Source organism: Pseudophryne corroboree, chromosome 6 (genome assembly GCF_028390025.1).
Source record: "Pseudophryne corroboree isolate aPseCor3 chromosome 6, aPseCor3.hap2, whole genome shotgun sequence".
Lineage (NCBI taxonomy): Eukaryota > Metazoa > Chordata > Amphibia > Anura > Myobatrachidae > Pseudophryne > Pseudophryne corroboree.
The window spans coordinates 237,254,859-237,399,037 of record NC_086449.1 but is presented as its reverse complement, the minus strand read 5'-3'; the positions used below and the strand labels follow the sequence as shown (position 1 = coordinate 237,399,037).

General features: G+C 44.1%; 1 protein-coding gene across 2 annotated transcripts; it reads left to right on the top strand.

The window, feature by feature from the left end:
• The first annotated feature begins 35,604 nt into the window (after positions 1–35,604).
• MFGE8 (milk fat globule EGF and factor V/VIII domain containing) lies at positions 35,605–123,530 on the top strand. 2 transcript variants are annotated; one of them, XM_063925779.1, is made up of 10 exons: positions 35,605–35,896; positions 56,529–56,651; positions 71,111–71,242; positions 85,477–85,590; positions 87,081–87,262; positions 87,571–87,726; positions 89,332–89,476; positions 101,044–101,246; positions 114,805–114,960; positions 116,311–123,530. In XM_063925779.1, exons 1-10 carry the CDS (start codon positions 35,824–35,826, stop codon positions 116,452–116,454), a joined length of 1,428 nt encoding a protein of 475 aa, XP_063781849.1. In that variant the 5' UTR covers positions 35,605–35,823; the 3' UTR covers positions 116,455–123,530. The 2 variants fall into 2 exon arrangements, with proteins under 2 accessions (XP_063781849.1, XP_063781850.1); XM_063925780.1 differs by having other exon boundaries at positions 35,606–35,896; positions 101,062–101,246.
• Positions 123,531–144,179: the final 20,649 nt, after the last annotated feature.

Below are 144,179 nucleotides of genomic sequence, written 5' to 3'. Positions count from 1 at the left end.
CTCTGGTATCCAGCGGTGCTGGATAGGAGTAACGGATCAGTGGATCTTTGGTTGTCCTTTTCCCTGGCGGTTTGTCCGCACATACTTTTGGTTTAAGTTAGTTAGCTTGTAGCCCCTGGCCTGGTTGCTTAGTCAGAGGGCCCCTTGTTATCACCCTGTCTCGGATTTCCCTTTGTCTCCCATTAAGACCTGAGGGGGCATCGAAGTTGGGCAGACATAATCCGCCCTTCAAACGCGGCTGCCATGGGCTCAAGCAACCATAGTCTCGCAGGGGATTTCTGATAACACGGGCGAGACAACGGAGTTAGGGCGCCAGGGGTTACTAGGCTTTCCTGCTCCCGTAACCAGCATATCTTTCCAGTACTCAGACCTCTGCCATTAGATCTCCTCTGGTCTGGAGTACGGGAATCATAACATTATCACCGGCCAGACTAAAATTTAAAATTAAACAGGATTTAATTTTTTCCCTTATTCAGTTGGAAGATTTGTCGGCCTCATGAATCCCACCGGTGTTGGGCCAAATCCTGGCCAGCTTCTAGTTAGCCAGATTCAAGAACTTACTCAGATGGTTCAGGATCTGTCCCTTCGGGTGAGGTCACAGGAAGATCTGTTACGGACTTCCCCGAGGGTCATTCCTGAACCAAAGATGCATTTGCCTGACCGTTTTTCTGGGGATAGAAAGCAGTTTTTTAATTTTAAAGAGTCTTGTAAACTTTATTTTCGTTTAAGACCAGTCTCCTCAGGTACGGAATCTCAGCGGGTTGGAATTATTATTTCTTTACTTCAGGGGGATCCTCAGACCTGGGCTTTTGGTTTAAGAACAGACGATCCGGCTTTATTGTCGGTAGTTGCCTTTCTGGGGTCTTTAGGGCTATTGTATGACGACCCTGATAGAGAGGCATCCGCCGAGAGTCAGTTGCGTGCTCTCAGACAGGGTAGGAATCCCGCAGAGATTTATTGTACGGAGTTTCGCCGTTGGTCGAACGACTGTGGATGGAATGACCCAGCCCTGCGCAGTCAGTTTCGCCTCGGCTTATCCGAGTCTATAAAAGACAGTCTCCTTCAGTATCCCGCTCCTGAGACTCTCGATAAACTCATGGAGCTCTCTATTAAGATTGATCGTCGTCTCAGAGAGCGGAGGGCTGAAAAAGGAGCATCTGTCGGGTCTACTCCTTGTGTTTTTTCCATTCCTGTGGACATAGAGGAGCCCATGCAGATAGGCCTCTCCAAACTGTCTCCTGAAGAAAGAACCAGAAGGCAAAATTCTGGTCTTTGTTTATACTGTGGAGGTAAGGGACATTTTGCCCGTAATTGTCCGAACAAGTCGGGAAACGCCTCGACCAAGTGATTTGTGAGGGGGTTCACTTTGGTCTGCAGCTTATCTCCTCAAATAATTCACTGTTAGTCCCAGCTAAAGTTTCCTTTGGCAGCCTCTGTTCCTCGGTCTCGGCTTTTGTGGACAGTGGAGCTGCAGGGAACTTTATGGATTTAACATGGGCAAAGGCCTTAGGTATTCCTCAGTTAGCCTTGGGTAGGTGTATCACCATGCATGGTTTAGATGGGAGTCCCTTGTCCAATGGGGTTATTTCTCTCTGTACACCTCCTGTTCTACTTTCGGTAGGAGCTCTGCATTCTGAAAAAATTGAGTTTTTCCTTACCCATTGCCCAGCAGTCCCAGTGGTTCTGGGTCACCCTTGGCTGGCCTTTCATAATCCCATCATTGATTGGCAGTCGGGGGAGATCTCACAATGGGGTACCATCTGTAATAAGGAATGTATTACGTTTCCCATCAGAATAGCTGCTGTCATTCCCGCACCCATTCCTGTGGAATACCAGGATTTTGTTGATGTATTTTCCAAGGGCAATGCGGACATTCTGCCTCCCCATAGGCCTTATGATTGTGCTATTGAGCTAATTCCTGGTGCCACTTTGCCTAAAGGAAGGTTATATGCATTGTCCGGACCTGAAACTGTGGCCATGAATGAGTATGTTAAAGAAAGCCTTGGGAAAGGATTTATCAGGCCATCTAAATCCCCTTTAAGTGCAGGCTTCTTCTTCGTGGAGAAGAAGGATGGATCACTCAGACCCTGCATTGACTTTAGAGCCTTGAATAAGATCTCAGTGAAAAATACTTACCCTTTGCCGCTGATTTCTGTCCTCTTTGATCAGCTACGTTCGGCTGTGATTTTTTCTAAGATTGACCTGAGAGGAGCATATAACCTCATCCGAATCAAGTCAGGGGATGAGTGGAAAACGGCATTCAGTACTCAGTCGGGTCACTATGAGTATCTGGTTATGCCATTCGGCCTGTCTAACGCTCCGGCAGTTTTCCAGGATCTCATTAACGATGTACTCCGTGAATTTCTTGGAAGATTCGTTGTAGTCTACTTAGACGATATTTTGATATATTCTGACTCTATAGAACAACATGTTACCCAGGTGCGTCAGGTTCTAAAAAAATTACGTGAAAATCACCTATATGCCAAGCTGGAGAAGTGTGAATTTCATGTCACGGAGGTATCCTTTTTAGGGTACATCATTTCCCCTCGGGGATTCTGTATGGAACCAAAGAAGCTCCAAGCCATCCTTAGTTGGGCGCAACCCACCAACTTAAAAGCAATTCAGCGCTTTTTAGGGTTTGCGAATTACTATAGAAGATTTATTCACTCTTTCTCCGACCTAGTTGCTCCCATTGTGGCACTGACTAAGAAGGGAGCAGATCCTACCAACTGGTCACGTGAAGCGGAGTTATCTTTTCAGGCCTTGAAACAAGCCTTTGTCTCAGCCCCAGTCCTCAGACATCCCAACCCAGAATTGCCTTTCATTGTTGAGGTTGATGCCTCGGAGGTTGGAGTAGGGGCTATCCTATCTCAGAAGGATCCGGATTCTCTAGAATTACATCCTTGTGCCTTTATGTCCAGGAAATTCTCATCTGCTGAATCCAACTACGATGTTGGTAACCGGGAATTACTGGCTATTAAATGGGCTTTCGAGGAGTGGAGGCATTGGCTTGAAGGAGCCACTCATACCATTTCAGTTTTGACTGATCACAAAAATCTTCAATACATTGAATCAGCTAAACGGCTGAATGCCCGGCAAGCTCGTTGGGCTTTATTTTTTACTCGTTTCAAGTTCATTATCACCTTCAGGCCAGGTTCCAAGAATACCAAGGCAGATGCCCTGTCACGCAGTTTTCTTCCAGTTCAAGACAACAGTCCTGTTACTCCCATACTTCCGTCTTCAGTCATTCGGGCAGGCCTCACACAAGATTTATTTACCCAGTTAAAGCAGCTTCAACATCAAGCTCCTGGAAATACTCCTGCTGGTCGTCTTTATGTCCCCGAGTTTTTGAGAGCAACTGTTTTGACGGAGTTTCATGATAGCAAAGTTGCCGGGCATCCGGGGATCGCTAAAACTTTTGAATTAGTTTCCCGCTCAGTATGGTGGCCTGGTCTTTCCAAAGACATTAAGGAGTTTGTTTTTTCTTGTCTGGTCTGTGCACAGCATAAGGTTCCCCGTTCCTTGCCTATCGGTCAACTTATGCCCTTGAATGTTCCTCTTAGGCCATGGTCTCATATTTCCATGGATTTTGTGGTGGACCTCCCTCTGTCAGCCGGATGCCGAGTCATATGGGTGGTAGTGGACCGTTTTAGCAAAATGGCCCATTTCATTGCTCTTCCCCGATTGCCATCTGCCCAGGGATTGGCAGTCTTGTTCCTCCGCCATGTTTTCAGACTCCATGGGTTACCCACTGATATTGTTTCTGATCGGGGTCCACAATTCATTGCACAATTTTGGAAGTCTTTTTGTGCCTCATTAAAGATGAAATTATCTTTAACGTCTGGCTACCATCCCCAATCCAACGGGCAGACTGAGCGAGTTAATCAATCATTAAAACAATATTTGCGTTTGTACTCGGCCAAACTCCAAAATGACTGGTCTGAGTTTCTTCCGTTGGCGGAGTTTGCTTACAACAATGCCTGTCATTCCTCCACCAATGTGTCTCCATTTTTTACAGTTTTTGGTTTTCACCCCAGAGCTAATTCCTTTTTTCAACATTCCTCTGTCTCCTCGCTGACCTTGACCTCTCATCTCAAACTCATTTGGAGAAAAGTGCACCTGGCTCTCAGAAAAGCGGCATTTCGGGAGAAAAAATTTTCTGACAGGCTCCGGCGGCCGTGCACTTTTAAAGTAGGAGATAGGGTATGATTGTCGACTCGCAACATTAAACTTCGACAAACCTCAGCCAGATTGGGTCCTAAATTTATTGGACCATTTCATATTATCAAAAAAGTCAATCCAGTTGCCTTCCGGTTACGTTTACCAAAAACTTTACGGATCGGAAATACCTTCCATTGCTCCTTGTTGAAACCATATGTTTCGTCCAGTAGATTTCCTCGCAAGATCTCTCAGGGGAAATCACCAATAGATGTACAGGGTCAGCAGGAGTTCTTGGTGGAGAAGGTTCTCGATTCCAAGTTGTCCCGGGGTCGGCTTTATTTTTTGGTACATTGGAGAGGTTATGGTCCAGAAGAAAGGTCTTGGGTCCTGGATGAGGATCTCCATGCCCCGAGGCTCAAAAGGGCATTTTTTCGAGAATTTCCTCAGAAACCTGGCCTTAGGGGTTCCTTGACCCCTCCTCAAGGGGGGGGTACTGTTAGGCGCCGAGGGTCCGCCCGTCAGTGCGGCCCGGCGCCTAGCAACTAGGGACGCCGCAGGCAGACAGCCGCCGGCTCCCTAGCAACGCTAGACGCCGGGCGCACGGAGCCGCCCAGACCCTAGCAACGGGGACGCCACGGTCGGACCGCGTTCCCCGTTGCTGGGTCTTAATTAATCAGTTCAATTGTATCCTGGCCGTGCAGCATGCAGCTGCACGGCATGATTATGTGATTACCCTGTCTGGATCTTGATTGGAGGGCTCCCAAATTTAAGCACTCTCCGGACTTCTCACAGACGCCGGTGATAGCTTCCTGTTTGCTGTGTCAGTTACAGAGAGTTTCCAGTCCTGCTCAATCCGGTTGTTCCTGTCCTCAGTGGTCCAGTACTCGGAAGTTGTCATCTATTCCTGGAGTCCGACCGAGCACCTTTAACATCCTGTGGTGTTCGTGAGTCGCGGCGTAGCCGTGTGTTGCGGCTTGACCGCTTACTGTTTATTATTTAGTTTCTTTGTGTTCCGGAGCTTTTGCGGAGGATTCCGCTCCCACTAATCCACTCTGGTATCCAGCGGTGCTGGATAGGAGTAACGGATCAGTGGATCTTTGGTTGTCCTTTTCCCTGGCGGTTTGTCCGCACATACTTTTGGTTTAAGTTAGTTAGCTTGTAGCCCCTGGCCTGGTTGCTTAGTCAGAGGGCCCCTTGTTATCACCCTGTCTCGGATTTCCCTTTGTCTCCCATTAAGACCTGAGGGGGCATCGAAGTTGGGCAGACATAATCCGCCCTTCAAACGCGGCTGCCATGGGCTCAAGCAACCATAGTCTCGCAGGGGATTTCTGATAACACGGGCGAGACAACGGCGTTAGGGCGCAAGGGGTTACTAGGCTTTCCTGCTCCCGTAACCAGCATATCTTTCCAGTACTCAGACCTCTGCCATTAGATCTCCTCTGGTCTGGAGTATGGGAATCATAACAAGTATTAGGTCAGAATAGCTCTGGTAACAACGTCAGAAATGAACGAAAGATGTACATTAGGTTGTTGAGTAAATGGGGCTATGCCAAAAGCTTATTTAAATCTGTCAAAGGCTAGGATCCACCACAATGCCAGCTACAGATAATAGGTAGCAGTGTAGTGACCCACAATACCAGGTACAGATGACAGGTGGCAGTACACAGTGACAGAGAGATTCTGAAGGTCATAACAGATTATCTTTTATGATCACTGCAAAGTACTGTTTGTAATGGTAGTAGCAAACCTGTTGATTCATTTTGTATATTAGTTGGAAAATCCCCAAAACCTCAGTACAGATTTTAAAGTAACAAACAGCCCAGTCTATAATTGCTGGGACCTTTACTGATTCCATATATAAACATCTTTAGAAACAATGTAACTTCAAAAACATGATTTTCTGTCTTCCTCTTAATTTTTACTAAGACTGAGAGTATGTCTACATGCCTCCCAACTTTCTGTAGATTGAAGTCAGGACCCTACAGGGACTAGATTGCTTAGAAATTAAGCACGGATCTGTCCGTGTCTATGTCCCATAACAATAGTGATGCACTACCCCGCGCGTCGCTATCGCCGGCACTAGATTGGCCTGTATCAATCTAATCTAGTACATTGCTCACTTCACATCCGCTGTGTGAAGTGGGCGCCCCCATCGCGCTGTGTACTGAGCAGGGGGAGAGATGTGTGCTGAGCGGTCTGTGCTAGATCGCTCAGCTTACATCTCCCCGTGCGTACCCCCCCTATTCGCATTCCTAAAAGTGGGTGTGACCTCATGACCGGGGGCGTGGCTTCATGGGAAATGGCATGATTGCAAAACACATCCCCTTTTTAGTCATTGAGGGGGCATGCCCAACACTCTGGGATCTTCGTGGCATGCTCCCAGTCTCTCTCTCCCTGGAATAGATGTCGATTGCATGCAGCCAGTGAGTGTGACGATGGGACAGTGTCTGAAAAATGGGACTGTCATGCCAAAACTGGGACAGTTGTAAGGTATGTGTCTGTGGCTCAGGCATAAAAAAGGGCAACAAATTATATTACCACTGAGATATATTGTATTACCACAACTAAAAATGTTCAGAAAACATTGTTTAGTAAATTCTGGAGGTTGGACCAAGCATTAGGTGACCCAAAAATCATGACTCAATGGGGCAGATGTATTAACCTGGAGAAGGCATAAGGAAGTGATAAACCAGTGATAAGTGCAAGGTGATAAATACACCAGCCAGTCAGCTCCTGTCAATTTGCATATTGGAGCTGATTGGCTGGTGTGTTTATCACCTTGCACTTATCACTAGTTTATCACTTCCTTATGCCTTCTCCATGTTAATACATCTGCCCCAATATTCATAGTGCTTGTATCTGGCATTGAAAACCGCCTGCCATTCTTCACCCGAACTAATCCATACCAGATTGTAGGCACATCTGTACTCACTTATGGAAAATATAGTATTTTTATTTTGTGAAATAGCTAAATAGGTAAACGGTATAAATTCCAACATTTAGCGTGAATGGTTAAATAACGCCTTTTTTCAGATACTCTTCAGGGTTCTCTTTCAAAGCTCTTGTTTGTAAACATGAGTTTAAACATACCATTTGGGTGATATGATTTCAGGAAATAAATCATTACAGCAATCACATAATGAGTGATGTAATATCTCTGCAGATCTGGCTAAAATATCAGAGAATTTCAGGTACTGTACATGTGACTCTTCTAAAGGCATGAAGTCAATTAGTATTAAATAAACAATGCAATATTTATAATATTAAATAATATAATCCAAAAACCGAGTTATGACTAATAACCCAGGCCTGAACCTCGTAATTGAACACAGGTTTCAAGCCGTGTCGCAGCAGCTTGAAATCCCCTTCACACTGCAGGCTGGACCTGAGTTAGTGGCGGGTCTTCCCTCTGCCGTTGCTTGGATATGACATCATCTTCAAGCACCGTTGAGCCGGGTCCCCATAGGCTTTTAAGAGAACTCGGATTGGATGACCCAGGGCACCCATTTACACAGCAGCCTTACCCAGGTCTGACTCTTGTCACTGGACTCTGGTTATTTTTCAAGGACCCTTTTCCACTAAGACGCGACCCAGGTAGACCAGGCAAATAATGTGGATTATTGCGACAGTGGATAAGTGGTATTAGGAACCTAGGAATAACCAATATGATTTACACCAACAAGTCACTTATGGATTTTTATTAAATGACTCTCTTAGATAGATGTCTTACAGCTAGACAATATATTTTTAGAGGAACTCTCACACTACAAATGAAGTCAGTTTGCTTTTGCTATTAGAAATTATGTATAATACTAGTATACACAGAATCTAGAATTATAATGAATTGAATCCATAAACTTCACCTTCCATTCAGATAAAGCAGATATTCCAGTGGTTCACCAAATTGGATGCGATGGCACCCTGGAGTGCCTCGGGGTACCTGCAGGGGTGCCAAAGGTTGGTGCTCCAGGACCAATTCTAATTATTTATGGTTAAAGTAATAGACAAATCCAGTGCTTGTGGCTTCGATTCAAATTATAAAATAAGTGGACAATAGAAGTAAATCCTGTCCCTCAATGCATAACTGAACCTAAGGTTGGCATACTGTATAAACACAATTTACTAAATTTTATATTTTTTTCTGAATTCTCAATACGAAACTTTTGGCCTAAGAATGCCGTGAAACAAATTCTGATACTCGATGGTCCCGTGATTCCAAAAAGTTTGGGAACCACTGAATACCTGTGAAACAGTTTGGGAACCACTGAATACCTGTGAAACAGTTTGGGAACCACTGAATACCTGTGAAACAGTTTGGGAACCACTGAATACCTGTGAAAAAGTTTGGAAACCACTGTATACCAGTGGTATTCTTTGCTTCCAAATCGGCTGTACAGTGGTGGTCATTCCGAGTTGTTCGCTCGCTAGCAGTTTTTAGCACCCGTGCAAACGCTATGCCGCCTCCCACTGGCAGTGTATTTTAGCTTAGCAGAAGTGCGAACGAAAGGATCACAGAGCGGCTACAAAATAATTTTGTGCAGTTTCTGAGTAGCTTCAGACCTACTCAGAGCTTGTGATCACTTCAGACTGTTCAGTTCCTGTTTTGACGTCACGACCACGCCCTGCGTTCGCCCAGCCACACCTGCTTTTTTGTTGGCACGCCTGCGTTTTTGCGAACACTCCCTGAAAACGGTCAGTTGACACCAAGAAATGCCCACTTCCTGTCAATCACTCTGCGGCCAGCAGTGCAACTGAAAAGCTTCGCTAGACCTTGTATGAAACTACATCGTTCGTTGTAATAGTACGACGTGCATGCGCATTGTGCCGCATACGCATGTGCAGAAGTGCTGTTTTTTTCCTGATCGCTGAGCAGCGAACGAAAGCAGCCAACGAACAACTCGGAATGACCCCCTGTATGGGGTGTCTGCTATAAATCTCGCTATATACACAGGTTAATATAGGTGTGTGTTTCTCCGAAATGTAATATAATGTAATAGCTGCTTTGCTTATTATGATGTTCTTTGGGATTTCAGTCTTTTATTTACATTTGTATCCAAATGCCTTTTTTTCTACATCCATAAGAAAGAGTATTACAGTTTACTTTTGAAATACTTAGTTGCATTCCACTTCAATCACTTTAAAAGGATTTTCTTTTTTTCTGTTGCTGATATCTTTTATTTATATGGCGCCACCAAGTGTCCATAGAATCATAAAGGGAAAATTACAATGGTATAGACTGGGAATAGATGAGGAGGGAGTCCAGTGGGAATAAATTAGGAGTGTGAGGAGGGCTGGTAGGCTTTACATTCATGGTGCAATGACTGTAAGATTAATGCCTACACAGAAGAAAAATGTCTGCCAGGGTTTAGAAACAGATTCTTGGGAGGTATGCAATAGTATCTTCATAGACCGAACCAAGTGATGGTTTTGTCTGGTAATTTCAAACTCACCAAAAACACTCCAAAACTGCAAGCAACTTTAAGGAAACGCTACTCTTTTTAAAATACGCTATTGTGTGATTGGCTGCATTCCAACCACTCAGAGCATGCATAATATCTTTTTCCCCTCCTGTACTATACAGTATAAGACTGCCTACTTCCTACAATGTTTATTTATTCTTATGTATTGGTTTTTATGTGTCAGCTTTGAAATTATATGAAAGCCAGGGTACACGCTCCTGATATTGGATGTGTGTGCTCCAGTGTAACATTCTTCTGGATTCTATTCTTTAAATCCTCACATAAATTTTTTTTTTTAATGAAACTTTTTACTTACAGACACTGGGTATGGCCATGGGCACTGAATTCGTCCTGAGCTTTGCCAATATGTATGTGGATGAGTTCGAGGAAGCCTACATGTTGGATAGATCCATTTTTTGTGGAAGGAGTAATTTTTAATTCTTATAACTACTTCCAGGACTCGGAGTAGGTAGAAATAAGTAAATTTAATTTAAAAATTAATTGAATAAGCATCTACACACTCATTCAGAAAAAAGGACCGAATTCAAGGAGAATCTATGGTCATTATATATTTATTATTATTATTTATTACTTTGGAAAGGGAGTGTGATGTAGCACAAGATTCTGTTTCTCATTTGAATACAAATAATTTACATTTATTTTACACACATACTTTTTTATTGTTTCACATACAATTTCTCAAATATATCTCTCAGTGGATTATTTTATCAGTGAACTATTGTAAACCTGCTGATAAGAACAATTATTTATTATTCAATAGAGGGCACTGTGGATCCATGGGATTCTTAAAGTCAGAAGGGAAGAATCTGAACAATGGATTTTGAGATCCATTTCAGGCAAGACTTTTCACAAAATGTGGATATCCAAAGGATTTAGTAAAAGAAGCTAGTAACTTTATGCAAAAACAGGAGATGCACCTTTAGTTTCAACAACAAAGAAAGAGGATGTACTAAAAAAATAATTAAAGAACATTATGGTATTTCAATAACAGACTCCATCTTTTTAACAAGAATAGAAAACATTAAGATCTACCTGGCCCCAAGCAGTCTCAAAACAGCAAGGTTCCTTAAGTTTCAAGGCTACCCATGAAAGCCAAGGGCTATTTTTGTGGTCACAAATCTGTCGGTTTGACCTGCTCACATATTTTTTCGATGAGAACAAAGAAATTACCTCAGTTGTTTCAGGTGTTTCATACCTGATTAAGCAATTATTAATTGCAAAAAAGTCATTCATGATCTATGTCTGTGTTGGCTGCAAGATGTGGGATGAACAACCAGACCTATGAAGTACAGGTTTACGAAACACAAGAAGAATATAGTTGTTCTCTAACACAACCTCTATAGACATATTATAGAAAAACAGCAGAGCAATTCAAAAGACCTAAAAAAGGTTTGCATATATGGCCAGGTGGCAATAACTTGACAGCACTCTGGGACAAAAAGAATCCTGGTTACACAGTAAATCCCTCATAGCCCCCACCTTTGTAGGATACACATTGTGCAGTTCCAAAACTTCATTAGACTAATGGATTCCCATTGTACTGCGGTGACATTACCATAACTCCTGGATCCCTAACCCCAGGGGATAGCCAAGTGCTCTTGGATCCTTCCAACCACTTTATTCAATGGACCTGATCCACAAAAGGAGTTTTGAACATTTATGCCCAGGAGGCTTCAACAAGGGTACAGGAGATAAAAGGAGGAGAATTAGAGGAGCTGTTGGTTCCTGAACTGGCTGGCAGTGAATTTGCAGTTTCTGCCAGTGGACTGTGGATACATCACTCAGTGGGAGTTAAGCAATTGACCAAGGAATTTCAACTTGGAGTGGCATTTACTCCATACTCACTGCTGCACCTTGAGGTTGCCGTTACTCCATTGGGAGTCATCCATGGCTGTCTGATGTGGTGTATTAATAGTGGGATGACTATCAGTTGATGTCTACCACACTGGTAGAAGATGCAACAGTCTAAGCAGCCAAGAACCGCAAGATCAACTAGGATCCCCTTACCCCAGCAGTGAATAAGTGAGAGAAGTGTCAGTGAACGTTCTCTCAGCAATGCCTTTCTCAGAAGCATCTCACCCAGCAAACTTTTCCATGCTACAGCAGGTAGTACTATTTCTCTGGGAAAAAATAGGTTTAGGGACTACATGTGTTGGGGTGGAGCTATTAAAAAACCGATAGATAGATAGATAGATAGATAGATAGATAGATAGATAGATAGATAGATAGTTTTTAGAAAAGAAGGCACTCAAATGGACTTTAAAATAAAACTTAACTTATGCAACATACATTTTTGGCCCAGGAGAGGTTCAGGAACACAGTTCCTGATTATGGTAAGCAAGAGACAGATATACTCTGCCTCTGGGAAACAGGCGGGACTGTCAGAGGGTGAAGGACACTCTAGTATTGTTAATGTTTATGGTACTTACATGTAGTATATGGTGTCATAGTCCGGGAGCAGCAGCCGCCACACTTACCGCTCCACTGGCTTCCTCTCCGTGCGGCTGGTGCACGCTGCTCTCCTCCGGGCTGCTTCTAGGCCGCGTTTGCAGAGTGCAGGGAATGGAGTCCCTGTTTTCCTCGGTCTGGGGGCGCCGCAATTGTTCCCAGCGACCACATGCTGGGAATAGTCCAATGGTGGTCCACGGCCGTCACATGACCTCAGCAACCAATAGGAGCAAGGCGGGAGATTCAAAACGAAGTGCTAGGCAGAGAACCCAGTGCATGAGTATCGTCGCTGCATAAGCTACCCCCAGGCTCACGCTGCAGTTCATGGAAGTGTGTTCCCAGCTCTTTGAGTTCCAGTGCTTCCAGCATTAGTGTGTATCCAGCTCTCTGAGTTCCAGTGCTTCCAGCATTACAGTGTGTATCCAGCTCTCTGAGTACTTCCAGTATTACAGTGTGTTTCCTAGCTCTCACTAGACTTAATTCATTTCTTCATTCAGTGTTCTTCAGCATCGTTCACAAGTCCACTCATTTCCTTATTCCGAGTTCTTCAGCATCATTCACAAGTCATCACTCATTTTCTCATTCAGTGTTCTTCATCATCGTTCTCAAGTCATCACTCATTTCCTCATTCCGAGTTCTCCAGCTTCATTCACAAGTCATCACTCATTTCTTGATTAAGTGTTCTTCAGCATCATTCACAAATCATCACTCATTTCCTCATTCCGAATTCTCCAGCATCATTCACAAGTCATCACTCATTTCTTGATTCAGTGTTCTTCAGCATCATTCACAAATCATCACTCATTTCCTCATTCCGAATTCTCCAGCATCATTAACAATTCATCACTCATTTCTTGATTCGGTGTTCTTCAGCATCGTTCTCAAATCTTCATTTCATCTTTTTCATTCAGTGTTCTTTTGGCATCGTTCTCAAACGTAAGTTACTAATAAAGCTGCATGAGGAAGACCTACATAAGGCCATCTCTATTTCGACCCAGCTACGGTTCCTCTTCCCGACCATCAGAAGAATCCCCGAGTACCCAATCCCCTCGACCCAGGTCTGTGACATATCGCTAAAGTGTATATACCATGCACATGTTAATAAGTTATTGTTTGCACTGTTATAACTTGTAAACAAGGTAACATTGTACCTTCACTATTGCTTGATTCCAGTGTGATCCAGCAGGACTACAATGCTGAGCTGTAACCCTCTGCCTTTCTCAAGGAGGTAACTCACAACCTGCGAGAATAACACACATATAAACCCTGTTATCCTCACATTTTTTTTTACAGGTTTCCTGTGTCCTAATAGGCCAGTGATGTGTGATTTAAGCGATGCCATCCGCCAGTTTGACATCTTTTATTGGATAGGATTTCTGGTGTGTTTTCCAGTGGTTTGTGGAATTGCAAGTAAATATTTCCACCAATTTGTTGTCTTTATATGCGTAAAAGTGGGATGGCCATTTGTAGTGTGTCAGGTTTGCAAATGGTAAATTAATAGCGGTTTACTGGAGGTTTTGACAAAAATTTGGGAGTTTGTAGACCAAACAAAAGCACGGCAACCAAATCACTGCCTGATAAAATTTATCCCATGATGTCTTGTGAGGAAATTAACTACTCGGATGGTGGAATAGATTTTAATGATATTTTCACACATTTTTATTTAAGAACATTTACAATGAACATTTATTCATGTATCATTAGCATATACTGCAATGCTTTACAATTGGGAACAAACAGTAATAAAACAAGATTGGACATGAACTAAAAGACAAGTAGGTAAAATGGCCCTGCTTGCAACCTTTCAACATATAGCAATGGTTTTCCAACTATATTGGTTCATGGCAACCTAGTGGCTTAGTTATGTTTTTCATGGCACCTCTAGGCCAAACATTTCCCTATTACTCAGACAACATTTTACAGTCAGAAAATGGGGTTTACTTGCCATCTTTAAGTTCAGTTACTGTATGTGGTGTTGGACCCATTTGTGCTTTTGTTTGTCCGTGTCACTTCTGAACGGCAGCACTAGTTTTACCTACTGTATCAGATGAAGCAGGAGTGAGAAAGAAAGGTGTGAAGAGAAGTAAAGTGGAGGATGAGGGGGAGGATGGTGCAGTGAAAGTGGACATAAATAAATAAAATGTAGCGCTGTGAAAAAAAGAAATTTTGTTAATACCAGTAATGTTTACAGCTCTTTTGTGAAAGAGTGAGGTAAATGTCCGGAAAATGAGGAGCAGTTTTTATTTCGGATTCCAATGGGTGCCCTGGTGGGGTTTATTTTGCAGCAGGTGATAGCTAGCTAGCTGACCCTAAGTACCTTATTTGAGCTGCTGAATTCACTTGCGGCTGGTCTCCGTGTTTCTGTCTCCGATTGTGCACTTCCGGACGCGGTAGTTCGGCACTTCCAGTTGTTCGTATCCCGTGGTCCAACGCGTTTCGTGCCTTAGCACTTAGTCATGGATGGCTCTGGGTGCCTGGGCTTTGTTATTTATAGTAAAAACTTTGAATAAACTTTATTTACAGGTATATTTAAAAACGGAAATTCGTCATTTTAAAACAAGAAGTAAGGCCATGTCTGGCGGTAACCTTATGCCAACATACTGGTATTAAATGAATAGGTCGATTTGGAATATTAAAAAAGTGTATATGTATATAAATATTTATTCTAATTTTTAAAAAAATTTTATATCTCTATTGAGACCATATGGTTGTAATGTTTTAAGATAATAGATCCATTTGGTTTCATTTTTTATCAGTTCTGCTGTTTTATTTCCACCTCTACAATTATTATGCACTTTTTGTATCCCCATGAAGGATAATGTGGAGGCATTTTTCTTATGATGTTCTGAGTAGTGTTGAGAAACGCTGTGTGTTTGTAATCCTCTTTTAATATTATACAGATGTTCTGAGATTCTCACGTTCAATTTTCTCTTTGTCTGTCCTACATATTGGTAGCCACAGGGGCACTCAATAAGGTATATTACTCCTTCTGTATTGCATGTAATTTATTCTTGAAGTTAATATTCTTTATTGGTTTGGTTTGATTTAAATTTTGTTATTGGTTTCGTTATTTTCTTACTAGTTGTTCTACATGCGTTACATTTCAGACAATAAAAATGTCCTTTTGTTCTTTTTTCTTCCTTTTTATCTTCTATAGCAGGGGTGGGGAACCTCCGGCCCGCGGGCCGTATAAGGACCGCGAAGCCGTTTGCTCTGGCCCACCCGCTTCTGTCAGTGAGACACGCCGCCGCTCAGTCCGGCGGCAGCGTGTCTCAGCTGTCAGGACAGGGAGGATAACGCGGCTATGTCGGATGGCGGCGGCGTGTAGGACTTCAAACCAGCCACCGGTTTGCGAGCCAATCAGAGCTCGCAGACCGGCAGCCAATCAGGAGCTGCGGCTGCCGGTCTGCGAGCTCTGATTGGCTCTCGCACAGGCGGCTGGTTTGAAGTCCTACACACCGCCGCCGCCACCCGACATAGCCGCGCTCTCCTCCCTGTCCACTCCTGACACACGAGAAACGCAGCCGAATGGAGCAGCAAGCAGCAGCAGCGGTAAGCAGCATGGGGGGAGCGCATTTGTATACCTGGCACTGTGGGGGCATCTGTATACCTGCCACTGTGGGTGGCATTTGTATACCTGGCACTGTGGGGGCATCTGTATACCTGGCACTGTGGAGACATCTGTATACCTGGCACTGTGGGGGGCATCTGTATACCTGGCACTGTGGGGGGGCATCTGTATACCTGGCACTGTGGGGGGCATTTGTATACCTGGCACTGTGGGGGGGCATTTGTATACCTGGCACTGTGGGGACATCTGTATACCTGGCACTGTGGGGGGCATTTGTATACCTGGCACTGTGGGGACATCTGTATACCTGGCACTGTGGGGGGCATTTGTATACCTGGCACTGTGGGGGCATCTGTATACCTGGCACTGTGGGGGGAATCTGTATACCTGGCACTGTGAGAGGCATTTGTATACTTGGCACTGTGGGGGCATTTGTATACCTGGCACTGTGGGGGCAATTGTGGATCTGGCACTGCACTATTGGGGGCATATGTGTATCACGTCCCATTTTAACTGGCCACACCCATTTTTTTGGCGTGCGCGCCTCCGGCGCGCACACACAGTACCTCTGAGGGGCAGACCTACTGGGGGGCAGGGTCATTTTTTAAGTTGAGAATTTTTGTATGGCCCCCGAAGGATTTTATAAATAATCCAAATGGCCCTCGGTAGAAAAAAGGTTCCCCACCCCTGTTCTATAGGAATGAAGCTTTTCGTAAAGGTCCTGTTTTATATTTTTGGCTCGTTTATAAATTATTCTTGGTTTCTTTGGAAGTATTTTAATGAGTTGTTCGTCAAGGCTTAAGATGTGCCAGTATTTAATAAACATTCGTTCTACCAGATGGTGTTCACTACCATATTGTGTTATAAAGGATATTTGATGGTCCAATCCTTTTTCTTTTTTCTTATATTGAACCAAAGCTCCCCTTTCTATTTCTTCTATTTTTTTCAATTTCCTTCTGTAGTTCTTTTTCGTTGTAACCTTTTCTTGTAAATTTGTCTTTCATCTTTTGTGCTTGGGTACGGAAGGTTTGTATGTCTGAACAATTTCGACGAATTCTCCTAAACTGTCCACCCGGGATGTTTTGTAACCATGGGCGGTGATGATTGCTTTTGATTTCTAGAGTTGTATTGTTACAGACGTTTTTCGTATGGGTACGGGTTTGTATGATGTTATTCGCAATATATATTTCTAAGTCCAGAAATACCACCATTTCTTTACTTGCTGTTGATGTAAATTCTAGTCCATACTCGTTCTGATTAATGTATATTAGGAATTCTTGTAGGTGTGTCTCTGATCCTTCCCATATGAAAAATATAGTCTATATATCTGTACCATTCTGATGTTGTTTTTGTATGGGTTGGTGTTCCATATTTTTTCATCCTCCCAGTTTGCAACAAATAGGTTTGCGTAGCAAGGTGCAAAGGAAGTGCCCATTGCTGTTCCCTTGATCTGATTATAAAAGGTCCCTTTGTACCAAAAGTAGTTTTGATGCAGAATAAAGTCTATTCCTTCCATTATGAAATTGATCTGGTTATTTGGAATATCTGTCATCGTTGATAGAAAATTCCTTTTTGCTATACATCCTTGTTCGTGCTTTATACAAGTGTACAAGGATTTTACATCACTTGTACACAGAAACAGGTCTTGGTTCCATTGGTTTTTCTCAATTTTTGATAGAATATCAATTGTCTCTTTTAAGTAGCTATTTTGTTTGCATACTAGTTCTTGTAAATAGAAGTCAATATATATGGATAGGTTACATGAGATTTATTGTATGCCTGAAATGATTGGTCTTCCCGGCAGTTTGTTTCATTCTTATGGAGTTTGGGCAGCTGATAAATTGTTGGTATTTTCGGATGCTAATTGTACAGAAATTCAAATTCTGTCTTGGTTATTATTCCTGTATCTCTACCTTCTTCAAGAATTTCCATTAATTCTTTCTGGAACTTTTCGGCCGGATCTTCATTGAGTTTTTTTATACGTTTCTACATCTGCTAGGAGGTTCTCCATTTCTTCTTCATATTGCTCCTTGTCAATGATTACCAATCCGCCTCCTTTATCTGCCGGCTTTATTATTCGTGATTTAGCATTTTTCAGTTGTTTTATGGCTTCTTTCTCTCCTTTTGTTAAATTATACTTAATTCTCCTTTTCTTTGGCAGTTTTTCAATTTCTTCTTCTATCAATCTCTGAAAGGTTTGGATATGTGCCCCCTTTATGTGTGAGGGGTAGAAGATGGCGTTTCGCTTCAGATCTGTGTGTTTATATTTTTTATTAATTTCTATTGCCATAGTAGCCTCTTTTTCTAATTTTTTTTTAAAATACTTCTTAATGCACAATTTGCGAATATATTTTTGAATGTCCATATATAAATTAAATTTGTTCAATCTTGAATGTAGGGCATATTTTAATCCCTTTCTTAACAGGTTAATTTGATCTTGTGTGAGCTCTTTTTTACTCAAATTGTATATGCCAATTTCTTTTAGGTCGTTCACTTCTTTTTCGGAAGCACCCAGAAAAAAGAAGAAGAACAGACAATCCCCAGGAGAAGGGGTGTCCGGGGTGGGAGGAGAAAAAAGAAGGCTATAAGAAAAGAAAAAGAAGTGAACAACTTAAAAGAAATTAGAATATACAATTTGAGTAAAAAAGAGCTCACACAAGATCATATTAACCTGTTAAGAAAGGGATTAAAATATGCCCCACATTCAAGATTGAACAAATTTAATTTATATATGGACATTCAAAAATAATTCGCAAATTGTGCATTAAAAGTATTTTTCAAAAAATTCAGAAAAAGAGGCTACTATGGCAATAGAAATTAATGAAAAATATAAACACACAGATTTGAATCGAAACGCAGTCTTCTACCCCTCACACATAAAAGGGGCACATATCCAAACCTTTCAGAGATTGATAGAAGAAGAAATTGAAAAACTGCCATAGAAAAGGAGAATTAAGTATAATTTAACAAAAGGAGAGACAGTAGCCATAAAACAACTGAAAAATGATAAATCACGAATAATAAAGCCGGCAGATAAAGGAGGCAGATTGGTAATCATGGACAAGAAGCAATATGAAGAAGAAATGGAGAACCTTCTAGCAGATGTAGAAACGTATAAAAAAATTAGATGAAGATCCGACCGAAAAGTTCCAGAAAGAATTAATGGTAATTCTTGAAGAAGGTAGAGATATAGGAATAAAAACCAAGAAAGAATTTGAATTTCTGTACAATCAGCATCCGAAAATACCAACAATTTATCAGCTGCCCAAACTCCATAAGAATGAAACAAACCGCCGGGAAGACCAATCATTTCAGGCATACAATCAATCTCATGCAACCTATCCAAATATATTGACTTCTAATTACAAGAACTAGTATGAAACAAAAAAGCTACTTAAAAGACACAATTGATATTCTATCAAAAATTGAGAAAAATCAATGGAACCAAGACCCCCAACACAGGACAAGGCCATCCAGCATGTGCGTGGCGCCACCTTGCAATGTGGACGCATCAATTTGATGTTGACCGCTGCGTGCGCAGCTTGGCTGCGCTGGCAGGCATTCCGGCACAATTTTTTTCTTAGAGCTGCTGCGTATGATGACACGCAGCCGCCCTGAAAAATGGTCCGGACACCCCTGCGATATCCAGACCGCGCCCACAAAACACTGCGAAGATGCCCCCCCCCCATTGGGAACCGCTGTCAATCCCCTTGCAGCCGGATCCTATCAGGGTGCGGCCGAAAGGTGAAGGGTCACGCATATGCACTGCGGCCGGAGTGCATGCGCATTCTCTCCGAATGCAGCGGCTGCGTACAGATGTGCGGCTACGTTCAGATCTGAATAACGCCCTTTGTGAACTGTTTGCATGCTGCTGTGGTGAAGGTGTATTGTGACTGGACAAATGGCACCATTGCAAATAACAAACATGAAAACTGCAGAGCACCATTGAAATGAGAGGTGAACGTCGGCTATGAAGGTGCATGAGAGCCGACCAACATGCTACAGTGGAGCAGCTCACCATCAAAATGAACCTGGGGCTACCAGATGTGTGTCTAAAATGACAGTTCAATCATATAGAATAAGGTTCTTTTAAAGGGATATTTTATTTAATAGTCAGTTTTGCAATTTTACATTGTTTATCATTGGAAATAACAGTTCAAGAATGCAATAAATACATTATACTGAGTTAGTTAGCATTATTATTTAACTTCTCATTAAGCGCCGTTACCATGGCCTTTCTTTTTTGCTCCCAGCTGTGACTGTATTCAGGGGGAAATGTACTGCAGCGGTTTTATATCTGCTGCACAATGTCAGTGGTTTTCACATTACAAACTGATACATTTACTATACTGTTGGTGATGTGTGACCAAAACCACCATAAAAACTGGAAGAAAAGCTATCTAGTCAATCAAAACTGGTTGGGTATGAGAGGTCAATGTTACCAGGGAGTAGGTCGTTGGGATCCTGACACCCCCTGACATGGATGCAATGCTACTTAGAGCCTTTCAACCGGGTGGGTGTTATAACTGAAACATGCTGGTACGCGGCATGTTTAAAGATATAACAGACGCATAGGTAAAATGCTTTAAGTATCATTATACCTGTGTTGAGGTCCCGGTACCTGCATGGTGAGGTCAACATACTCTCTAGTGACATTATAAGTGCTGACCTCCTGACCACATACCCATCTATACAGAAATGCAAGTATGTACTCTGTTGCTCTATGTACTCTGTTGCTCAAAGTGTCTTTTGGTTTAACTTGAGGTATCTAAGTCTTTCACTTTCAATCTTGGCCCACATATCAACTACAAACTAATGGTAAGTGGTCCACATCAATGCAGATGGTTAAAACTAGAGATGAGCGGGTTCGGTTCCCAGAGAAACGAACACCCCCCCTCCCTGAACATCATGTCACTAGCCCGGATCTGAGTCCGGCTCAGGACTTCCGCCAAACTTGGAAACCAGAACGAGGCAAAAAGTCATCATCCCGCTGTTGGATTCTTGCGAGATTTGGATTCCATATAAACAGCCGCGCTTTACCGCCATTTTCACTCTGGACTTGGAGAGTGAGGGAGACAGACCTCTGTCTCTCTGTGGGTGGTGGCGTCGGATGGGGTTAGTGTGTGCTCTGTAGGGGTGCTGCTGAAGTCACTGTAATGTACCTGTGCTGTGTTAGGAGTGCTGTCCTGGCTGTCACTGGTGTTTCATGTGCTACAGCTGTACATAGGTGTTGCTGTCCTGGCTGTCACTGTGTTGTACAGGGTGCAGGGGCACTGTCCTTCTGTATGCTGGCAAATATAGGGGTGCTGCTGGCCCTGTACGTTGTAAAAATTCAGGGGTGCAGTTGTTAAAAATTAAAAGCACACTGCTCATGTATGCTGTAAATTATAGGGGTGCTGCTGGCCCTGTATGATGTAAAAATTCAGGGGTGCAGTTAAAAATTAAAAGCACACTGCTGTATGCTGTGAAATTTAGGGGTGTTGCTGTTCAACTAACATGACCCTGACCCTGTATGCTATAAAAATTCAGGGGTGCAGTTGTTAAAAATTAAATGCACACTGCTGTATGCTGTAAAATAAAGGGGTTCTGCTGGCACTGTATGTTGTCAAAATTCAGAGGTACAGTTGTTAAAAATTAAAAGCACACTGTTGTATGCTGCAAAATATAGGGGTGCTGCTGACCCTAAATGTTGTAATCATTCAGGGCTGCAGTTACAAAATTAAAAGCACACTGCTGTATGCTGTAAAATATAGGGGTGTTGCTGTTCAAATAATATTACACTGGCCCTGTATGTTGTAAAAATTCAGGGGTGCAGTTAAAAATTAAAAGCACACTGCAGTATGCTGTAAAATATAGGGGTGCTGCAAGCCCTGAATGTTGTAAAAATTCAGGAGTGCAGTTAAAAATTAAAAGCACACTTCTGTATGCTGTCAAATATAGGGGTGTTGCTGTTCAAATAACACTACACTGGTCCTGTATGTTGTAAAAATTCATAGGTGCAGTTCTTAAAAAATAAAATCACACTGCTCTTGTATGCTGTAAAATATAGGGGTGTTGCTGTTCAAATAACATTACACTGGCCCTGTATGTTGTAAAGATTCAGGGGTGCAGTTGTTAAAAATTAAAAGCACACTGCTCTATAATATAGGGTCGCTGCTGGCCCTGTATGATGTAAAAATTCAGGGGTGCAGTTAAAAATTAAAAGCACACTGCTGTATGCTGTAAAATTTAGGGGTGCTGCTGTTCAAATAACATTACACTGACCCTGTATGCTATAAAAATTCAGGGGTGCAGTTGTTAAAAATTAAAAGCACACTGCTGTATGCTGTAAAATATAGGGGTGCTGCTGGCCCTATATGTTGTAAAAATTCAGAGATGCAGTTGTTAAAAATTAAAAGCACACTGCTCTTGTATGCTGTAAAATATAGGGGTGTTGCTATTCAAACAACATTACACTGGCCCTGTATATTGTAAAAATTCAGGGGTGCAGTGAAAATCAATGTACACTGGCCCTGTCTTATATGCTGTAATAATTCTAGAGTGCAGTGAAAATCAATGTACACTCCCCCTGTATGTTGTAAAAATTCAGGGGTGCAGTGAAAATCAATGTACACTGGCCCTGTCTTGTATGCTGTAATAATTCTAGGGTGCAGTGAAAATCAATGTACACTGGCCCTGTCTTGTATGCTGTAATTATTCTAGGGTGCAGTGAAAATCAATGCACACTGGCCCTGTCTTGTATGCTGTAATAATGGTAGGATGCAGAGAAAATCAATGTACACTGGACCTGTCTCGTATGCTGTAATAATTTTAGGGTGCAGTGAAAATCAATGTACACTGGCCCTGTCTTGTATGCTGTAAAATTACAGGGGTGTTGTGAAAATACAGGGGTGCTGGCACTGTCTGCGGTTGCAATGTCTAGGCCTGACCTTCAGAACACTGTATGGGAAGAGGAGGCTCCTTCCACCATTTGCACGCCCCCTGCAAGTGCTGGTAGGAGCACCGTCAGTCCAGTTGCTGATATTGAGGATGTCACTATAGAAGTACACCAGGATGAGGATATGGGTGTAGCTGGCACTGTGGAGGAAGTTGACGATGAGGATTCTGATGGTGATGTGGTTTGTTTGAATAAGGCACCAGTGGAGACAGTTGTTGGCCATGGGATGAAAAAGCCCATTGTCAGCCTGGGCAAAATACCAAAAAAGCCACCTCTTCGGTGTGAAATTATTTCTCCACAAATCCGGACAACAGGTGCCAAGCCATCTGTTGCCTTTGTCAATCCATAATAAGTAGGGGTAAGGACGTTAACCACCTTGGAACATCCTCCCTTATATGTCACCTACAGCGCATTCATCATAAGTCATTGTCAAGTTCAGAAACTTTGGGTAATAGCGTAAACAGTCCACTGACACCTAAATGATACAGTTTTGTTTGAATATTATTTCTCTGTGAGGATGAGGATGTTAACACTAAAGGGTGGGTGGGATCTGAGGATGAGGACGACATCTTGCCACTGTATAGCCAGAAATTAATTGCTTCCTTTTTGGTGGGGGCCCAAACAAAGCAATCATTTCAGCCACAGTTGTGTGGCAGACCCTGTCGCTGAAATTATTGGTTTGTTAAAGAGTGCATGTCCTGTTTATACAACATAAGGGTTTGAGGGAGGGCCAAAGGACAATTCCACCTTGCACCTCTTTTTCTTCTTTGCATCATGTGCTCTTTGGGGCCTAGTTTTTAAATCTGCCATCCTGTCTGCCACTACAGTGCCACTCCTAGATGGGCCAGGTGTTTGTGCTGCACACTTGTGTTGCTTAGCTTAGTCATCCAGCTACCTCTGTGCAACCTTTTGGCCTAAAAACAATATTGTGAAGTGTGAGGTGTTCAGAATACACTGGAAATGAGTGGAAATTAATGTTATTGAGGTTATTAATACCATAGGATAAAAATTATCCCCAAATTCTGTGATTTTAGCTGTTTTTGTTTTTTTTCAAAAATCATCCAGATCCAAAACCAAAACATAAAACACGAAAAGTGCCTGCCGCACATCTCTAGTAAAAACTTGTTGCTCCATCCTGTCATTACCCAACAGGGATAGAATTGCACTGATGTAACCTGGCGACCATCAATGACCTGTAAATTGCATCTTCTCCCTGCCAAAAAAAAGCAATGGATATTGTGGTGCATGTATTTATTATTTATTTTTTACCAGTTATTTATATAGCACACACATATTCTGCAGCGCTTTACAGAGAATATTTGACCATTAACATCAGTTCCTGCCCCAGTGGAGCTTACAATTTATATTCCCTATCTCATATATATCATCTTTTCTGTTAGTTTCTGCAATTAGGTCTTTTTTGGAGTACAATGTCCCAGCTTTGATACTCTTGACCAACAATTATGATTGTTACCTCACCCTTATTTCCCACCTATATTATTCCAGCATTGCTATTTGAGGGCTGGCAACTTAGGGCCAGGAAAGTGAGGCAAATTTGCAACCCATTGTACTAGTCCAGGCAGATCAAATAATTTCCAAAAATCTATAAATGTATATACTGTTAGTTTTGGAAACTATATTACTTCTGCAGCGTATAATTTATATTGACAATTAAAAGTAGATCAATACCATTAACTAAACCAATTATGAACAAGGATTCTTATGCTCCACCCCACTCAGTGAAAGTAGTGCATTCTCAGCGTCACCTTAATAGTCTCAACGCAAACCTCTACTAAATTTCTTTACTCTTACTGTATGTGTTCAATACTGCCATTCCTATTGTTAATGTAGCACTCTCAAATCCCCTTGATAATGCATCTCCAGAGACCCCACTACATATCCGTCACGCCAAACCCTAACTTTGGCACTCTTGAGTCTCACCACTTTCAACATGCTACTGCTTTCCCAAGTACATATGGAGAAAACTCTGCTCTGACACCAACTTTACTTGCTTTATGTTCATTCTTTCCTCTGACTACTCTGCCCTCTGTGAGATCAAAGAAACCTACTTCAAATCCCTCATATGCACCCCATCCAAAAATCCCTGCTCTCCTCTGCCACTGTCAATTCTCTTTACTTTTACCCCTCACTACTTTGGTCTCTGCTCAAGACACTGTCAACTATTTTATAGACAAAATTGACATCTACAGCCAGTTAATCAATATTTACAGTTAGTAAGGTTACATTTAGTGTGTTATTTATATGAATGTAATATTGCATTATTCAATCCAATTTTGCTGTTTTATATAGATTGTGCAGGTACAAAATACTGCATTATGTATGTAATGAGTATTGCATTGTAAATTTTGTTACTGCTTCTTTATAACTGTGTTATAGTTTGAATCCCCCAAAAAATTTCTGTACCCCTCTAAATAAAATGACCCATTATTATGTACATCTAGGGTCATCACTAATAAATAACTAAAAATACTTGCCTAGGTTTTATCTCTCATTGTCTGCATTTGGTTAGGGGACCCTTGCCTCTCTGCTGTCGTGCAATGCTTTTGTACCTGTGTGGGGAGGGAAGGCACAGCCAGACATGCGTGGCGGACTAGCCTTGTGCTGGGCGTCCCCCCGCATGTCTGTGAAAGTGATCATAGATGTGCTAAATTTAGCACATCTACGATCAAGTTGTGAATGCCAAATTGCTTTCTCACAAATATTTAAAAATGCCCGCTCTAATATATATTGTAAACGCCTGCACCTCTTATTACCATGTGCCATGAATGTGCACTATACATAACAAAACACTGCATCCCATGAGAAAAACAATACACCCACACATTATCTGAGTTCCAAAGCTCATTGATGTATATATTTTTGTTATTAAAAGGATATGGATTCAAAATATCACAATGTACAGTATACCTATAGTTACATGGATACAATAGCACAGTAATCGGTTAATACAAAATACATACAGTTACAGGCCAGCATACAATACCATTCCCTCAATGCATCTTATATCTCTCTCTCTCTGTAAAATCATGCAGGATCTGGTCTAAAAGCAACTCCATCATCCTCTGGTACAAAACAGCAACTGGCTTCCTGTGTGATCAGCAATGTGTTATCTAGTTTGGGGGAGGGGACTTTCTCATTCATGATGAGTCACTGGTTTGTTTGTGTGCTGAGGAGGTTCAGCCTTGGGGACGTCTGAGGGGCTGGCCTGAGCTTCCTGTCCATTACCTGTTTGGAATATCTATTGTTCTAATAAAAGTGATTTTAGCTTTTATACATTTAATCATAATTATTTGTTGGAATGTCCTACAACTTAATAACAAGTATCAAATGAATCTACACATTAATCTGTCTGCTTTAATAGTAAATATGACAGGTCTATCTTGCTTCGTTCAAATAATACACATACATGACATTACTTCATTATATAATTTTAAATCATCATGATGTCTGGAGCTTGATATTATTATAATTATGTACTGTATGAAATAAGTGTCGAATCCATCTCTGTGGCATGTCCGAGTAAATGCGTGTGTTACCATATATTGCTGTGCTCGCTGCACGTATTTGCAAGTATAGCGACTCATAATGTGTGTAGTTTGTATGTTCTTTTTATGTAATATTTTTGACTTCGACAGACCACCCTTTGGCAGCAAACAATAACTGCCATCAATTATTAACATAAGAGAAAAAAATATTTCATACAATAATCGGTGACCTAGACACAAGTATGTATTCATTTCGCAAATCAGACACTTGACTATATTTGGGAAAGACAGGGAGGAGGACGAGACATCCTTTATATGCACTCGGCGGTCACGGGACCACTGGTTGGGTGTGGGACAACATTCAACCTATAGAGTATGCTGGGACAGTGCTTTGGCCTATCTTGTCTGATTTGCACGAACATTTCACACATACATGTACCTACGTCTTTGTACACTAATGTTTGGATTCGATTGAGGTTCTGCTGGGTAGATGAAGAAGACACAAACAAATCGTGAAAGTGACATATAAAATTTTCATGATCTACATATTCCTATCATTTTCTGAACATTGTTTCCATTTCTGGAACGTATGCTAGGTCTGTTTAATAATTGAACAAGGGTTATAAGTAGTGTCCTTCCTAAATAACAAACCTTCGGAGTTCGGGGAGAGCCACTCATAAACCTTCATAACTACTAGACCTTTGATTTTTCTCTGATTTTAACAAACTGATCGGCTAATCCTGGGATCCTATAAGGAAATCACTCCTTCCTCCAGAACCAGTTCCAGTCCCACACTCGACTCCTCATAAAAAAAACCTCGCAAAAATAGAATACCCTGAAAAAAAATGTATGTCAGCGGGAAAGAGAGAAAAGAGAAATAGAACAAAACAACTCTTGTTCATAACAAATCAATTACAATGACTGGTCTTTCTGCAATCCTTTAGTACGCTCAGGTAGTGTTCAACAGTGCCGCCTCTCAGTCTTCATGGAACCGAGTCTCTGGTGATACTTTTGCGATCTCGCTCCATTTACAAGTTCCTTCTGGACTACCGACTTTCCTGCAATGGGAATCGTGGACCCAAGTCTCTCTCTCTGCTACTTTCACTGGGATAGTGCTGTCAACAAAACTTGGTATGGTCCTTCCCACCTATTAGGCAACCTGAGCGTAAGAACAATCACACAGTCTCTTGGTTCACAATCAAGACAGTTAGTATTTGGCATACCAGCAATCAACAGTTTCAAGTTCTTTTGTCAAGTTCTCAAATGCTGGCTCATCTCAATAAGGTACTGTACTGTCACCTCATTGGTGTATTTCTGATCATTGTGCGGATCAATCATGACATGGGGTTGTCTTCCAAAAACAACCAAAAAGACACAAATACCAAAACAAAAACAAATTTCGAAGAGGGTGATTCGTTGAGTGAAGATCTGGGAGTGGTTCCGATGCTACATAATACTAGTGGCAGTATCTATGATCACAATGGTATAATTTCAAGCTTTGCTCCTACTTCTAGGGGTACCATTATCTACACACAAATTTGTGCGCAATTTTTCTTTGCGGTAAACACAGCAGCATCCGTGGCGGCAGGAAATGCTTCTACCCAGTTTGAGAAAACATCAGTGCACACCAATACATAACAATAATTCCTAAAGGGTGTTAACTGTACGAAGTCGATTTGTATTTCCTGAAAAGATCCGTCTGCAGGAGGGATATGGGATGGCTCTGTTGGTATTGCTTTACCAATATTCTTCCTCAAGCAAGCAAGACAGGTCATTGCTCTCTTACCTTCATGAGAATAGAATCCTGGCGCACACCAGTAGGCTCTCATCAGCCTGCACATACCCTCTTTGCCTAGATGAGTCAGACCGTGTGCCATCTCAGCTAGACTTGGAAGGTATGCTCTGGGGGCTACTGGCTTACCGTGTCCACCTGTCCACAGTCCTGAGGAGTCCTGGCCATACCCCTTTGTCCTCTTGACTGTCTTTTCCTGTAGGGAACACAAATTTTTCATTTTAATTTACTATTGTGTGTTTGCAATGTAGAGTACCATGAGCATAACTCAAAAAAAAAAGAAAAGAAAAGAAAAAAAGAAACATCTCTAGAGGAGAGAAAGAAGAAGAAAATGAAAAAGAAAATGTCAGGTTTGCCATTCACCAACAGGCATATCAGTGTCTATACAAAATTTCCCTTCACCAGTATTCCCATTCTCCACCCTTTGTGCATGACAAGGCACACTGCAGTAATACTGGTGTTATCGTGCTGTTGAAATATACTGGGTTTGTGCAGAACTCTGAAGGACCTAGGCATGTGGAGATTGAACTGTACTCGGGTCCATGTATTGTACCACCCTGTGTGAACGCAAAAGATGAAGAGGAAACTAGAAAAACAGAATAGAGGTTGGTGACAGATGAGTTTGTAGAGGTGAAGAAGATTTTATAAAAATGTGACAACTGGATTGGGCACTACGGGGAAGTGATTCTCTACTTGGTCTACTCCCCTTAAAAAAAATTCTGTGTTTGTCGTATCACTATTGGGACTATCCCAGCCATCAATCCAGTATCCTGTCCATCCTAAGTTCATAGGGAACCCGGTATCTGTGAGATAATTTCCTCTACCTGTGATGGACATGCATCTAGAACAGTAGAATGCGACATTAGTCTTCGTGGGTTTCTAACATACTTTGTACTTCCTGAGCGGGAGCATAGTATATGTATATCATATCTAACAAAATTAAGTTAATCAGGGGCCATTTCTGCTAGGAAAAAGAAGCAAAAGTTTAGAGGCCCCATCTTATCCCCAGCAAGTTTTGTCAAAGGGTAATGTTACATTTATTTTGTTCTTCCCATTAGCCGAATCTGTGTTTTCTATATGGCTTATGATTCCTTACTATATGTCCTTTGGTCCCGTCTATGTGTTTAATAATGTGGCTTGGTTTCTGTCTAGGGGATCTATATTGACTATGTGTCCTACTACTCCTACAATCTCTGGCAAAATGCCCTTCCTTCCTACAAGTGTAACATATTATTGACCATTAGGGATCTGGGATTTGGACTGATGGGTCTTTCCTGTATGTGCCAGTATACTTACCGTCCTCAACCACTCCACCTGTTGTTCTCTGCACCTAGCACTATTCTTGTGATGTTCAATAGCACACTATCTAAGATTAGCTACTGTGACCCCTTTCCAATTTTGCAAAGAAGTCTGCACCCTGACACTCAATGCCTTATTGAGCCCGTCCATTTGCACAGAGACAGCCACCTCCCATTTGCCGAATTAGTGTTTACCAGTGATCTTATCCAGATGGAGAGTTTTCTATTACTGTTCCACTGGTCTCAGCCACTTCCCCCACAGGCTACTGCTCTTCTTTTACTGGTTGGATACTCCTCTGGGTGCATGAGAAATGGCTGAAATAATCAGGTCACCTTCTCCTCCTAAATAAAACTTCAACATTCATTAGTACATATATAGGTTACAGTCATATTTTTCATATTTTTATTATTTTCTATAGTTTGTATGCTGGCCATAACTGCTTCCACATCTACATATGGCGGTGTACTTGCATTCTTTTTTTTTTCTTCCTACTTGTTTATTGTTGCTACAAGTTCGAACAGTTCTTATATTTCCATTCTTGACTTATATGACTTTGGTTAGACATACCACCTGCAATACCTTAGGATCAAACTCACCAACCCCTCTTGCTGCCACAGGTTTAAACACTTTGTATGTCTGACCCTTTGTTTTCTGGATTTAAGAAGACAAATTTTACTGCTTACATTCTGCAGTACCTCTGGTTCAAAGCTGCCCACCTTAGGGAATGGTACCCTATCTTTGTCAGTCATACGTAACCATTCATTGCAAAAAGCCTCCGTGTGTGAACCATACTTTTCACACATAATAAACCTTGCTGACTCTCTCGGTCGCAATTCTGACCTTTTCGGTCCCACTTCTTCAGCCTGAACCCTAGCTACTAAATTGCCCACTGCTTGTGCAATTGGATCCCATTGCGGACTTTTTGCCAATAAACGCAATCCCCAATGCACACCGCAAATAGACGGTGAAAGACACTTAGCGCTTTCACTCGCTCCTTCTCCGCTGAGTACCACGACTCACTCCAATAGGGAGCACCACGTACCCAATGAGGCCCTATTGGTTTCTATTTACTGGAAGTGTTAGGAGTGACTTACCTTTTCCAGTAAATATCCGCTGCTGGAGATTTTCCTGAGAGAGACCAGCGAAAACTCGCTATACACTTTTTATACACAAATCACGCTTGCGTATGCTCTACACAGCGCTAATGATACCGCGATTTTACGCAAAAAAAAACTCGTAAATGGGATATCAAGTTGCGCTATATATCGCACCCACAAACGCGCGGTCCAATCGCACAGCGTATAGGTACTTGTTACCTATCTGCCGTACAGCCACGGGTCGATGTACAAACTGCGACCCTCAGTTCGGAGCGTAACAAAAAACCTTTTTACTTCAATACTACACAATGCACAATTCCCTATTACGCTCCTCTACAAATCTCCTCACAATTTGCGTATTTCAATCTATATTAACGCGAGTCAGCCGCCTCACGCCTCCAAGCCTCCACTTACTTGGTGCACCACGGGACCCAATTTCCGGGGTCCAAATCCACTCACTCCTATGTTCGCTCACTCTAATACACTTTGGTTTTTCTGTACAGAAAATTTGAATTCATTCAGATTGGCAGCTTCACCCCAGGGGCAATACAGTTTAAACAAAACTTTTATACTAATCTGCTTTAGAAACCGGGTCGTTTTGTGCTATTGTAGCATGGCTACTGTCCCACCTTTGAACTAAACAACACTATTGTGTAATTTGTACTTAGTGCCCGCACTCTTACGCACTTTGCGTAAACACGCGACCGTGCGTGTCTCTTACGCTGCGTGTGCAGTCCTGTACTTTGTCAGAGACACGTGTACAAAACCCTGCGTCTGCAATAAAACAAATCACACAGCTCTATAAATGTGAACAATACTAATTACTATTGCCCACTAGACACAACTTCTTCTGTATAAACTTTTATGCAGACCTGCGTTTGTGTCTTTACACTTACTTCCTTAAAATATTGTTATTTCAAATTTACCTATATAGCAACAAATGTATCCTATTTCCCACAGATCTATAATGACTCTAGCAATAATCAATAATTTAAATGATATGATTCAAATTGGATAGCTATCTTGCAGAACATACACTGATATAAATATACACATAATTATGATAATATTATATATATATCATTCACTAGCCTTCTATGTGACTCATTTACCCATTCAGTGCTTCTAATTTGCATATCAAAGCTATTTGGTTTTCACTGCTAAGAAAAAGCAGTTACACAGGTTAATTTGCATTTCAGTGGCTATCCTCCCTGTAAGCAGATTCTACAAGTCTTGGAAGGAAAAAAACAAAACCAACTCTTTCTTTCCTTTTTCTATCTGTGTGCAACCCCCTCACTTGATGTAAAGTAATTACGCACAGACAAGAAGGACAGGAAAAAAACTTATCTCACCATTTACTCTCACTAGGCCCAACTGAAACTATTTTTAATTGACTATGGCATGGGTTAAATAAATGCATTGGTAACTCATAAATTGTGCTTGATGTGACCAAGGAAACTGATTGTTCTGAGCAGACTGAAAATCAGCTATTTAGAAAATGACCTTCCTAAAATGGCCACTGCTCCTCCCCCTTCCACATCCATGAGGTTTACACAAAATGGTGGACAGGCCATGTGGTTAGTCCAAAATGGAGGACAGACCATGCGGCTTCCTTTGTCACAAAGAAATCACACATTATACAAGCACCAGAAGTTATTTTAGGCCTGAGTAAAAACAAAAAACTATATCAAGGCTATGCAGCAACTTTTAAATGTACTTTTAAATCTACTTAACAGATAAACAATCCAATCTGAATCAAACACAATATGACTTATTTGAACTTTGTTTTGCAACAATAAAAATACATTTTATCATTTTAAATATTATGAGAAACGCATTGTCCCTTGAATTTTTTCATATCATTGGCTTACTGATAACACAACAATATACGTGGATGTTATTCATCAGCGTCGCGATGCGTCCATCGGAGCCGGTCGATCACAGCCGCGTTTGTAATGTACAGTGCATCATTAAGACCCTGATATCGCGGACCAGCCCCCATCTGTGAATGGCAAATTGATTTCTCACAAATATTTAAAAATGCCCGCTCTAATATATATTGTAAACGCCTGCACCTCTTATTACCATGTGCCATGAATGTGCACTATACATAGCAAAACACTGCATCCCATAAGAGAAAAACAATACACCCACACATTATCTGAGTTCCAAAGCTCATTGATGTATATATATTTGTTATTAAAAGGATATGGATTCAAAATATCACAATGTACAGTATACCTATATTTACATGGATACAATAGCACAGTAATCAGTTAATACAAAATACATACAGTTACAGGCCAGCATACAATACCATTCCCTCAATGCATCTTATATCTCTCTCTCTCTCTCTCTGTAAAATCATGCAGAATCTGGTCTAAAAGCAACTCCATCATCCTCTGGTACAAAACAGCAACTGGCTTCCTGTGTGATCAGCAATGTGTTATCTAGTTTGCGGGAGGGGACTTTCTCATTCATGATGTCGCTGGTTTGTTCGTGTGCTGAGGAGGTTCAGCCTTGGGGACGTCTGAGGGGCTGGCATGAGCTTTCTGTCCACTACCTGTTTGGAATATCTATTGTTCTAATAAAAGTGATTTTTGCTTTTATACATTTAATCATAATTATTTGTTGCAATGTCCTACAATTTAATAACAAGCATCAAATGAATCTACACATTAATCTGGTTGCTTTAATAGTAAATATGACAGGTCTATCTTGCTTTGTTCAAATAATACACATACATGACATTACTTCATTATATAATTTTAAATCATCATGATGTCTGGCGCTTGATATTATTATAATTATGTACTGTATGAAATAAGTGTCGAATCCATCTCTGTGGCATGTCCGTGTAAATGCGTGTTACCATATATGGCTGTACTCGCTGCGCGTATTTGCAAGTATAGCGACTCATAATGTGTGTAGTTTGTATGTTCTTTTTATGTAATATTTTTGACTTCGACAAAGTCTAAATTACCCCTTAAGCAGAGGCGTCACTTTCCTCCTGTACACCCGGTGCTGCGCCAAAAAAGGGGTGGGGCTTCATGAGAATAGGCAAGCTTCATTGGAGGGGCGGGGCTTCATGGGTGGCACTTGTTTTTCAACTGTTGATGGCCCAAAAAGGGGTGGGGCCTTGCGGGAAGGGGCGGGGCTTTACATCCCAACACACGTTTTTTTTTGGTCACCTGGAGGGTTTGGGAGGTGAGGGCTGACTCCCAAGGATTGCTGTACATGCAGTTCTGGCTCCAACACAGTGATAGGAGCCGAGTGCTGCACATAATATAACAGTGCAGCACTCGGCTCCGGTCACTGTGCAGGAACCGGCATTTTGGTGTCACCCCTCGGCGGGTGACACCCGGAAGCGGGCCATCCCCCCCTTGTGACACCACGGTCCCTAAGTGCCAATTTTGACTACACTTTAGTACCAGTCAAAATTGACTAGCCTGCACAGCCTATCTAAACTTGCGATATCGACCCCGCGGGACTATGCATCGGGATCGCAAGGTGGCTAACAGCTTGCAATTTGCACTAACTTTCCATGTGATTTTTGACTATATAGTCAAAATCACAAGGTAATATCGCACTGTGTGTACACACCTGTAGTGGTCGGTATACCTAAAGCTATGCAGAAACGGCACATCATTTTAGGGTTAAGAAAAAAAACGGCTTGATACACAGAGGCGGAAATACACAGGAAACTATAGTGCGGCTTTTCCCAGCTACAATGCTGAAAAACAAATATTCTTGTTTATTAAACAGATGCCTCAGTATTTACGCAATGTAAATGGCCAAATATTCTCTGTACAGCGCTGCGGAATATGCATGCGCTATATAAATAACTGGTAATAATAAGAATTTCAAAATCAGCATATTTTTGTTTTAGATTCTTAAGCAATCTTAACAGTTTACAGGCTGAAATATTTGTCTGGTACATTACACAAACACGGATTCCAGCTGTTAAGCAACATACAAGGACGACATACTGTACCAAATGCAAATCCCTGCTGAGACTTGTAGTTCCACAACAACTGACAAACCATAAATTGCTCAAGCCTATCCTGTAAATGGTATCCAGTCTCTAGGTCGACCACACTTAGGTCATCAGTCATTAGGTCGACCACTTTGGTTGACATGCATTAGGTCCACATGGTCTATATGTCAACATGGTCACTAGGTTGACATGTACTAGGTAGACATGGAAAAAGGTCAACATGAGTTTTTCACTTTTTCATACTTTACCTTCCGCGTGGACTACGATTGGCACAGTGGTAGCGGAGCGAGGCACCTTGCCCGAAGTTTGCTCGCCATGTGAGAGGACGGTGCACTAATTGAGGTGCACGGTCACTTTTCGAAGAAAATGACACGAAAATTTTAAAAATAACCTCATGTCGACCTTTTTCCATGTTGACCTTGTTCATGTCGACCTATTTCAGGTGTCGACCTAGTCACTTTTGACCAATAGTGGTCGACCCTATAATCCACACCCCCTATAAATACGAACCAGACTAATTTCTAATACATAAATAAAACTAAGCCAGGCATGGGGTTCATTCCGAGTTGTTCGCTCGCTAGCAGTTTTTAGCAGGCGTGCAAACGCTATGCTGCCGCCCACTGGGAGTGTATTTTAGCTTAGCAGAAGTGGGAACGAATGTATCGCAGAGCGCCTGCAAATTTTTTTTGTGTAGTTTCAGAGTAGCTCAAAACCTACTCAGCGCTTGTGATCACTTCAGACTATTCAGTTCCGAATGTGACGTCACACACACGCCCTGCGTTACCCCAGCCAGTCCTGCGTTTTCCCTGGCACGCCTGCGTTTTTCCAAACACTCCCTGAAAACGGTCAGTTGCCACCCAGAAACACCCACTTCATGTCAATCACTCTGCGGCAACCAGTGCGACTGAAATGCATCGCTAGACCCTGTGCAAAACTGCATTGTTCGTTGTGCCCGTATGTCGCGCGTGCGCATTGCGCAGCATACACATGCTCAGAACTGGCGTTTTTTAGCCTTATCGCTGCGCTGCGAACAAATGCAGCTATCGATCAACTCGGAATTACCCCCATAGTACGACAAACACAATGCACCCAGCCAGGCAGTGACGAGGCCCTACAAGCTGTCTCCTGCGGTGAGGAAACATGTCTAATTATTCTTGTCTCAAGGCTGAATGTTCCATAGCTCGGCGAATTGTTTTGCAAACGTGAGCGAGACTAGTAGCAGCACGGCGTGTTCCGCTGCCCGGCACAGTCAGCTGTCTGCAGACACAACAAAACTCCCCGCCCGCCCTAGAGCCCTCCCTGTTCCCGCTGTATCCAGAGCTGAGCCGTCTCTGCCTCGCAGGCTGCTGTGATTGGTGGGGCCCGGGCTCACGTCACTGTAATCTGCAATCTCAGGTTTAGGGAGCAGTCTCCGGCGTGAGATCTCCCCGGAACGGCCAAAATCCTGCCAGCTTCCTCTGAGCCGCTCACCAGGGGACCCCGACACTAGCAGCCCGGTGCAAGGTGACAGGCTGGCACTATCCCAAGGGAGCAGCATGCAGGGGCCCGGCGCCTGGCACACACTCACTGTCACTTTGCTGACTTTCTGCCTCATTCTCAGTGTAGAAGGTAAGCGCAGAGCCGGAACTTTGTCTTTTTGGGATCAGGGTTACTTTACAGCTGTGTTGTCTGCTCTTGGCAGGACTCATAAGTTACTTTATTGTTGGAGTATGTCTAGAATCAGTAACCCTAAAAGCCCAATTGTCAAGGGTTCATAATGCTGATTAGGTAAGGCATCTACCTGGAAGTATAAATGGGCCATAGTCTTTTATAACTACTGTATGTTGTTCTCCTGGTAGACTGTAAACTCTTCTGATCAGGTTAACTTACTTTATGTCACACTTTTCAGAATCGGTGTTTAATATTTGTTTATTTAACTCCTTTGTACATGTTTGGGGTATATGTTGCTGCTGTGTAACTACTTTGTAACTACTTTGTAACAGGAAAGGTAACAAGATTCATAAAAAAAAACCTTAGAAACCACCTTGTGTGTGTGTGTGTGTGTTGACTCCATCTGTCAGATGTAGGAGATGCAATCTTTCAGATTTAGGGGATGTAATTATTTATTACAGACCCTTTTTTTTTTTAAATGCAAGGAGTACATGTTTCTCTAACGTGTTCTGTCTGTATGTGTTCCATGAACAAGCCCTGCCACATGCTGTATGACTTTCACTTGTGTTGAAAGTGTTCCACAGTACAATGAATGACATAATTAGTTAAGTGACAATTACATTTACTGTAGAAGTCTCTTCTTAGAAGCACTTTGCATAATGTTACAGTGACTGGACAATCTGTTCTTATCTGCTGTCATTTGTGTTTCATTGATAAGATGATCCTCTGTATAATTGTCAATACTCTTTGCAATTTAAATAACAATGTTCATTGTGTTATCCTCAATAAGATAACTGACACAGGGGGTATATTACAGATCATACACATGGCTAGTGGATGAGTTTAAAATAATCTCTTTTTTTTTTTTAATCACTGATTAAAAAGAGGGAGTTATCCCCAGTGACAGTGGGAGGTTTCAGCTAAAGCTTATGTTCTAGCATCACCGACATGTACTGGGCGTTGTATGTGAGAGAATGAGATCATGCTGGAAACCATCTGGCCTATAGGAGCAGTCTGATATCAGAAACCTGATATTCTGCTTAGTAATACACTGATATATGAGGGATCTGTGCTTTCTAATTCTAAGCACCTAGGAACCAATAACAACATCTGAAGGAGTTGCATGGATACCAATCAGGCAAAGTGCCAATGCTTCTCCTCACATGCTTCGCAATTGCCTATTGTTTCTTAGTTATTTTACGTATTGTCTATAATATCTTTTACAAGGAATCTGAAGATTTTCTTACCACAGATAAACATGTCTAGACCTCAGCAAGTGTTTTCACTGGTATTACAGTTCTGTAATTTACTTAAGAGCTCTATTTATGGAACATTTATCCCTAAATTCCATGTGAGTGTCGTAGTTCATTTTGTCATCTACCGTTCCAGATTCTGACGATCCCATTAAATAATGGGAATTATCCCCTCCGCACACACACTATGTTTTTTTTTTTTTTAAATAAGGTTCAGACATTTGATAAGATTAGACAAACAATTGGATTACTTAGCCTGACACACACACACACACACACACACACACACACACACACACACACACACACACACACACACACACACACCCCCCCCCCCCCCCCCTCCCCTTGGAGGCAGGAAAGTCCACAACAGGCAATTTTGGATGATTTTACAAATATCCGTGTGAAACGTTTTAAATATAAGGTGTTAATTATAAAGCTATAATTGTGTGGGGGACACTTCTTCACTATTATCCCCAGACGTCTTTACTGTGGACCGGTGTAAGACCTTGACAGAGTTTTCCAGGCCATTTTAAATGATAAATCAATGACTTTCAGTGAATTTTGTGGCAAACCTAAATACAGCAACAGCGCATAGAGTGCAGCATCTCAACATGGCATTGAATGGAGACCTCTGGAGAGATGTTGACCCATGACATATGAATAGCTTCCCTTTACTCCCTGAAATTTGTAGGTACAGGATCCTGGGTGTGAATGGACTTTTCCACCACATCCCATAGATGCCTGATTGGATTCATATCGGGCGAACATGGTGGCCACACCTTTTGTCAGAACTCTCCAGAATGCTCCTTGAACCTATTCTGTACAACCTGGGACCGATGACACATTGCATTATCCTGCTGGATATTTCATCATCGTGGGGGTACATTAAGTCCTTGAAGGGCTGAAAATGGCCACCAAGCACTGCAACATAACGGTTACTATTCAATTAAGTGTTTTGACGGACCTGCGGAACCACTCTACACCATTATGGAACCACCACCAGTCTGCACGTGCTTTGGTGACAGTTGGGGTCCATGGGGTCTGCACCAAACCCTACCATCAGCCTGAATTAACTGGAACCGTGACTCATTGGACCATGCCACACGTTGCCAGTCCTCCAGGGTCCAATTAGTGAGGTCACAAACAGGTGAGGCTCTGTGACCGGTGTTGTAGTGTTAATAGGGGCACTCTGGTGGGTCTTCTGCTCCCATATCCCATGGAAGCTAAAGAACGCTGCACAGACCTGCTGGATATGCATCTGGTATCCCCAGCTTTGCATGTGGAAGTGATTTGAGACTGTCGCTTGTCTGTTACCACGGACAATTCTGGACAGACGCGGCTGGTCACGGTCATTAAGCACATGTGTTCGGCCACTGCGTTGTCCACGGTGGGTGGTAATGCCTTCCATTAACTATTCCGTGACACCGTAGATCAAGAAATGTTGAATATCCGCACAACTTCGGAAATAGAATGTCCCATACATGGGGCAATCACTATCATGCCCCGTCTGAACTCCGATAATTTACACCGCTTTGCCATGAGCAGCCTAGCCGGTGTTAAAACAGACTCGCAGGATGTCAGATTACAACTGATGCAGGTCTGGGCATTTCCAAGACGTCTCAGTACAGTGGCGCCACTACCATAACTTTTACATGCTGCTATTCCAGGATTTTTGCCACTTAGTTAATGGTTTTTGAAGTAAAAATTAAGGGGCCTATGTATTAATAATTGCGGCAGTGCTATGACTATTAACAGTCCGTCTTGTTTCTGTTCTTACTGTACTTACTGTAACTTTTATGGACAGTGGTAGAAATAAATGCATGCCCCTGTGAGTTACACTCCCGGGGCCTCGGAAAAGTGTTTCCTCCTGGGAATCTGACTCTGTGTGCACGCCGGAGCCAGGCAGAGGCTGCAGGAGAATGCCTCCATAGACATAAATCAGATGACATTATCTGAGGGTGGTGTAAACCTTCAGGCTAAACTCCAAAAGCGATCATAGTCCCCATTGACAATAATGGGTACTACAGTCTGCCCTGCTAATTTGCGTTTTGTAGGAGATTTCTTTGATACTTCCTGCATTATGCCCTTAATGCATAGTGGAATTATGAGGGGGAAAAAATGTATGCATAATTTTGAGGACTAGCCTTGATAAATAGACCCTTAAACCTTTTCAATCAGGTATGAGAGACATAGTAACATAGTAACATAGTAATTGAGATTGAAAAGAGGCAAGAAACCCATCGCGTTCAACCTGTGCTTTGTATTAAGTTGAGTTGATTTTACTGTACCTGCTGAAGAATGTTTTATGACTAGTTAACAACTACAAATCATGTTACACCCGGACTTACAACGTCAGTATTTTAAATGTTGTAACGTTGGATATCCTTTTCAATCAGAAATTCATCCAATCTCCTTTAAAATGCATTTACAGAGTCCACCATTACCACCTTCCCTGGCAAGAAATTCCAAATCCTTATTGCCCTAACAGTGAAGAGCCCTTTCCTCCATTGTGTCACACGCCATAGGCGGGGTTCACAGCGCTTACCCCTGCGTGCCTGCTGGTCTGTATTGTGGCCTCCGCCTTCGTTGGTCCACGGGCTCCGGCGCCTGGCTGGCGCGGCTCCCGGCGGTTCTCCGGGGCAGGGGCGCTGCCATGACACCCGGCATCACGTGGGCGGGGAGCAGGTGACGTCATCAGACTGTTCCGCCAATCCAGCGGAGGCGGGAGATTCAAAGGCAGGCGCCGGGCAGCGCCTCGGCGCCTGAGTATCGTCTTTTCCCCTGAAGTGGATGCCAGTGCTTCTGTCCTCGGCGGATCTCTCTGCAGCATACCCCAGTGTCTCCGGCATTTCCAGGTGTCAGTTGTTGCACAGCTTCCAGCGTTCCCAGCCGCTGCTGGGTTCCACTGCGCTCTTGTCACCAGTGCTTCTTGGAGTCAGCGTGGGCTGCAGGTTAAACGTCGCTCTCAAGTTATGCAAGTCCTCAGTGTCTTTAACCCTCGGTCTCAAGTTATACAAGTCCTCAGTGTCTTTAACCCTCGCTCTAAAGTTATACAAGTCCTCAGTGTCTTTAACCCTCGCTCTCAAGTTATACAAGTCATCAGTGTCTTTAACCCTCGCTCTCAAGTTATACAAGTCATCAGTGTCTTTAACCCTCGCTCTCAAGTTATACAAGTCATCAGTGTCTTTAACTCTCGCTCTCAAGGTATACAAGTCTTCAGTGTCTTTAACCCTCGCGCTCAAGTTCCTCAAATCATCAGTGTCTTTAACCACCGCTCTCAAGTTCTTCAAATCATCAGTGTCTTTAACCACCGCTCTCAAGTTCTTCAAATCATCAGTGTCTTTAATCACCACTCTCAAGTTCTTTAAATCATCAGTGTCTTTAACCACCGCTCTCAAGTTCTTCAAATTATCAGAGTCTTAACCACCGCTCTCAAGTTCTTCAAATCATCAGTGTCTTTTAACCACCGCTCTCAAGTTCTTCTGTCACCAGTATCTTTTACCGTCACTCACAAGTACTCCCTGGACATTTCTCCATACATTCCTTCTCTGTTATGTGACATTGTGTTGCTCTCTTCCTGCAATAAAGTCCTTTAATATTTTCACCAAGCTTTTCTGTCAGAGTCCTGTATGAGGAAGACCTATATCAAGCCATCCCTGTTCCGACCCAACTGTGGTTCCTCTCCCCTACCATCGGGAGAACCCCGAGTTCACAACACCCCCAACCTATGTCAGTGACTGTATACTTAGGCCTCATGGACCCGGGGGATCGGAGCCCAGAGGCAAATACCATCCAGGACTTGATTTCTCGAGTACAAAGTCAGGAAGCAGCACAGGGCCAGGTGATGCATTATCTCCAGGAATTATCTGGTCGGCTGGATCAAATTCAGACTTCTCTGGCCTCAATAGTACCGGCCCCAGCTCCAGTACCCGCTCCAGTGGTTGTCTCTAGTAATATTCCATCCTCCTCTGGAACCAGGTCACTCCTTCTCGCTATAATGGGAATCCAAAGAATTGCCGTGGTTTTCTCAATCAGTGCGAGGTACATTTTGAACTGCTTTCACATAACTTCCCTACTGATCAGTCCAAGGTGGCATACATTATTTCTTTGCTCGAGGGTTCAGCGTTGGATTGGGTGTCTCCGTTATGGAAGCGATCTGATCCATTGGTTTCTAGTTACACCAATTTCATTACGTCATTCCGGAGGATCTTTGATGAGCCCGGCAGGATGACCGCTGCCTCTGCAGACTTGCTTCGTGTCCGACAAGGCTCTCGTTCAGTGGGACAGTATGTGATTAATTTTCAGACCATAGCCTCAGAACTGCGCTGGAATAATGATGCCCTTCGGGCTGCCTTTTGGAACGGGCTCTCCGATCGTCTAAAGGACGAGTTGGTCACTAGAGATTTGCCGGATTCTTTAGAACAGTTGATCTCGCTCTGTGTAAAGGTAGATCTTCACATGTAGGAACGAGGTGGCGAACGTAGTCGGTCAGATCGATCAAGGGTCCGATCTCTTCCATCTAAGCAAACGATTATTCCAAGTCCTGATGAACCCATGCAGATTAATCGATCCCGGCTGTCCCCAGAAGAACGTCAGCGTCGTCGTGAGGGTAGACTCCTCCTCTACTGTGGAGCCGCGGATCACTTACTCAAGTTTTGCAAGTCTCGCCCGGGAAACGGGCAGTCCTAGCTTGTTCCGGAGGAGTCGAGCTAGGAGTTTCTTCTAAACCTTCTCCGCCAGTGGACTGTTTACTCTCCGTGTCTCTGTTCTCCGAGTCAATAGTCAAACCCGTTAAGGCTCTGCTGGACTCAGGGGCTGCAGGGAATTTTATTTCCCTTTGCTGTGCCCAGGATCTGGGTTGTCAGCTACGATCGGTCGAACGACCTATTACGTTGACTGCTATCAATGGTACCCAAATTTCTAACGGTCTGATTTCAAGTTGTACAGTACCAATCAAACTGCAAGTGGGAGCTCTGCATCAAGAACACCTAGAGTTCCTAGTGATTCGGGAGATGCCCCACGATCTGGTTCTTGGCCTTCCTTCGCTTAAACTTTACAACCCTCACGTCGACTGGAGTTCGACACAAATAACATCTTGGAGTTCTTTTTGTCATTCAAATTGTCTCACCCCAGTCTATCCGCTCCGTGTATCTTCCAAGTCAGATGAAGGGCTCATTCCGGAGGCCTATCTGGAGTTTTCTGACGTGTTCTCGGAGCAAGCGGCCGATCAGCTACCATCGCATAGACCCTGGGACTGCCCCATTGAGCTCATTCCGGGGAAAATGCCACCTCGGGGTCGCACTTATCCCTTATCATTGCCCGAGACCCAAGCTATGTCAGACTATATCAAGTCTAATCTACAGAAAGGATTCATCCGCCCCTCTACTTCTCCGGCGGGGGCGGGTTTCTTTTTTGTGAAGAAGAAGGACGGAGGGCTGAGACCATGTATTGACTATCGTGGTCTAAATGATGTCACCATTAAGAACGAGTATCCTTTGCCGCTCTTTGATAGAGTTCGCGGAGCCCGAGTTTTCACCAAGCTTGATTTAAGGGGAGCTTATAATTTGATACGTATCCGACAGGGGGACGAATGGAAGACAGCCTTCAATACCAGGGACGGGCATTACGAGTGTCTGGTAATGCCGTTTGGCCTCAGCAACGCCCCTGCCGTCTTCCAGGGATTCATTAACGAAGTCTTTCGGGATATGCTATACCTAAGTGTAGTGGTATATTTGGATGACATTCTGATATTTTCTAGAAATCTCACAGAGCACAGAATACAGGTCAAAGAGGTACTTCTTCGATTGCGAGAGAATCATCTTTATGGCAAGATTTCCAAATATACTTTTGAGGTTCCTTCTATTCCATTTCTTGGTTACATCATTTCCGGCACAGAGCTTCGTATGGATCCAGAGAAACTCACTGCCATCCGGGACTGGACTCAGCCTCTTTCCTTGAAAGCGGTATAACGATTTCTGGGCTTTGCAAATTACTACCGGAAATTCATAAAGGGATTCTCTACCATCGTGGCACCCATTACTGCCCTAACCAAGAAGGGTGCAGACCCAAGTCTTTGGTTCTCCGAAGCTGTAGCAGCGTTCGCTCAGTTAAAGGCAGCCTTTATGTCCGCTCCAGTCCTTCAACAACCAAATTTTTCAAAACCATTCTTTTTGGAGGTTGATGCTTCCTCGGTAGGTATAGGTGCCGTGCTTTCGCAGTACGCTCCAGATGGGAAGTTACATCCATGTGGTTTCCATTCTCGCAAATTCTCTCCTGCGGAACAGAATTACACCATTGGAGACAAAGAGCTTTTGGCAATAAAATCTGCCTTGGAGGAATGGAGATATCTTTTGGAAGGTGCTAAACACCTAATTACAATTTTCACTGATCATAAGAATTTGCTGTACCTCAAGACAGCCCAGTGCTTGAATCCCCGTCAAGCTAGATGGGCGCTCTTCTTTACCTGGTTTTCGTTTGTTATTAAGTACCGGGCTGGGACTTTTAACACCAAGGCTGATGCTTTATCCCGTTCCTTAACAGCTTCGGATGAGGAGAATTCCGTTGAGAAGGCTTTGATTCTCAGTCCAGTTTCTATGTCAGCGGCTCCCACCGCTTTGGGTCCCCCTCCTGGGAGAATGTCTGTGCCAGCTAAATTTCGACCAAGGTTGTTGCAGTGGGCTCATATTTCCAAGTTTTCCGGTCATCCTGGAGTTCAAAAGATGTGGGACTTTCTACGAACGTCTTACTGGTGGGACACTATGAAGAAGGATATTCAAGATTATGTCAACTCATGTCCTCTGTGTGCTCAGCACAAAATTCCTCGTATGCCTCCTGCGGGGTTATTGCATCCACTGTCCATTCCTCAGAGGCCTTGGACCCATATCTCTATGGACTTTGTCACCGAATTGCCCCTCTCCAAGGGTCACAATACTGTCTGGGTAATTATCGACCGTTTCTCTAAGATGGCACATTTTGTACCTTTGACTGGGTTACCATCAGCTCCCAAGTTGGCTTTGTTATTTATCCGAGAACATTTCCGCCTGCACGGCTTACCTCAGGAAATTGTCTCTGACCGGGGGGTACAATTCACTGCAAGATTCTGGAGAGCTCTCTGTACGGCCTTACAAATAAAACTCAAGTTTTCATCCGCTTACCATCCACAAACCAATGGGCAAACTGAACGCGTCATTCAAGATTTAGAGACTTTTCTCCGTGTTTATCTTTCTCCTTCGCAAGATGATTGGGTGGAATTGTTGCCATGGGCCGAGTTTGCCCATAATCATCTGTACCACTCTTCGACTGGTGAGTCCCCATTTTTCATTAATTATGGGTTCCATCCTCAAGTTCCTGAATTACCCATTTGTCCTCCAGAGGAGGTTCCTGCTGCAGCCTCTACTCTTCGGCACTTCAGCCAAATTTGGAGTCAAGTTCATGCTAATCTCAAGAGAGTTTCCGGCCGCTATAAGTTCTTTGCGGATAGGAAGCGACGAGCAGCTCCCCAATACAAGGTTGGTGACAGGGTATGGCTTTCCACCCGCAACCTCCGGTTAAGGGTGCCCACTATGAAGTTCGCCCCAAAGTTTATTGGTCCTTACCCCGTGTTACAAGTCCTGAACCCGGTTGTCTGCAAATTGGGATTGCCTTCCCACCTCCGGATACGAAACTCCTTTCATGTTTCTCTCCTTCGCCCCCTTATTTTAAACCGGTTCCATTCAAAGTCCCCAAGGCCAACCTCTGCAGAGTCTGAAGCTGGAACGGACTTTGAAATCAAAGCTATTCTTGACTCTCGTTATCTTCACAAGAATCTACAGTATTTGGTGGAGTGGAAAGGTTTTGGCCCCGAGGAGAGGAGCTGGGTCAAGGCTACTGAAGTTATGGCTCCCCGACTGGTGCGGATTTTCCATTCCAGACATCCAACAGAACCTGGAAAGTGTCCGGGGGCCACTCCTGGAAGAGGGGGTACTGTCACACGCCATAGGCGGCGTTCACCGTGCTTACCCCTGCGTGCCTGCTGGTCTGTGTTGGTCCACGGGCTCCGGCGCCTGGCTGGCGCGGCTCCCGGCGGTTCTCCGGGGCAAGGGCGCCGCCATGACACCCGGCATCACTTGGGCGGGGAGCAGGTGACGTCATCAGACTGTTCCGCCAATCCAGCGGAGGCGGGAAATTCAAAGGCAGACGCCAGGCAGCGCCACGGTGCCTGAGTATCGTCTTTTCCCCTGAAGTGGATGCCAGTGCTTCTGTCCTCGGCAGATCTCTCTGCAGCGTACCCCAGTGTCTCCGGCATTTCCAGGTGTCAGTTGTTGCACAGCTTCCAGCGTTCCCAGCCGCTGCTGGGTTCCACTGCGCTCTTGTCACCAGTGCTTCTTGGAGTCAGCGTGGGCTGCAGGTTAAACGTCGCTCTCAAGTTATACAAGTCCGCAGTGTCTTTAACCCTCGCTCTCAAGTTATACAAGTCATCAGTGTCTTTAACCCTCGCTCTCAAGTTCTTCAAATCATCAGTGTCTTTAACCACCGCTCTCAAGTTCTTCAAATTATCAGTCTTAACCACCGCTCTCAAGTTCTTCAAATCATCAGTGTCTTTTAACCACCGCTCTCAAGTTCTTCTGTCACCAGTATCTTTTACCGTCACTCACAAGTACTCACTGGACATTTCTCCATACACTCCTTCTCTGTTATGTGACATTGTGTTGCTCTCTTCCTGCAATAAAGTCCTTTAATATTTTCACCAAGCTTTTCTGTCAGAGTCCTGTATGAGGAAGACCTATATCAAGCCATCCCTGTTCCGACCCAACTCTGGTTCCTCTCCCCTACCATCGGGAGAACCACCGAGTTCACAACACCCCCAACCTAGGTCAGTGACACATTGCGTGTGGAATTTTCTCTCCTCCAGCCTCAGCGAGTGCCCACGTGTCCTAAACAGAGTTCTTTTAATAAATAATTCCTCTAATAACTCTTTGTAATGCCCCTTTACATATTTGAAGACATTAATAATAACTCCTCTTAGACGCCTCTTTTCCAGTGTATACATGTTCAACCTTTCCTCGTAATCCAGTCCCTCTAGCCCTTTAATCAATTTAGTAGCTCGCCTTTGAACCCTTTCGAGTTCACCGATATCTTTTTTTATACAGTGGTGCCCAAAACTGAATGCAATATTCCAGGTGTGGACGTACCAATGATTTGTACAGCGGCAGAATTACATCCTCGTCCCTTGTCTCAATTCCCCGTTTTATGCATGCTAACACCTTACTTGCCTTCTTTACTGCGCTTTGACATTGTATACGGTTAAGTTTATTATCCATGAGTACCCCCAAATCCTTTTCCAAAACTGTTACCCCTAGACTTTCCCCATTTAATATGTAGGATGCAAGTTTGTTTTTAGTCCCAAAATGCATAACCTTGTATTTTTCTATATTGAACCTCATTCTCCAGTTAGACGCCCAGATTTCAAGTTTAGATTAGTCATTCTGCAGAGACTCCACATCTATTTCTGAATTAATTACACTACACAGTTTAGTATCATCTGTAAAGATTGACACTGTGCTTTCCAGGCCTATTTCTAGGTCATTGATAAATATGTTGAACAGTAGTGGCCCGAGTAATGACCCCTGTGGTATTCCGCTGACTACTGGTGTCCAGCTTGAGGACTTCCCATTGACCACTACTCGCTGTACCCTGTTGTCCAGCCAGTTACTTATCCATGTACAAACCGTTTTTCCTAGGCCAAGCTCTTTTAATTTGATGATTAGTCTCCTGTGAGGCACTGTATCAAAGGCTTTTGCAAAATCTTAGTAGACCATATCCACTGCTTTTCCTTGGTCAAGATTGTCGCTCACTTCCTCGTAGAAGTTAACTAAGTTAGTTTGACATGATCTGTCCCTCACAAACCCATGCTGGTTTTTTCTAATAATCTTAGTGGTCTGTAGATACTCCTGTGTGCTATCCCTTTAGAATTTCTTCCAATATTTTCCCCACTATAGATGTCAAACTAACCGGCCTGTAGTTACCCGGATGATTTTTGGATCCCTTTTTATATAATGGCACTACCTCTGCTATACACCAATCCTTCAGTACCATGCCAGATCTAACCGAACTATTGAAAATCAAGTATAGGGGTCTTGCTAGTTGTGACCAAAGCTCCATAAGAACCCTCGGATGAGGTCCGTACGGGCCAGGTGATTTATTAATCTTTATTTTGCGTAATCTCTCTCTGACTACTTCACTTAAACAAGTATCTAACCACGAATCCTCACTGTCACTATCGCTATGTACTACTTCCACCGTCAGTTCTTCTCTGGTGAACACTGATGAAAAAAATGTGTTCAGTATTTCTGCTTTTGATTCGTCATCATTTAACAATACTCCAAATTCATCTTTTAATGGACCTATGTTCTCCTTTTTTTAACCTTTTTACTGTTTATGTATTTAAAAAAAATGTTAAGGATTGGTAAATACCTGATAAATACAATAATAATGTTATGGCTAATTACTGTTTGCCAGGTGAAATATTTTTACTGCCTACCTGGAAAGTCCTGAAAGTTCTGACTTAAGAAAAATCCCCATCATGCTGTACATGTGCTGTACTGCTCTCCTACTTACCTGTAATTCACTTCCCCCCCCTCCCCTACCACTCAACAATATATACTGTATCCTACTGTATATAATAAAAGGCTAATGCTGCAGTGTTGTGTGCTGGTGGCAACTAGATGGCGCCTGATAGAGCAATTCAAGTGTTGCTCCATTCGGGGGATCACAGGGTGCGGCACTGACATTACTGTTATGATGTTCTATTATTTTGACAGCTTGGTAACTAGTATAATATAATAGAAACAGAGATCTAGTTATATAAGATAAATACAATATGGTACAGAGTGTAGCAAGATGGGGATTTTTTTTCTTGTCAGGGCTTTCCTGGTAAACAGTAAAAAGACTTTACCTGGCAAATATAAGTAAACAGTGTTTTCAGGATCACATAACTACTAGATTATTCAGTGATGTTATAATTTTATATTTCTTCTGTGAAGTCATATCTTCATCTGTGATCAGTCAGCTTTGTGCTGTTACTGCCTTTATCGACTTATCTCCGTGGCTCATTATCCCAGGTACGATCTTGTATTTATAGTGAACAAACTGTGTAAGAGCCCCAAACTCGTGCATCCATCCTAACCCTAATCATTTCTAACGTCACCTGTTATGAGTAGAAGTTTACAGGGCTTGTGTTTACTAAAGCATTCATTCTTAATTATTGGTTTACTTGTTAATTCTGAATCTAGTAAAAGCTAAAAGCGTGAATGCCACACAGTCGGCAAACATTTACCTTTTGCTAGGCTTGCCATAATATTTCTTTTAATCCAGGACACTTATGGTTTACACAGGTTCTGAGGCTGGCTAAATTCTAGCATGCATATCACTTGGTTTTAATCAGCCACAGAAACTGTGTAAATACACCTGAACACCAGCTAGGCACTGTTTGAGGTCCAGTCCTTGAGAACTGAAGTTGGGAAACGTGTGCCAAGGTAATTTTAAATGCCCACCAATGTTTATCTATGTTTTACATGACACAGACTTTTACAGATGGCCTAGGGATGGAAAAGTACATTTAGATAGGTCACATTACTGAATGGGGTGTGGTTCATTAGGTCAACATACATTGGGTCGAACACATTTGGTCGACATGATCACTAGGTTGACATGGAAAAAGGTCGACATGAGTTTTTTAAAAAACTTTTTTTGGTGTCGTTTACTACGTAAAGTGACCGGGAAGCCCAATTAGTGCATCGTGTCCCCTCGCATGGCTCGCTTCACTCGCCATGCTTCAGGCAAAGTGCCTCGCTCTGCTACCGCTGAGCTCAGCACAGGTTACCGTTCCCAATTGTAGTCCACGTGGATCATTAAGTATGAAAAAGGTAAAAAAAAAAAAAAAAAATGGTAAAAACTCATGTCGACCTAATGACCGTGTCGACCAAATGTGGTCAACCCAATGTATGTCGACCTAATGACCGCCATCCTACTGAATGCTACTATCTGCAAATGATCAACCTGTTTATATAAAGATAGATATAGATAAATATATTTATCTGTTAACGATATATATATTAGAGAGAGAGAGAATGTATTAATACAAAAAGAAAGTGTTTAGTAAGCCACTTACTGTAGGTCCCTGAGGGGTTTCTGTGTAACGATTGCATGTGTCATGTAACCACATGAATGAGACATTTCAGCCAGCTACATCAATAAAATGTTGCAGTTATATATCTGTCATTCCATGCTACAGCAGAGAGATGAGGACGCTATGTGTCAGAAATTGGCAACATTTGTTTTTACATTTTCAGAAAAATTAAATGCTGCTTTAATACCATCGTAAATGCAGAGCTATACATAGTTATAATACCGAATTTAAATGTGTTGCCTAATAACGCGTACCCTGCAACAGTTCTGTAAATGTCTCTTTGGAGGGCTTGGGTACGAAATCATGGCAGTTGGGTTCCCCACGGAAAACAGATTGCGGGATCTCGACATCCAGAATACCCACAAATGGCGGTAAGTATTTTTACCCTACCCCAAATCCTTACCCTTACCTTCCCCTCCTGCAGCCTTACCCTAACCTCCCCAATCCCAGTACTTACCTCCCGGATCTAGCAGGATACCCTGTTATGGGCCCTACACAATGAGCGATCCGTCGCCGAGCTGCCCGACTGCGAATATGGGTGACCCGGCGGCAGGGGGGGGGGGGGCAGTGACGGGGGGAGTGAAGCTTCTTCACTACCCCCGTCACTCGGCTCCATAGAAGTGCAGGCAAATATGGACGAGATCGTCCATATTGGCCTGCATGCACAGGCGACGGGGCACCAGCGATGAACGAGTGCATTCATTAATGAACGAGAACGTTCATATCTTTCACTAATATCGCGCAGTGTGTAGGGCCCATAAGTCTTCTGACTGTCGGGATCTCGACTGCTGTTGGCTATAATGTGCTATGACGATGGGTCAGATTCTACTAGGCCTGCTCCTTACTTGCAAACAAAATAACGAATAACCAGCGCTGGCTGTATAAAGATTATAAAAAATTATATTTATAAAACGGCTTGTTATCATAAACACATTTGTTAAAAAAAACCATAATTTTAAAAAGTGACAAGGTATAATATCTGGAGACCCCTGGATTTTAACTGGCTGAGTTTTGCAGATTGTGGAGCGTTGCACTCAGTAAGGATGATGATAACCAATTGATGGTAAATTCTGTATAAGTCCCATTAGTGGAGATCTTTATACAAGCGATTGCAGCCCTGCTATGATAAAATACACTCCCCCATAGGGGCGTCTAATTGATCGCACAAGCAGCAAAAAGTTGCTACGTGCGATCAACTCTGAATGACCCCCTAAGTGCAATTGGGGATATTGCTTATGTCAGCTATTTGCTAAATAACACATGGCCTACTCTAATTCAAGGATCTACCTAAACATGTGAAACAAAATGGCCAACTTCCCAAATGTATCCACCAATGGTACACCAAACCAGAAACACCTTATATACCGTGGTACTTTCCAGATGCTTTATGACCTGTAAAACTGCATGTGACCCCATCCATATATGGTGGTTGTACTTTGTGACACTGTAAATCTTAGTAAGGATCTCTTACCTAGTTGCAGCTACTCTCATACCCCTTTCAGACATAAACCCTGACTTTAACCCGGCTCGTTTAAAGCCGGGGTTTCCGTACTTAACCCCTTTCAGACCTGGAAGATAGAGCCGGGTTATTCCTGGGTCGTTGCAGTTCACACCGGACCTTGCATGCATGCATGCATGCAAACTCATGAAGCTTCCTGTTCCTTTTGGTATTTGGAGGGTGTTCATGGTGAATCACCTCATACAAACTAGGAGCTATATAAAGCTGTCACGCAGAGGTGCATTGATATATTTATTTAATTTTATCCTAAAACTTGTGTAGAAGCACTAATGATTTATGTGCACAATGGCTCAAAGATTGTTGCAGCTTAGAAGTGGTGTGGTCACATACGAGGGCATAATTGTAACAGCGACCCATATGACCATTTTACATATCCTACTGTGACCTATTGGGGATCTGTGGGAAATACTAAATATCTATGTATGTGTAGGTTCATATCCAGTATCCCTTAACACCAAACTAGGAATGCAATCAATTCTTTTAACACATGGTGCCACATGTTTTTTTTTATACCTTATGACAAAGATTTTCATTGATGGTGTTTAAATTGCACATATCCTGGCAAAATACATAAAGCTGTATCCTTTCCGGTTACAAATATTAGACCACAGAATAACAAATCTATGAGATAAATTGTCTACTTACAAGTGTGGCTGCCCAGTGTCGTTTTTGGGGTGTCGCCAGCCCTGATCCCCAGCTTTTCTTTATGTTCAGTTTTAGAATTACTTTTCCATTGTGAGATGGGTTTAAAGTTTTCCTTCTGTTATCAGTGTGGCAGTACGGATGGTGTAATGGTTAGCATTACTGCCTCACAGCACTGAGGTCATGGGTTCGATTCCCACCTTGGCCCTAACTGTGTGGAGTTTGTATATTCTCACCGTACTTGTGTGGGTTTCCTCCGGGTGCTCCGGTTTCCTCCCACAATCCAAAAATATACTGGTAGGTTAATTGGCTCCCAACAAAATTAACCCTAGTGTGAATGTGTCTGTGTGTACATGTGGTAGGGAATATAGGGCCTAATTCAGACCTGATCGCAGCAGCAAATTTGCTAGCGAATGGGCAAAACCATGGGGGTCATTCCGAGTTGATCGCTCGCTAGCAGTTTTTAGCAGCCGTGCAAACGCTATGCCGCCGGCCACTGGGAGTGTATTTTAGCTTAGCAGAAGTGCGAACGGTTGTATCGCAGTGCGCCTGCAAATTTTTTTTGTGTAGTTTCAAAGTAGCTCAAAACCTATTCAAACTATTCAGTTCCGGATTTGACGTCACACACCCGCCCAGCGTTCGCCCAGCCATGCCTGCGTTTTCCCTGGCACGCCTGCGTTTTTCCAAACACTCCCTGAAAACGGTCAGTTGCCACCCAGAAACGCCCACTTCATGTCAATCGCTCTGCGGCAACAAATCGACTGAAATGCATCGCTAGACCCTGTTCAAAACTGCATCGTTCGTTGTGCCCGTACGTCGCACGTGCGCATTGCGATGCATGTGCAGAACTGCCGTTTTTCAGCCAAAAGATCTAAGGCTGCCAGAGTTTAACCTGTGAACTGACAGCTGCTGTTTCTCTCTTAGGTGATACATTTGTATCATTATGTTTATGGTTCTCTTCTAGTGGATGCAACATCATTTATGGAGTTCAGGAGGGCACTCAGATGCTTTTGAGACATATTTGAAGCTTAGCCAGAGTTCTGTTACCATCCCTGTGATACATTGAAAGTATAGCACACAGCATTGGGTGATAATTCTATTAAGTATAATTACTGTTACTACTATACACAGCAAATCATTAGAGTATTACCATTATTATATTAGAGCATACACCATGAAAACTGGAGTCCTGTTTCCCTAACGGTTTCATATCATAAATCCTGGGAGGGATTAGAAAATTTGAGACATTTATTTAAGGAGTTCCTTTACAGCTAGCAGAAACGTAGTGTTTAATATTAACTACAGCTATATAGGAATTATATACTCCCGATACACTCCTCATTATCCTGAAACCTTACGAATAATATAGGAGTCATTTGGGTGACATCTAGTGCGCAGCTCTTTTAATTTTAATCACGATTTCTTTCTTATTCACACTACTTTACTTTTCCTTTTAATATTCGCTGGTTTTACCATAAATTACAATAAAAGTTATATTTTAATAAAATATTGTGTGCACCACTTTAGGGCATTTCGAACCCTTTCCCTTCTTCTCTCCTGCCGTTTTTTAGCCTGATCGCTGCGAAAATGTGCAGCTAGCGATCAACTCGGAATGACCACCCATGTGCACTGCAGGGAGGGCAGATATAACATGTGCAGAGAGAGTTAGAGTTGGGTGGGGTGAGTTCAAGCTGTAATCTAAATTGCAGTGTAAAAATAAAGCAGCCGGTATTTACCCTGCACAGAAACAATACAACCCACCCAAATCTAACTCTCTCTGCAAATGTTATATCTGCACTGCACATGGTTTTGCCCATTAGCTAACAAATTGCTGCTACGATCAGGTCTGAATTAGGCCCATAGATAGTAAGTTCCACTGGGGCAGGAAATTATGTGTATGGCCAAATATTCCCTGTGAAGTGCTGCGGTATATGTGTGCGCTATATAAATGGTAGTAGTATGTTTCTATTTCAAGGCTTTTGGGTACACAACATTTTTTGTCTTCCCACCTCCATATCTGTAATTTATTTTAGTTCATTGATTTATGGTTATTTCGGTCGATTACTACAGTTTATTAAAGCCCAGAACAGGCTTCCTGGGTTCTGCCTGGCACATTACACTGTGAGGTCCGACCGGGTCTCTAACTGCCCTAAATCCTGACCAGGATCTGGACCACCTTGCATTGGTTTCATCCCAATCTGTGCAGGGGTGTTCGAATGCATAACTGGACAGAGAAACAAACAGATCAATGAATGGGGTGCAAACCTGCACTCATCACCCCCCAGCCGGGGTGCAGTGGCCTGTGACCACATTGCTTAAATAATACTGTACAGAGAGCCCAGCACTCACCTTAGTAAGCTCACTCACCTCAGTACATCCGTACATACATAAATAATTGGGTTTTAGTTCATGGATTGTATAATGCATTTAAAATAGGTGATAGAGTAGGACTTGCAGTGAGATGGGGGTCCCTTAATGTTGGGCTGCAAGTTTAAATGCATTGTACAAGCCATGAACTAAAACACCATTATTTATGTACTGATGTATTGAGGTGAGTGCTGTGCTCTCTGTACAATATATAAATATAAACATACCTGTATAATCCAGCACCTTGGTTACAGCTCTGTGCCGGATTATCCATTTTGCCAGATTATGAGTGCTATATACAACAACATCGCAATAGTTTACCCTTCACCCCCTAATCCTAAACCTCCTAACTCCCTCCCACAGCCTAACTGAGCCCTCCTGCAGCCTAACTCCACCCTGCAGCACCTAAATCTCCTGCAGCCTTACTCTTCTCATAACCTAACTTTATCCAACAGCCTGACAGAGCCCTCCTGCAGCCTAGCTACAGCCTAAAGAAAATCCACCCTTTTGGGGGCCAGGGCCACACACTATAATAAAAAAATATACACACACATAGTACTGTGGGAAAGTTTTAGGCTGGTGTGGAAAAAATGCTGCAAAGTAAGAATGCCTTCAAAAATAGAAAAGTTAATAGTTTTTATTATCAATTAATGAAATGCAAAGTGAATGAACAGAAGAGCAATCTAAATCAAATCAATATTTGGTGTGACCACCCTTTGCCTTCAAAATAGCATCAGTTCTTCGTCTATGGCAGGCCTGGCCAACCTGTGGCTCTCCAGCTGTTGTAAAACTACAAGTCCCATCATGCCTTGCCACAGTTTTGCTATTAGGGAATGCTAAAACTGTGGCAGGGCATGCTGGGATGTGTAGTTTCACTACATCTGGAGAGCCACAGGTTGGCCAGGCCTGGTCTATGGTCCTCAACGTTGCCCGTTTCTTTGTACTTCAATGCTGAGAAATACAAGCAGGTACTTATCCATCATGCAATACCATCAGGGAGACATCTGATTGGCTCCAAATTTATTCTGCAGCAGGACAACAGACCCAAACATCAGCCAATGTCATTAAGAACTACCTTCAGCAGAAAGAAGAACAAGGACTCCTGGAAGTGATATGGCCCCCAGAGAGCCCTGATCATCGGTCTGTCTGGAATTACATGAAGAGACAGAAGGATTTGAGCAAGCCTACATCCACAGAACTAGGGCCGAACTAGGATTTTCAGCACCCGTGGCAAGGCAGTAATTTGGCACACACACACCCCCTCCACCACCACCACACCACCCCTCACAAATAAAAAAATACAGAAATAAAATAAAACAAATTTTAATAAAAATAAAAATTAACAGAATATAAAAAGGCATGGGTGTATGGCAGGTGTATAATGTACAGCAATGAGTACACTGCCATCCCTCTATCACAGACACTAGTGCAGCATATGATATGAGGACAGTACACTGACAGTTGATGGGGGCAGCTGCTGCAGGCATGGGTGTATGGCAGATGTATAATGTACAGCAATGAGTATGATAGAGGGATGGCAGTGTACTCATTGCTGTACATTATACACCTGCCATACACCCATGCCTGGCCGCAGCTGCCTCCAGGCACTGTCAGTGTACAGTCCTCATATCATATGCTGCACTAGTGTCTGTAATAGAGGCTCTATCACAGACACTAGTGCAGCATATGATATGAGGACTGGAGACTGACAGTACATGGAGGCAGCTGCACCCAGGCATGGGTGTATGGTGCAATTAACTGACCTGGAGATGCTGCTCATTACACTGCAGGTGTGCCTGCCCCGCCAGCTGAAACTTGTAGTTCTCCCCCCACCCCCCTTCCCCCCCGTGTTATATAATGCACGAATGCGGCAGCTGCCTACCTCTGGCCCCCGGTGTCTCTCCTCCTCACGCTGGCTGCGCAGGCCGGGGGAGCAATCCTCACCCACAGCCGACTGCTGTTCACCGCACCCGGCTCTCCCTGCACTCCTGCTTGCTGTACACGAAGCCCGGGGCAGCCGGTGCTGATTGGCTGCTGTCATCACCCAGGCCCGGGGAGGCGGCGGCTCTCCCAGGCAGCAGCTGACAGTCAGTGCCCGGTGCTGGGCTGGCCGTGGCGGCGTGTAAACTGTGCGCCAGTCTCAGCAGTTTATTCAGTCCAGTGCGACCGGCTCCCTGCAGCCGCAGGGGGAGGGGGGTGTTAAGGAGTTAAAGTGACTGTCCTGGCGCCCCCTCTGATCCAGCACCCGGGCACACCCCCCCCCCCCCCCCAGTTATGGCCATGTTCTCCAAGATGTTTTAAGCAACCTCCCTGCCGAGTTCCTACATAAACTGTGTGCAAATATACCTAGAAGAATTGATGCTGTTTTGAAGGCAAAGGGTGGTCACACCAAATATTGATTTGATTTAGATTTCTCTTCTGTATATTCACTTTGCATTTTGTTAAATGATCTCTTGTACATTTGAAACAGAAATGTCTGAACTTTTAACACAAGTTTGCAAACTCTCTGTAGCCAAGGAGGTTCTGGATTGGAAAATGTGATTATAATATAGAGGAACCCTTACCCATTAGAATAGAATGATTTTGCTATTTGATCCGTTTCTCGTCTGTGATTGTAAAACTGTTTGTTTTTTTTTGTAGGCGAAAACTGTGATTCAAACATCTGTTTCAATGGAGGATCCTGTTTTACCAATGCAAATAAAGAACCCTTCTGTATCTGCCTAGATGGTTTTACTGGTGCATACTGCAACATAACTGAGAAAGGTAAACCAGCCAATATATGTCTAGAAGGGATGTAGTTGCATGAGTCATTATACAGACGCCGGGATCCCCACCGATTGTCAGCCCGACTGTCGGTATGTAGACTGACAACACCCATAGAATAGAGCACGCAAGGGGTTTCATTGCGCTCCCCCCCCCCCCCCCCCGCTAGCTATTTAAAACTCGAAATCCCGGCGTCAGTATGGTGACCGTCAGGATCCCAAATGTCGGTCACCCGAACCAAACATGTCTAGAACAATGCTGTAAAGATTAATGTCAGGGGCTATGTAACCGTGACTTGCTGTAGAGTCTGAAACTGGGCAGACCATCTGATCCTCTTCTCTGTGGGTATGTGGCACCTGATTGAGCAGAAGCTGTGGCAGTGTGCTCCCTTAGCCTAGATATTTAAGGTAGGAGGGGCTGTCTGTTAAATCTTACCAGGATCACTACTGCATGTCATCAGATGCAGTAGACCAGGAGACAAATGCATGTGATGGTTGGAAATGAAGTGGAGGAATCACAGCCTGAGAATTACTGGGAGGCTAAACTAGTTGTCCACAAGTGAATGTCCCTTTTAAGGTTAGTGCAACTAATTACCACTTAGATTCATTAATTTGTCTTTGTGAGACATTTTTACACAACTAGCCCATAATGCGCTGGTTTCCTTTGATGGTTTACTGGTCCTTTAAGCCTGCAGAATGGATTGTGCATACATGTCTGCCTGTCCTGCTTGCTAGTTGCTGGACTTTACAGGAATGTCTTCAATGTGAAACAGTTTTTCCTTCTGCTAACTTTTTAATTTCTGACATGCAATAAACATGCCATAAGTCTGCAGTTCTACACATATGCTGTTCTGATATGTTGCAGTATGGCATCTTCCATTTCAAAATTCCTTTTTTTACATCTTGGGTTAAATTACTAACTTCTGAAATAGATTTAGCTAGTTAGTTTTCCTCTTCTCAAAAGCCCCGCTACAGGATCAGATTCAGGTCTCGCAAGGAGTACAGCGAAGTTGGCTGTCATTGCACGCCTGACCTAGGGACATCTAAATATCTCTATTTAGCTGTTGAAATTTACTACTTAACTTTTCAAATACAAGAAGAGGGCTCTCAGGGGCTCATTCCATAAAAGCCCAGCTTTCTGAGTCCAAGGTGTTCTGAAACTGTGACAACCCCTATGAGGAATCATTGATAAGATGCTTAATGGCAGAGTGACAGGCTTTGTTTCTGTGGGCGTATCGTAAAGGAGGTAAGAGGGAAATAGAAGTACTTCTCAAAGCCAAATCACCTACTGTAAAATTTGGTATACAGTATTAAGATTATTGATCTGCCTATAATATATCATTAGCAAAATGATATTTGTTGTAGGAAATATATTTTTACTTTTCCAGCACAACTGGCAATCCTTATTTGTTGCTGTTTATGGATCTTTATATACCTGAGAGTCGAATCAACTGCCTTTTTTTTTTTTTTTTTATTTGTTTATTTATTTTTTTATTTATTTTAAGATACTATACTTTTTGATTACACTCTCTAATGGTGTTTTATTTCTGGTTTAGTTGGACATTAATCAGCATTGAACTAAAAAATGTTTCATGTATATATTCATGTGTGTGTGTGTCAGAAATATAATTTTTAATTAAATGATGATTATTGGTGTCTCTTGTGTTATATGTAATTATTATGTGTTTAATAGTGGAAAAAACAGAATAGTTTATTTATTCCATACATGTTGCATAGTTTCAAGAAACAAAGCTACGGGTGATCTTCACCCTACAGAAGTTCTGCCCTTAAAATAGCAGGAACTCCTTTGTCTCCCTTATAATCCTCCCCTTAATCTATACTCCTTTCCAATTTTTCTTGTTGAGCCTCTTGTTTTGGGAGTATTTCTGTCTTAGTTGGTTGTATGACTGACACTTCCTCCCCCCATTTTTCTTGTCATTGATAAATCCTTAGCCCCTGTTATGGCCAGTTGCCTTTGGTCTGGAGGTAATATGTTCTGCCATTTGGACCTGACCTCTAGATCTTGTTTGCTTTAGTAGTCACAGCTAGATACGAGGTGGAGACTGTGTTATCAGTTTACCTTGATTTAAAATCTGAAAATCCGAGTGGGCTGGGGGCAGGGCAGTCGAGAGCCTGGCTGGGCGCAGCCACTTTTCAGGGTGTGTGGCCTAATCACACAAGGCGTGGCCATGCATCCTTAGAAAAAATACTGAAAAAATTGTATTTTAACTGCCACCATGGCCACACACTAGCCCAGCACACAGCAGCGTGTGCTGGGCTGAGCAGAAAAGCTGCTGCTGCAAGTTAAGGGGGAGGTAGCCCGTCGCCCCCACTGGACCCTCACTGGGCCCCTCTGTTAGACCTGGGCCTGGGTAATTTGTACCCTTTCCCCCCCTCTCTCGGCGCCACTGGCTGGGGGTAGTGAAGAGATACCAGACTTCACTTTAAAGAAACACCTAAACCTATTTATTTAGTCCTAGACCCACTTCTCAGCAGGAGAGGGATATGTAGTGTCGGCTATATTTCATCACCACGTTTTTGGGCACAGCCCTTAAGTGTATATGCACAAGTGTTGTTTCAAAATACACTAATTTCTCATACGTCCTAGAGAATGCTGGGGTCACTTCAAGAACCATGGGGTATAGACGAGATCCGCAGGAGACATGGGCACTTTAAGACTTTCAAAGGGGTGTGAACTGGCTCCTCCCTCTATGCCCCTCCTCCAGACTCCAGTTTAGAATATGTGCCCAGTGAGACTGGATGCACTCTGAGGAGCTCTACTGAGTTTCTCTGAAAAAGACTTATGTTAGGTTTTTTATTTTCAGGGAGAACTGCTGGCAACAGTCTCCCTGCTTCGTGGGACTTAGGGGAGAGAAGTCAGACCTACTTCTGTGAGTTTAAAGGCTCTGCTTCTTTGGCTACAGGACACCATTAGCATACCCTCCAACTGTACCTTTTTAATAGGTACAGTACCTTTTTTTCATGGTCTGTACCGATTTTTGCCTCTCCAAACTTTCATTGAAAGTATAGGAAAAGGGGCGTGGCCACGCCCCCTTTACACGCGGCCACGCCCCTTTTTCGGATTTGTACCGATTTTTCTGTGTAAAATGTTGGAGGGTATGCATTAGCTCCTGAGGGTCTGATCGCTTGGTACGCCTAGATGCTCGTTCCCAGAGCCCGCCGTCACCCCCCTTGCAGAGCCAGAAGTCAGAAGACTGGTGAGTAGAAAAAGACAGAAGACTTCAGTGACTGCTTCAGAGGTACTCCCACACTCAGCGGCACTACAGGGTGCAGGGCGCGCGGGGGGGGGGGGGGGGTCGGTCGCGCGCCCTGGGCAGCATATTAACCTCTAAAAAAAGTGACTGGCAAGAGGGGTTAAGGTGCCAAACCTCTGTCCAAACCCCCGCCAGTATAAAGATTTTGGAAAAATAGCGGGGCTGAAGCGTGCCATTCTGGGGGCGGGGTTTAGTCCTCACAGCTCACATCAGCGCCATTTTCTCTTCACAGAAGCTGCAGAGACGCTGGTCCTTCCTCACACTACTGTACAAGTAACAGGGTGCAAAACGGGGGAGGGGGCACAGTGAATTTTGGTGCAATATAAGTCATTAGAAAAGCGCTGCAGGTCTGGGACATTCTGTAACTGTGTCAGAACCGGGTTTAAGCGATGGGTGTGAGCTGGCAAACTCCCTCTGTGTCTCTCTGACATACTTTATTGTGGGTCTGTCCCCTATATGCCCAGTGTGTCTGTGTGTGCTGCGTGCACGTGTGTCGGCATGTCTGAGGCTGAAGGCTCTTCCCAGAAGGAGACGATGTTAGGGACACAAACGGCTATCAGAGTGATCTGATTGGGTGAATGTTTTGAGTACTCTGAATGCTAATGTGGCTCTGATAAATAAGAGATTGGATAAATCTGAGTCTCAGAACCAGGCTTGGAAGAAATCCGTAGAGGATGTGTTGTTACAAGTCCAGACCCCCTCGGGTTCACAAAAACGTTCATTTACCCAGCTGGCAGACACGGATACCGACACGGACACTGACTCAAGTGCCGACTATAGTGATGCCAGATTAGATCCAAAAGTTGCAAAGAGCATTCAGTACATGATTGTGGCTATTAAAGACGTATTACATATCACTGAGGACCCTACTGTTCACGATACTAGGGTCTGTATGTATAAAGGAAAGAAACCTGAGGTAACGTTTCCTCCCTCTCATGAACTGAACACGCTTTGTGAAAAGGTTTGGGAAAATCCTGACAAAAAGTTTCAGATTTCCAAAAGGATTCCAGTGGCGTATCCGTTTCCCTCTAGGGATAGGGAAAAATGGGAGTCACCCCCCATTGTGGACAAAGCTCTATCACAGCTGTCCAAAAAGGTGGCTCTTCCGTCCCCTGACATGGCAGCCCTAAAGGATCCTGCGGATCGTAGGCAGGAAAATACATTGAAATCCATTTATATCACCACGGGTACGCTACTCAGACCAGCCATTGCGTCTGCGTGGGTGAGTAGTGCTATCGAAAGATGGGCAGATAACTTGTCATCGGAAATAGATACCCTGGATAGGGATAGCATTCTTTTGACACTAGGTTATATCAGGGACGCTGCAGTCTATCTAAAGGAAGCTGCGAGGGATATTGGCCTCTTGGGATCAAGGGCCAATGCCATGGCAGTCTCAGCTAGGAGAGCATTGTGGATTCATCAACGGAATGCTGATGCTGACTCTAAGAAAGCTATGGAGTCTCTACCATATAAAGGTGGTGTATTGTTTGGTGACGGCCCCGCTGAGTTGGTATCTATGGCTACCGCAGGTTAGTCATCGTTTTTACCTTATGTGCCTGCACCACAAAAGAAAGCACACCACTATTAGATGCAGTCTTTTCGGCCCAATAAATACAGAAAAGGCAGAGGGTCTTCCTTCCTTGCTACTAGAGGAAAGGGAAAAGGTAAACGATCACCGACCGTGGCCGGTTCCCAGGAGCAGAAGTCCTCCCCAGCTTCTGCCAAATCCACCGCATGATGCTGGGGCTCCTCTGCGGGAGTCCGCACCGGTGGGGGCACGTCTCAGGTTCTTCAGCCAGTTCTGGGCTCGTTCGGCCCTGGACCCATGGGTTTTAGAAATAGTGTCCCAGGGGTACAAACTGGAATTTCAAGATGTCCCCCCTCGCCGATTTTTCAAATCGGCCTTACCAGCTTCTCTTCCGGATAGGGAGGTGGTATGCGCCGCAATACAAAAATTGTGTCTCAATCAAGTCATTGTCAGGGTTCCCCCATCGCAACAGGGAGAAGGCTTTTATTCGAGCCTGTTCGTGGTCCCGAAGCCAGACGGCTCAGTCAGACCAATCCTGAACCTCAAATCCCTCAATTTCTACCTAAAGAAATTCAAGTTCAAGATGGAATCTCTCCGGGCAGTGATCTCCAGTCTAGAGGAGGGGAATTTTATGGTGTCTGTAGACATAAAGGATGCCTACTTACTTGTTCACATTTATCCTCCACATCAGGCTTACCTGAGGTTTGCAGTTCAGGATTGTCATTACCAATTTCAGACGTTGCCGTTTGGTCTGTCCACGGCTCCGAGGGTTTTCACCAAGGTAATGGCCGAAATGAGGGTTCTCCTGCGCAAACAAGGAGTCACAATTATCCCGTACTTGGACGATCTCCTGATAAAGGCGAGATCCAGGGAACAATTGCTGCAGAACATTACGCTATCCCTGACAATTCTGTAGCAACATGGTTGGCTCCTAAACTTGAAAAAAATCACAGCTGGTTCCGACGAGACGGCTGTCGTTTTTGGGAATGATTCTGGACACAGAATTACAGAGAGTTTTTCTTCCAGTGGAAAAGGCTCTGGAAATTCAGAACCTGGTCAAACAAATCCTGAAACCGCCAAGAGTATCGATCCATCAATGCACTCGGTTGCTGGGGAAGATGGTGGAGACCTACGAGGCCATTCAGTTTGGCAGATTCCGTGCCAGAGTGTTTCAGTGGGACCTGTTGGACAAGTGGTCCAGGTCCCATCTGCACATGCACCGAAGGATAACCCTGTCTTCCAAGACCAGAATCTCACTCCTGTGGTGGCTGCACAGCTCTCACCTCCTAGAGGGATGCAGGTTCGGGATCCAGGACTGGATCTTAGTGACCACGGATGCGAGTCTCCGAGGCTGGGGAGCAGTCACACAGGGGGAAAGCTTCCAGGGAAGATGGTCAAACCAGGAAATGTGTCTACACATAAACTTCTGGAGTTAAGGGCCATTCACAACGGCCTTCTGCAAGCGGAACATCTTCTTCGCAATCAGTCCGTCTTGATTCAGTCGGACAACATAACAGCGGTAGCGTGCATAAACCTCCAGGGTGGAACAAAGAGCAGAGCGGCTATGGCAGAGGCCACAAAGTTTCTCCGTTGGGCGGAAAGGCATACAAGCGCTCTGTCAGCGATCTTCATTCCAGGAGTGGACAACTTGGAAGCAGACTTCCTCAGCAGACACGATCTCCATCCAGGAGAGTGGGGTCTTCATCAAGAGGTCTTTGCAGAAGTGACAAGTCTTTGGGGAATTCCTGAAATAGACATGATGGCATCTCGCCTCAACAAGAAACTTCATAGATATTGTTCCAGGACGAGAGACCCTCAAGCAATAGCAGTGGACGCCCTAGTGACACTGTGGGTGTTTCAGTCGGTGTACGTGTTTCCTCTTCTTCCACTCATTCCAAAAGTGATAAAGATCATAAGAAGAACAAAGGTTCAAGCGATCCTCGTTGTTCCAGACTGGCCAAGGAGGGCTTGTATCCAGATCTTCAGGAATTACTCATAGGAGATCCCTGGCTTCTTCCTCTGAGGTAGGATCTGTTACAGCAGGGGCCGTGCGTGTTCCAAGACTTACCGCGACTTCGTTTGACGGCTTGGAGGTTGAACGCCGGACCCTAGCCAGAAAGGGTATTCCCAAGGAAGTCATCCCCACTCTTATTCAGGCCAGGAAAGGAGTAACGTCTAAACATTACCACCGTATTTGGAGAAAATACGTGTCTTGGTGTGAATCCAAGAAAGCTCCTACGGAAGAATTTCAGTTAGGACGTTTTCTCCATTTTCTACAAGCCGGTGTCGATGCGGGCCTAAAGTTGGGTTCCATTAAAGTACAAATTTCAGCCTTATCGGTTTTCTTCCAAAAACAATTGGCCTCCCTTCCAGAAGTTCAGACTTTTGTGAAAGGCTAGTTGCACATCCAACCTCCCTTTATGCCCCCTGTGGCACCGTGGGATCTTAACGTGGTGTTGCAATTCCTTCAATCTCATTGGTTTGAACCTTTACAAAAGGTGGAGTTGAAATTCCTCACTTGGAAAGTGGTCATGCTGTTGGCCTTGGCATCCGCCAGGCGGGTGTCTGAATTGGCGGCCTTGTCTCACAAGAGCCCTTATTTGCTCTTCCATGAAGATAGAGCAGAGTTGAGGACTTGTCAGCAGTTTCTGCCAAAAGTGGTTTCGTCGTTCCACTTGAACCAACCTATTGTGGTGCCAGTGGCTACTGATGCCTTGCTGGAATCGAAGTTTCTCGACGTAGTCAGAGCTTTGAAAATTTATGTGGCCAGAACGGCTCAGTTTAGGAAAATGGAGGCGCTGTTTGTCCTGTATGCTCACAACAAAATTGGGGCTCCTGCTTCCAAGCAGACTATTGTGGGCTGGATCTGTCATACGATTCAGCAGGCTCATTCTACGGCTGGATTGCCGTTAGCGAAATCGGTGAAGGCGCATTCTACCAGAAAGGTGGGCTCGTCCTGGGCGGCTGCCGGGGGGGTCTTGGCATTACAACTTTGCCGAGCGGCTACTTGGTCGGGTTCAAACACCTTTGCGAAGTTCTACAAGTTTGATACCCTGGCTGATGAGAACCTCATGTTTGGTCAATCGGTGCTGCAGAGTCATCCGCACTCTCCCGCCCGTTCTAGAGCTTTAGTATAAACCCCATGGTTCTTGAAGTGTCCCCAGCATCCTCTAGGACGTATGAGAAAATAGGATTTTAATACCTACCGGTAAATCCTTTTCTCTTAGTCCGTAGAGGATGCTGGGCGCCCGTCTCAGTGCGTACTGTATCTGCAGTTATTGGTTATGGTTACACACATGTTGTGTTACGTTTATGGTCAGCCTGTTGCTGATGATGTTCATGCCGTTGACTTGCGTTGTTGAATGCCATGTTGTACGGCGTGCTTGAGGTGTGAGCTGGTATGTATCTCACCTTAGTTTAACAATAAATCCTTTTCCTCGAAATGTCTGTCTCCCTGGGCACAGTTCCTATAACTGGAGTCTGGAGGAGGGGCATAGAGGGAGGAGCCAGTTCACACCCCTTTGAAAGTCTTAAAGTGCCCATGTCTCCTGCGGATCCCGTCTATACCCCATGGTTCTTGAAGTGCCCCCAGCATCCTCTACGGACTAAGAGAAAAGGATTTACCGGTAGGTATTAAAATCCTATTTTTTTGTTTTTGTTTTCCCATTTCTTCCAAGATGTGGTATGAACTACTTTAATGCCTCATCTTGGCCTGCTGCCTCAGTAGATCCAGAAAGATCTTTATTTGGCAGTTTGTTTCAGGGTACAACTCCTGTCACATGTACTTTTGCCAGTATCTGAAGGACTTTACTTTGACATCTTAGTTGAAGCTATGACGTAGTAGAAGGAAAGGTGTTGCACATGTAACGGTGATGACAAATCATGGGGAATAATTGGGATCCAGAATAGTTCAGCCTCACTGTGGTCATCCTAGTGCTTCAGTACAGATTATAGCAAGTTCTAGCAGTAAGTTCTCTGAACATGCAGGTATCATCTTTACAATTCCTTTTCAGCTTCCACTAAGCAGTTAGTTCTGATCGAGATTGTTCCTTTAAGTAGTTTGTCATGTTAGACTTTGATTAGATTGTCTGGTTCTGTTGTGGGATCTTAACCTAGTTTATGTGTTTTGTGTCCTAGCAGTGCAGTAGAGGCAGAATGTGCGGTCTGTGGGGTATATGCAATTGCGGTCGAATTCCCGAAAATGTCGAAAAACAGAACATTTTCGCAAAAAAAAAAAAATCCGACAATGCAATTCAGTACTTTTCGTCAAAAAAACGGACTTTCCAAATTCGACTTTTTGAAATTCGACATTTGTCAAATTCGACATTTCTGCAATGGTACAAATGCAGCAATTCGACAAAAGTATATTCAATTGAAGATTGTAAATTCGACAACAATACTTTTAGACAGTAAATTCGTCATTTTCAATCCGCCACACTTTGCTGGCGGAATCTAATAAAAAAATTTAAAAACATGTTTTTTTTTATTGGTAATAGCATATCTATTTATATTAGAAGGGATTAGGTACTTGGTTTGTCTATTTAGGAGGCACAAGTATTATTTATATATTAAAAAAATAATAATATATATATATATATATATATATATATATATATATATATATATATATATATATATATATATATATATATATATAGCTCTGGATACGACCGGCACTCCAACAGCACAGAATGAATACCAGGGTGCCCTCCCGTGGCACTGCAAGGCCCAGCAAACAAAGTAAGTACAGGGCGGCACTCCAATGGTTTTAGAAAAGACAGCTCACTGAGGCAGCATAGGTTCAATCAACGTTTCAGGTGTCTTTATTAGCACCTTTCGTCAGGATCCTGACGAAAGGTGCTAATAAAGACACCTGAAACGTTGATTGAACCTATGCTGCCTCAGTGAGCTGTCTTTTCTAAAACCATTGGAGTGCCGCCCTGTACTTACTTTATATATATATATATATATATATATATATATATATATATATATATATATATATATATATATATATATATATATATATATATATATATATATTTATTTATTTATGGAATGGTGTAAAAATCAGAAAAAAAAATGCGTGGGGTCCCCCCTCCTAAGCATAACCAGCCTCGGGCTCTTTGAGCCGGTCCTGGTTGCCAAAATACGGGGGGGAAATTGACAGGGGATTCCCCGTATTTTAACAACCAGCACCGGGCTCTGCGCCTGGTCCTGGTGCAAAAAATACGGGGGACAAAGAGTAGGGGTCCCCCGTATTTTTTGTACCAGCACCGGGCTCCACTAGCTGGACAGATAATGCCACAGCCGGGGGTCACTTTTATACAGCGCCCTGCGGCCGTGGCAATAAATATCAACTAGTCACCCCTGGCCGGGGTACCCTGGAGGAGTGGGGACCCTTTCAATCAAGGGGTCCCCCCCCCAGCCACCAAAGGGCCAGGGGTGAAGCCCCCCCCCCATCCAAGGGCTGCGGATGGGGGGCTGATAGCCTTGTTGAAAATGTAAGAATATTGTTTTTTGCAGAAGAACTACAAGTCCCAGCAAGCCTCCCCCGCAAGCCGGTACTTGGAGAACCACAAGTGCCAGCATGCGGGGGGAAATGGGCCCGCTGGTACCTGTAGTTCTACTGCAAAAAAATTTCCCAAATAAAAACAGGACACAGACACCGTGAAAGTATAACTTTATTACATACATGCCGACACACATACTTACCTATGTTGACACGCCGACTCTGGCCTCGTCTCCAATGTCGACGTCCGGGGTACCTGAAAATAAAATTATTCTCACCTGATCCAGTGTCCAGTTCTTTTATTATAATCCACGTACTTGGCAAAACAAAAAAAATGCATTTACCCGACCCAGACGGACTGAAAGGGGTCCCATGTTTACACATGGGACCCCTTTCCCCGAATGCAGAGACCCCCCGTGACTCCTGTCACAGAAAGGTCCCTTCAGCCAATCAGGAAGCGCCACTTCGTGGCACTCTCCTGATTGGCTTTGCGTGTCTGAGCTGGCAGACAGCGCATCGCACAGCTCCCTCCATTAGTTTCAATGGTGGGAACTTTGCAGTCAGCGGTGGGATTACCCGCGGTCAGCCGCTGACCGCGGGTGACCTCACCGCTGACCGCAAAGTTCCCACCATTGAAGGTAATGGAGGGGGCTGTGCGATGCGCCGTCTGACAGCTCAGACGCGCATACAGCCAATTAGGAGAGTGCCACGACGTGGCGCTACCTGATTGGCTGAAGAGACTCTCTGTGACAGGAGTCACAGGGGGTCTCTGCATTTGGGGAAAGGGGTCCCATGTGTAAACATGGGACCCCTTTCAGTCCGTGTGGAGCGGGTATGCGTTTTTTTGTTTTGCCAAGTACGTGGATTACAAATATCACAGGACACTGGATTTAGGTGAGTATAATTTTATTTTCAGGTACTCCGGACGTCGACAGACGGAGACGTGGCCAGAGTCGGCGTGTCAACATAGGTAAGTATGTATGTGTCGGCATGTGTGAAATAAAGTTGTATTTTCACGGTGTCTGTGTCCTGTTTTTATTTAAGTATTTTTTTTGCATTAGAACTACAGGTACCAGCGGGCCCGTTTCCCCCCCGCATGCTGGTACTTGTGGTTCTCCAAGTACCGACTTGCGGGGGAGGCTTGCTGGGACTTGTAGTTCATCTGCAAAAAACAATATTCTTACATTTTACTCAAGGCTTTCAGCCCCCATCCGCAGCCCTTGGATGGGGGGGACAGCCTCGGGCTTCACCCCTGACCCTTGGTTGGCTGGGGCGGGGGACCCCTTGATTGAAGGGGTCCCCACTCCTCCAGGGTACCCCGGCCAGGGGTGACTAGTTGATATTTAATGCCACGGCCGCAGGGCGCTGTATAAAAGTGACCCCCGGCTGTGGCATTATCTGTCCAGCAAGTGGAGCCCGGTGCTGGTACAAAAAATACGGGGGACACCTACTCTTTTTGTCCCCCGTATTTTTTGCACCAGGACCAGGCGCAGAGCCCGGTGCTGGTTGTTAAAATACGGGGGATCCCATGTCATTTCCCCCCCCGTATTTTGGCAACCAGGACCGGCTCAAAAAGCCAGAGGCTGGTTATGCTTAGGAGGGGGGATCCCACGCAATTTTTTTTCGGTTTTTTTTTAACATTTTTAAAAATCTAATCAAAATCCGTCAAATCGGCCGTTTTTCGACAGCGGGACTGTCGAATCCGTTTTTTATTGAATATGTCGAATTCCGGCACCCACCTGCCGGAATGCGACGGTCGAATTGTGTCGAATTAAAAAACGGGCGAAAAATTGCCGCAATTCGCCCGCTATTGCATATACCCCTGTGGATTTATCTAATCTTTTCAACTCTGCCTCCTCTGCTTACTTTTGATGCCAGCTGATGTGTAGATTAGCAAATCGATTCATCCCCTTTGATGGCACATTTGATTTGTAACTCGTCTATTTGTGGAAGTGCGTTATGGAAGTCTTCTTCATATAATTCGTGCTCAACATTTTAACATGGTTTTTGTTACCAGTTGAGTATTCCTCACACCTCTGGTGACTTTGGGAAACAAAGGTTTCTGGACAGGAATTCTTCTGTTTTGTTTGCTTTGGTTCGGCTATTGGAAAACTGAAGAGGGACTAGAACAATAGAGGATCATAAAGAGATCCTTTTTTTTTTCTAACTAGAGAATGGAGATAACCCTTGTTTGAATACCTCTGAATACCTCCAAGTGACATAGTTGCCAGTAACAGAATAATCTTCTTTTCCTGATAACTTCTAACTTTGCTTTTTTTAAGTGCACATGTATAATTTTGGTTTTATGCCCTCAGGTCACTATTTACCGTATTTACTTGAGTATAAGTTGACCCGAATATAAGCCGAGGCACCTAATTTCACCCCAAAAAACTGGGAAAACTTATTGACTCGAGTATAAGCCTAGGGTGGTAAATGCAGCTCTAGCCGTACACAGCCCTCATACTGCCAGATATGCCCCCACGGTGCCAGATATGCCCCCACGGTGCCAGATATGCCCCCACAGTGCCAGATATGCCCCCACAGTGCCAGATATGCCCTCATACTGCCATACTGCCAGATATGCCCCCACGGTGCCAGATATGCCCCCACAGTGCCAGATATGCCCCCACAGTGCCAGATATGCCCCCACAGTGCCAGGTATGCCCCCACAGTGCCAGATATGCCCTCATACTGCCATACTGCCAGATATTCCCCCACGGTGCCAGATATGCCCCCACAGTGCTACATATGCCCCCACAGTGCCAGATATGCCCTCATACTGTCAGATACTCCCCCACGGTGCCAGATATGCCCCCACAGTGCTACATATGCCCCCACAGTGCCAGAAATGCCCCCACAGTGCCAGATATGCCCTCATACTGCCAGATTTTCCCCACGGTGCCAGATATGCCCCCACAGTGCTACACATGCCCCCACAGTGCCAGATATGCCCTCATAGTGCCAGATATGCCCTCATGGTGCCAGATATGCCCAGCCCCCAAACCCCCCCCCCCCCCCCCCCCCCGCCGCCGCCTGTCTCTACTCACCATGATCCGGGCTATGTGTAAATGAATGACGGGGCAGCGGAATGCGGGCAGCAGCAGGCGGTGCGGGCAGCGGTGGCTGGCCTTAGGACATAAGGGAAAGTCTGCAGCGGCTGAGGAGGCGGGCGGCGCGGCGGTGCTTCAGCGAGCAGGGAGAGGGAGACGGATGGCTGCAGCAGCGTCACTGGTTGATGCACCAATTACAGTGCGCTGCTGCGGCACCCGTGTCCCCCTCCCTCCTCCTCCTTCCCTCCTTCCCAGAGCTCCCTACGCTCTGCTCCGGAGCATCACTCGAGTATAAGCCGAGGGGGTGCTTTTTCAGCACAAAAAATGTGCTGAAAAACTCGGCTTATACTCGAGTATATACGGTACTTCATTTTTAGAGCACTTTTGTTTCTGTTCTTCAGGGCCATGTTATGTAACTTTCTTCTTTTACTGCACCCCAAATGTCAATATACCATCATTATTGAACATCAAAAGAGGTGTTTCATAATAGGGTGTATTTTGTAATTAATTTCTAGGAATCAGGGACCACAAAAAAATGGTAATTTATTCCCTATGGACAGTCAAACTTGCTCTAATACAGTGGTCCCCAACAGGTAATGTTTTGAGGATTTCTGCCTGTGGAAACAGGTGGGATAATTACTGTCCCAGCAAAATGGATTTGTTGCGTGAATGAAGAAAATCTACAAAACGTAATGTGTTTAGGAGACACTAGGACTGGGGTTAGGACCCACTGCTCTAATGTACGCAATTCTTCTTGTTTTTCATTTAGAAATAATACTACTCAAAACACCTTACATACGTGAGTGTTACAAAAAACTATTTGTGGTTTTATGTATTTTTTTATCCTGCATTTGTAAACCTGAATAATGACTTCTAGATTTGTAGAGATCTGCTAATTCCATCCAGCTAATTAGATATGCCCCTCCTCTTTTGAATAGTTGCTGGTTCAGTACAAAATGTCAATGTGTTAGAAGTGTGAAAGATTCTTAAGTGTGGAGAAAAAAATATATGCATAAAAAGTTTGTGCATTTATAATAACTAGGCCAAGCTGTTCTGATATAGTCACTAATTTTCCCCATAATGTTACTTTTACAGGTCCTTGTCAACCAAATCCCTGCTACAACAATGGAGAGTGTCAGGTTCTGTCCCAAACTCGCAGAGGAGATACTTTTGAACAGTATGCCTGCAAGTGTCTTCCTGGCTATGATGGAGACAAATGTGAAAACAGTGAGTATTCTTATGGACATGTATAGCCGTATAATAGGTATTGCTGTCCTCTTTTTTCGTTCACAGCTAACTTGTCTCTTGATCTTCTTTAAAACCAGTCGCAGAGTGCCAGAGTGAGATCAAACTGCAGTCCCATATGTGTTGGTTCAGGCCACAGAAAAGCAGCCTCCATTGTCTGTTGGGAAGTACATACATTGGCCCAGATTTATCACGCCTTGGAGAGTGATAAATTGCAATGTGATTAAGTACCAGCCAATCAGCTCCTAACGGTCATTTGTCAAACACAGAGTGTAAAGGCCCATATAGACGGGCCGATGTGGAAGAGATGTGTGCTGAGCGAACCGCTCAGCACACATCTCTCCCGCCGCTCAGCGCAGCGCGATGTGTGCGGAGCGTGCAGGGGGAGACGGGGGGGCCACTCATTTCACCCAGCGGGTGAAGTGAGCGACCGGCTAGATTGGCCTGCATGCAGGCCAATCTAGCACCAGCGATAGCGATGCGCGGGGCTGCGCATCGCTGTCGTTGTAGGGGGTACACACGGAGCGATAATGCTCAAATTCTAAGCAATCTAGTCAGATTGCTTAGAATATCGCTCCGTGAGTACCCCCCTTAAGATGACAGAAGCTGGTTGGTTGGTACTTTTATCACCATGCAATTTATCACTCTCCAAAGCTTGATAAATCTGGGCCATTGTGTCAATAGTCCTAAGTCCATGCAAGAATGCCAGCGCCAATATCCTGACACGATTGTTAATGCAACTTTACCAGCATGTTTAATATTGTAAAATGCTTGAAAGCCGTGCACTCGTGTCAGGATACTTCTAGTGTTGCCATAGTGACTGTCCACATAGTGATTACATACCATCTGGAGGTAACAAATGCACTTTAAATTATGTAAAAATAAATGTTATTTCATTGCTCTGGGGTGGCCAATGTGTGGAATTATTGCAGGGGGCCAAAGTGTTTGTGTGTTTTTCTCCCGCCGGGAGGACCTTTATTTCCCCGTGGGCACCAATGTGCACGTAGGTTTTTTTTCACGTGGGACACTGATGGTGTGCCTTGCCAATTTTAAAATCTTTTTGGTGTGCTGTAAATTGGGACTACATTTTACCTGTGCACACGGGCTGTTTTATTTTAAATTAAAATAAGGAATGGCACTGAAGTTTCTGTCAGGTTAATCCGGGTCTGGCTCAGTGGAAAAGGGTTAACCCGGTTCCAGTGATCGGGAATCCAACCCAGTTAGCTTGCAGGGTTAATAAGGGCCAGTGTAAATGGGTAGCCTGGGTCATCTGACATGGCTCCCATTACAGCATGAGGAGATCTGGATACCTGCATATAGTGACAGGACACTGCTGAACTTCCTGCTGACTTTGCGCTGAGACTGAACCAGGGTGGGGCCAGTAACATCAGTGGGCGGAGCAGTAATCTTGGGCTAATGCTGCTGCCGAGAGGACTCTATTGCGCTACGGCACCCGTGTGCAGTGTGAAAGGGGGTGTTCCGGCTCTGACCTGCTCTGGAACAGTGTTCCAAATTACGGGCCAGACCCGGAACTTGGGTACAAAAGGAATATTAGTTACTCTTTTGTGAACTCCCCCAATTTCTGTGAGACTCCCAAATTTGGGGAGAGTTTTCCGAGCTCCCAGGAAAATGGGCAAACTTTGTGCAGTTCGCCATTTCTCTAAGAGTAAGAGTTTGTGATGATGTGTTTTGTTATGACTTGCGTCATTGCGACCGCACCACCAGTGAAGTATTACCTGTATTCCTGTAAGCTGCAATTCCATGCCCTCTGGACCCTCCTCTACACTGATCTCCATTGGCCTAATTCAGTTGTGGTTGGAGTTGTTTTTTGTGCCGCAAAGTAGATTATCAGTCATTTGCAAGTATGGGTCCTGCAACACAGGACGCAGGGTGGCAGCAGACCAGTGCCATAACTAGACATTTTAGCGCTGTGTGCATGATAGAGCATCGGCGCCCCCCTCCCCCGTCCCATGTAAAAAAAGGGGCAGTGCGCGCCACAGGCGCATGCAAAAAATATAGGGGCGTGGCTTCATGGGGAAGGGGTGTGGCCACAAAATAATACCAATTCATATTACATATTATAGTAGTCTCCATTATTCAAATTACGCCACACAGTAGCGCCACTACATCAGGTACAGCCCCTCTTACATATTACGGCAGACAGATTCCCCTTTTTACACATTACGGCAGACAGCGCCCCCTTTTTACACATTACGGCAGACTGCGCCCCCCGTTTTATACATTACGGCAGACTGCGTCCCTTGTTTTACACATTACGGCAGACTGCGTCCCTTGTTTTACACATTACGGCAGACTGCGTCCTTTGTTTTACACATTACGGCAGACTGCGTCCCTTGTTTTACACATTACGGCAGACTGCGTCCCTTGTTTTACACATTACGGCAGACTGCGTCCCTTGTTTTACACATTACGGCAGACTACGTCCCTTGTTTTACACATTACGGCAGACTGCGTCCCTTGTTTTACACATTACGGCAGACAGCGTCCCCCTTTTTACACATTACGGCAGACTGCGTCCTCTTTTTTACACATTACAGCAGACGGTGTCTGCTGGCTCAGGCAGTCAGGCTCCTTGGTGCTGGCAGCTCCGGTGGCAGGGGTGAAGGAGGAGGAGGGAAGGGGAGGCGGGAGCCGCAGCAGCGCTATGTAATTGGTGGCGGCGCCGCATGCAGCTGTCCCTCTCCTTCCGCATTGGCTGGCCGCAGCCGCTGTGAATGTGGGGTGAGGGAAGTGCATCCCAGCATTCACAGCAGCGCTGGCCAGCCAATGCGGAAGGAGAGGGACTGCTGCTGCGGCTCCCTCTCCCTCCTCCTCCTTCTCCGCTACTCCCTGTCCTCCTCCGGCACAGGCGGCTTGTAATGAGTCAATTTGACTCATTACAAGCTGCTGACTTTAGGGAATGGGGGCCATTGCGCCCTCAGTGCGACTGCGCTGTGTGCCAGGCACACCTGGCACACACATAGTTACGGCACTGCAGCAGACTATCAGTAATTGACAGTCTTCTCCTTTCTGTGGGTTGGGGAGGTCATGGTGATGGCCTCTGCTTGTGTAAATGGAGAAGTGTTTAGGGGGAGGGAAGAGGTCAGTGATCTCTGTCGTTGGGCGGAGATTCCCTGGCCGATGCGACAGGCGGCTTGTGCTGTAAGCCGCCCGATAGTGACTGAGTGATCCAATATGGCGTCCTAGGACGCAGATCGGATCACTACTGCAGCAGGAGGCTTCTGCTTGTAATAGAAATCTCCTGCTGCATCACCATACAGCGCTATCACAGCTGATTCCAAGGAAGCAGCAGTGATAGCAACTCCAGCCACATCTGAATGAGGCCCTATATGCCAAAGTTGGCAAGTAGGAAATTATAGTAATAAAAACAGTTTTGCCTGTCTGGGTTTAGTAATAATCCTGGTGTCGTGCCAGAATGTAGAGAAACCAGAGGAACATATGAGTGAAGGTTGGTGGTTTTCTGGTTGATGACTCAACAGCCACAGATTTCCTATTCCCGATATAAAAATGGCTGGCACATAGTCAGGTCATTCAATTCAAATGAAAAAAGAAAAGAAAAAAAAAAAAAATATATATATATATATATACACACACACATATATACATTTTTTATTTATTATGATAAAAACTAATAAAGCAGAGAAGAATCTGTGCTTAGCTGCAGGACAGCTTTTTCTGTGTAATAAGTGGAGTGAAAGTATTTTTGGATTTCAGACATAAACAGGCTGGGAACAAGAATCTCTAGCAGGTCTTTGGCTGTCTGACTCATGGTAAAAGCTTTCCGGAAATGCCTCCAGGCTGGATTTATGGGCACTGCATGCATTCTTTACCCTTTGCTGGAAAAATTAAATTTTCCTGAAGACTGTTATGCCAACCTCTGCCTTTGGCTGCTGGGCCTGTATGTTATAAGGATACATCCAAGTGGACATTACAATATTTCTATTTTCAAATGTGTTAGGATAGACTTTCCCAGAGGCAGTCCTTCTTTTCATGCCTGTATCTGGTGTGGTCCACAATAAAATGCTCATGTGACCATTTGGATGTGCTCTCAGTGCTATGACAGACTAATGGTAAAGTAGACTCTGGTTCTGTTTGTTTTAAAAAATAGTTATGAAAATGTACTTGGCTGGCATCAACTTCTCTCCCAAGTGAAGGAGAAGAGCCCCATACATGGGTTTATATTGCTTCATTACACCACAAAATAATGGCATTAGACTGACCGTTATCAAGGCCATAATTTGCCTGTTACAAAGGAAACTCCCCTAAGGGGGGAGCTGAGCAGTTTGTACAGACCATTTGTTAAGCTGAGAAATGAAATGCATAAGCAGTTTTTATAACGTCACCATATATGAAGCATAATTTCATCCATTACTTAATTGGTAAATGGTTAAGAACAAAAAATAACTTTAATTGAAAGATTAAGTATTAACCCTTTGTGCTGCATAGTGATTTAACTATCATTAACAAGGGATTGCTAATGTATTAAGGGGGACATGTACTAAGCCGTGATAAAAGTGGAGAAGGGAGCCAATCTGCTGCTCTGTATACTTTTATTGTATACAAATTATAAATGTTATGTCAATGCTGTTGGCCATGTTATGCCATGAACAACTTTCCCACTGGCTCTCTTCTCCATTTTCTCACCGCTTAGTACATCTCCCCCTTAGTATGCATAAAGTTCTGTTTTACCAGAATATGAGAAAAAATAAATATAAATATATATATATATATATATATATATATATATTTCTCTGACGTCCTAAGTGGATGCTGGGGACTCCGTAAGGACCACGGGGAATAGCGGCTCCGCAGGAGACAGGGCACAAAAGTAAAAGCTTTAGGATCAGGTGGTGTGCACTGGCTCCTCCCCCTATGACCCTCCTCCAAGCCTCAGTTGGATCTTTGTGCCCGGCCGAGAAGGGTGCAATCTAGGTGGCTCTCCTAAAGAGCTGCTTAGAGTAAAAGTTTTGTTAGGTTTTTTATTTTCAGTGAGTCCTGCTGGCAACAGGCTCACTGCATCGAGGGACTTAGGGGAGAAGAAGTGAACTCACCTGCGTGCAGGATGGATTGGCTTCTTAGGCTACTGGACACTAGCTCCAGAGGGACGATCACAGGTACAGCCTGGATGGGTCACCGGAGCCGCGCCGCCGACCCCCTTGCAGATGCTGAAGAGAGAAGAGGTCCAGAAATCGGCGGCTGAAGACTTCCCAGTCTTCTTAAGGTAGCGCAAAGCACTGCAGCTGTGCGCCATTGCTCTCAGCACACTTCACACCAACGGTCACTGAGGGTGCAGGGCGCTGGGGGGGGCGCCCTGGGCAGCAATGAAAGTACCTATACTGGCTAATTATACATCACATATAGCCTCTGGGGCTATATGGATGTATTTAACCCCTGCCAGGTTGTCAGAAAAACGGGAGAAGAAGCCCGCCGAAAAAGGGGCGGGGCCTATTCTCCTCAGCACACAGCGCCATTTTCCCTCACAGAACTGCTGGTGGGAAGGCTCCCAGGCTCTCCCCTGCACTGCACTACAGAAACAGGGTTAAAACAGAGAGGGGGGGCATTTTTGTGGCGATATTATTACATATTAAGATGCTATAAGGGAAAACACTTATATAAGGTTGTCCCTGTAAAATTATAGCGTTTTGGTGTGTGCTGGCAAACTCTCCCTCTGTCTCCCCAAAGGGCTAGTGGGGTCCTGTCCTCTATCAGAGCATTCCCTGTGTGTGTGCTGTGTGTCGGTACGTGTGTGTCGACATGTATGAGGATGATGTTGGTGAGGAGGCGGAGCAAATTGCCTGTAATGGTGATGTCACTCTCTAGGGAGTCGACACCGGAATGGATGGCTTATTTAGGGAATTACGTGATAATGTCAACAAACTGCAAGGTCGGTTGACGACATGAGACGGCCGGCAAACCAATTAGTACCTGTCCAGGCGTCTCAAACACCGTCAGGGGCTTTAAAACGCCCATTACCTCAGTCGGTCGACACAGACACGGACACTGACTCCAGTGTCGACGGTGAAGAAACAAACGTATTTTCCATTAGGGCCACACGTTACATGTTAAGGGCAATGAAGGAGGTGTTACATATTTCTGATACTACAAGTACCACAAAAAAGGGTATTATGTGGGGTGTGAAAAAACTACCTGTAGTTTTTCCTGAATCAGATAAATTAAATGAAGTGTGTGATGATGCGTGGGTTTCCCCCGATAGAAAATTAAAGGCGCTCACGCTTATCAAAACAAGTGGCGTTACCGTCTCCAGATACGGCCGCCCTCAAGGAGCCAGCTAATAGGAGGCTGGAAAATATCCTAAAAAGTATATACACACATACTGGTGTTATACTGCGACCAGCGATCGCCTCAGCCTGGATGTGCAGCGCTGGGGTGGCTTGGTCGGATTCCCTGACTGAAAATATTGATACCCTTGACAGGGACAGTATTTTATTGACTATAGAGCATTTAAAGGATGCATTTCTATATATGCGAGATGCACAGAGGGATATTTGCACTCTAGCATCAAGAGTAAGTGCGATGTCCATGTCTGCCAGAAGATGTTTATGGACACGACAGTGGTCAGGTGATGCAGATTCCAAACGGCACATGGAAGTATTGCCGTATAAAGGGGAGGAGTTATTTGGGGTCGGTCCATCGGACCTGGTGGCCACGGCAACAGCTGGAAAATCCACCTTTTTACCCCAAGTCACATCTCAGCAGAAAAAGACACCGTCTTTTCAGCCTCAGTCCTTTCGTCCCCATAAGGGCAAGCGGGCAAAAGGCCAGTCATATCTGCCCAGGGGTAGAGGAAAGGGAAGAAGACTGCAGCAGGCAGCCCCTTCCCAGGAACAGAAGCCCTCCACCGCTTCTGCCAAGTCCTCAGCATGACGCTGGGGCCGTACAAGCGGACTCAGGTGCGGTGGGGGGGGGTCGTCTCAAGAGTTTCAGCGCGCAGTGGGCTCACTCGCAAGTGGACCCCTGGATCCTACAAGTAGTATCCCAGGGGTACAGATTGGAAATTCGAGACGTCTCCCCCTCGCAGGTTCCTGAAATCTGCTTTACCAACGTCTCCCTCCGACAGGGAGGCAGTATTGGAAACAATTCACAAGCTGTATTCCCAGCAGGTGATAATCAAAGTACCCCTCCTACAACAAGGAAAGGGGTATTATTCCACACTATATTGTGGTACTGAAGCCAGACGGCTCGGTGAGATCTATTCTAAATCTGAAATCTTTGAACACTTACATACAAAGGTTCACATCAAGATGGAGTCACTCAGAGCAGTGATAGCGAACCAGGAAGAAGGGGACTATATGGTGTCCCTGGACATCAAGGATGCTTACCTCCATGTCCCAAATTGCCCTTCTCACCAAGGGTACCTCAGGTTCGTGGTACAGAACTGTCACTATCAGTTTCAGACGCTGCCGTTTGGATTGTCCACGGCACCCCGGGTCTTTACCAAGGTAATGGCCGAAATGATGATTCTTCTTCAAAGAAAAGGCGTCTTAATTATCCCTTACTTGGACGATCTCCTGATAAGGGCAAGGTCCAGAGAACAGTTGGAGGTCGGAGTAGCACTATCTCAAGTAGTTCTACGACAGCACGGGTGGATTCTAAATATTCCAAAATCGCAGCTGATTCCGACGACACGTCTGCTGTTACTAGGGATGATTCTGGACACAGTCCAGAAAAAGGTGTTTCTCCCGGAGGAGAAAGCCTGGGAGTTATCCGAGCTAGTTAGGAACCTCCTAGAACCAGGCCAAGTGTCAGTGCATCAATGCACAAGAGTCCTGGGAAAAATGGTGGCTTCTTACGAAGCGATTCCATTCGGCAGATTTCACGAAATAATTTTTCAGTGGGATCTGCTGGACGAATGGTCCGGATCGCATCTTCAGATGCATCAGCGGATAATCCTGTCTCCAAGGACAAGGGTGTCTCTTCTGTGGTGGCTGCAGAGTGCTCATCTACTAGAGGGCAGCAGATTCGGCATTCAGGACTGGGTCCTGGTGACCACGGATGCCAGCCTGAGAGGTTGGGGAGCAGTCACACAGGGAAGAAATTTCCAAGGAGTGTGGTCAAGTCTGGAGACTTCTCTCCACATAAATATACTGGAGCTAAGGGCAATTTACAATGCTCTGAGCCTAGGAAGACCTCTGCTTCAAAGTCAACCGGTGCTGATCCAGTCGGACAACATCACGGCAGTCGCCCACGTAAACAGACAGGGCGGCACAAGAAGCAGGAGGGCAATGGCAGCAAGGATTCTTCGCTGGGCGAAAAATCATGTTATAACACTGTTAGCGGTGTTCATTCCGGGAGTGGACAACTGGGAAGCAGACTTCCTCAGCAGGCACGACCTCCACCCGGGAGAGTGGGGACTTCATCTGGAAGTCTTCCACATGATTGTGAACTGTTGGGAAAGACCAAAGGTGGACATGATGGCGTCCCGTCTGAACAAAAAACTGGACAGGTATTGCGCCAGGTCAAGAGACCCTCAGGCAATAGCTGTGACGCTCTGGTAACACCGTGGGTGTACCAGTCGGTGTATGTGTTCCCTCCTCTGCCTCTCATACCCAAGGTACTGAGAATTATAAGAAGGAGAGGAGTAAGAACTATACTCGTGGCTCCGGATTGGCCAAGAAGGACTTGGTACCCGGAACTTCAAGAGATACTAAGAAGGGACTTGCTTCAGCAAGGATCATGTCTGTTCCAAGACTTACCGCGGCTGCGTTTGACGGCATGGCGGTTGAACGCCGGATCCTAAGGGAAAAAGGCATTCCGGAAGAGGTCATCCCTACCCTGGTCAGAGCCAGGAAGGAGGTGACCGCACAACATTATCACCGCATTTGGCGAAAATATGTTGCATGGTGTGAGGCCAGGAAGGCCCCCACGGAGGAATTTCAACTCGGTCGATTCCTACATTTCCTGCAAACAGGAGTGTCTATGGGCCTCAAATTGGGGTCCATTAAGGTTCAAATTTCGACCCTGTTGGCCCTGGCCTCGGCCAGGCGAGTGTCAGAATTGGCGGCTTTGTCTCACAAAAGCCCATATCTCTTTTTCCATTCGGACAGGGCAGAACTGCGGACTCGTCCCCAGTTTCTCCCTAAGGTGGTGTCAGCGTTTCACCTGAACCAGCTTATTGTGGTACCTGCGGATACTAGGGACTTGGAGGACTCCAAGTTGCTAGATGTTGTCAGGGCCCTGAAAATATATGTTTCCAGGACGGCTGGAGTCAGGAAAACTGACTTGCTGTTATCCTGTATGCACCCAACAAACGGGGTGCTCTTGCTTCTAAGCAGACGATTGCTAGTTGGATGTGTAGTACAATTCAGCTTGAACATTCTGTGGCAGGCCTGCCACAGCCAAAATATGTAAATGCCCATTCCACAAGGAAGGTGGGCTCATCTTGGGCGGCTGCCCGAGGGGTCTCGGCTTTACAACTTTGCCGAGCTGCTACTTGGTCAGGGGCAAACACGTTTGCAAAATTCTACAAATTTGATACCCTGGCTGAGGAGGACCTGGAGTTCTCTCATTCGGTGCTGCAGAGTCATCCGCACTCTCCCGCCCGTTTGGGAGCTTTGGTATAATCCCCATGGTCCTTACGGAGTCCCCAGCATCCACTTAGGACGTCAGAGAAAATAAGAATTTACTTACCGATAATTCTATTTCTCGTAGTCCGTAGTGGATGCTGGGCGCCCATCCCAAGTGCGGATTGTCTGCAATACTCGTACATAGTTATTGTTACAAAAATCGGGTTATTATTGTTGTGAGCCATCTTTTCAGAGGCTCCGCTGTTATCATGCTGTTAACTGGGTTCAGATCACAGGTTGTACAGTGTGATTGGTGTGGCTGGTATGAGTCTTACCAGGGATTCAATATCCTTCCTTATTGTGTACGCTCGTCCGGGCACAGTATCCTAACTGAGGCTTGGAGGAGGGTCATAGGGGGAGGAGCCAGTGCACACCACCTGATCCTAAAGCTTTTACTTTTGTGCCCTGTCTCCTGCGGAGCCGCTATTCCCCATGGTCCTTACGGAGTCCCCAGCATCCACTACGGACTACGAGAAATAGAATTATCGGTAAGTAAATTCTTATTATATATATATATATATATATATATAAAAATGTATTTATTTAGTTGTTTTAAAATTTTTGTAGTGTCCTTAATTTTATCTGAACCTACAGTATTATGAAGTAGTAGAACAGATTAAAAGAAAATAAGTCAAGACCAAGAAACCATCAAGACTGGTGTGGAAACATTTCTTATCCTCGGAGTAGTGATATGGGAGATAACTAGGTCAGAACTCATGTTGATAACCTCTCACAAATGCCACCTATTTTGTAGAGGATTGGTTGAGACCTAGAAGTCCGTGTTTGGGGTGGTAACGAGGAGTGGTCATGGCCGATTAGAGCTGTGATCACACTTGCTACTGGAGAGGCGTGTGCATCCCGGAAGAGCAGCTTAGACTGCATGTTTTTAGAGGAACTCTGCTCTGCGGCCCAATGTGCGATGATGTTACCAGTGTTTCTGCAATCATACAGCGCCGTATGCAAAAGATGCAATAACTGTGGGTTAGCTTCTGCTCATATTATCATATAATCACAATTGCATACTGCAAATCATTGCAACAGGAGTAGGAAGAACTGCACCTGAGTGACCCCCAGAGGGCCATGTTTCTTTAGCAGAGCAAGTAGATATTGTAACTGACAATTTAATTAGCAGAAATACACTACATGCATTGTGGAATTCACGTACAGGTGAAGATCAAGATAGGAGAAGAATATCCAGTTACTGACCAACAAATGCTGTTGTTCCATATTTATATGGTCATATGTGGGGACTGTCCTCTGAAATCGGTGACAACCGGTAACATTGTACTTCTAAGACAGAGCAGCCGATTACCCTTTTTTCTTTTCCTCCCATGTGATGAACTTCAGAGGGCTTTAGGAAAGGAATGTGCAGAAAAGTCTCCCTGAACATAAACTCTTTAAAGCTTTTCCTGGGGCCGGTAATTATGTGAAATGATTACAGTATGTGCTGGCAGCCATGGGAGGACAATCTCGTTGAGCAAAATGTGTGACTCAAGAAATCCGCTTGGGATTAGTGAACACAATCCATGGGAAGCAAAACAATTGTTTTCCTTCTGTATGCTACCCTCTTGTATTAGATTAAATTAGATTATATCAATGAATGTAGTTTGATTATATTACCTAACTCAAACTTTATTTTTTCTAATAAATTACTTTTATTGTAACACAACTTCCGTATAAAGATTACAGTGTTTTTTAAGAGATTGTTCTGGTAAATTCCAAACATGATTTCTTAATGAATAGCATAATACATCTTCTATGTATATTAACCCCTTACCACTGAGGATATAGTTTCCTTTCTTCACAATCACTCATGAAGGGAAGAAGCAGCAGCGAAGTAGCGGGAAATGTATTAAACCTTCTATATAGTGGCCTAATGGAGAAGTTGCCCATAGCAACCAATCAGCATTTAGCTAGCATTTACCAAGTACATTCCACAAAATGATAGATGGATGCTGCTTGGTTGCGATCAGTAACTTCTCCACCTGTCCACTCTTTTTTAAAGATTTGATACGTTTCACCCTATAGAGCGGTAGTTGCCTGACATTAACAATAACAAGCCTAAAAGAAACATTTAATTTCTTTTAGGCTTATTCGTTACCTCATACAAAGGACTTGGTCATTCTAAATGCTTCTGTGTTGCTTTCTGTGCGCACGGGAGTCCAAGGTTCAGCCATCACAGTGCTGAGAGGTATGCAGTAGTAGTAGCAGAGGCTTCTTTTTAAATGTCTTCCCCCTTCTCCAGCGATGTGAGTTGGGACAGTGATTATTTCACTTCTCTGTTAATAGCACCATCATGGCCCCATGCCCATCTGTGTTATGATGAGGTTTTGGGGCCATGGACACACCTACACCTGGATCTCCAGGAAGACAGCATGGAACTATAGATAAATATATGCCATTACCAGGGGCCAAATGGGATGGAAAGCTTGCCCGTAAACATTGGTCTGTTGAGGGGGTGGAGCCGGATAAGGAAGGCGGGATACTCGCTCCTCAGAAGCAAAAGCCTCTAAAAATATAATCTATGTATGTATTTTTGTGCTCTATATCTGGAGGAATGGAGAAAAAGCAATTTGAAATTTGTGAATTAGTCGGCAGAAAATCTTTAGTTACATATAAAACTGTATAAAAAAATATTTGAATAAAGAACGTTATAAAAATATAAGGACGTATTTTCAAGTTTATTGTTAGATTGCAGCATTTCTAAAGTCAAAAATGCATATTTGTTCCATTGTTAGACCCTACTTATAACACAAAGCTCTTCTAAATCCACATGATATTGGGTGAGACATATAGTTACCCTGTGCCACAAATTAGATTGTAAACTCCGATTTGTACTGTAATAAAATTCCATATGATTTCTAACAATATATTTTTTTTATCTCTTTCTTGTTCCTATTAAACTAGCAGCTTTTATCCATTAAACAATCTTAATATATTATATGGTCGCAATTCAAATTTTTTCACCAAAAAAACGTAGTCAGGCTCTACCCAATATTTACAGGAAACTATATTCTAGCTTCTTGTAGAGGACAAAGTGCCACCAGCTCAGGGACAGTAGACCGCCATCCTATAGTGAGCGCTAACAGCACAGAGACGGTCGCTACTGTGTGATCCCAGAAACAGACACAAGTCTGTGCTACTCTCAGATCCATGTAATTATTCTTGAAGCATTAACCTCCAGAAGCCATTTACCATAGCCATACTTTAAGCAGTCTTCTTCCCACAACCAGCCTGCATTACTGCCACATTACGTGACATCAGCACCCAAGTAATTGTACTTTATTATCAGTTCCACATATCAATCTATTTTATGGCTGAAAAAGCCTGCAAACATTAAAATAAAAAGACACCTGTAGCGGCGCTGGTGCCTGCTGGCTGGCTTTGGCACAGTGCTACAGCCAGTTACTTCCTTACATAGCTCCTAACAGTATAAGATGTCTTGACATTTAGGGGCCCATTTATCAATGAGTTTTATCCTACGCAATGAGTTTTAAAACTTGTGTATGATAACTGGTTCACCAGCCAATCGGCTCCTAACTGTCATGTGTTTGAAAAAGAACAGTTGGGAGCTGATCGGCTGGAGCACCGTTTATCATAAGCAACGAGTTTTAAAACTCGTGTATGATAAAACGTGTTAAGTCAGCCCCTAAGTCATCTGAGTCTCTATCAGTGCCCACAGAGTGTGGAAGTGAATTGGAGCTAGCCAAGGACAGGTCAGGAAATTGGCACCCACCGCTGGGCTGTGTGCTGCTGCTGACTATCATGCATAGTATCAGGCACCGGGCATTTAGACCTGCTGCAGCTGCACATGGACACAGGCTGGGGCTTCATGCTGAATGCTGGCCACAACAGTTATGAAATGTAGTTGCTACGCACTATAGAGTGGAGCAATGCTTCTAGAAAGTAAAATAGAGATATATTGTAGTGAACAAGGAAAGAATTTAATGTGATGGCCAAGAATACAATTCTTTCAAGCTCTTTTAATACATGCCAACTCTCACTAGACTGCAGCAGGGTAGGGTAAGACTATGGGTGATATTTAACAAAACTTGAGAGAGATGAAGGCTGGTATCCTTTTAGGTGTGATCCTTTTGGCCAATAAGAACAAGCTGATTTTTGACCGATGGTCATTATCGTGCTATCCAATTTATAGGCTGTTTTTCTCCTCCAAAAAAGGACCAGCGATCCTGCAATAAGGCATGGGATCCAGGAGATAGGTTCCCGATCCCATGTGGTATTGTGGCTCCGACAGCTGCTTATCGCAGATTATGCTTTGGGTGCCTGAAGCTTCATTCCTGATAAGTGCCATGTATTGTGGCTAATTGGATAGCCCCGGCCATATCCATTAGGTGCAGTAAATTCCTGCAGCAATTGGATACCAACCAAAGTACCAACCAATCAGTTCCTATAATATTAAAGGCTGTGTTTTGAAAAATGACCGTTAGTTGCTGATTGGTTGGTACTTTATCTCCATCCATGTTCTCTCTCTCCAAGCTTGGATAAGTCTCCCCCTGTGTGTTAAAATCACTGCATTATTAATATAGAGAGTACATAAAATATAAAAAAGAGTGTTTCACATAGATATTTAATATTCTCTATTTGTCATAGATAGGAATCACTGCTCTTCAGACCCTTGTAAAAACGGAGGGATCTGCAGCCACCTCGAAGATGATTACAGCTGTAAATGTGCATCGCCATATATAGGGAAAGCCTGCCAACTTCGTGAGTATGATTATTATTTTATGTATACAAAATCAACATATTATGGAGGTGTTTTAGGTAGGCTTGCCATAATATCCCTTTAATCTGGAACACCTAATATTTACACAGGCTCTTTTAGTTACAAAACTAACCCTGTTTGTAGACCTAAATATGATTGATTGATTGATTGAACTAATTGTATATAAAATGCACATGCCTCAACATAATGCCATGGGGGCACATATGTTCCCTGTACTTCATCTAATTTAATGATCACACTTTGCAAAAGGAAATCTTCTATGCTCTGCTCTACAAGACCATGCAAACTAGTAAGCCTTCTTCATAGTGTATGAGGAGCACAATGGCTTGGTCCCAGCTTCCCACAGCGGCCTGCTAAGACTTCTGTTTTCCTGCACATGCCTGGTGGTAATCTAGATGCATTTACACAAATCTAGAAACTTAGTGGGAAACCGTTTCAGTCGTAGTTTCAGTAACTTGTAAGTGGATGCCCAGATATAAGAATATGCTTTAGACTCCCTTCTAATATGCCACATGGGAGTGTGCTACGTGACCGCCAAACAATACACAGCATCCCAGTGTCTAATTATAATCTGTACATCCTATAATCTAATAATAAGAACAGTTATAGTCTGTGTCCCCTTTAAATTTGCCAATACCTGATGTCAACAGTGCTGCTCGAAAGGCTCCATAGATTTGTCTGCTGGTGGAGGCTGATGGTGAGAGGCAAAGAGTGATGGGCAAAGGCACAGGGTGACCTGCAGTCCTGGCCAGGGCAGATAGACACATCAGAGGACCTCTCCTCCTCTCGAGATCACCAGGCTCCCGAACTCCCCAGCAGGCAGCACATATGCAGCAGCACAGGGACAGTAGACAGCCATCCTGTAGTGAGTGCTAACAGCACAGAGATGGTCGCTACTGTGTGATCCCAGAAACAGACACAAGTCTGTGCTACTCTCAGATCCATGTAATTATTCTTGAAGCATTAACCTCTAGAAGCCATTTACTCTCCTCCTGCCTGCAGCATTCTCGAGATCACCAGGCTCCCGAACTCCCCAGCAGGCAGCACATATGCAGCAGTAGCATAGCCCGTCTGGGATTGCTGACATTCTGTACTGTCAAAGGTAGTCCCTGACTGGCAGCAACTGCTGACAGTCATTCTAAACGTTACCGTCCATGCCCAATCAGTTTCTGGTGGCTCTGTAGCACCCCTACTCCCCATGGGCCCCAATGCAACGCACCCGCTACACTGCCAGTAGTTCAGCTGATCCTCTGCCTCCTGAGTTACCTTAATGGTATATTTACATTTAACACTATAGGTTTTTTTTCTTAATTAATGCAAAAAGTAAATATTGTAGATGGTTACCTGCCCTTAGGATTTTGTCCTGCCCCGATGTTAATATTAACATAATGTAGTATATAATGATATATTTATTTAAGCTGTGCTGTTATGAGGTTACTGTATGTTTCCACTCATATATGTATTTACCTAGGTTGTGCTAATGCATTGGGAATGGAAGGCAGTGCCATATCTGATGCCCAGATTACATCATCATCCCTATACCATGGTCTCTTTGGTCTGCAGCGTTGGGGCCCAAACCTTGCCCGGCTGAACAACAAAGGGTTGGTTAATGCCTGGACTGCTAATAGCTATGACCGACGCCCATGGATTCAGGTAACTGCTAATGCCCCCCCCCCCCCACCTGCATTTTCTGTTTTAATCTTAATTTGTACATATAATTCATATTACATTCTTCATCAATGGATTTATTTTAGGTTAATTGATTTTGCAAAAATCATTCCCACAGTATTTTTTTCCTAGTAGTTTTCTTATTTTAGTCAACAGAATTGCTTTATCTTCTGTGTGTAGGAAGCGGGTGTGAAGTATACAAATGTGCAGCATTTTTCTCAGCAGTCCTGTTCCTTATCTGCTTTCACATCCTAATATGTAATTCATATGGTATTGTTATCTTCTCTCCACAGGTTAACCTGCTAAGGCAGATGAAGGTGTCTGGAATCATCACCCAGGGAGCCAGTCGAATGGGTAACGCAGAGTACCTGAAGGAATTTAAGGTGGCATACAGTGTTGATGGACATGAGTTCACAGTTTTAAAGAGTGAGGGGCAGGACCAAGACAAGGTGGGAGTCTGCGTGATGTATTCTTATGACTGAATTACACTGATCTAGAATGCATTTCGATATGATTGTATATAAAGAATGGCTTTTGTTAGCTTGGTGAGATAACTAAATCTGAAAGAGCACATGAAGGCATAACTATTGTGTTCGTTGTGTTTTCTAGCAACATCCTTTTTTTTTTTTATGTAGGTGCTTCTCATTTCTTATGTGTCAAGGTTGGACTCTCCAAATCTTCTCCTAGCAAGCGGCTTATGTTCTTCTCATGGTTTCAGCTCCATTCTTTCCAGACTTTCCTTTTCTTCTCACCCTCATAAAGGGTAGCTTCCACCTTTCAACAAAATGCAATTGCTATATTTACAATCTTTTTGCCATGTGAAAGCAGAAAGGTTCACCATGTTGGTGAATGTGACCTGCTAATGGTTGGGAGTCACTATTATGCAGAGATATACTGTATGTCTTCACTATAGAACCCACTTACATATGTGTTGTTCTGGTGTATCTTATAATCCATGTTGGACTTACTCTTAAGTCACTTACATTTTATTACTTTACCAGTACATCTTCTCCGTTTTTGTTTTCTTTCATTTGTTCAGTCCATTTTTATTCATTGCTTAATGAACAGGCTAGTGCTTTGTCATTGTCCTATCAGCAGGATGTGAACATATACAGTTATTCACCAAAGGAAAAAGGCAAGCAGGTGGAGGCAGTGTAATGTCCTGGGAAGCCTTGGGTCCTGGCATTCACGTGGATCCTTGACACACACCACCTACATCCCACCACCTAAACATTGTTTCAGGTTAAGTACACCCTGTCATAGTAGGGGTATTCCCTGATGGCAGTGGCCTCTTTCAGCAGGATAATACACCCTGCAACACTGCAAGAATTGTTCAGGAATGGTTTGAGGAACATGACAAAGAGTTGACTTAGCCTCCAAATTTCCCAGACCTCAATTAGATGAGCATCTGTGGGATGTGCTGGAATAATGAATCCAAGACATGGAGGCAATGCCTCACAACTTACAGAACTTAAAGGCCTTTGTTCCAGATACCACAGGACACCTTCAGATATCTTTCGGAGTCCATGCCTCAACGGCTCAGAGCTGTGTTGGTGGGACTAGGGGGAGCTACAGATTTATTAGGCAGGTGATTTTAATGTTATGGCTGATTGGGGTAAACAGCAGTGTGTGCAGTGGTTATGCCCCATAAAATGCAGTGGACAAGTATGCATGCTTGCAGGCACAGGTGATCTTTGTGGGGCCGTTCTTTTCTACTTTCTACTAATACAAAAATAACATTGATATAATATATAACCCTTGTATAATATTTTCTTTATTTACTGTACTGAATATATGGACGAATGGCCTGTGTGACTTCCCCTCTAATAGACCCTGTGCTTAGCCCCAGTCTTCTGCTCGAGAGTACAAAACATGCATGGCTTCCATATGCTTCATCGCCGTACCCTTCCGTTTCATTGTATGTCATAAATGTTTATTAAACATATACCTTTTCTTTCTTGTGATTACTACATAGAGATGTGGATTCTAAAATGTAAATGGAGAACTCCTCCTACAAGATGTCTTATGTTCCTTTTTTTCTTTCATCCCTCTAGATTTTCCGTGGAAACATAGACAATGACAGCAGAAAGGCCAATATATTTAGTCCTCCATTCTCTGCACAGTACATCCGTATCTACCCTGTGACTTGTCACAGAGCCTGCACTCTGCGTTTTGAGCTCTTTGGCTGTGAACTAAATGGTAATATATAAAAAAAATTTTTTTTTGTTCTGCTGCTATTATTTATTTTTGTTCTAAGAATGGGCTTTATATCCTCCCTGTCCTATGGTATTCTTAGCATTGTAAATGCCCCTCACTTCTCCTTCCTATGCAGTAAGGATTCCAAAGGTTTATTATTTTATTTTTCTCTGGCTGGGTCCACAGGATTATCCACAGGATAACATTGGGATATTGACGAGCGACAGCGAAAATGGCACCAACACGGTCACGAGCTTTCTGGCCTCCCAGGATGCATTGGGGCCTTCACCATATAGTCCCGACCCCTGACTCAGTCAAATCAGTTTTTTGCTTGGTGCGGCAGAAAGCCGCATGGTCACAGGGCTGCTGAGAGTAGCAGCCTCAAGCTTTTATTATTTTATTTTTATAGACTTACTATATTTTTTTGAGCGACTTCTCTTAACAGCGTCTTAAACGCATACTAGAAAGAGTCGCTCCAACAACTCCCCACCGGGTCGCAACAACGCTTACCTTCGGGTATTAGTGCTGTCTCGACGGGCGTCTGTGTCGGATGTTCTAGCAGGTCCAGCAGACGTAACCAGGCTGTGGCCAGAGCATGGGGAGACGGTGAGTCTATGGACTTCCTCTTACTAGAGGGGTCAGGACACAGCTACACTGATTTGGTGGAGACTACAAACAGTGTGTTGATGCGCCGAACATATCGAGTGTGACAGCGCTACGCTCCGGGGATCATAGACGCCAGGACTAGGTAGAGGCCGCGATCCTGGGAGTTTAAGTCAACAGGGGGATTCAGACGCTCTCCTGGCCGCCCCTCCTCCGAGTTCATGGCCAGTTTCCGCGCGTTTCTTGTTTCATGAACTAAATGACCTCACTTCCGGCTCAGACGCTACCATGAGGGTACTCGGTCTCAGCTTAGATGCTGCGGTTGTGTACACTAGAAATCCCGCCCAGACCGAGTCGCAGGCCTTAGCGTCTGCATACACGTGGAAGCCGCTCAGCATCCGTGTCCGCCAGCGAGCGACTGTGTCCGTTATCAGTTATCAAGTGCGGTAGTGTACACCAGTAGCGTCTGAATCCACTCAGCGTCTTACGAGCGTATTTGCTTGGATATGGAAGTGTGGTGAGTCTCCCTGTATCCCGCTCTCCGGAGGCAGGGTATACAGTACTAAAAATTCTCTCTACTTCTTAGTATGAATTGTTAATTTTTAGTACCTATTGCATATGAGACCTGTATATTACTGTGTTTTCTGCATGCTATGTTGAAAATAGAACCAGTTAGAACAGAAGTACAATTTTCCTACTTATGTTTAAGTTATTATGGAGGTTGTATTCTCATATGACAATGTCTAATGCTTTAACATGTGACTGACTGCTAGTATGTGTGCTGACTTTTCTGTGTAATGTCAGTCCTGTTCTGACCCTCAAATCAGGTGCACTGTGGTCAGATTGATCTCACCTCTATATACTGACATATAGGGTGATTTTCAGTCACAAATTGTGTAGTCAATAACAGATTATTACCATGTCTGTGAGCGGCAAGAGTGATGAGGAGAATTTATCAAGCACTTCTACAGCCCTAACATGCTTATCTTGTAAGTCAGGGGTAATTGATATGAATCAATTGGTCACTTATGAGGGTTTGTGTGCAAACTGTTTCGCTTTTCAGCGAAGTAAAAAACAGGAGTTGGTTCAACCACCAACAGAGCCACCATGGAATATGTTCGCAAAGACTCTATCTACTATAGCGGACAAGTTAACTCCGGTAGCACCACCTCAAGGGTTAGGTTACACTATGAACCCATACATGCAGCTCCCTTCCCATGGCTTGGTTCCAGTAGCCTCTACAAGCAACCAAGGGACAGGTAAGACTAAGACAGATAAGTCTATATGGCAGGCTACACAAGATGATACATCGGATGATGATACAATAGATTCGAATACTCCGTATGATGATCAGTCGCAGAGTTTTAGTTCAGAAGATGTAGCTGAACTTATTAATGCTGTGAAGGCTGTTCTCTTGTTGGATAAGCCAGCCAAGACAGTGTTAAAAGCTAAAGCACCTGTATTTAAACGAACAAAATCGGTGAAAGCTGAATTCCCAGCGTCAGATGAGCTGACGGAAATGATGGATGAGTCTCGGGCGGAGCCCAGTAAAAAGTAAAAGATTCCTAAAAGATGGGATTCTTATTATCCATTTCCAGCTGTGGATTGTTCGAAAAGAGAAGTTCCTCCAAAAGTAGATGCACATGTTCTGCGACTCGTGCATAAATCTGCTTTACCACTGTCATCTACTTCACTAAATGATGTCACAGACAGAAGGGTAGAGAGCCTTTTGAAAAATATATTTTCTCTAGTAGGAGCAGTGGTAAGACCTGCTATGGCTTCGGCCTGGGTAGCAAAGGCAATGGGCGAATGGATAGAGGAACTAGAGAACGACATCCCTTCTCCTACTAGGGAGCAAGAGGATCGTTTTTGCTGTTTAAGACAATCTGCCCAGTATTTGGAAGAAGCAGCAATTGATGTAGGTACAGTTGCTTCTAAAGCTTCAACCTTGACAGTAGTCGCTCGCAGAGCAGTTTGGCTACGTACCTGGAAGGCAGATGCGGAATCCAAGAAAGAATTGGAAGCATTGCCTTTTGTCGGTAATATATTATTTGGAAAACCTTTATCGGATATCCTAGAATCAGAGGCTGAATCAAAAAAGGTCAGATTTCCTAAATCCAAGGGTTTAAAATTTCGCTAATTTCGTTGGCAAAGCAAAGTGAAAGCTAAAGAGGAGCCTAAGCAACCCCTTCCTACCCCTGGAGTTTAAATCCAGGGTAGGAAGCAGTGGGCTAGCAAAAAGACAGCTTCCAAGCCTGAACAGAAACCATCAGCCTGAAGAGACGGGCCTCCGCCTGGAGGATTCCAGGGTTGGGGGCCGACTCCTTCATTTTGCCCACATATGGCAACAGTCAACAGCAGATGCTTGGGTGCAGAAGGTAGTATCTCAGGGGTGTGGGTTCCCATTCAGGAGGCAGCCTCCTCAAAGATTTTTTTGCACCAGCCCGTCTCGTATAGAGTCGAAGGCCAATGCTTTGCAAGAAGCAGTCCAAAAATTACTGCAGTCAGGTGTGATTGTCCCAGTACCTTCATCACAAAGGGGACAGGGGTTTTACTCCAATCTATTTCTAATCCAGAAACCAAATGGGTCATATCGACCAATTCTCAATCTGAAAATGTTGAACAAATACATATGGATCCCAAAGTTCCACATGGAGACGTTACGCTCCATAATGTTGGCTATGGAACCGGGAGACTACATGGTATCTCCGGATGTACGGGATGCTTACCTACATGTGCCTATAGCACTGTCGCATCAGTGTTACCTCAGGTTTGCCATCCTCCAAGAACATTTTTAGTTCCAAGCTCTGCCCTTCGGGCTAGCTACAGCACCCAAAGTGTTTACCAAGAATCATGGTGGTTATGGCAGCTTGTCTTCGCAAACAGGGGATAAGAATATTCCCATACCTAGACGACCTGTTAATCTTAGCACAGTCGCAAGATTTACTGTTGAGCCATCTTCAACAGACGATAGTTTGTTTACAGAGACACGGGTGGCTCATAAATTGGGAAAAGTCGTCCCTGAATCCGTCACAGCGGATGGTTCATTTGGGGGCCATATTGGATTCAGACCTACAGAAAGTTCTCCTACCAGAGAAAAAGATAGTGAAGGTGCAGGTCATGGCTCAGGAAGCGTTGCACGCCCAGACAATGTCAGTCCATGCAGCAATGCGACTGTTGGGTCTGATGGTATCAACCTTCGACATGGTGGAATATGCGCAATTCCATTCCAGACCATTGCAGCACCTTATTCTGACCAAATGGAACGGAAATCATCAGACGATAAAAAAGCAGATGATAAAGTTTTCCAGTAAGCGTAAAAAGGTCTCTAGCGTGGTGGCTACAGACAGACCATTTAAACAAGGGGAGACCCTTTTGGATAAAAGAGTGGCAAGTCCTGACAACAGATGCCAGCCTGCAGGGCTGGGGTGCGGTACTCGGAATCCTATGGTTCCAGGGAAAATGGACCGCAAGGGAAAGTCGCCTGCCAATAAATCTGTTAGAAATAAGGACCATTTACTTGGCTCTAGTTCAGGCAAAGGACAGTCTGCAGGGAAGACCAGTCCAGATTCGCTCAGACAATGCGACGGCAGTAGCATACCTCAATCATCAGGGAGGTACTCACAGCAAGAGACTGATGGAGGAAGTAACTCCCATTCTAAGATGGGCAGAACTCCATCTCCCAGCATTGTCAGCAGTATTTGTCCCGGGTGTACTAAACTGGGAGGCGGATTGTCTCAGTCGACACACCATTCAGCAAACCGAATGGGCACTACACCCAGAAGTGTTTCAGACACTGGTGAACAGATGGGGTCTACCAGAGATAGACCTTATGGCGTCTCATCTAAACAACAAAGTTCCAAGGTACGGATCGAGAACGAAGGATCCCGGAGCGGTCCTTGTAGACGCACTGTCAGTAGAATGGAGGTTTCAGCTGGCATATCTGTTCCCTCCAATATCTCTATTACCCAGAGTAGTGAGAAAGATAAAACGAGCAAAAGGAGCAATGATTCTAATAGCTCCAGCTTGGCCAAGAAGGCATTGGTACACAGATCTGTTGAGAATGTCCGTGGAAGCGCCGATCCTGCTCCCTCAACGTCCAGATCTGCTAATGCAGGGTCCTTGTTGTCACAGTCATCTGGATCGCCTGTCTTTGACGGCGTGGCTGTTGAAACCTCTATCTTAGAGGCTAAGGGATTTTCGAATCAAGTAATCCAAACTATGCTTAGAGCAAGAAAGCCTTCTTCGGCCCGTGTGTATCATAGAATATGGCAAGCCTATATTCATTGGTGTACTGGAAAAAATTTCAATCCGAGATCTTTTAAAGCAGGGCTGGCCAAACCGGTCCTCGAGATCTACCAACAGTGCATGTTTTCCAGGCCTCCTGGAGATCTGTAGAATTGTCAGTTAGGAATGAATGCAGTACATCTTAATTAGTAATGACTACACCTGTGCACCAGCTAGGTAGTCTGGAAAATGTGAACTGTTGGTAGATCTCGAGGACCGGTTTGGCCAGCCCTATTTTAAAGTGTCCAGGATTTTGGATTTCCTTCAAGCAGGATTGGATAAAGGTTTGAAAGTTGCTTCCTTGAGAGTTCAAGTATCAGCGTTAACTGTATGGTTTCAGCGAAAGATTGCTGATTTACAGGATGTACGTACGTTTTTTCAAGGAGTAGTACATATTCAACATCCATTTGTTCCTCCTGCAACTCCCTGGGATTTGAATTTAGTTCTTAAATTTCTCCAGGGTCCTCTGTTTGAACCACTTAAGAGAGCAGATCTTAAATGGTTAACGGCTAAAGTGCTTTTTCTACTAGCAATGGCGTCAGCCAGAAGAGTGTCAGATTTAGGAGCATTATCATGTAAGTCTCCTTTCCTAAGTTTTTTTTTCCAGACAGAGCAGTTCTCAGAACGAGATCTAGTTATCTTCCAAAGGTGGTATCAAAGTTTTACCTGAATGAAGAGATTCTAGTCCCAGCTTTTCAGGTATCGGGACTTTCTGCGGGAGAAGCGTCGCTGGACGTGGTCCGGGCTTTAAGAATGTACATAGATCGTACTAGTGCCATCAGAAAAACAGATTCTCTCTTCATCCTCTATGGATTCCATAGAAGAGGATGGCCTGCTAGTAAACAGACGCTGGCGAGATGGCTCCGAATGGTAATATCAGAAGCTTATTCTCATGCAGATCTCCCTATTCCGGCTAATGTCTCTGCACACTCTACACGTAAGGTAGGTCCTTCTTGGGCAGCACAACAGGGTGCTTCAGCAGAACAGATATGTAGGGCAGCCACATGGTCTTCCATAAACACATTCATTAGACATTATGCCTTGGATACTTTTGCCTCTCATGACGCAGACTTCGGGCGAAAGGTCCTCCTGTGCAATCAGGAGCGTCCCCACCACTAAAATGGCTTTGGGAATCCCAATGTTATCCTGTGGATAATCCTGTGGACCCAGCCAGAGAAATATACGTTCTGGTAAGAACTTACCGTTGATAACGTGATTTCTCTTATGTCCACAGGTATCCACAGGGATCCCACCCTGACGCATCTGATTTGAGGATCTAGACCAGTGATTTTCAACCTTTTTTTAATCACGGCACACCGAATAATATTTTAAAATTCCCAGGGCACACCATCAGTTCCCCACAGAAAAAAAAAAAAAACACACATTGGCCCTCACAGTAAAGAAAAATCCACACATACATTGGCCTACACAGTTGCTCCCCACATAAATCATGTTGCTCACACATAAATCAATCACATTTCTCCCCACATAAATCGTATTGCTCCCCACATTAATTATTCACATTGTTCCCCCCATAAATCCATATAAATCCTTATTCTCCCCACATAAATCTTATTGTTCCCCACAGGAGAAATAAAATAACAAATATTAGCCCCTACCGGTCAGCTGTCCTCCTCCCTGTCCCTCGGTTGCGGGCGTTCATAGTGGAGTGCTGCAAATACTGAGCAGGGGGCGGTTGGGCAGGTGTGGATGTGGGTTGGCAAGGAAAGCTGTGTATGCAGGCGGGAACTGGAAGATGTGTAAGCAGGCAAGTGGGCTGGCTGGGTGGTAGACGCGGCAGCAGTGACCTATGATATCACACCGCCGCGTCTTCAAGTCATAGGTCACGGCCGGAGCATGACTGATCCTCTAAAAAGAGCCCGGGCCAACAGTTCACTCTGAAGGTGCAGGACACTGCTCTGGCTCCGCGGCACACCTTGCAACTGGTCGCGGCACACTAGTGTGCCACGGCACACTGGTTGAAAAAGCCTGATCTAGACAATCACTAAAACCTCTTCCTTCCTTCTTGTATGGAAGGGTGTGCATGTGTGTTCTTAATATCGCCTAAACAGGTCTCTACCTGATGTTCCTGCCTAAAATCGCTGTGGAAAGAACTGATTTGACTGAGTCAGGGGGCGGGACTATATGGTGAAGGCCCCAATGCATCCTGGGAGGCCAGAAAGCTTGTGACCGTGTTGGTGTCATTTTCGCTGTCGCTCGACAATATCCCAATGTTATCCTGTGGATACCTGTGGACATAAGAGAAATCACGTTATCAACGGTAAGTTCTTACCATAACGTATATATTATTGGTATTTATTATGTGATTTTTATAGTTTTGTGAAATGAGGTCCACATGCTGTGTACAGTCACTAAAATGATGTACTGCAGTAAATAATGCATTATTAGATGTGTTGCCAGAGGCGAGGACCATTTGTTCTGCTTGCCTGACCTGTCTGTCCATATGTCCTCTGATATCCTCAGACACTGAGAAAATATGTTCCATGATGGAATGCATTAAAAAAAGAAAAATCAATGAAGACAAAAGACATCTAAATATAGGAAACTTGTTTATCTTCTGTCAGCATCTTTGAAAATGCATCAACAATGGAACAAAATATAATGACCTGCCTATGTTGGCTTGGTTATGGTTAGCTATTGTAATTCCTCTTATCAGTGTCTCCACCTAATGGTACCGAGTGAAATTACATGCCACTGTAGTTTAATTTGTAAACATGTTATTGAGTGCGGTGAGCCACAGCAGTCCTTGCTGACTCAATGTGGTGATATGTTTTAGACTCGCCTGTTCAGGAAATACACTGGGTATTCTATGAAATGGTGATTCACATAGGGTGTAGTCATTCTTCTAATGAAGTGCTTATTTTGGTGTGAGTTAATAGGCTACTACAGTTAAACCCTGTCACAACGTTGCAGCCTATTAAACTAGCTACTTGCAGGTGGTGTATTGGCAGACAAATATATTGTGGATTTCCCAGCTTTTTAATAACCATTTCCCAGGAGAGGAGCATCAACCCTTTACTATGGACCTCGCTTTCTAGTGAGAAATCTTATTAAAGTTCTATGCTATACTTTTATGCTGGGTACACACTGGCCGATCCAGCTATAGATATATCTGTCAGACCATTTTCGGATATTAAGACTAAGACGGTATTTATCAGACCGTAGAGAGAGATAAAGTACCAACCAATCAGCTCCCAACAGCCATTTTTTCTAGCACAGCCCGTAAAAGGCCCGTTAGATGCTGATTGGTGCTTTATCTCTCTCCAAGGATTGATACATCTCCCCCATAAGAACTGAGCTATATGGTTTGTGTCAGTGCTGGCAGGGCCGAAACTAGGATTGCTGTCACCCGGGGCAAGACAGTAAATTTGCAGGGGGCCCCCCCCAAAAAAACACAAAAAAACAATGAAATAAATAAAAAAACATAAATAAAATATTAAAATAAAAAAAGACAATTATAATTAAAATACAATTAAAATATATAATCCCACATGTTACACCACAGAGGAGCTACTTATACATGTTACACCACAGTTCAACAGCTTATACACCGCAGAGGAGACACTTATGCACATTACAGCACAGAGGAGCCGTGTATACACATTACATAGATTATATAGGGGGCACACTGACACACATATGGTGCAGGTCCCAGGGGAACACTGACACCCACACACAGACCAGGAGCACACTGACACAAAAACAGATTGTATATGAACACATTGACACACACACACACACACACGGTATAGGGACCAGATGCACACTGACACACACACACTGTATATGCGGACCAGATGCACACTGACACACACACACACACACTGTATATACGGACCAGATGCGCACTGACACACACACACACACACACACACACACACACACACACACACACACACACACACACACTGTATAGGGACCAGATGCTCACACACACACACACACACACACACACACACACACACACACACACACACACACACACACACACACACACACACACACACACACACTGTATAGGGACCAGATGCACACTGACACACACACACACACACACACACACACACACACACACACACACACACATTGTAGAAGGGGAGCTGTCTGGCGGAGAAACATACCTCATAAATCTCCTCTCTCTGTCTCTCAGTTCCCCCTCGTTCAGAGTCCACGCTGCTGCACTGTGTCCCTCCCCCTGTTCCCAGGCATGGGGGAGGGCTGTGTGCACTGCTCAGGGCTGCCGGAGACTGCTGTGGACGTTCCCCTGTCAGAGGAGCCTGCAGTGCTGCAGCGTGAGTGACAGTGACTCATTCACTGTCACTGACTGCAGCCAGCATGCCCTCATCAGTCCCACGCGCCATTGTTCAAACCTGCTAGCCGCTGCCAGACTCTCCGTCCTCTCTCCCGTGATGCGTGTGACAGCATCGCGGACAGTGCCCGCTGCCCTCAAAGAATTTTGGCTGTGGAAACAGACTCCCTAGTGCCCCCCTCGCTCCAGCGCCCGGGGCGCGTGACCCCCTAGCCCCCCTAGTTACGGCCCTGGTGCTGGTGACTGCACTCTGACAGGTAACATATGAGTTTTTTAATGGGGTCAGCCAATGATTGAACTCCTGCAAACCCTGCTGAGCTACTAATTGGCTTTTCCTTCAATCCTAGTTAACATCTGATTGTTCCTGAACAGTTAATGATTGTCATTAAGAAGACACTAATTAGGGCCAGTTCAATGTAAAGCCACCAAATTGACCATCCAAACTGCTGCCTATACTGGTGGTCCTTTATTTGTCGGCATCCCACATAAGCGTTGCATCACCCTCAGCAGTTGTGGAGCACTGTGCAGTAGCTGTGTATGGAGCTGTAAGCTGACCACATAAGCTGTGAACCTGCCACTTGGCCCTTGTGTGTAGCTGGACCACTTGCTGCATGCTGGGGCCTGTTTGTCCACTAAGAAGATTGCCAAAGTACAGAGCCAGATTAACAGTGGGGCTATCTATTTGGCAGGCCTCCACATAAAAATATGCCCATCATCATGACAATACTGGTCACTGCTGTTCAGGGGCGGATCCAGAAGAAAATGATAGGGGGGGCACCATGGAAGGGGCAAGTACATTTGCGTGCGGCTTCGGTGCATGTGAGGTGGCGCTTCTTATACAATGCCCACAGTTGTAGCGCTCATTATGCAATGTCCACTGTACTGGTAGTGCCCCTTATATAGACCCCATAGTAGTGGTGTCCCTTATGCAATGCCCGTATTGCCCCCAGTAGTAATGTTGCCTGTAGTAATGCCCCCAGTCATTATGCCCCCAGTGGTAATGCCCCTGCAGTTATGACCCCAGTAGTTTAGCCACCAGTAGTAATGCCCCCCTATAGTTTGCCCCATTGTAGTTTAGCCCCTGTAGTTATGCCTCCCTTATAGTTTAGCCACCAGTAGTAATGCCCCCCTGTAGTTTGCCCCATTGCAGTTTAGCCCCTGTAGTTATGCCCCCCTTATAGTTTAGCCTCCAGTAGTAATGCCCCCAATAGTTTGGCCCCTGTAGTTATGCCCCCAGTAGTTTGGCTCCCCCTGTAGTTTAGCCCCCAAGTAGTAATGCCCCTGTAGTTTAGCCCCCAAGTAGTAATGCCCCCAATAGTTTGGCCCCTGTAGTTATGCCCCCAGTAGTTTGGCTCCCCCTGTAGTTTAGCCCCCAAGTAGTAATGCCCCTGTAGTTTAGCCCCCAAGTAGTAATGCCCCCTGTAGGTGCCCCCCAGTAATAATGCCCCCAGTAGTTGCCCCCCCAGTAATAATGCCCCCAGTAGCTGCCCCCCCAGTAGTGATGCCCCCAGTTATAATGCCCCCAGTAGTAATGCCCCCCCTCAGTAGTAATGCCCCTTGTTGATGCCCCCCCCAGTAGTAATGCCCCTTGTTGGTGCCCCCCCCAGTAGTAATGTCCCCCCGTAGTTTCCCCCAGGAGATGCCCCCGCTGCATTAAGGAAGAAAAAAACATAATACTTACCGACCCCCGTTCCCGCGCCGCTGCAGTCCTCCTTCTGGCTGGCGTCCTCTCCTCAGTACTATGAGAGAGACGTCATGACTGACGTCTCTCCCATAGCGCACGGCGCAGTGACAGCGCCGGAAGCCAGAGCTCAGTACTGAGCTCCTGCCTCCGGCTACCGCTGTGCAGGGAGACGGGCGCCCGCTGGTAACACAATCTCAGCAGGCGCACGTCATCTCCCTGTGTGGCGCCGATGCCGCGGAGGGGGGACGGGGGGTGGGGAAGCCACAAATGACAGGGGGGGCACGGGCCCGAGTGCCCCCCCCCCCTGGATCCGCCACTGCTGCTGTTCTGCTTCTAACAATAAGCCCTTGATCATTTTCAACTCCTGGCCCATGTGGCCCTTAATGCGGCCCTGCCAAATAGATAGGCAAATAGCTCATCTAACGATCCCGTTGTCCTTGATTATCAGGAATTGCGTACAAATATTGGCCACATATGCCGGTATGTGTTTATACTGTAATTGGCATTGGCACCCACAGAACTGTTGCGTTTCTATGTATCCGATTATGCTTTATCTTGTTGCGGAAAGCTGCTTTTTTATGCTTTTGCTAAACATGCCACGCTTGCGATGAGCTTGTAATGCTGAGCACTCCTTTTCCCGTCCTTTTGTAAACCATTGTATTACAGTGTATTTCAACATGGTAGGTTGCTCTGATCCACTTGGAATGAAATCCCATCTGATTTCTGATAAGCAAATAACAGCATCCAGCATCTTCAAGACATGGGGGATGGATGTATTTACCTGGCACCCACACTATGCTCGTCTAGACAAGATTGGGAAATCCAATGCCTGGACTCCACTTCAGAATAACCAGTCACAATGGCTGCAGGTATGTGATGATAGGCTGCTTACGAGTAACCTGTAGGGAAAATGTCTATACCATGTGCTGTAAATATATGGTTGTGACAGATAATTAAGAAGAGGGCTTATCGATAACAGGATGCCCCCTTTTAAAGATATGGATACTTAACACATATTTTTTTTATTTATGTTACCTAACACTGAGAAATATATATGCTAGATAAGGTTTACAATCCCTTTTGCACAGTTTTTGAGTGGTGGTATTAATTGAGCCCCACACCATTTATGTGTCAAATGTACATTATGTTTCATACAGTATCGCATAATTTAATGCTGTGCACCGAAGGTACCACCATATGCCAGAAGCATGAAGAAGTAGAAGATAAGTAAATCCACCCCATTTTTTGGTGAGCGATCTTTTTATGTAAGTGCAGTGGGCTTCAGAGTCATTTTCTGTCATAGCTGGAGATTATATTCGGTTTACTATGGCATCCAGATGGGGGTTTAAGGTGGTGGACAAACAGGTGGTAGAACTCTTCGAGGGCTTACCCCATCCAATATACCAAGAAGAGAAATGTTTACTTGGTGGGACATTCTCTGGATGCCTTAAGGTACCTGTGTAATGCGGCTTTTGGATGCCCTTTATGTCATGATGATGATTTCTGCATCCGCAGTCTCGTGCTTTGGAATATGCTACTTGAGTCTTATGTGAAATCTAGGAAGAATGGAATCTCTTCCTTTCTCAGCTAGGGTCTTACTTGGTCCTAAACTGGATAAAATATTTAGACAGGCCAGGGCTGCGTTAAGGTTTCTCCTTTCCAGCTAATGCGGCGAGACATGAAGTAGTAGATTGTGCTCCTTTCTTACCTCAGATGGCTGAAGGAGTCTGTCCTTATCAGGTTAGCTCTCCATATTTTGTGGAAATCAGAAGAGAAATATATGTGCTTGGCTATACCACTGTTCAGCTTGATGAGCACCAATCCCAGCTCATCTGCTACTTTTGCAGCACCAGTAGTTACATTTTACTACAGATGCCTAGGTGAGAAATTAGCTGGGGAATGTCATAGGTTTCCTAAGTTCCAAGGCAATGTGTCTTGCTCTGCAGGAAGTTAGTCTATAATCTCAGGGGTTGTTCAATTTGCGATAGACAAGAATCTGGGGTTATACTTCCATTTTTGTTCCTGGTGCATAAACCAGATGAGTCTTTTGGTCTGTGAACTTTAAGTCTTTGATCACCCAGCTCAGGGTGGACAGACTTAGGGTGAAGTCTGAGGTATGTCCTTAACAATATGTAGCAAGGCAAGTTCAAGTTTTCTGTGTGCATAGAGCATGCATATTTACACATCCCTATATGGGAAGAAACAGGCCTTTTACAGTTTGTAGATTACAACCAACATTACCAATTCAGAACACTTTTGTTTGACCTGACCACAGGTACAGTGTGTGTTCATGAAGATTATGGCTGTGATTGTTGCTCTTCTGTGCTATTGCGTACCCAGTCTTTGCTTCAGACCCAAATGCTTTAAACAGTGCAGACACTGGAAAATCCTTGTGTGGATTGTGCATTACAAGAAGTCCAACTTGACTCTTCCCCATAAAATAATCTGTTTCTGCTTGAAGTACACAAATAAATGTCTATGCATTTTTGCATGCGGGTTCTGTGGTAGATGGTCTCGGCCTTCCAGGTGGTAAAATATTTTGTTTTAATCAAGGATGTTCCAGGACAAACACATTTCGAAGTAGAACAAGTCTCCCCATCATCTGTCCATCCAGAAGATCAGTCTGTCCTTATGACTAAAGAATGTAAAAAAGGAAGGTGATCCTGCGAGCTCTGGAATGGCCATGAAGGGCATGGTATGCAGACATTCTTAACATGGAGGAGTCCTTCTTGGCTACTTCTGCAAAGGCCCAACCTATTAAGCCAGAGCCCTTTTCTTCACCTGAGTTTACTGTTAGCCTTATCAGCATGGTTGTGAAGATATGGAGGTAAATTTAATAGCCCACGAGATACAGGCATTTTTGAAATTCTTGGAAAGCAATCTGTTTTTCCTTTTTAAGTGATGGCCCTTTTAAAACATGGGTCAGACTCGCCAGGAACTCTCCATGCTTGCATATCACAGACTATCACATTTGCCCCATGGTTCTTTGAGCAGATGTCTGAGACAGGGCATTCAGCCTATGCTTAACCATCAAACCAGTTTAAGCTATGAATTATCATAGCGTACATTTCCTAGTTTTTAAAGCAGGAGTTTCCCATCTCATCCTTTCATGTTGCTGTTCTTACACGAGTGTCTAGATGGGGTAGGGAGGGGGTTGGCACTTCATTCCCTGAAGATTCAAGTTTTGGCTCTTTTGTTTTAGTTTTTATTCTAGAGAAAACAAGTCTGCCAGATTCCAGATGTATTTACAAGGTGTGCTGCATGTACAGTGTTGATTTTAATCTATCTTCAGCTCTATGGGAGCTTAATCTGGTGTTGATTGTCGTGCAGCATTCTCCTTTTCAGCCATTAGAATTGGCGGTGTTGAAATTCCTCACCTGGAAGACTTTTATTTATTTATTTTTACGATGCCCATTTCATCTGGTAGGAGAGTTTTGTAACTGGGCAGTCTTGTAAGGGACGTCCAGGCTGTACTTCTAACTAAGCCTTCTTTTTAGCCTCTTTGGCAGATGTGTCCTCATACATCTTTGCTGCAGTTACTCCAAACAGCCCCTCTTGGCATGGCAGGTCGCGTGATAATCTTCTAGCATCGTGAGTATTTTTTTGCTTATTTTTTTGCTGAAAATGCGTCTTATTCACAATACAATGTAATGTACAACTAGGACACATGAGGAGACTGTGCTGATTAATATAATATGACACTTGTATGTCTGTGTGCGACTGAGTATCAGCTGCTGCTTTTTTCCACTACAAGTTCTGTTCTGCTCCATAGTATATAGGACCGCAGAAATCCAAAAATTGCAATTGATTCGTTTTTTGGACTTCTGTGCATGCGCAGTGGTCACAGCGCGCGTGCATGATCTTTCACAGTGCGGTCACATTCCAGAAGGATGTGATCGCACTATGATTGACAGCCGATGTCGTTGGACCGGCATAGATGCTGCGTTTTGGGGGAGTGGTCTGGACAATGCAGGCGTTTTATGACTATTTTCAGGGGGGCTGCGTGACGTCGCATGCAGCCGCTGTGAGGAAAAAAATAGCGGCGGTGTGTGCCTGAATATGCAGCAGGTCTTACTTAATTTCACATTCTGCGATGCGATCGCATTGCTGAGCAGCACTTTGCATGCTGGGTGGTCTTACCCTGTGCTGTGTGCCCCACAACATGCGATAGGAAGCAGTAGTAGATTCTGCTATTTAGCAGAATCTGCTACTGAACCTGAATGAGTTCCATAGTCTGTCAATACACAATATACAAGTGTTCTAGATCAGCATAGTGTCATCATGCGTCAAAGCCGCATTGTGTTGCGAATAAGATACATTTTTGTCAAAAAAAACGCCCAACATTAGCAGAGTTGCACGAAATCTGACAGCTCACTCATGCCAGGCATCTTGCTCTTCATTGTGTACTGAGGCTAGATGTATGAGGACGCATTTGTAGACTCCTGTTTTCACATTACCCAGAATATTGTTCTTCTGTCCTTGGACCGTCTTGGATCCCCAGAGAAAGGGGTCTCTTTCCATTCATTGGATGTGCTCTGGGCTTTGAGAAGTTATGTTTGGAGGATGGGTAAATTCTGCAAGACAGGGTATGTCTTGGTCCTCTATGATCAGAAACAGGGATGGCCGGCCTCTGAATAGTGCATGGTTAGGGGATTGCTTATATTGTCTGTCAGACTATCTGCACCACCTAGGAGGGTGTACCTCCTAGATGGTGCGGTATATGGCCTAACTGAGTAGCTGTGTAGGCCACAGCCTTGTTGGCGGTTCAAATATTTACCAGATATTATATTTTCTCTTTTTGTTAATTCCTTTCTATTCTCTCCTGTGATACTTGTCTAAACATAATTGGTTCCTGGCAGGTGCAGAGTTTTATAGAGGAGCTATGGACAGGTTTTAGAATTTAAAGAGTTTGCACAACTAGAACCCCTGCAATACCACAACTTTGCCAATGTTCGTATAGCAGTTTTACAGTGAGATCTGCCATACCCCATGGCTCTCGCTACCATGAAAAGACCAAAAGCCCGTGCTTCGCCTCCAGCAACCCAATCGCCAATCTACCCACACACCTACTTACTATTGCATTGCCTTCTCTTAGGCAAACATATGCACAAGGTGCTTCCTGTTGCAGGTATGGCCTGGGTCACTGAGGCGTGTGACACCTGCATTCATCACTGCAGCTCATTGGTTGCAGGGTTCTAAAAAATCGGTTGGGGACGATGCCACAGTGCAGTTAATCTGTTACAACGACCAGAAAAGATGGACGCAGCATAGATACTTATAAAGAGTATAAGGTCTAGCGCGAACTCTTATTGCGGTAAGGGTGAAGGCCTTGATAAACCTTGATAAAGGCTCCAAGGAGCCGAAACGCGTTGGTGAGGAACACTTACCTGACAAACTACCCAGCCTTGGACGATGATGGTGGATTCCTGTTCCCGGAAGGTACCAGAGAAACCTATATACCACAAATGAGATTTGGTGTGTAATATACACCGCTGTCTGAGAGTCAGATAGAGGGAGGAGAAACCTACAGTTTGAAATTTAAGAAATTGTTGGGCTACTTCGATATTTGCGTATACTTCACTTTGAAGATTCCCTTCTATCATCCTGGGAGACCGAAACATAAGACCACAAACGAGATTTGGTGTGATATATACACCTTTTCCTAAGGTACCAAATTTGTGTTTCCTTCCACTTTTACTATACAATATTACACTATTGGATCCCTCCTGTTCCTCTTTTTCATATCTGAGACACCATCTATAAATGAGAGGTGGAGGGAAGAGAGATTCACAGTTGTAAAACCTTGAAAGAATTGTTTGGCTACTTTGGAACTCTATAAACTCCGCATTGAAGATCTTCACCTATCGTGCTAGGAGACGTGAGAACTTTCTATATTTGAACTTCACCCTTACCACAATAAGAGTTCGCGCTAGACCTTATACTCTTTATAAATTCTATATTTTTTTGCCCTACAGGTGGGCAAAAAAGTTCTTAGCTGCATTCTGTTTTGAAGCACCGATATTTTCCTATACTGTATTGCAGCATAGATACTGTTAAAAAAAAAAAAAAAAAAAGTTTGCGAACTGTCGAAATAAAATATTTGAAAGTTGATGGAGGTGTAGGAATAAAAGCTTGAAGTAGGAAGTGTGTGTGTGCATGCATGCGTGTGTGCGCGTGCGTGTGGTGAAAGATTAATTTAAATGCAGTGTAGGAAAGGGGGTGTGGATCATTGGGTTGATCATAATAGGTTCAAAAGTGTCTAGGTCGATCCCAAAAGGTCGACATACACTAGGTCAACACAGGAAAAAGACATGAGGTTTTTTCATTTATTTTTGTGTTTACTCCGTTAAATGACTGGGACCCCAGTTAGTGCACCGTGTCCACTTGCATGGCGAGTGATCTGCGGGCAGGTTAACACTCCTAATCATAGTCCACGTGGATGGTGAAGTATTTTTGTTTTTAAACTCATATCGACCATTGCTATGTTGACCCTTTGACCATGTTGACCTAGTGCATGTCGACCTAGTTCCTGTCTACCATATTACTGTAGACCTATCATCCATATCCCAAAAAAATCAAATGAATCACTTGAACATGTAATATCCAGTGAAGGGGCTGTAGGGAAGATGGGTGCCCAACATCTGCAAAACTGCACACCTTAACGTCTGTTCCAAATGGGATCCAGTCTCTAGGTCGACAGTAACTATGTCAACACTATCTAGGTCAACCACTATTGGTCGACAGTAACTAGGTCGGCAGGGTCTCTAGGTCGACATGTTCTAGGTCGACAGGTCAAAAGGTCGACATGAGTTTTTCACGATTTTTTTATTTTTTTTAACCTTTTCATACTTAACGATCCAGAATTGGGAACGGGTAACCTGTGCCGAGCGCACCGGTAGCAGAGCGAGGCACCTTGCCCAAAGTCGCTCGCCATGCGAGGGGACACGGTGCACTAATTGGGGTTCCCGGTCGCTCTACTAAGAAAACGACACAAACCCCCCCCCCTTAAAAACTCATGTCGACCTTTTGACCTAGACCCTGTCGACCTAGAGACCCTGTCGGCCACACCCATTCCAAATCTACAGTAACATTAACATTCCATTGCCTCTTCTTGTTCACATTTACATAAATATTACAGTATATCATCCACACTATAACAAAGGCTCCCATAATTATATTTCTCTAACGTCCTAAGTGGATGCTGGGACTCCGTAAGGACCATGGGGATTAGCGGCTCCGCAGGAGACTGGGCACAACTAAAGAAAGCTTTAGGACTACCTGGTGTACACTGGCTCCTCCCACTAAGACCCTCCTCCAGACCTCAGTTAGATTTCTGTGCCCGGCTGAGCTGGATGCACACTAGGGGCTCTCCTGAGCACCTAGAAAGAAAGTATATTTAGGTTTTTTATTTTCAGTGAGATCTGCTGGCAACAGACTCACTGCAGCGAGGGACTAAGGGGAGAAGAAGCGAACTTACCTAACAGGTGGTAGTTTGGGCTTCTTAGGCTACTGGACACCATTAGCTCCAGAGGGATCGACCGCAGGACCCGACCTTGGTGTTCGTTCCCGGAGCCGCGCCGCCGTCCCCCTTACAGAGCCAGAAGCACGAAGAAGGTCCGGAAAATCGGCGGCAGAAGACTTCGGTCTTCACCAAGGTAGCGCACAGCACTGCAGCTGTGCGCCATTGCTCCTCATGTACACCTCACACTTCGGTCACTAATGGGTGCAGGGCGCTGGGGGGGGGGGGCACCCTGAGGGCAATAAATAACACCTTGGCTGGCAAAATATACATCATATATAGTCCCAGAGGCTATATAGATGTAAAATTACCCCTGCCAGTATCACAGAAAAAGCGTGAGAAAGTCAGCCGAAAAGGGGGCGGGGCTTCTCCCTCAGCACACTGGCGCCATTTTCTCTTCACAGTGCAGCTGGAAGACAGCTCCCCAGGCGCTCCCCTGTAGCTTTCAGGCTCAAAGGGTTAAAAAGAGAGGGGGGGCACTAAATTTAGGCGCAATATATGTATACAAGCAGCTATTTGGGGAAAAATCACTCAATTATAGTGTTAATCCCTGCATTATATAGCGCTCTGGTGTGTGCTGGCATACTCTCTCTCGGTCTCCCCAAAGGACTTTGTGGGGTCCTGTCCTCAGTCAGAGCATTCCCTGTGTGTGTGCGGTGTGTCGGTACGGCTGTGTCGACATGTTGGATGAGGAAGGTTACGTGGAGGCGGAGCAGAGGCCGATAAATGGGATGTCGCCCCCTGTGGGGCCGACACCAGAGTGGATGGATAGGTGGAAGGTATTAACCGACAGTGTCAACTCCTTACATAAAAGGCTGGATGACGTAACAGCTGTGGGACAGCCGGCTTCTCAGCCCGCGTCTGCCCAGGCATCTCAAAGGCCATCAGGGGCTCAAAACAACGCCCGTTACCTCAGATAGCAGACACAGATGTCGACACCGAGTCTGACTCCAGTGTCGACGAGGTTGAGACATATACACAATCCACTAGGAACATCCGTTACATGATCTCTGCAATGAAAAATGTGTTACGCATTTTCTGACATGAACCCAAGTACCACATAAAAGGGGTTTTATTTTTGGGGAGAAAAAACAGCCACTGTTTTGTTCCCCCATCAGATGAATGAATGAAGTGTGTAAAGAAGCGTGGTTTCCCCCGATAAGAAACTGGTTATTTCTAAAAAGTTACTGATGGCGTACCCTTTCCCGCCAGAGGATAGGTCACGTTGGGAGATATCCCTTAGGGTGGATAAGGCGCTCACACGTTTGTAAAAAGGTGGCACTGCCGTCTTAGGATACGGCCACCTTGAAGGAACCTGCTGATAAAAAGCAGGAGGCGATCCTGAAGTCTGTATTTACACACTCAGGTTATATACTGAAACCTGCAATTGCCTCAGCATAAATAGTGCTGCTGCAGCGTGGTCTGACACCCTGTCAGATAATATTAATACGCTAAGACAGGGATAATAATATTTGCTAACATTGAGCATATTTAAGACGTTGTCTTATATATAAAGGATGCACAGAGGGATATTTGCCGGCTGGCATCCAGAATTAATGCAATGTCCATTCTGCCAGGAGGGTAGTAGAAACCCGGCAGTGGACAGGTGATGCTGCATTTAAAAGGCACATGGGATTCTGCCTTATAAGGGTGAGGAATTGTTTGGCGATGGTCTCTGGGACCTCGTATCCACAGCAACAGCTGGGAAGAAATTTTTTTACCTCAGGTATCCTCACAAAAGCCTAAAGAAAGCACCGTATTTTCAGGTACAGTCCTTTCGGCTTCAGAAAAGCAAGCGGGTCAAAGGCGCTTCCTTTCTGCGCAGAGACAAGGGAAGAAGGAAAAAGCTGCACCAGTCAGCCAGTTCCAGGATCAAATATCTTCCCTCGCTTCCTCTGAGTCCACCGCATGACGCTGGGGCTCCACAGGTGGAGACAGGTGCGGTGGGGGCGCATCTCGGGAACTGCAGGAATCAGTGGGCTTGCCCACAGGTGGATCCCTAGGTTCTGCAAGTAGTATCACAGGGATGCAGGCTGGAGTTCGAGACGACTCCCCCTCGCCGTTGCCTCACATCAGCCTTGCCTGCTGCCCTCGGAGAAAGGTAGTACTGGCGGCAATTCACAAGCTCTACTTCCAGCAGGTGAAATCAAGGTACCCCTCATTCAACAAGGCCGGGGTTACTATTCCAAAATGTTGTGGTACCGAAACCAGACGATTCGGTGAGACCCATTCTAAAATTGAAATCCTTGAACACTTATATACGAAGGTTCAAGTTCAAAATGGAATCGCTCAGGGCGATTATTGCAAGCCTGGAAAAATTCAGGGTATCACTGGACTTACCTGCATGTCCCTATATACCCTCGTCACCAGGTGTACCTCAAAATTGTGGTACAGGATTGTCATTACCAATTCCAGACGTTGCCGTTGGTCTGTCCCCGGCACCGAGGGTATTTACCAAGGTAATGGCCGAAGTACTTATCCCGTACTTGGACGATCTCCTTATAAAGGCGAGGTCCAGGGAGCAGTTGTTCGTCGGAGTAGCACTATCTCGGGAAGTGCTACAACAGCACGGCTGGATTCTGAATATTCCAAAGTCACTGCTGGTTCCTACGACGCGTCTACTGTTCCTGGGTATGGTTCTGGACACAGAACAGGATAAAAAGGGTTTCTCCCGGAGGAGAAGTCCAAGGAGTTGGCGTCTCTAGACGGAGACCTCCTAATACAAATACAGGTATCGGTGCATCTATGCACGCGAGCCTTGGGAAAGATGGTAGCTTCTTACGAAGAATTTCCATTCGCCAAGTCCCATGCAAGGATCTTCCAGTGGGATCTGTTGGACAAGTGGTCCGGGTCGCATTCTCAGATGCATCGGTTGATAACCCTGTCTCCAAGGGCCAGGGTGTCGCTGTGGTGGTGACTACACATCTTCTAGGGGGGCGCAGATTCGGCATACAGGACTGGGTCCTGGTGACCACGGATGCCAGCCTTCAAGGCTGGGGGGCAGTCACACAGGGAAGAAACTTCCAAGGCCTATGGAAAAGTCAGGAGACTTCCCTACACATAAATGTTCTGGAACTTTGGGCCATTTACAATGCCCTAAGTCAGGCTAGACCCCTGCTTCAACACCGGCCGGTGCTGATCCAGTCAGACAACATCACGGCGGTCGCTCATGTAAACCGACAGGGCGGCACAAGAAGCAGGATGGCGATGGCAGAAGCCACAAGGATTCTCCAATGGGCGGAAAATCATGTGTTAGCACTGTCAGCAGTGTTCATTCCCAGAGTGGACAACTGAGAACTTTCTCAGCAGACACGACCTCCACCCGAGAGAGCGGGGACTTCATCCAGAAGTCTTCCAAATGATTGTACACCGTGGGGAAAGGCCACAGGTGGACAGGATGGCGTCCCGCCTCAACAAAAAGCTACAAAGATATTGCGCCAGGTCAAGGGACCTTCAGGCGATAGCTGTAGACGCTCCGGTAACACCGTGGGTGTACCAGTCGGTGTATGTGTTCCCTTCTCTGCCTCTCATACCCAGGGTAATGAGAATAATAAGAAGGAGAGGAGTAAGAACTATACTCATTGGTCCGGGTGGCCAAGAAGAGCTTGGTACCCAGAACTCCAAGAAATGATCTCAGAGGACCCATGGCCTCTGCCGCTCAGACAGGACCTGCTGCAGCAGGGGGCCTGTCTGTTCCAAGACGTACCGCGGCTGCGTTTGACGGCATGGCGGTTGAACGCCGGATCCTGAAGGAAAAGGGCATTCCGGAGGAAGTTATCCCTACGCTATTTAAAGCTAGAAAAGAAGTGAACGCAAACCATTATCACCGCATATGGCGGTAATATGTTGCGTGCTGTGAGGCCAGTAAGGCCCAAAAGGAGGAATTTCAGCTAGGTCGTTTTCTGCACTTCCTACAAGTCAGAGGTGACTATGGGCCTAAAATTGGGTTCCATTAAGGTCCAGATTTCGGCTCTATCGATTTTCTTCCAAAATAGAACTGGCTTCACTGCCAGAAGTTCAGACTTTTGTTAAGGGAGTGCTGCATAGTCAGCCCCCGTTTGTGCCTCCAGTGGCACCGTGGGATCTCAACGTAGTGTTGGATTTCCTGAAGTCGCATTGAGTTGAGCCACTTAAATCCGTGGAGCTATAATACCTCACGTGGAAAGTGGTCATGCTGTGGGCCGTGGCGTCGGCCAGGCGTGTATCAGAATTGGCGGCTTTGTCATACAAATGCCCTTATCTGTATTCTATATGGATAAGGTGGAATTGAGGACTCGTTCCCAATTCCTTCCTAAGGTGGTATCAGTTTTTCATGTGAACCAACCTATTGTGGTGCCTGCGGCTACTTGGGACTTGGAGGATTCCAAGTTTTCTGGACGTAGTCAGGGCCCTGAAAAGTATATGTTTCCAGGATGGCTGGAGTCAGGAAAACTGACTCGCTATTTATCCTGTATGCACCCAACAAGCTGGGTGCTCCTGCTTCTAAGCAGACTATTGCTCGCTGGATCTGTAGCACGATTCAACTTGCACATTCTGCGGCTGGAATGCCGCACCCTAAATCTGTGAAAGCCCATTCCACGAGGAAAGTGGGCTCTACTTGGGCGGCTGCCCGAGGGGTCTCGGCTTTACAAATTTGCCGAGCTGTTACTTGGTCGGGTTAAAACACTCTTGCAAGAGTCTACAAGTTTGATACCCTGGCTGAGGAGGACCTAGAGTTTGCTCATTCGGTGCTGCAGAGTCATCCGCACTCTCCCGCCCGTTTGGGAGCTTTGGTATAATCCCCATGGTCCTTACGGAGTCCCAGCATCCACTTAGGACTCACCGGTAAATCTATTTCTCGTAGTCCGTAGTGGATGCTGGGCGCCCATCCCAAGTGCGGATTGTCTGCAATACTTGTATATAGTTATTGCCTAACTAAAGGGTTATTGTTGAGCCATCTGTTGAGAGGCTCAGTTGTTATCATACTGTTAACTGGGTATAGTATCACGAGTTATACGGTGTGATTGGTGTGGCTGGTATGAGTCTTACCCGGGATTCAAAATCCTTCCTTATTGTGTCAGCTCTTCCGGGCACAGTATCCTAACTGAGGTCTGGAGGAGGGTCTTAGTGGGAGGAGCCAGTGCACACCAGGTAGTCCTAAAGCTTTCTTTAGTTGTGCCCAGTCTCCTGCGGAGCCGCTAATCCCCATGGTCCTTACGGAGTCCCAGCATCCACTACGGACTACGAGAAATAGATTTACCGGTGAGTAAAATCTTATTTTTCCATTACAAGTACACGTTTCATTAAAATTGAAAAGTTTTATAGTTTAACATAATAAAAAAAAAAAATATATATATATATATATATATATAACTGTTCTCCAGTGGAACTGCTTGTGACTTGTAGCTAAAGCATATAAAGTTTAAATCCATTATTTATTGAGTATTCCATAAGAGGACAACTTGTCAGCACACTAAACGCTATTATTAGCCATTTTCATTGATATGTGCAGACGAGCAGTGAACTGTTGCCTCTGCATGCCTCTTTAATGCCTCGTATATATTTACTTCTTACGCGAATGCTACAGCTGAATGAAGGAGATGCTGAGCATTTGTTAGTTTAGTTTGAGAACATCAAGAGAGCTCATTATATCATAGAAGAAGTCACGCATGGAAGTCGACCAGCTACATAACCATGAGAATAAATAATGGCATTTATATTAGAGCAGAAAACACAACTGAAGTCATTCAAAAATAAATTTGATGGTATCTCGTTCTTTGTTGAACGTTAGAGAGTCTTTGATATACAGACCCCTCTATGGCATTTTCCCTGTGTTTTAATTCTTTCCGTGGCCGAAAGCAATCCTGTGTAAATAAGTGATCACTGTGATGTCTGAAATGCTGTTTCAGCTTGAAAACAGATGTTATCTCTGTGGCACTTGGTTTATTGTGTTATGGTCTATGGCAACCCAAGTTCTGTACTGCCCTCCAGATCCAAATTCCAAATCCAAATTCTAATCTAGATAACCCAACAGCAGTTTTGTCTCTGCCTCTTAATTTTTTTATTTTTACTATACTACATTACGACCATAAACATAAAGTTTCACTAAATGACTCCGACACATTTTGGAATATTAATATATAAGAGTATGATTACATTTACATACCTGCCGTACAACTCCTTTTTACAGTTCGATAGCAGTGTTTGTTATAATCACTTATTTTACAGTTGTAATAACCCAGGCTAAATTAATTAATCACTTGAATTCTGAAAAAAAAAGGGGTAATTTTGGATCGGTAATGGGTCATTACTATTGGTCGACATGGAAAAGGTCGACACAAGTTTTTTGTTTTTTTTAAATGGTGTTTTCTTCGTAAAGTGACGGGGAAACCCAATTAGTGCACCGTGTCCCTTCGCATGGCTTGCTTCCCTCGCCATGCTTCCGGCAAGGTGCCACGCTCCACTGCGCTCGGCACAGGTTACTATTCCCAATCGTAGTCCACGTGGATCGTAAAGTGTGAAAAAGTTTTAAAAAAATAATGGAAAAACGCATGTCGACCTTTTTCCATGGCGACCTAGTGACCATGTCGACCTAATGCATGTTGACCAATAGTGGTCGACCTAATGACGGTATCCCTTTGGATCATATGAAGTGGGGAAAAAGAAAACATCCTTTTTAACACACTCTGAAAAAGAGAAAAAGCGTGTGTGTGTGTGTGTGTGTGTGTGTGTGTGTGTGTGTGTGTGTGTGTGTGTGTGTGTGTGTGTGTGTGTGTGTGTGTGTGTCCGTGTCCGTGTCCAGAGTCTGGCATGACTGTTCCTGGCCAGGACCCAGAAAGGCTATAGGCCTGTGTGTGTAGAGAACAAATACCTTTATTTTTAAGAAACAAAAAACCCCACATTACCTGAATTCTGCTGCTCCTCAATAGATTGACTTACGGATTCCTAAGAAGATCACAGGAATTGTGACACAGGGTGCCAAAGACTTTGGAAATATTCAGTACGTGGAAGCGTTTAAAGTAGCCTACAGTGACAATGGCTCCACCTGGATTGTGTATCAAGATAGCAGGACAAAAACTGATAAGGTACCTCTTTCCTGTTGCTTCATATTATAGAATGCAGAATAAATATAAAGCCTTCTTATTAACATTCATATAGCGCCAGCATATTCTATAGCCCCTTACACTTGGCTTAATATACTGCTGAAAGGGTCACCCAAACCTAAAATATGATTTTAAACCTATATAAAAACATCACATGAAAGTGGCCTCACCATCGCCTAATCTAAGGTGTTTGATTTAGTATCTGACCGAATTTCCACTGTGCTGTGAGTAAAGCCCTGAGTGGTAGTAGGCTTATTATCAAGTTATTTTATGATGTTACACAGGCCTGGCAACAAATCTTGTTTTTCCCGTCGGTTCCTAAAATGCCCCATTACAAGTGCTCCCAGTTCCTAAAATGCCATCCAGACTCAATGTGGTCTAATCGTGAAGCAATGTAAAGTGTGGCGAAGTGAACCAGTGGAGAAGTTGCCCATGGCAACCAATCAGCATTAAAGTAACATTTTCAATTTGCATATTATAAAATTATACAGATCAGCTGATTGGTTGCCATGGGCAACTTCTCCACTCTTTTCACTGCATCATGAATAGACCCCATTGTCACTTACCTTTGATGGCAGCTGGCAGATCCTACACACTGGCTCTCCTGGGCTGTGTCCCTGGCAGGCTGCAGCAAGGGTCTTGTGGGATTGATGATGTCATCTCATAGGACCTTTAGCTATGCAACACCTGCAGCAAGGTGTTACAACATAAAGGCCTGCCCCGTAGTGGTGAGGCTACATCAGTAAAACCATGCAGGCAGGTTATAATTTGGAATCTCGGAGGCACGATACATGTGCCCACTTTGTACCCCTCTGTCTTCAGGCAAGATGCTGCATAATTCTGTAAAATTCTATGTTGTTTCTGTGTTTATTTTTTAATTAATGAACAGTGAGACGGTTTATAGTTTTGGGTTAACTGGTTAAATATAGCCTTTTGTGTATAGTCTTTCTATCTTTATATTACTTACTTGGTATTTTACAACATTTTGTAAGTGGCTAGAAGTTGCTGCTGCACTGAATTAGAAATTCTAAATAATTCCAATTTGTTACACTGTATGCAGAAATCATAACTTGTTCTACCAATAAAAATCACTTGAAAGCAATAACACACCGGTAGACGTACATGTTCAATTTGAGTGATATCGCTAACATGGCTGTAGCCTTGTTTACGTTCATATGGACAGACATTTGGTTGAAGCAAGCACAATACTGGTTCTAATCCCATTTTTTTAAAAACAAATTTGTTTATTTAACATTTTATGGTCAGAATCAGTGGAGCCTAATTTGCATACATCATTTGATATGTGCTGATTTTTATTTTGCTGTCTTACAGGTGTTCCTTGGAAATAATGACAACTACTCCCACAAAAAGAACATCTTCAGTCCGCCATTTACAGCTCGTTATGTGCGTATTCTTCCTCAGTCCTGGCATGAACGAATCACACTGCGAATGGAGCTACTTGGTTGCGACAATTAATTTGATAACTGGATGACCATAAGAATTGTAGTCACTGGTCCTCATTCATAGATTGGAGTAAATACGGCTAAACCATGCATTCTGTATGTTAACAAAGCAGCATTGCTCTGAGCTAGGATGTGTGCAACGCCCTCCCTTATGTCCAGGATTGTACCTTCTAGCTAGTTTTACTCCTAACTGTAAGTGATGCCCAAAGTAATCATTCTCCCCAGTCATTGCACCAAGCAAGTGCTGTCAGTGTATCAGGGAGGCTCAGTGTAAGCATTTTATAATGTGCCGAGCAGATCTCCCTACAACACACATTAGGATACTATATTGGGATTTTGTACTGCTCACCTAAAGTCATTTTAATTAAATCATAATTCCCAAGATAGCTGTATTGACATACGTAGAGTGATTTATTTTCCCACCGTTATGATATTTGTGAGTGCTGTAATAAATGTTGTTGTGGGGGGAAGGGGGGGGGGGGTGTTTTTAGCTTGTTTGTTTTTTGTGTTCTATTATTTTATTTTTTTACGTTTGTTTGCAACCAGTTCAGTATTTTGAAGCTTTAATGTGCACTGTTTCTCTAACACGAAGTTGCTACTCTGACCACTAGAAGAGCAACATACAGTCCTATATTTCAGTATTAAGTCCCATTGCACATTCCGGGTGCTTATCATTTTGTTTTGTAAAGAGTTGGTTACCAGCACTCCTGTTATACTGTCACTTTACTCCATGCACTCTGCAATATGGAGCCAACTGGGGGCTTTACTGTTGGGTGTTCACACAAGAGAATAGAATTGTCCCTGACTGCTGTAGAATCACTGTTGTCCATACACTCCATCCAATTGCCCACAAATGACATCTTGAGTTCTCTTACATCATAGTTTCAGAAGTAGAAATTACCCTTTATATAAAGCAGAGGGATTTTTTTTTCTCCCAAACAAGCTACATTTTTATATAGTTCTTTTCATGCCACTAGTTTGTACAATGTGTGCAATTCATTACATTAGATTTGTTTTTTTTGTTTTTCTTTGACCATTAATGGATCTAATTGGGCTAATTTGAGTGTTTACTGTTCACACTAATAGACCCCACATAATAATTTTCTAAAGAGAATTTGTGTTTCATTAGACTTCACCTGTCACTTATATTGGCAAAATACAGTGATAGTAGACTGTGGGGTAAATTTACTAAGGTGGGAGTTTGTTTTAGAACTGGTGATGTTGCCCATACCAACCAATTAGATTCTCTCTATTATCTTCTAGAAGCAGCTAGATAAATGTTAAATAGAATTTGACTGGTTGCTTTGAACAACATCACCAGTTGTAAAAAGAAAACTCCCACCTTAGTAAATTTAGCCCTGTGAGTGCAAATTCCAGTCTGCACTTCACTGTCACTCTGTCCTTTTACACGAGCTCAGATATTGCATCTCTTCTCTACATACCTGTTGTACATAAAGAAAACCAGAAAGTAGGAATAGTGAAGACTGGTACATTTGTAATGTCTTTTATTATATTTTAAATATGACTTCAAATTTGGGAAAATCCAATTATCCAGAAACCCCATTTAGATCTCAAACCTATATGTACAAATTTGTGGATTGTAAATTATCTCAGTTTACATGATTGTTTTTTGTGATTTAATATGTCTTAGGGCTGTGGGATATATGTAACGTTTAAGAAAATAATCTTCAAAATTATTAATATATGACTTCTTATTATCCAGGTATTGACAATGTACGAATTATAGCTGAATGTAAATAGGTTTACAGCTGCATTGTGGAAGTTATTGTACATTAATGTGTAGTGCTGTAGCTGCTTACAATTGGTGAGGCGCTATATAGATACATGACGAGGTGGAACCAATTTATCCATCAAGACTTCAGTGTTTCTGCCTGTAAATTACCTAATGTCCTGGGACATAATTAGCCCTGGTGTCACATTAAAATTATTATGAAAACCTTCAAACAAATGTGATATGCTGTATTTCCATATTGGGGCCGGGTGTGCGTAGTTATCTGGAATGTGTGACCAGGCAAATCGATAATATACCTCTACTCCCTGCAGCACTATAGGGATGCTATAGCTCTCTGCTCCCTGCAGCACTATGGGGACATTATAACTCACTACTCACTGTAGGTATACTACAGCTCTTTGCCCCCTGCAGCATTATAGGGATCACAACTCACTGTAGGTATACTACAGCTCTCTGCTCCCTGCAGCATTATAGGGACATCACAACTCACTACTCACTGTAGAGGTATACTACAGCTCTCTGCTCCCTGCAGCATTATAGGTACATTACAAGTCACTACTCACTGTAGAGGTATACTACAGCTCTCTGCTCCCTGCAGCATTATAGGGACATCACAACTCACTACTCACTGTAGGTTTACTGCAGCTCTCTACTCTCTGCAGCACTGTAGGGATATTACAAGTCACTACTCACTGTAGGTATACTACAGCTCTCTGCTCCCTGCAGCATTATAGGTACATTACAAGTCACTACTCACTGTAAGTATACTACAGCTCTCTACTCCCTGCAGCACTATTGGTATGCTACAGTTCTCTACTGTCTGCAACACTGTAGGGACATTACAAGTCTCTACTCACTGTAAGGATATTAACCACTTAACTGTCATGGTCAGATCACATGTGACAGCACCGCCCCACTGTTTCTCCCAGTTTTTGATGACTAGATCCGTTCTGCAGATGTGCATAATGTAATATTTAAATATTAAAAAAAAAAACTTTTTTAACTATATTAAAATAAAAACTAAAAACAATTGTATGAACGGTTTTGAAGGGAAAAATCGTCAGTTAAGAGGATAAAGGTCTACTTCCTGCAGCACTATATGGATACTACAGCTCTCTACTTCATGCAGCACTATAGGGATACTAGAGCTCTCCCTGCAGTACTGTAGGCTTGCTAAAGTTTTCTACTTAATGCAGCACTATAGGTATATTACAGCTATCAACTTCCTGCAGCACTATAGGGACATTACAGCTCTGTGCTCCCTGCAGTTCTATGTGGATATTACAGTACTCTGCTTCCTGCTACTACAGGGTGTCCCTAAAGTCTAGACACAGAGTTATTGCATTGAGTTCATTTAAATCTTGCAATGCGCATCAACCTTTGCATCACAAATCATGGAAATCATATTGAAGATGTTATTTGTTAATATTCCAATTATATAAAATGTTGTTGTAAATTTCATTCATTTCAGTTCTTGAAAATATGCATTTTTAGCCTATGTGTCCAGACTTTAGGGACACCCTGTACAGCTGTCTGCTCCCTGCAGTACTATAAGGATACTACAGCTGTCTGATCCCTGCAGTACTATAAGGATACTACAGCTGTCTGATCCCCGCAGTACTATAAGGATACCACAGCTCTGTACTTCATGCAGCACTATAGGGATAGGTTACTATAGCTCTCTACTCCCTGAAGCACTGTAGGCTTACAAAAGCTCTTTTCTTAATGCAGCACTATAGGGACATTATAACTCTCTACTCACTGTAGGGAAACTACAGCTCTCCACTCCCTGCAGTACTATAAGGATACTACAGCTCTCTGCTTCCTGCAGCGCTACAGGGACACTACAACTCTCTGTAGGGCATTAGTACAGTACATTGAAAGATAAAAATACATGTACTTTTTTTGTTATATTACATTTACTGGGTGAAGACTTGTGTCAACAGCGTGACTTGTATTTACTCTACTAATTGAAAACATTTGGAGGTCAGGAAGGATAGGAAGAGCCGGAGTGATATGCTGCAAGGGTTTCCAGATGAGCGATACTGCTAGTTCCAGAGCCATTGGCTTTTGTGTATGTTCTATAACTTCCCTAGCCCCAGAGTGACACACAATTCAGCTTTTTGGTCTTTTGGGGGATGGCTCTGATTGTTGCCAAAGCATGCATGGTAAACTTTGGGATTACAGTACAACATAAGAGCAACTCTAATGGTCATAAATCAGGTGCAGATGTTTTTTAGGACTCTATACGCTAGTTAAAACAATAGTGTATTTATTGCGTTGCTTAGTGTGTAGAAACACAACAGTCCTCTTGAGCACCATTTGCATGCTGTGACTTTACAAAAGATGCTGACGTAAGGAATGATTTGTTAAATGGGTATATTTTAACCCCAGCTTAATGGACCTGGGATCTGTATTCACTTCCAACACCCAAATTAGCCAATCTGCTTGTCATTTGATGCAACAGTCCTGGCAACCTGGTGTAGAATGTACTCCAAACTTCACTCCGAACAGTATGCTTGTGCATGCCAGTCTGTAATCTATTGCCAGCTAGGTTTTATTTTTCTGAGGTATTTAGTTTTACTTTATTAATCACATATTTATTAAATAACTTGCTAATTCCTTCTCTTTTATTATTCCATATCTCACCATGTTAGTTCCAGCTAGTTTAGACATTTTATTTTGTCAGTTGATACACTAATGAAACTGTGGAGATCCCCATTCAGCATTGAATAGAAGTCTGCATATGTGTTTTACAGAGCTGCTATTAGAATAACGGGAACAGCAGGACTATGATAATGTAACGTGCTGGCATTCTTTAACATTTACCTGATTGTTTAATGACAAGATCACGTAAGGAAAAACTCCATTGGGTTCTAATAAGCACATATTCTTGCGTCATATATTGGAGAAAAGTTGATGTTCTATATGAATTCTCAGCATTCCCTTTGGGAATGATTCCTCTAAAACACAAAGCTGTTCCCTTTTCTGGCCAATGTGCAACTCATTGAACTTATGTTGAAAGAATAATTAGGTATCTGTCAGTAGTGTGGAAGTTTAGTCATATTAAGATTAGAACTGCTTTTTTTTTTTTATATGACAGAGTAATAAGCAAGAGGTGCAATTACCAAGCTGGGATGGGGTCCACTACTTTGAAGTCAGAGTTCTCTTGTTCCCCATGGCTGATTTTCAAAAATCTGGTGCCCCTGGAAAGAGGGGACCCTCAGCTATCAGCCTAGCGCCCTTATACACCTGGGGCCCTTGGGCAAGAGCCCATTGAGCCCATATGAAAAGACGGCCCTGCTCCCAACTTTAATAAATCTGCGCCTTTGTTTTTATTCATCTTAAATACACATTGCCCTGTATTTCTGTACTTTGATTAATTTAATTGCACATTTTTCAGTGTAATTAATTTAAATCTGTTTACAGTCTATAATCCTCCAACAATCACAGATGGAAACGTGACTCTATTATTGAGACTTTGTAGACTGAAGAGCATATCTGGAAAACTTGCTATCAATAATTTCTGGTACAACCACTGACTTTTGTAAAGTGCAGGGTTACTTTGTAATGCTCATGAATGGGATCAGTACAGTTTAGTTACACTCAGTAAAATAATTTTTATTGGTTGACGTCAGGCCTGTGCTGGATATAGTATTTGATTACAGTGCTACAATGTTAATATTTCCTCTTGGGAATAAGTGCGTTCATTGCAGTAATGTTTGTCAGATATATTATATGTAGTTAATCAGATAGTTTTGTGTTACCGGTAGGATTGTTCTGCTGATGCGGATCTAGTTCCCTGATTATGGTGATGATCTAATGTGTTTTTGTTTGGATTATAATGCATATATTTTACAGCATGACTGATTTCACATCTACTTGCTTTCGCCTACAGTACATTTAGCAGAACATCATGAAATTATCAACCAATGTTTTTAGTGTAAATTACAGATGTCACAATAAAGAGCTACATTATGCTATCCATTGAGAAAAATCTAGAATGGTTTTATAAATACATTTAAATAAAAGATTAACCTTTCTCTACATAAGAATAATGGGGGTCCCTTCCTCCTGACTAGGGTATTTGTGATGTAATCGAGTCTTAAGAAAGGACGTTCCGCAACGTTTGACACACTTTACAACACATCATCATTCTGTCCCCTCGTTCGACCTTCATGATATTTTAAAAAACTTTTTAGCGATTTATTAAAGTTTCTCTCTGCCACACGAACAATAGTTGAAACAATTATATGATGCAATGGGAGGTAGGACTGTGTTGTGGGGAAACTTATGCACACTGTGCACTGGGATTAAGATGCCGGTGCAAAAAAAAAAAAATTGCGCATAGTGTATTGCCTTCGTTTTGTGGAAGGTCCCAAGGACAGGGTCTCCGTCTGCCGACAGATATTTCCTGGCCTCTTGGATGGCACTGCAGCGGCCAGACTGCATGGCCTCATGGGTCACACAGCCGGCTGATGGTGTCGCAAGTAATCCGACGCTGCGTCCCCTGGCACAGCACCAGATCACACATGCATGCAGGAGGCAGTTACTTATACCAAACACCCCCTGCTGCATTAGCATATCTGAGCATTGCTGCTGCTTCCAAGTATGCAGCAGTGATGCTCAATCCAACCACATGTGGATCAGGCCCACTGGGGGGAGATTTATCAAAGCTCGGAGAGAGATAAAATATCTGCTCCTACTGTAAAGTGACAGAAGCTGATTGGTTAGTATTTTATTTCTCTCCACTTTATCTCTCTCTGAGCTTTGATAAATCTCCCCCTCAGCTTTAGTTATTCCTACTAAGAGCACAATTTCAGCAGGGATTTTCCTGGTACAAGGATGGAAAGGCTCCTGCTATTCAGGTGAATACTATATACTGTAAGTAAAAAAAAAAAAAAAGTTCTTTAAAAGTGACATAAATAAGTGAACCCTATTACTGAGAATTATTTTCTAATTGAATACTTGTTAAGTAGCCATCTAGCATTCGTTCTTGTGTGTTCCGTAATGCCTCATACAGTGTTTCACTTGTTTTACCTGATTTAGCTGCTACAGTATTGAACATGTATATTGCTTCCGTGGTTTGCAGCCACTACATTACCTTGCTGAGGTAGAGAATCTACAGAAATGTACAAGTGCTCAGTCAAAACAAATATAAATTCACCTACGATTATGTAAAAGTAAATCACTGGGCCTGATCTAGAAAACCGCGCAAGGGAGCGTATTCTGTTTTAGCTGAATACTCTGGATGTAATCATTTACTTACTATGATACAAGATGCACATGCCACCTTTTTGGTTCTCTTATAATAATAAAATCACTGACAAATTAAACTGGGTTTTTTTTTTTTTATTGCTTTTTGGTCAAAGGTTTTTAGTGGTTATTGGAGAACACTCATTGCAGTCACAGCAAAGCTCTTGTAGTCCCTTAGTAAATGTAAAGATCCAGTACACAAGTATAATGCATATGCAGACTACAGATGTGTCCTCCTACATCTAGCCTCAATACGCCACACAGCAATATGCCTAGAACGAGTGAGCTGACTGGTCAGTGCCACTATACTAATGTTGGGCGTCTTTTTTTGACAAAAATGCATCTTAATCACAACGCAATGTGACTAGGATTCACCGGGAGACTGTGCTAATTAATTTGCTATGTGACACTTGTATATCTGTGTGTGACTGAGTCTGTATACACAGCACAACGAAAATAAGATTTTAAACCTACCGGTAAATCTTTTTCTCCTAGTCTGTAGAGGATGCTGGGGACTCCGTAAGGACCATGGGGTATAGACGGGCTCTGCAGTAGACATGGGCACCTATAAAGAACTTTTACTATGGGTGTGCACTGGCTCCTCCCTCTATGCCCCTCCTCCAGACCTCAGTTAGAGAACTGTGCCCAGAGAAGATAGGTTAACAAAATCCTTTCCTCATATTGTCTAAGGGCAAGAGTCATACCAGCCCACACCAATCATACCATATAACCTGGAGTACACATAACCAGTTAACAGTATGAACAAAAAACAGTATCAGTCAAAGACCGATTCCAACTGTAACATAACCCTTATGTAAGCAACAACTCTATGCAAGTCTTGCAGAGGTAGTCCGCACTGGGACGAGCGCCCAGCATTCTCTACGGACTAGGAGAAAAAGATTTACCGCTAGGTTTAAAATCTTATTTTCTCTTACGTACTAGAGGATGCTGGGGACTCCGTAAGGACCATGGTGTTTATACCAAAGCTCCAGACCGGGCGGGAGAGTGCGGATGACTCTGCAGCACCGACTGAGCAAATGCGAGGTCCTCGTCAGCCAGGGTATCAAACTTGTAGAATTTAGTAAAAGTGTTTGAACCCGACCAAGTAGCTGCTCGGCAAAGCTGTAATGCCAAGACGCCTCGGGCAGCCACCCAAGAAAAGCCCACCTTCCTAGTAGAATGGGCCTTTACCAAATTTGGTAACAGCAATCCAGCCGTAGAATGAGCCTGCTGAATCGTGTTACAGATCCAGCGAGCAATAGTCTGCTTAGAAGCAGGTGCGCCAACCTTGTCGGCCGCATACAGGACAAACAGGGCTTCTGTTTTCCTCACTCTAGCTGTCCTAGCCACATAAATGTTTAAGGCCCTGACTACATCCAAGGACTTGGAGTCCTCTAAGTCACTTATAGCCACAGGCACCACAATAGGTTGGTTCATATGAAATGAAGACACCACCTTAGGCAGAAATTGAGGACGAGTCCTCAATTCCGCTCTATCCACATGAAAAATCAAGTAGGGGCTCTTGTGAGACAAGGCCGCCAATTCTGACACATGCCTTGCAGATGCCAAGGCCAATAACATGACCACCTTCCAGGTGAGAAATTTCAATTCAACCATTTGAAGGGGCTCAAACCAGTGAAATTTAAGGAACTGTAACACCACGTTAAGGTCCCAGGGTGCCACTGGGGGCACAAAAGAAGGCTGGATGTGCAGCACTCCCTTTACAAAAGTCTTGACTTCTGGTAGAGAAGCCAATTCCTTCTGAAAGAATATAGATAGGCTCTATTAAAGTACAGATTTTGGCCCTAACTTCTTGCCCATATCCACTCCTGTCTGTAGGAAGTGGAGAAAACGGCCCAGATGGAAATCTTCCGTAGGAGCATTCTTGGTTTCACACCAAGAGACATACTTCCGCCAGATACGGTGATAATGTTTCGCCGTCACCTCCTTCCTAGCCTTTATCAGAGTAGGTATGACCTCCTCCGGAATACCTTTCCCAGCTAGGATTCGGCGTTCAACCGCCATGCTGTCAAACGCAACCGTGGTAAGTATTGGTACACACAGGGCCTCTGCTGCAACAGGTCCTCCCTGAGAGGAAGGGGCCAAGGATCTTCTGTGATCATTTCCTGAAGATCTGAGTACCAGGCCCTTCGAGGCCAGTCTGGAACAATGAGTATTGTCTGTACTCTTTTTTGTCTTATGATCCTCAAAACTTTTGCGATGAGAGGAAGAAGAGGAAACACATAGACCGGCTGAAACACCCACGGTGTCACCAGGGCATCTACCGCTACTGCCTGAGGGTCCCTGGACCTGGCACAGTACCTCCGAAGCTTCTTGTTGAGGCGTGACGCCGTCATGTCTATTTAAGGAATTCCCCAGAGACCTGTTATCTCTGCAAAGACTTCTTGATGAAGTCCCCACTCTCCTGGATGGAGATAGTGTCTGCTGAGGAAGTCTGCTTCCCAGTTGTCCACTCCCAGAATAAAGACAGCTGACAGAGCGCTTACGTGATTTTCCGCCCAGCGAAGAATCCTGGTGGCCTCCGCCATCGCGACTCTGCTCCTTGTCCCGCCTTGGCGGTTCACACGAGCCACTGCTGTGACATTGTCTGATTGAATCAGAACTGGTAGGTCGCGAAGGAGAGCCTCCGCTTGTATATGGCTCTTAATTCCAGGACGTTGATGTGCAGACAAGCCTCCTTGCTTGACCACAGTCCCTGAAAGATTCTTCCTTGTGTGACTGCTCCCCACCCTCGGAGGCTCGCGTCCATGGTCACCAGAACCCAGTCCTGAATGCCGAACCTGCGACCCTCTAGAAGGTGAGCACTGTGCAGCCACCACAGGAGAGATACTCTGGCCCTGGGGGACAGTGTTATCGTCTGATGTATTTGTAGATGGGACCCGGACCACTTGTCCAGAAGGTCCCACTGAAAAGTCCTTGCATGAAACCTGCCGAAGGGGATGGCCTCGTAGGCTGCCACCATTTTTCCCAGAACTCAAGTGCATTGATGAACTGACACTCTTTTTGGCTTTAGCAGGTCTCTGACCATGGTCTGGAGATCCTGGGCTTTTTCCGACGGGAGAAAAACCTTCTTTCGTTCCGTGTCCAGAATCATGCCTAGGAACAATAGTCGCGTCGTTGGAACCAATTGAGACTTTGGCAGATTTAGAATCCAACCGTGCTGTTGGAGCACTCTCAGGGAGAGCGCCACGTTCTTCAGCAACTGATCTCTTGATCTTGTCTTTATCAGGAGATCGTCCAAGTATGGGATAATTGTGACTCCTTGTTTGCGCAGAAGCACCATCATCTCCGCCATCACCTTGGTGAAAATCCTCAGGGCCGTGGAAAGCCCAAACGGCAACGTCTGCAACTGGTAATGACAGTCCTGTACAGCGAATCTCAGGTACTCCTGATGAGAGGGATGTATGGGGACATGAAGGTAAGCATCCTTTATGTCTAGCGACACCATAAAATCCCCCCCTTCTAGGCTGGATATTACAGCTCGGAGCGATTCCATCTTGAATTTGAATTTTTTTCATGTACAGGTTCAGGGGTTTTAGATTCAAAATGGGTCTGACCGAACCATCCGGTTTCGGAACCACAAACAGGGTCGAATAATACCCTTTTCCCTGTTGGGCCAGGGGGACCTTGACAATCACTTGCTGCTGGTACAGCGTTTGAATTGCAGCTAACACTACTTCCCTCCCTTGGGTAGAAGCTGGTAAAGCCGACTTGAAAAACCGGCGAGGGGGCACCTTTCAAAATCCAGCCTGTAGCCTTGGGAAATAATTTCCATCGCCCAAGGATCCGCGTCTGACCGAACCCAGACCTGGCTGAATAATCGAAGGCGCGCCCCCACCGGTGCGGACTCCCTTAGGGGAGCCCCAGCGTCATGCGGTGGATTTTGCAGAAGCCGGGGAGGACTTCTGTTCCTGAGAACTAGCCGAAGCAGGTGTTCCTTTTCCTCTGCCTTTACCTCTGGCAAGGAAGGAGGAGCCCCGACCTTTTCTGGGCTTATGCGACCGAAAGGACTGCATCTGATACTGTGGAGTTTTCTTTTGCTGTTGGGGAACAAAAGGTAAAAAGGTAGATTTACCCACGGTAGCTGTGGAAACCAGATCCGCGAGCCCCTCCCCAAACAACACGTCACCCTTGTAAGGTAAAACCTCCATATGCTTTTTCGAGTCCGCATCACCTGTCCATTGACGGGTCCAAAAGGCTTGTCTCGTAGAAATAGCCATGGCATTGGCTCTGGAACCCAGCAGTCCAATGTCTCTCTGAGCATCTCTCATATATAAGACTGCGTCCTTAATATGGGCTAATGTTAATAAAATGGTATCCCTGTCTAGGGTATCAAGGTCAGCTGACAAGGTATCTGTCCAAGCTGCAACTGCGCTACATACCCATGCCGACGCAATTGCCGGCCTGAGCAAAGCACCAGTATGTGTATACATAGACTTTAAAGTAGTCTCCTGCCTGCGGTCCGCAGGATCTTTGATGGCTGCCGTGTTTGGAGACGGCAGCGCCACCTTTTTGGACAGGCGTGTTAAAGCCTTGTCCACTGTGGGAGAGGACTCCCAACGTACCCTGTCCTGCGTAGGGAAAGGGTACGCCATAAGAATCCTTTTGGGAATCTGCAGTTTCTTATCTGGAGTTTCCCAAGCTTTTTCAAATAACTCGTTAAGTTCATGAGATGGGGGAAAGGTTACTACTTGCTTCTTCCCCTTAAATATGTGTACCCTCGTGTCGGGAACAGAGGGTTCATCAGTGATATGTAAAACATCTTTTATTGCGATAATCATACACTGAATACTTTTAGTCACCCTAGGGTGCAATCTAGCTTCATCGTAGTCGACACTGGAGTCAGACTCCGTGTCGGTATCTGTGTCCACTATTTGTGACAAGGGACGTTTCTGAGACCCTGAGGGCCCTGTGAGTCGGTCCAATCCGTGGATTGACCCCCTGTTGTCTCCCTGGACTCTGCTTTGTCCAGTCTCTTATGTAGTGATGCCACACTTGCATTTAACATATGCCACATATCCATCCACTCTTGAGTCGGCACCGACGGGGACTCACCACTCATCTGCTCCACCTCCTCCTTGGAAGAGCCTTCCGCTTCAAACATGCTGACACGCACGTACCGACACCACACACACACCGGGATATAGCTATAAGGGGACAATTCCCTAATAAGGCCCTTTGGAGAGACAGAGAGAGAGTATGCCAGCACACACCTAGCACTCACTGACACTGGAGAAATACCAGACAGCGCTTTTTGATATAATATAACTCACTGCGCCAAGAATTGTGCCCCCCCTCCTCTTTTTAAGCCCTCTGTCCTGAATTCAGCAGGGGAGAGTCCGGAGAGCCAGCGTCTCTGCGGCTTCTGTGGAGAAAATGGCGCTGGTTAGTGCTGAGGAACAAGCTCCGCCCCCTCCAGCAGCGGGCTTCGGTCCCGCTAGAAATTACAAAAAATGGCGGGGGTTCACATATTTACTGCCTCTGCAGCCTAATATCTCCCAATATGCCAGTTCTGAGGTTTATTGCTGCCCAGCTGTGCCCTGCACCCATCTGTGCCTCTGTGTGGGTGTCCCGGGAGCAATACCTCTGTGAAGATCAGAAGTCTTCTGCCGCCTTTGAAGTCTTCTTTCTTCACATACTCACCCGGCTTCTATCTTCCGGCTCTGCGAGGAGGACGGCGGCTCTGCGAGGAGGACGGCGGCGCGGCTCTGGGACGACCGGCAGGGTGAGACCTGCGTGCCGACTCCCTCTGAAGCTAATGGTGTTCAGTAGCCTAAGAAGCAGAGCCTATCAGTTAAGTAGGTCTGCTTCTCTCTCCTCAGTCCCACGATGCAGGGAGCCTGTTGCCAGCAGTGCTCCCTGAAAATAAAAAATCTAGCAAAATTCTTTAAACAGAGAAACTCAGGAGAGCTCCCTGTAATGCACCCTATCTCCTCTGGGCACAAGATCTAACTGAGGTCTGGAGGAGGGGCATAGAGGGAGGAGCCAGTGCACACCCATACTAAAAGTTATTTATAGGTGCCCATGTCTCCTGCGGAGCCCGTCTATACCCCATGGTCCTTACAGAGTCCCCAGCATCCTCTAGGACGTAAGAGAAACTTGAATTGGAAAAAATCTACCGCTGCTACATTGTAGCACTTCGTATACAGATTCAGTGCATACAGGCATACAATATCAAATTAATCAGTACAGTCTCCTGGTGTGTCCTAGCCGCATTGTGTTGCGACTATAATGCATTTTCTGCAAAAAAGACGCCCAATGCTAGCAGAGTCTGGCTTGGTGAGAGGGGTTGTATGACGTGACTGCAAATTATGAGGAAACATCTGTATTATCAGCATCGTCTGCAGATAAAGCATCTATTCACACATTGTAGGTAAGGAAAACAGTCACTCCACACAAACTGCTTCAGGATTCACATCAGAGGGCTGGTGGAACAATACAAATAAGTGATTATAAAGGCAGTCTATACTAGCGTTTGTCAACCTCAGTCCTCAAAGGGGGACGTAGTTAAAATGCTGTTGGACGAGATCCCGGCAGTCGAAATACTGATGCCGGAACGGTGATACAGCATAAGGCTGGCGTCAAAATCCCGACAGAGCTCTGGATCCAGGCATCAAAATAGAGCCTGGAATCCTAACCGTTCTTGGCGGGACGTGACTGTGTCCTGCCACAGGGGGTAGGAGGTTAGGTTTAGGCATTAGAAGTGTGCAGGGACGGGAAGTTGGGTACCGGGGAGGGTTAGGGTACTTTTTGGGGGGCTGTCAGGATTCTGATGATCGGGATGCCGCTGTCTGTATTCTGTCCGCCAGCGTCCCATCCAACGGGATATCATACCGAATTCCTCAAAGGCACACTAAGGTATATATTTACTAAACATTGATTTTCATCAATTTGAAATTGATAAAAATCTATGAAAATCAACCTTTAGTAAATACACCCCCACCAGTCCCAAGTTTTAAGGATAGCCATACTTGAGAACATGTGACTTAATTAGTGTCTCAGTTATTGTGATCTAACCATCTGTGCTCATGCATGGATATCCTTAAAACCTGGACTGTTAGTGTGCCTTGAGGACCAATGTTGGGAAACGCTGGTCTATACATTAGAAGCATTTGTGTACATCTCATCATATGGCAGACTATTTGTCCGTGCTGCAGAAAGGTAGTGTAAATACCAAATTGCTTTCTAACAAATATTTAAAATGCCCGCTCTAATATATACTGTAGACGCCAGACGCATCTTATTACCATATACGATAAAAGTGCGCTGTACATCGCAAAACACTGCATCCCATAAGAGAAAACAATACACCCACACATTATCTGAGTTCCAAAGCTCATTGATGTATATATTTGTTATTAAAAGGATATGTATTCAATATATCACAATGTACAGTATACTTATAATTACATGGTTACAATTTATACAGTAAGCAGTTAATACAAACTAAATCAAATACAGTTACAGGCCAGCATACAATACCATTCCCTCAATGCATTCTCCGCTCCATATATCTCTCTCAGCAAATAAATACAGGAACTGATCTGGCAACATCTCCACCATCGTCTGGGACAAAACAGCAACTCCTATGTGTCTGATCAGCAATGTGCTATCTAGTTTGGGGGAGTGCACACATCTAGTCTAAGAGAGGAAACTTTCTCATTCATGATGAGTCACTGGTCTATTCGTATGCTAACAAAGTTCAGCCTTGAAGACATCAAAAGGGCTTGCCTGAGTTTTCTGTCCACCAACTGCTTGGAATGTCCATTGTTCTAATAAGAGTGACTTTAGCTTTCATACATTTAATCATAACTACTTATTGCAATGTCCTACAACTTAATAACAAGTATCAAATGAATCTACACATTAATCTGGTTACTGTATTATCAAGCACAACATGTCTATCTTGCTCTGCTCCAATAATACACATACATGACGTTACTCCATTATATAATTTTAAATCATTATGATTTCTGGCGCTTGATCTGTTATAATTATGTGCTGTATGAAATATGTGTCGAATCTATGTGGCATGTCTGTGTAAATTTAAGACAAAAACGGCTGCGCTGTATATCAGGAGAAGATAAAAAGATGAGAGCCGGCATAAACAAGGTAAATTTATTAACCACATAAAAGATTAAAAAACAACTAATTGTGAGTGAACATCCATATATTAAACATATATTATATAAACACACCTTATCTCTATAAAGAGGTCTCTCTTTCAACATAGAGGGACAATAACTGGAATAAGTTCCTTTAGTAAAGGTCCACAGTCACTGAATGCTGATAATAAGGATAATGGCTGGTAATGGTAGATGATTGCAGCCGTCCCGGAATTTCAAATGATCAGTCTCACCACGCTCAATGAATAGATTGATGTTTACCTCTCTTAGTGGGCTGGTATTGGAACCGAGCGTTCTCGGGCGATTTTGGGCATCTGCCGTCCCTTAAGTATGCAGTAGTGGTAACTTACTGTAGTAATGGTTTATAAGCAAATGGTATAAGGGTTCTGGCGACCACCGGTGTGTTAAAAATATGTATCAGTCCATGTATATAATAAAATAAAATATACAAATTTATTTGGTACAGTTAAAATACAAATAGAATAATAATAAAATGTGTAATGCTAGACAAAATATATATTTTTAAAAAATTTGGGGGGAGGGATGGATTGTGTACTAAAAACACATATACAAGTTTCTAGGACCAAAAAGTTTACAGCAATAAATATATAAATATATAAGTAAAAAATGTTCGCTAACTAAAATAAATAATGGAGAGTCTTAACTTTGAGGTAGAGGGTCACAGAGGGAGAGCCCAACGCGTTTCGTCCTGATGACTTCTTCAATATATTGGTAGATGCTCAATTAGCTTAGTGATATCATTCAGGTGCTCGAAAGGGAGGGGTATTTCTAAGCAAGAAAAAAAGGCATTTGTTTCCCCCAGCACCCTGAATGATAACCGTAACCAGATATAAATTCCACATAATAATAGAATTCAGAGATCTTCGTTACACATATTTGCGCAAATGTGTGAATAAGCCCCAAAGCCGCATCAAGGCTTCTCTGTATATTTGTGGTCCCTAGCGCTATATCTAGGTGCAGGGTGTGGCACCCCAAAACACCAGCATAAGCCAGAAAGCCCAGCGTAGCATACCAGTGGAAAAACTATAGTGTTAATAAATTAGTATTTACTGTAGGAAGCCGAAGCTATAGAGAAAGTGATACAAAAATGAAATGCAATTAAAATAGAGAAATAGTGTTAAAAAATTGTGAAAAGTGTTAATAGAATGTAAAGGTATGCCACACTAAGGCCATCCAGCTCAGCCAGTCCAGAGGCACCACACCTCACACCTCCATTACCCCAATCTGGGTCTAAGATTAACCAGCAAGGAGCCACATGATAATGGCTCCTTACTACAATATGTCTAAGCTAAGAGCTACCTACCTTGGAGCAACCCCATAATGCTCCATGTGGCATGTCAGGGCCTGCACCTCCTCCTAATGCAGGAACCTCTCTGCCTCTCACAACAAACATATATATTGGTAGATGCTCAATTAGCTTAGTGATATCATTCAGGTGCTCGAAAGGGAGGGGTATTTCTAAGCAAGAAAAAAAGGCATTTGTTTCCCCCAGCACCCTGAATGATAACCGTTACCTGATATAAATTCCACATAATAATAGAATTCAGAGATCTTCGTTATACATATTTGCGCAAATGTGTGAAATGAATAAGCCCCAAAGCCGCATCAAGGCGTCTCTGAGGTAATGGAGATGTGAGGTGTGGTGCCTCTGGACTGGCTGAGCTGGATGGCCTTAGTGTGGCATACCTTTACATTCTATTAACACTTTTCACTTATTAATTTTGAACACTATTTCTCTATTTTAATTGCATTTCATTTTTGTATCACTTTCTCTATAGCTTCGGCTTCCTAAATACTAATTTATTAACACTATAGTTTTTTCACTGGTATGCTACGCTGGGCTTTCTGGCTTATGCTGGTGTTTTGGGGTGCCACACCCTGCACCTAGATATAGCGCTAGAGACCCCAAATATACAGAGATGCCTTGATGCGGCTTTGGGGCTTATTCACACATTTGCGCAAATATGTGTAACGAAGATCTCTGAATTCTATTATTATGTGGAATTTATATCTGGTTACGGTTATCATTCAGGGTGCTGGGGGAAACAAATGCCTTTTTAAATGCATATGTTACCATATATTGCTGTGCTCGCTGCGCGTATTTGCAAGCATAGCGACTTATGTGTGGAGTCTGTATGTTCTCTCTATGTAATATTTTTGACTTCGACAGTAGACATGAAAAACACCTCACACTCCCCACCTTGTCATCGAGAAGGTACAGCATCAAATATTATTTTGAAATGTATTTATTATTATTTATTGACAGTTGTTTATATAGTGCACATATATTCCACAGAGCTTTGATGTAAAGATCCGTACACATTAGACGATGTCGCTCTATGAGCGACATCGTCTAATGTTTCTCCTCCCGGGCCGGCCGATCGGCGGCAGACTGTACACACTGAGCGATATGACCGCTCATATTGCTCAGTGATGTCACGCCTCCGCCAGCCGTGCATGCAGGTCCTGGACGACAGTCCAGATCCTGCATGCATGCACTGCCGACCGCAATGATCGTTGCCGAACCGCGGGGCCGCGTATCGCTCGTCGCTGGCCTCATACACACTTGCCGATAAAATGAGCAACTTTGCTCAGGGAGGGGTAAAATGAGAGACGTCACTCATTTTATTGGCAAGTGTGTATGGGCCTTAGGATTCACAAACAGTATATAGTGGGATATATGTACCTTAGCTAAATGCATTCTAGCTGTTTAGAATAGATGTTGCAGGTTTCATCTGCTGCACAACAGGGCAATAAACTCTGCGTTACACATTCTCAGCCCTGATGTAGTGAGCACCCTAGGGGTAAATTTACTAAGATGGGAGTTCTATTTAAGATGGGATGTTGCCCATAGCAACCAATCAGATTCCAGGTATTATCTTCTAGAAGGTGCTAGATAAATGAGAAGTAGAATCTGATTGGTTGCTATGGGTAACATACATCCCATCTTAAATAAAACTCCCATCTTAGTAAATTTACCCCCTGCTCTCCAATTGAAATCATTTGACCATGACCTATTGCAGGCTACTGTAGTCTGCTCTACTGCTACGACAGCTGCCCAGCCAATCTCGGTATGGTAGTGTCCATAATATAGGCTACATGGGCTTTGGGCTGAAAACGATCAAGGGCATATTAAGGCATAGTTATTATCAAGTTTTAAGACCTATCATTATAATTTCTTAAGGCAGCATAATGCAGCAATAACAAATTAAGTTTGTTTGGGGGCTGCTTTAGTGGTTGAAAGCGGATATCTCCAATATCCCCTACATCTGGGTGTCCCTCCAAAATGTTTTATTTTTGGGGGGATCTACTGTAAATATTTGTTGATGAATAGGTCCCACTGTGAGGAATAGGGATCACTGCTGAGTGAGTGTGGCCAGTGCCTCGTGGGGTGTATACCACCTACATTATCAGCCCCTTTCTCCTCGTAAATATAGAAAACTAATAAAATTGCATCATTTAGTAAGGGGAAAAAAAAGGAATACAGTTCTAATGCTTATGATTTATGGCTTACTGAGACGGCAGCTGGTTATCATCATGTGATCAGGGTGTGGGCCTCTTTGTATGTGGAGACCTATGACTGTAGTCCTATCTGCTGTGTATTGCTAATCTGGCCCTGGCCTTCATACCGCAGTGCACTGCAGGTGCGTGTATACATGTAAGGGACATAGCGGTGGCAGGTATTTCCAGAGCCGGCCATAGGCATAGGCAAACTAGGCAATTGCCTAGGGCATTTGATATGCCTAGGGGCATCAGCAGCTTCTGATGATTAAAATGATATGCGGCATGCCTATATTCTGTATGTAGCATTTCATATGCAGATACAGCCATAGTCTCACACAGTATATAGGCATGCTGCATATCAGTTTAATCAGCAGAAGCTGCTTGTGCATCCTAGCCACATAGCAATGCAAATAAGATGAATTTTCATTTAAAAAAAAGGTGCCCAATGTTAGCATTGAGGCAAGATTTGTGAGGACACATCTGTATCCAAGCAGAGGCAGAGGTCACGGTGTTAAAGGAAGTGTGAGTGCTGTGTGCACATGAGTGGGTTGGTTGTGCAGTAGTGTTCGGAATATGTGTAAGGAGCATTATGTGTGTCATATAAAAATGCATTAATAATGTGCAACATATGTGTAAAGGGCCACTATGTGTGTCATTATGTGTATAAGGGCATTAATAATGTGCGGCATATGTGTAACAGGGTACTACTGTATGTGTGTCATTATGTGTATAGGGGCACTAATAATGTGCAGCAAATGTGTAGGGGGCACTATGTGTCTCATTATGTGTATAAGGGCATTAATAATGTGCACCATATGTGTAAGGTACATTATGTGTAAAAGGGCATTAATAAAGGTTGTCATAATGTGTAAGGCGCATTATGTTTATAAGGACATTAATGTGTCTCATTTGTAAGGGGCATTACTGTGTGGAATTGTGTATAAATGCATTGCTAATGTGTGGCATTATTTGTATAAGGTGCTCTACTATGTGGCGTTGCATATAGAAAGGGCACTACTGTGTCGTCTAATGTGAATAAAGAGCAATAAGGTGTGGTGTAATGTGAATAAGGAGCAATTCAGTGTCATGTAATGTGAATAAGGGCTCTACTGTGAGGAGTAACGTTTATAAGGTAAAGTGATACTACTGTGGGATGTAATATGAATTATGGACACTATCGCAAGATAAAATGTGAATAAAGTTGCAGTACTGTGAAGCGTAATTGGAATTGGGGTTACTATTGTGTGGCCATGTCCCTTCCCAGCAAGTAGATGCCCCTTTTTGGGCTGTGCGTCAAATGTGCGAACTGTTCCTATTTAAAATATAGGGGGTACAAGGACTGCTATGGGTGAGGGGTGATGGTGCTGGGAAAGAGGTGCAAGGTCAGAGGCAGAACCAGCGGTAGTGCTAGGGGGCACCAGCCAAAATCTTGCCTAGGGCATCATATTGGTTAGGGCCGGCTCTGGGTATTTCTTGTATGCAGAGTTTCATCCCGGGTTTGTGAATGGTAATATACAGATGTCCGGGGGGAGATATATATTGGGTAAATAATTAGGCATAATGGGGTACTAAGGCTTGGAGAAAGATAAAGTACCAACCAATCCACGCTGTCATTTTTTCAAACACAGCCTGTAACATGGCAGTTAGGAGTTGATTGGCTGGTACATTATCTCCATCAACTTTATCTCTCTCCAAGGTGTAGTACATAGACCCAAATGTTTCAGTTTACATTAAGTAATGGGGCATCAGTGCTATATACATGAACCAGCAGCAGGGGCGTTTTACGAGAGGAGGAGGCCCGTGTGCAGCCTTCTGCTTCAGGGGCCCCCTCCTCTCTGACTGATGCACAGGTATTTTAATACCTCTCCTGGGTCCCCCGGCGGTGCCATCCCCCTCTGCAGCGCAATAGAGTCTGAGAACAGACTCTATTGCGCATGCGCAAACCTCCGGGAACACGGCGCTGCGGCCATTTTCCCAAAGATTTTGCTAATGCGCATGCGCGAAACTCTGGAAAAATGGCCGCCGTGCCATCTTTCCGGAGTTTTCAGCAAGCGCAATACAGTTTGTTCCCCCTAGTGTTCAAACTCTATTACGCTGCTGAGAAGGGATGGCTCCGACGGGGGACTCCAGAGAGGTAATTAAACAAATGGGTGCGGGGTGGGCCCCCCTGGACCTGGGGCCGGTGTGCCTCGCACACACTGCACCCATTATTGATACGCCAATGACCAGCAGTCAATCACTGCTCACTGTGTGCCAGGTGTTCAGTTTCATATGATGAGGTAGCGCTAAAAAGCAGAACATGAGCATGTATTCTAAAAGAAATAAAATAAACATGGTATCTACCTCTATCCCAGAGGACTATCATGTTGTATGATTTCATCAGTTCATAAGTTACATCATAGTTTCCTTTAATTCATTTGTCATGTGTCTGGCTTGTATATTCAGGTTAGCAACCCCATGGACACCTGTTAAGTTAACACCAAGGAGACAGTCACAGACCATTAGCTGTTGGCAGAACATAATTTCTAGTTACTTAATATACAGAAATGTCATTTCTTTTTCATTAGAGTGAAGTGTTGGTTTTGGCCAAGACATTCCCATACTAACATCAAGTTTGCCAAACAGGTCAATGTCCAGGAATTTTCCTCAGCTGTAGAAGAGTTTCCAGTTATAATTTTTGTCTGTAAGAGGAAATTACACCTGTAGGGATATAAGACCATTTGTTTCCTGACCCCACAGATGTCGGTCACTTACTCTCCGTGTAAACCTGTAATAATGGTGGGTTCAGTATATGCTATGAAAGGTCTAGGCCAAGTTTAATAGAATGCAGCGCTCAGCTGAGTTGTGATTACTGTATAGCAGATAATTATAAAGATATATAATTATTAGACCAGGCGCTCCATTAACAAAACCAATAAATATCGAATTTGGTCACCTTTATGGATTAATGTAATCTTTCTATAGCAGCTCCCATATGAGTATTCTGCAGTACTCAAAGTCAAATAGAAAACAATGATCTAAAGTATCACAAGGGAGCGCTTATTTAGAAATATGTTTGTCACAGACAATTTATGATATAGTATATGATTTAAATGTAAAAAATAATAAAAAACAATATGTATAAAAACAATGTTAAACACTGCTAATTAATGCCGCACTGTAGCACGTTATTACCAACTTGCGTAGCAGTAGTGCAGTCCACAGAATGAAGTTCATATAGTGCTCCACTTATGTGTTTGCAGCAAATGGTCAGGATCCAACAGTTCCAAAGAGAGTTTAGATGTAAACAAATATATGTTTTGAAGCTGTTCAGCTCAGCTAAACCCGCAGAGCATGCACTATGCTACCAACTCCCCAACCGCCAGAGGATTTTTAGCTCACCACTGGGTCCATGGGGTCTCAGTGAGACCAGTAAATAGCATGCTGGGTCCGTAGTTATGTGTGGGAGCGGCGGTGTGGTGTCAGATCAGATCACGGGAAGGGAGGGCGCAGCTCTCAGCTTGACTGCTGTAGCGGGTGATGTTTGTTTGGAAACTCCGGCTGTGGAGACTTGTTGGCGTGCAGGTAAAGGTACAGGCAGCATGGTGGGTCCTTTACGCGTTTCTCCGTTACCCAGAATCAACGGTTTCATCAGAAGGTAGTGCAGTGTGCTTAGAAGCTGTATTTAAATCCATGGATGACCAATCGATGGAAAGGTATAATTAATTGTTCACAGGTGAGTATGCCAGGTGGTAATCAGGTGTTCATCAGAGTTTGTGAGCAAAATTAGCTGATTGTAAAAAATTTTCAGAAGTATATGAACATACACCAATACATATGAACAATAAATGTATATATATATATATATATACACACACATACACACAGTATATACACATACAGAAAACCCTGCACTCTCCTAAGCAGCTTCATTCACCTTAATGCTTTAGTATACATCTGAATAAACAATGGGGTTTTGGTTTATGAATTGTACAATGCATGTATGCTTGCGGCCCACTCCACGGGACCCCATTTCACTGTAAGTCCTACTCTATCAAAAATTTTCACATAGATTTTATAGAAACCTGGCAACTGCTGTCTCAGGGGAAAATGTGCTTATCTGGTTTAAAGCTTACCTGCCACACTTATGGCTTTTAAAAGGTAAGACAGTCACCAACACAACTAACACAACTACACAAGTGTGCTTACCTGGTTTAAAGCTCACCTGCCAACAGACTACTGGCTTTCAAAGTGAGGCAGTCACCAACATACCTAAATAGCAGCTGATCCAGGTTCAAGGTAAATGAGCTTAGGGGTGCATGAGAGAGAAATATGATCACAAATGGGCCAATTAAAAATCAACCCTGTTATACATACAAACAAACAAACACACACGAGGAACCACTGCACTCGCCATTCCCAGGGGTTGGGGTGCGGTGGGCTGTGACCACCAAACTCAAATATACACATACAGAAAACCCTGCACTCTCCTAAGCAGCTTCATTCACCTTAATGCTTTAGTATACATCTGAATAAACAATGGGGTTAAAATATATAGAATACAGGATAAAGGCAACAATCATAGTACAGGTTGAGTATCCCATATCCAAATATTCCGAAATACGGAATATTCCGAAATACGGAATTTTTTGTGTGAGAATGAAATAGTAAAACCTTTGTTTTCTGATGGCTCAGTGTACACAAACTTTGTTTAATACACAAAGTTATAAAAAATATTGTATTAAATGACCTTCAGGCCGTGTGTATAAGGTGTATATGAAACATAAATCAATTGTGTGAATGTACACTCACTTTGATTAATGCACAAAATTATTAAAAATATTAGCTAAAATTACCTTCAGGCTGTATGTATAAGGTATATGTGAAACATAAATGCATTCTGTGCTTAGACTTGGGTCCCATCGCCATGATATCTCATTATGGTATACAATTATTCCAAAATACGGAAAAATTCGATATCCAAAATACTTCTGGTCCCAAGCATTTTGGATAAGGGAGACTCAACCTATATCAAACGGCACAGGTTAAATCTCCTATGTATCTCCTTATAGGCTAAAAATGTATTTAAAATGTATCTATATTGGGGGTCATTCCGAGTTGTTCGCTCGGTAAAAATCTTCGCATCGCAGCGATTTTCCGCTTAATGCGCAATGTCCGCACTGCGACTGCGCCAAGTAAATTTGCTATGCAGTTAGGATTTTTACTCACGGCTTTTTCTTCGCTCAGGCGATCGTAATGTGATTGACAGGAAATGGGTGTTACTGGGCGGAAACAGACCGTTTTATGGGCGTGTGGGAAAAAACGCTACCGTTTCCGGAAAAAACGCAGGAGTGGCCGGAGAAATGGGGGAGTGTCTGGGCGAACGCTGGGTGTGTTTGTGACGTCAAACCAGGAACGACAAGCACTGAACTGATCGCAGATGCCGAGTAAGTCTGAAGCTACTCAGAAACTGCTACGAGGTGTGTAATCGCAATATTGCGAATACATTGTTCGCAATTTTAAGATGCTAAGATTCACTCCCAGTAGGCGGCGGCTTAGCATGAGCAAATCTGCTAAAATCCGCTTGCGAGCGAACAACTCGGAATGACCCCCATTGTTTTTAACCTGTGCAGTTTGATACTAAGATTGTTGCCATTATCCTGTATTCTATATATTTTATAAATATTGTTCATTTTATATTTAATCAGTACATATTTGGCTGCAAAGCATCTTAGCTGCTAAGTAACCTGCAACTTTATCTCTCTCCTGCATCAATCTCATTCCTGCAACTTTCATGCTTTTTTGAATTGTGATAGGTAACCTGCAACTTTGTTTATAATTAGTTATTCCTAGCCACTACTGTAGTAGGAAATCACTGTGTACCAGTGGGGGATGTACTGGTCTGTTGTTATTCACACCTATAGCTTACCTTTTGTTGTGGGTGGAGTTTCAGTGGGTGGGTGCTGTTAGCAATCAAGCCTGTATCAACGTGTGCATTTATATTTAATCAGTACATATTTGGCTGCAAGTATGTTAATGTTAAGTATGAGGATATGAACTTTGGAGATACTCTGAGATAAGCAGGAGAGAAACAGGGACAGCAGACTATCTTCCCCACCTGAAAAAAAGAACTGCAATCAACATCCTACGGAGAGTTACCTAATCCACTACCACCAACGCCTGCACAGCCTGTACACTGAACTACCTGTTTGATTAAGTAACAGCCGTACTGCTCTCACACATTGCTTTCTGCACCCCATTTATACTATCTACAACCACTAACATTCTCAGCCTTTCCTTCCATTATTTACTACACCCCCCTTCTCATTGTTCATTCTATATTATACCCACTCCATTCTATATTATTCCACTGAACAACACTACTGTACTGGAATTATGGCTCCTCGATCCTGTCCCATACCTATCCTCACTGCTAGGTCACCCCCCCCCCCCCCCCAATTTCCAGACCGCCCACACGCATTCAGAACCCAGCCAACCTGATCCCCATCTCCCCTCCCTTCCCTTCTCCTGTGCACTCTGGAATGCTAGATCAATCTGCAACAAGCTGACAACTATCCACGACCTCTTCATCTCCCACTCTTTTAACCTTCTCACAATCACTGATACCTGGCTCTCCTCCTCTGACACCACCTCCCCTGCTGCCCTCTCCTACGGAGGCCTCTCCTTCACCCACATGGTCAGACCTAATGGCCGCCAGGGTGGAGGCGTAGGCATCCTTCTCTCCCCAAACTGCACCTTTCGTGTCATCCCAACTGAGCCCTCCCTCACCTTCTCCACCTTTGAGGTCCACACTATCCGCCTCTTCTACCCCATTCACCTCCATGTGGCAGTGATCTACCGCCCCCCTGGCTGCTGTTCACTTTTCCTTGAAAACTTTGCTGCCTGGCTTCCACACTTTCTCTCCTCCAACCTTCCCTCTATCATCCTCGGTGACTTTAACATCCCTATCGACATCACTAATGCAGCTTCCACTAATCCTCTTGCCCTTTCCACCTCCTTTGGACTTTCTCAATGGTCCTCCACCCCTACTCACAATCTTGGCCACTCCCTCGACCTTATCTTCACCCACCGATGTGATCTCTCTAATTTCGCAAACTCTTCCTTCCCTCTCTCTGACCACCATCTACTTTCTTTCACCCTCTCATCTTCCCCTCTCCTTTCCATGCCTAGACCCACCATCACCAGATGCAATCTCGGGTCTCTCAACCCTGCTATCCTGTCCTCCCTTGAGACCTTCCTCTCTCCTCTTTCCACTATGACTTGTCCTAACCAGACAGCCTCCTTCTATAACTCTTCCCTTACCACTGCTCTTGCCCCCCTCTCCTCTGTCCCCCTCCACTGCTCCAAACCCCAACCCTGGCACACCAAACGAACACGATTCCTACAAAAATCCACAGATCGCTCCCTGGAGGAGATCTCACTCTCTGGTGGACTTCCTCCATTTCAAGTTTATTCTCTCCTCCTACAGCTCTGCTCTTTCTCTCACCAAGCAATCCTTTTTCCATGCACTCATCTCTTCTCAGTCCTCCTGTCCACGCCATCTCTTTGAAACTTTCAACACTCTCCTTCGCCCCCCTCCTCCTCCCCTCCTCCCTCACTGCCACTGACTTTGTCTCCTTCTTTATCTCCAAAATTGAGGATATCCAAAATGACATCTCCAATCACCCCTCTTCAGCCCCACTGCCCCATCATCCCTCCCCTCCATCTATCCCACCCTGTCCTGCTTCTGTCCCACTTTAGACAAGGAAGTCCACTCCCTCATCTTATCCGCCCCCTTCCCTCCCATCTTCTCCGCTCCCTCCCCCCCACTGCCTGCTCCCACCTTGCTCACCTCTTTAACCTATCGCTCTCTATCGGCATCTATCCCTCACCATTCAAACATGCTCTGGTCTCCCCTATTCTCAAAAAAACCAACCTTGTCCCTTCATCACTCACTAGCTACCGCCCCATCTCTCTTCTCCCATTCGCCTCCAACCTACTTGGTCTACAGCCATCTCACAAGCTACCTCTCTGACAACTCCATCCTTGATCCACTACAATCTGGCTTTCGCCCACTCCACTCCACTGAGACTGCCCTTGTGAAAGTCACCAATGACCTGCTTTCGGCCAAATCCAAGTGCCACTTCTCTCTGCTCATCCTTCTGGACATCTCTGCTGCCTTTGACACTGTGGATCACCCTCTCCTCCTCTGCACACTCCAAAACGTTGGCCTCTCTAGCACCGTCCTTGACTGGTTTACCTCTTACCTCACTAACCACTCCTTCTCTGTGTCTGCCTCCCGAACCACCTCACACCCTTCCATCCTTCCTGTTGGTGTCCCTCATGGTTCCATCCTAGACCCCCTTCTGTTCTCCCTGTACACCTCTTCCCTGGGTGCGCTCATTAACTCCTTTGGCCTTCAATACCACCTCTCTGCTGATGACACACAACTCTACCTCTCATCTCCTGATCTGCCCCCTCTGTTCTCTCTCAGGTCTCTAGCTGCCTCTCTGCCATCTCCTCCTGGATGTCTGAGCGCTCTCTGAAGCTCAACATGGACAAAACTGAACTCATTATCTTTCCCCCAAGCAGAGCAACACCCCCTACAAATATATCTATCACTGTTGACAACACAATCATCTCCCCTATTCCCCAACTCCACTGCCTGGGCGTCACTCTTGACTCCTCCCTCTCCTTTGCACTCTACATCCAAGCTCTGGCGCAATCCTGTCGGTTCCAGCTATACACAACATTGCTCACATCAGGCCATTTCTCTTCCAGAGTGCAACTAAACTTATCATCCACTCACTGGTCGTCTCACGACTTGACTACTGCAATGTTCTCCTCACTGGCCTCACTTGCTCCCATCTTGCTCCCCTCCAATCTGTCCTCAACTCCACAGCTAGGCTCATCTTCCTCTCCCGCTGCTCCACATCTGCCACTCCCCTTTGACAAAATCTACACTGGCTCCCATTCCCCTACAGAATCCTCTTCAAACTCCTCACCCTCACATACAAGGCCATCTCTAATTCCACTGCTCCCTACATCTCCAACCTCCTCTCCCTTCATACTCCCTCC

Coding starts and splice junctions, on each gene's coding strand:
- MFGE8 (XM_063925779.1), top strand. CDS start 35,824: ATGCAGGGGCCCGGCGCCTGGCACACACTCACTGTCACTTTGCTGACT. Junction 71,243..85,476: donor TGGAGACAAATGTGAAAACA/GTGAGTATTCTT, acceptor TATTTGTCATAG/ATAGGAATCACTGCTCTTCA. Junction 85,591..87,080: donor AGGGAAAGCCTGCCAACTTC/GTGAGTATGATT, acceptor GTATTTACCTAG/GTTGTGCTAATGCATTGGGA.